At 40.7% G+C, this 144,179-nt stretch overlaps 6 protein-coding genes across 9 annotated transcripts in view; 2 read left to right on the forward strand and 4 right to left on the reverse strand.

The window, feature by feature from the left end:
• The first annotated feature begins 11,195 nt into the window (after positions 1-11,195).
• Positions 11,196-12,519, forward strand: LOC128740540 (trans-1,2-dihydrobenzene-1,2-diol dehydrogenase-like). Its single transcript, XM_053836087.1, has 4 exons — positions 11,196-11,301; positions 11,364-11,578; positions 11,656-12,194; positions 12,250-12,519. The coding sequence occupies exons 2-4, from the start codon at positions 11,374-11,376 to the stop codon at positions 12,517-12,519; spliced, it is 1,014 nt and encodes a 337-aa protein (XP_053692062.1). The 5' UTR covers positions 11,196-11,301; positions 11,364-11,373.
• Positions 12,520-18,122: 5,603 nt separating this feature from the next.
• On the reverse strand, positions 18,123-80,759 carry LOC128741785 (uncharacterized). 4 transcript variants are annotated; one of them, XM_053837829.1, is made up of 4 exons: positions 80,472-80,759; positions 31,536-32,390; positions 19,673-19,973; positions 18,123-19,603 (listed from the first exon to the last, which is right to left on the reverse strand). In XM_053837829.1, exons 2-4 carry the CDS (start codon positions 32,342-32,344, stop codon positions 19,487-19,489), a joined length of 1,227 nt encoding a protein of 408 aa, XP_053693804.1. In that variant the 5' UTR covers positions 32,345-32,390; positions 80,472-80,759; the 3' UTR covers positions 18,123-19,486. The 4 variants fall into 4 exon arrangements, with proteins under 4 accessions (XP_053693804.1, XP_053693803.1, XP_053693801.1 ...); XM_053837828.1 differs by lacking the exon at positions 80,472-80,759 and adding an exon at positions 73,484-73,961; XM_053837826.1 differs by lacking the exon at positions 80,472-80,759 and adding an exon at positions 72,738-73,091.
• An 8,091-nt stretch (positions 80,760-88,850) lies between these two features.
• LOC128742341 (cytokine receptor-like) lies at positions 88,851-101,815 on the reverse strand. Its single transcript, XM_053838675.1, has 6 exons — positions 101,541-101,815; positions 101,326-101,468; positions 90,632-91,575; positions 89,864-90,573; positions 89,656-89,801; positions 88,851-89,600 (listed from the first exon to the last, which is right to left on the reverse strand). The coding sequence occupies exons 1-6, from the start codon at positions 101,617-101,619 to the stop codon at positions 89,217-89,219; spliced, it is 2,406 nt and encodes an 801-aa protein (XP_053694650.1). The 5' UTR covers positions 101,620-101,815; the 3' UTR covers positions 88,851-89,216.
• Positions 101,816-107,429: 5,614 nt separating this feature from the next.
• Positions 107,430-109,406, reverse strand: LOC128743496 (zinc finger protein 79-like). The gene has a single exon (XM_053840092.1). It carries the CDS (start codon positions 109,357-109,359, stop codon positions 107,458-107,460), a length of 1,902 nt encoding a protein of 633 aa, XP_053696067.1. The 5' UTR covers positions 109,360-109,406; the 3' UTR covers positions 107,430-107,457.
• Positions 109,407-115,260: 5,854 nt separating this feature from the next.
• LOC128740541 (protein pigeon) lies at positions 115,261-119,351 on the forward strand. The gene is made up of 5 exons (XM_053836089.1): positions 115,261-115,594; positions 115,657-117,038; positions 117,101-117,882; positions 117,941-118,365; positions 119,200-119,351. The coding sequence occupies exons 1-5, from the start codon at positions 115,531-115,533 to the stop codon at positions 119,349-119,351; spliced, it is 2,805 nt and encodes a 934-aa protein (XP_053692064.1). The 5' UTR covers positions 115,261-115,530.
• A 12,353-nt stretch (positions 119,352-131,704) lies between these two features.
• LOC128742372 (tyrosine-protein kinase Dnt) overlaps positions 131,705-144,179 on the reverse strand; it is a 249,418-nt gene continuing 236,943 nt past the window's right edge. The window contains exons 2-6 of the mRNA XM_053838713.1: positions 141,318-141,684; positions 140,501-141,256; positions 140,205-140,424; positions 140,050-140,126; positions 131,705-131,816 (exon numbers count right to left, since the gene is read on the reverse strand). Of these exons, the coding sequence (XP_053694688.1) occupies positions 131,705-131,816; positions 140,050-140,126; positions 140,205-140,424; positions 140,501-141,256; positions 141,318-141,684 (1,532 nt within the window). The remainder of the gene's footprint in view (positions 131,817-140,049; positions 140,127-140,204; positions 140,425-140,500; positions 141,257-141,317; positions 141,685-144,179) is intronic.

A 144,179-nucleotide genomic window follows, 5' to 3' on the forward strand; every position in this document is an offset into this window, starting at 1 on the left:
CAGAAGCAATATAAATCCCGATCCCGATAGTAATAACCCGAGTGACATCGAAGACCACAGATGCATCACATTATACTAAAATGCGATTGACGAAAAAATACTTCTAAATAGGTTAAAGTATCAAGTACAATCGCTTCCTGGATACCAAATGGTCTTTCAGAGCAACGTAGCGCTACCGATCAGATATTCGTTCTTCAGAAAATCATCGACGAGAGATAGAGAAAAGTGTGCAAGACGGTCCTAGTGTGTCGTTCGACCTGAAACAAACCTTCGACCGACTGAGTATCTCTAAAACCACATTTATACTGTCCGATCTGGAAGTTGCTAAAACCTTAATAAACAGAATCATCACTGCTAGTCTACACGATCAAACGTCCATTACGACGTGTCGTGTAGCAATTTCCTGTACAATTTCGTCGTCCCGTCAGTAAAACGAGTTAGATAAAACTACTTATCCGGTAGTTTGACTACAACAGAAGAGGCACAATTTGGTTCTAAAAATAACAACCCGCCAGTGTTAGTGAGGTTTGAAATACGTCGTAGTGAACTACGATTGAGTTCACCAATAGCTGCGATCCACAGAGTTTTGACGGAAAAATGGGTTCGAATCAAAAACGATCAAAATGAGAATCCTCACGTAACTAGGAACTGGCTGAAAGGACGCACAATCAACAACAAAATCATCATCAACTGAATAAACTATTACCCCACATCATTGGAAGTGAAAACAATAGTATTCCAAAGACAGCTTTACAATATAAAATATCAACACAGAAAAAAACGGTTATGACCAGTTTACTCCTGAAGGACCAGCATCAGGCAGGACAGAAGCAACATGCACACCGAAAGATAAATGCTCCTTGAAACAAAAAGTTGTTCGATAGAATGTTGGAATTATCTCACGAAATAAACAGTGACTAGGATCAGGATAGCGATGGAAGTTTCCTGATACCTTCAGAGTTCTACGGATTCTTAGACAGCGAAGAATGCATACTCTTCGGATGGCACGAAAAAAAAACGATCGCTGAGAAATATGCAAACCTATAACATGCAGAACCTATCAATAGGTCAGAAACAGCAGACCAAACCGAGAGAAAAAGGGAAATAAATACGGAAATTCGGATATCAGTAAAGAAAAAACTATACAAATCTATCTATCTATACCTATAAAAAAGGATTTCTGTCTGTCTGTCCGTATGTTCCTTATAGAATCGAAAACTACTGAACCGATCGGAGTGAAAATTTGCATGTAGGGGTTTTTGGTACCAGGGAAGGTTCTTATGATGGTTAGAGATCCCTCCCCCAACTAAGAGGGGGGGCTCCCATACAAATCTATATCTATAAAAATGGATTTCTGTCTGTCTGCCCGTATGTTCCTTATAGAATCGAAAACTACTGAACCGATCGGCGTGAAAATTTGCATGTAGGGGTTTTTGGGGCCAGGAAAGGTTCTCTCGATGGCAAAAGACCCCTCCCCCCACTAAGAGGGGGGGCTCCCATACAAATCTATACCTATAAAAAAGGATTTCTGTCTGTCTGCCCGTATGTTCCTTATAGAATCGAAAACTACTGAACCGATCGGAGTGAAAATTTGCATGTAGGGGTTTTTGGTACCAGGGAAGGTTCTTATGATGGTTAGAGATCCCTCCCCCAACTAAGAGGGGGGCTCCCATACAAATCTATATCTATAAAAATGGATTTCTGTCTGTCTGCCCGTATGTTCCTTATAGAATCGAAAACTACTGAACCGATCGGAGTGAAAATTAGCATGTAGGGGTTTTTGGGGCCAGGGAAGGTTCTCTCGATGGCAAAAGACCCCTCCCCCAACTAAGAGGGGGGGCTCCCATACAAATCTATATCTATAAAAATGGATTTCTGTCTGTCTGCCCGTATGTTCCTTATAGAATCGAAAACTACTGAACCGATCGACGTGAAAATTTGTGTATAGGGGTTTTTGGGGCCATGAAAGGTTCTTATGATGGTTAGAGACCTCTCCCCCCACTAAGAGGGGGGCTCCCATACAAATGAAACACAAATGTCTGCATAACTCGAGAACTAATCAAGCAAATGGAACAAAATTTTACATGTGGGAGTTTTTGGAGACAAGAATTTGTTCTATGGTGACTTGAGACCCATCCCCACTTTAGGAGGGGGGCTCCTATCCAAATGAAATACAAATTTCCTCATAACTCGCGAAGTAATCAAGCAAATGGAACCAAATATGGCATGTGGGGGGTTTTAGTGATGGTCTGGGGGGTTTAATGAGGGCAGGATTTTTTTTAAAGATGGTTTGAGACCCCTCACCCCTGTGGTAAGAGGATAAGGACTCTCATACAAATAAAACAGAAATTTTTGCGCAACTCAAAAACTAATTGAACTCGAGAATTTTTAGACTCTCATAAAACATTAATCAATAACAAGACCACCAAAAACTATCAATAGTAACATTAGATAATTCAGCGCGAGACGGCCATAAGCCACGAGTGTTGTCGGCGACCTGCCGTCGGAAGCGCCGGCCACTGCGAGGGGTATAGACCCGTATAGATCTCCTCTATCTAGGTTTATTTATTTTCCTAGATCTACTGACCTCTGTTACTATCCTTCAATTGGGTCACCCCTGCGAAATGGTACTTTCTATGAAAAGATTTTCCGTGAAATGGTACATCCCGCGTAAGGTTTTTCGCGAAATGGTATTCTGCGAAACTCTATATTCTGCGTTATGGTCAACCGAGAATTGGTGGTCCGCAAAATGGTATTCGGCGAAATGGTTTGCAATGATGGCAAATATTTAAATGCTATCCGCTTTATTTTATGAGGTTGAGCAATGGGGGGAGTTGTTTTCTACTTTACTGTGAGGAAAATTTGTATATTAAAACATCCATGAACTCCCCAGAAACTTGCAAAACTCAAGATTGTGACAAAGGTCATCCGAGATTCGCGATTTATATACAACACAGTTGTGGCAATACGAAGTTTGTCGGGTCAGCTAGTTAATAAATAAAAAACCAAAGGTAAATCAACAGTAAATTTGAAAAAATTAAGAGATGTATAGTTATGGACATTCCCGCACCGTGTACCAGACGGCCGACTATCCGAATCTACAACGTCAGCAACACGTGGGCTCTTCGCAAGTTTCATCATAGTAACTTCGTCAGCAAAGCAGCCAACACAACATTCCAGACCAAAACGGAGACATGCTGCCAGCGCAACGGATACGGTTTCCCTGATGCAGCAAGACTTCTGCACCGGGCACTCACCAGCAGCGGTGGAGCGGATGCGGAATCCCTGACGCAGCAGGTGTGTGGCCAGTGATAGTCAGGTAGTTAGGTTCGTTTAGTCAGGAGCTCAGTTCAGTCTAAGTTATCGTTTTGTTGAGTGAAGAAGTGAATGTAATTAGTAATAAGTTGTGAAGTAATAAATATTTTTTTTATTGATAATCACATGGAGTGATCCATATTTGGCGCAGTCGTACGGCTTACCCTACGACTTAGTGAAAACTCGGACTAGCAAGCCAAATTAATCTATTAGTGAAAAGGCCCAACCCGTGGCATAGAAAATAGTGCACAATCAAAAACTGTTTCGGACAAAGTGCTAGTGTCAAACCATTGACTACGAGAACCCGGCTACAGTGTTCATCGAGAAGACGACGGCCATCCCTCAACCCGCAGGCGATTTGTGGTGCTCGGACCGGAAACAACTAAGTTGGTGGATTTTCATCCTTCAAGGGTAAAGAACCGTGAGTAACTTATTTCCTCTCCCTTTTTATGAAAAGATTTAACCCCGTTCCTAGAGTTAACGCATTAAAACATACTAGAAAAATGGAGCCAAACTTCCAACACCTGTTTGACTCGATTCAAAATATGGAGCAGCGAATCGGCGCTCTCCAGTTGGAAAATGAAAATCTCCGACAACAACAAAATCAGCAACAGCAACAGTTGCAACGACAGCAGCAGGCCCCCGTTGTGGAGGACCGGCGAATTGATTTCTATAGGATTCCTGATCCTATTAGAACGATTCCCTCTTTTGATGGGAATAAGAAACAATTAAGTTCATGGCTGACATCAGCTAGAAGAACTTTAAATTTATTCAGGCCACTCGTAACAGCCGAATTACTCGCTGTTTACGAACAGGCTATAATAAACAAGATCGACGGCAAAGCCCGTGATACGATCTGTGTTAATGGAAACCCTTCGACGTTCGAAGAGGTGGCAACAGTCCTAGAAAGTGTTTATGGTGATCGTAACAATATTGCTACATACCAGACACAACTATGGTCAACAAAAATGCAAGATTCCTTGCACACGTACTACAAACGTACGAAAGAGATCATGATAAACATGAAATCTCTAGCCAAACGAAACGATACTTACAACCAACACTGGGTTGCAATAAATCATTTCTTAGAACAAGAAGTTCTAGCAGCTTTTATCAATGGACTGAGTAAACCATATTTTGGGTATGCCCAAACTGCTCAGCCAAGCGATTTAGAAACGGCATACGCATTCTTATGTCGCTTCCAAAACGCAGAAAAAACGAAATCTCAAACACAACCTGCACACGAGCAACCTCACCATAGCAAAGTTTACAAGCCATTTAACCAAGAAAAGAACTACAAACCATTCAATCAAGAGAAAAATTATTCCAATCCAAAACCTGGACCATCATCGGACAGAAACAGAATTACGCCCATGGATATCGACCCATCCCTTAGATCTAATCAACGAAATAGGCTTTTTAACCATACTGCCGAGAAGGATGAAGAAATTGAAACAGATAGTGAAGCTTCAGAAGCGGAAGAAGAGTCAAATTTTCAGATAGGCTCTTACAAGGACATTATGAAATAAATGCTACTAACGGCCTACCATTTATCACATTTAACATTTTTGGCAAACAGGCAAAAATCCTTATAGACAGTGGTGCAAATAAAAATTTCATATCCCCACATTTGGTTCCAAAAAACGTACGGATTCCATGCAAAACAATTAAAATTTCAAATAGCTCAGGTAGTCACAAAAGCAGTGAAAAGGTAGCCATTAAATTGTTTGCTACTGGCGAAAAAGCTAATTTTTACCTTCTCAGATTCCATTCATTTTTTGATGGTATTTTGGGATATGAAACTCTTTCAGAACTTGAAGCAATTTTGGATATTGCAAACCACAGACTCGTTTTACCAAAACAAACGGTCAAGCTGAACATACGAAATCTTGGATCACCGGAAATTAAACTTAATGCTCACACTGCTACAGTTTTGGAAATACCAGTAACAGAAAAAAGTGGTGACGTTCTACTAAAAAGACCAATCAGGATAGGAGACGCAGAAGTTCCTGCCGGACTCTACAAATCTCAAAATGGATTTATTAAAGCTCTAAGCATGAATTATGGCGAACAAATCACATTCAAATGGACAAAACCTGCACAAGTACACGGAATTCTCTCAAAAGTCGAAATTAATTTAAACCAAACTTCAGAACACGAAAAGCTAAGCTGTCAGGATGTCGCGAAACTCATTAGAATTTCGCACCTGAACATAGAAGAAAAACATGCTTTACTTAATGTACTTTCGAAACATTCAAATATTATACACGACGAAAATTTTAAATTATCGTGCACTTCATCCATACAACATCAAATAAAAACGGTTGACGACATACCCATCCATACAAAAACATATCGGTATCCCCACGTTCATAAGCAAGAGGTCGAAAAACAAATCAATGAAATGCTTGCTGATGGAATAATACAGCACTCGATTTCACCCTGGACCTCGCCCATCTGGATCGTGCCAAAAAAGGCCGATGCCAGCGGGAAACAGAAATGGCGCGTAGTCGTAGACTATCGAAAGCTAAATGAACGGACAATCGACGACAAGTTTCCGATTCCAAATATCGATGAAATTCTAGACAGGTTAGGAAGAAGCATGTACTTCACTACCCTTGACCTTAAATCTGGATTTCATCAAATCGAAGTCAATCCAAGAGACCGCCCGAAAACAGCGTTCAGCACAGACAAAGGACACTTTGAATTTATCAGAATGCCCTTTGGCCTTAAAAATGCTCCCTCAACTTTCCAGAGAGCTATGAACAGCATCTTAGGCGATTTGATTGGAAATTGTTGCCTAGTTTATCTAGACGACATAATAATCTTCGGAAACTCGTTGCAACAACATCTGGATAACCTGAACAAAGTACTACACAAACTAGAAAAAGCAAACTTGAAGATACAACTTGACAAGTGCGAGTTTCTTCAGAAAGAATGCGAATTCTTGGGACATGTAGTCACACAAGATGGAATCAAACCGAACCCGAACAAGATCGATAAAATTATAAACTGGCCAATACCAAAAACACCAACCGAAATTAAAGGCTTTCTCGGTATTCTGGGTTATTATAGAAAATTCATCCGAGACTTTGCGAAATTAACGAAACCAATGACCAAATGTCTAAAAAAAGATGCACAGATTATACATAATGCGGAATTCATCCAATGTTTCAATGATTGTAAAAAAATTCTAACTACAGACCCTCTGCTGAAATACCCTGACTTCGAAAGAAAATTTATTCTCGAAACCGATGCTAGCGATTTTGCTTTAGGATCTGTCTTGTCCCAACGCTTCGACGATGGCAAAGAACACCCAATTGCATATGCTTCACGTACACTGAATGATACCGAAGTGGGATATTCAGCAACGGAAAAAGAATTATTAGCTATCGTATGGTCCGTAAAGCATTTTAGACCTTACCTATTTGGAACTAAGTTTGAAATCAGAACAGATCACAAACCGTTAATCTGGCTTAGACAGAAAAACGATCTCAACAAACGACTTCTTCATTGGAAATTGGCCCTAGAAGAATTCGAATTCGAAATAAACTACAAAAAAGGGACACAAAACAGTAACGCAGATGCTCTTTCCAGAATTCAACCTGAAATAGAAGTAAACGCAAACACTTCCAGTGACAGCATGACACAACATTCTGCAGACACTGACGACAGTGATTTCATTCCCTCAACCGAGAGACCGCTCAATGATTTTAGAAACCAAATAGTTTTAGAAATCTCTAACGAAAATAGCATAGAGTGCAACACAATCTTTAGAAACTACCATAGAACAATTATCAAAAAACCAGTGTTCAGCCCTGCTATACTTATAAACATTCTAAAGGAACGTGCATTACCGAACTGTGCTAACGGCCTTTTCTGTGACCAACACACACTCCTTAATTTGCAAACGATTTATAAGAATTATTTCTCTAGAGCAAAAACATTCAAAATCTATTGGACTGAAAAAATTCTCACAGATGTTACCGATGAATTAGAGCAAAACCAAATTATACAAAACCAACATGATGCCAACCATCGAGGTATCAACGAAACTACGAGACACCTAGCCCAAACATATTTTTTCCCACACATGAAGTCCCAAGTAACACGTTATATAAATTTATGCAAATTGTGCCAAAAATCCAAGTACGAACGGCGACCCTACAAACAAAAATTCCTATTAACTGAAATCCCAGATAAACCCCTTAAAATTGTGCATATGGACATTTTTATTATCAAAGAGAAGCATTATCTCACCTTCTGTGATAAATTTTCTAGACTTGTACTTGCACTACCAATTAGAACTCGGAACAGTGTGCACATCCTGCAATCTATCTCGAAATTTCTCGGAACACTAGGAAAACCTTCCCTCATAGTGATGGATCAAGAACCAGCGTTTACATCTGCCGTAATACGCGAATTCCTCGAAGATAACCAAGTCCAATACCATTATACCAGTGTTGGACAATCATCCTCAAATGGGACAATAGAAATCGTTCACCGTACCCTACGGGAACTACATAACATTTTATCCAACAAACCCTCTACAAAAAACCTCTCCGAAACTGCAAAAATAAACCTAGCTGTGTCCATCTACAATGATTCCATCCACTCCCAAACTAACTACACACCAAAAGAGCTTTTCTATGGCATAAAAAACCAAGAACAGCTTCCCGAAGACTTAGAAGAACGCATTCGCCTGAAAGAAAAGTTTTATCAGGAATTCATTCTTCATAACACAAAAGCGAAGCAAAAACAACTTGAAAAGATAAACAAGACAAGAGAAAATCCTGAACATTTCTACCCAAATGACATAGCGTATATGCGCAAAAGAAATAATCTTAAACACCAGGAAAGATATAAAGAAATTAAAATCACAGAAAACAGAGACGTCAATGTTATAGACGATACTGGACAAAAGATACACAAAACCAAATTGAAAAGAAAAAGGAAAACAAGCCAACCAACATAACACTAATACCCATTTTTTTCTGGTTCTGTTTTAGCTCTTCTCTTTTCAGCCTACAACAAAATGACAACAGTTATCCACACCACCCTCATCATCCTCATCATTATCCATACAACCTCAACCAACCCCTTATCTCATTTACAAATTACGGATTTGAACAACAATCCTGGTATTTTTGCTTTGAAAATTGGAAGAACATACTTAAAACAAGGTTACCATAAGCTTATTCATGAATTCAAGTTACATGCGTTCCATTCAATACTTAGACAATACGAAGCAATAATAACTGATTTAGAAGGGAACCCTCAATTAGATGAAATCACTAAAATTGTAAAACAAAAACACATGCAAGCTAGTACAATATTACAAACATTAACTCCAAGATACAAACAAAAAAGAAGCATTGAAATATTAGGTTCAGTAATCAAATCAATTACGGGTAACCTTGATAACGAAGACCTTTTAAAGCTAACCAATCAAATTCAGAATATTAGAAATTCTAATAACGTATTGATAAATGAGAATAATGAACAAATTAGAATAAATGACATGTTCGGCAAACGTATGAATAACCTCACGAAGCAAATATTCAAGCAATCAGTCGAAATTAGTAAAATCGTTAAACAAGCTAGATTAGGGCTAGACAAATCATTCGACTGGCAGCACACACTTCACATTCATAATATCATCTTCAACCTGGACGACATACGTTACCATCTAGACATCATCTTCGGCGCAATCCAGCTCTCCAGACTAGGAGTAATTTCGACAGCACTTCTTCTGCCTAAGGAATTAGAGTTGGCCACGCAAATTCTACAGTCGCAAGGCATAAATATCAGCAACCACGATCAAACGTATGAATACCTGGAGTCTGCAGCATACCATCACGACGGTTCGATAATCATCATTATAAAAATCCCAAAAATTCGAGAAGGCTACTACCAGCTACTCCGTATCGAACCAATTCCGATTGATAGGAAGGTGATTGAGATCACTAGTAAATTTGCTATTACCAACAATGTCGAATCTTTTCTATTGGACGAAAAATGTGGTCAAATCGAAGGAACATCCCTATGTGACATACAGAATCTTATAAATGTTACCGATGATCAATGCTACCATCAATTGTTCCATGGTAATCCAAGCAGATGTACTTTCGCCAGCCACCCTGATTCGTTAGAAATCCAAGTTGTGGAAAACAGTGGAATACTGGTGAAAAACGCTATCAAACCCGTTCATCTTGAAAACACCTGCGGATTCGGAGCAAAAAATCTCACCGGATCATTTTTCGTAACGTTCGACAATTGTTCGATTGAAATCGACCAACAGCGTTTCGATAGCAAAACTTTCAAATTTTCTTCAGAACCTATCATTCTTCCACTTCATTTCGTCAATGTTAAGAAAATCAACGCCAAAGTTAAACCCATGGAAGAGCTCCAGGACTTGCAGTTTAGCAATCGTCACAGGATAAATCGTTTAGAGAACACAAATCAACGAGACAACCTGACAAACTTTGGAAGCATCATCATGTTAACAATGATCGTTACAGCTGTTCTGATCTACATCATCAAGGAACTCCAACAACTTAGGCGGAGGACGGCTGTTCGAGTTCCCGAATCCAGTTCATAGGTTGAACCGAGACGTTTCAATCTAGCAAGGGGGAAGTTATGGACATTCCCGCACCGTGTACCAGACGGCCGACTATCCGAATCTACAACGTGAGCAACACGTGGGCTCTTCGCAAGTTTCATCATAGTAACTTCGTCAGCAAAGCAGCCAACACAACATTCCAGACCAAAACGGAGACATGCTGCCAGCGCAACGGATACGGTTTCCCTGATGCAGCAAGACTTCTGCACCGGGCACTCACCAGCAGCGGTGGAGCGGATGCGGAATCCCTGACGCAGCAGGTGTGTGGCCAGTGATTCGTTTCGTTTCGTTTTTCGTTTCGTTTAGTCAGGAGCTCAGTTCAGTCTAAGTTATCGTTTTGTTGAGTGAAGAAGTGAATGTAATTAGTAATAAGTTGTGAAGTAATAAATATTTTTTTTATTGATAATCACATGGAGTGATCCATATTTGTATACTGCCATACTAAATGAAAATAAGCATAGAGGCAGATGCTAGATCCGTCGACATTGACTCCCAAGTAACAATTTGGGTTTTATTATACTCTTGTGATGGCATTTAAGACCAAAATTTGTCTTGAAGACTACCATAAGAGTACAATAGAACTCACTTTGTTGCTTGGGACTTTAAAATTTGCATATTGCATATCGCAGTGAAATTTTAAAACTGTTCATTAATACATTAATAAATTGAGCTATTTGAAAAGTTTCAGGGATATTAAGTGAACAAACTTTTCTTATCAGATTCGCGTCAACGTCAGTACATATATTGCCATTATACGCATATTAAGTACATTACATTGTTAATGTGGGCGCCCGATGTCAGTTAAAAAGTGCTTTAGTGGATAACATTACCTGTCGTGTGGTGCATTGCAACGTGATCGGAAGAGTACCGCTTAGATATCCACAGTTCTATGACTCTAGCAAAATCAGACTGAAAAAAGTTCAATTTTTGTATGAATAGTGAATAGGGAAAGGCGAAACTTCTCGGTTTTAATTTTAACTATTTATTTCAACTGACAATTTGTCAAACACGGACACAGAACACAATGAATTATCTAGACGGGAGCTTTTTGCTCTGATGCTCTCATCGGGAAAAACGATTCGTTGTCACCACGTTATCCTTATAGTGTGCAACACTCTCTTCAAATGCATCCGTCTCGTAGCGAGACAAATAAATCAAGATGCATTCGACGCAAATTAGCACTAACGAACGAGTGACTGACTAGACGCTACCCCCACCCCCATGCGGCGGCAGGCAGTGCTTCAGCATCGGCTCGTGCCGATGTCAAACCGAGCCAATTGTTCTAATTGCGATCTAGCAACTGATTAGGTGCAATCTTCAAAGCCGCTGCAGTGAAAGTGAAAGCCATTAACGGTGCAGTGAAAGTATAGAATAAATTTTTTCTTCTTCGTACTGGCTGTTGAATAATTTTACTAGCTGCTTGCAGGAGAGGAAAAATGTCAGCTTTACGGTGGGGTGTTGTGACTGCTGGAACGCTTTCGCACGATTTTGTGTGCGCTGTATCGACGTTGCCCAACAGTGACCATAAAGTTGTTGCCGTTGCCGCCCAAGGACTCGAAAATGCGCAAAAGTTTGCGGAGCTGCACGGAATTCCTGTGTTCTACGGAAGTTATGAAGCACTGGCGAAGGATTCTCGTGTTGGTAAGAGTTTCAAATTATACAGTTCCAAGAAATGTGTTTCAACAAATTAAAACTATTTTTGTGAACCATATTCTAAGACATCGTCTACATCGGTACGGTCAGTAACGTCCATTATGATGTCGCAAGGATGATGCTGGATTTCGGTAAGCACGTGCTCTGCGACAAACCGTTATGCATAAACGAAGGCCAAACTAAGGGATTGCTAAGTTATGCGCGGGAGCGGAAACTCTTCTGCGTGGAGGCGATTTGGTCGCGGTTCTTTCCGAGCTACAATCATGTGCGGGAGAGAATCAGAAAAGGCGACCTTGGGCCGGTGAGACAAGTAACGATCGAACTGGGATTTCCCATCAGCAAAGTGGAACGCATCCGCATGAAGCATCTCGGCGGCGGGACGGTGCTTGATCTTGGCGTTAATAACATTCAGTTGGCGCTGTGGGCTTTTGGCGAGTTTCCGGACCAAATTGCTGCAGAGGGTATCCTAAACGAAGAGAATGTTGACACGGAAACCGATGTGGAACTTCACTTTCCGTGTGGGGGGAAAGCAACGATCAAAACCAGTGGAGAGGTAAATTTATCGAATACCGCTATAGTAACCGGAACACGGGGATCAATTAAGGTATACAAGAAACTTGCTTCGAGAACTGTAATTAATTTGTTTGTAAATTTCCCAGCTTTTCGATTTTTGGTGTCCCGTAGAACTGACGGACATGGATGGCACGGTTCGCTCCTACCCGTTACCAAACTCTAAGATTGAATGCATCCAGAAGAATAGAGTCGGCATGCGGTATCAAGTGGACGACTGCAGAAAACGCATTCTGGCGGGCGATCTAGAATCTCAGGTTGTTCCGCACGCGGACAGTTTGGCGATAGCCCGTGTGCAGGATGAAATCCGGAAACAGATTGGAATTGTAATGGCTGAAGATTACATGTATAAGCCTTGAAGTGTGTAATTAGATAAGTACACTCAATGGTTTACGGAAAAATAAACCTTAAAGATCAATAATCAAAGATAAATGTCTGCAATTCTCGTGAATAATTTCATGTTTGTTTGTGAAAAATTCTTAGTTATAATACAAGAGATGCCAATTTATTGTATTCTATTACATTGATTTGTATTTGTAACTCGCAATCTTCTCTACAATCTAAGGGAGGTAGTTGTCCTAGCATCTCTGGGTTATTAACATTGTTTTGCAAAAAGTCAAAATAAATAAACATTGCAACATACTCCTCCTAGTTGCCAAAGTGGGCAGGCGTATAAGAGCTCACCGATGCTCGTAGAGAGTTATCCCACATCAGCATTCGAAGACTGTACCGGATGAAATAACGCTGGATTCGTTCAATCCGGTTGATTTGAATACGGTATAAGCTTTAGCAGTAGTTACTGCGACGTGCGGAGCAAAACAAAGTTTGCTATCCAGAAGAATGTTCAAATCTTTCTCGGAAGCGACCCGGGTGATGGTAACTATTTCTATCTTACAGTCAAACGAAGTGATCTGTCTATTTCTGCAGAATTAAATGACATTACATCTCTGCACATTCACCTCCATTCCGTTCAGAGTACACTAATTAAGCAAAGAATCAATGTCGGATGCCGGAATGTAAGGTACAGTAGTCAACTCTTGGAGCGATTCCTCGGTAGAACTTTAGGCCATCGGCAAACATGCATACATGCACTTAGAAGATTCAATTATTGAGCACAAAATGGTCACAAAACGGATAAATGGGCCCAGTTGATTTTCTTGGGGTAAACGTGATTGCGTCTCATATACGCAGGCTTGGAGTAAGACTGCGAATGTTTACACCTATAGTTACAGTCCCTCTCCTTAATGTTGATGGTACGGACCTTTCCATAGAATTCGTCTAAAGAATTTAAAATTTGGACATTATTGGGTCGAAGTGTATGTATTCTATATATCTACAACAATCTCTGAATTCCACTTTCTAGATATTTTATATGATGGCACACAATTCACCCTGCGTCCAATCTGGGTTCGTGGCTCAAGACGTGTGGTTTTCAAATTATTACCTAATTTAATTTAATTGGATAGATATAATGCAAGCTCTGTTTTGATACTGATGTCCGTGCGGTTATCGAAAGGTGAAAGCAGCACTACGATGAATACCTGAAGTGACCACCAATGTGGTTCGTAGCAAGCAACGAAGATGTGCCACCCCCATCGATAAGGGAAGTTAAAAAAGTCATCCAGCGGCTGAAGAACAACAAAGCAGCGGGAAAGGATGGCATTGGAGCGGAACTTATTAAAATGGGCCCGAACAAGTTGGCCGGCTGTCTGCATCAACTGATTGTCAAGATTTGGGATACGGAACGACTACCGGAGGAGCGGAAAGACGGGGTTATCTGCCCTATCTACAAGAAAGGTTATAAGCTGGATTGTGAGAACGACCGAGCAATCACTTTCTTGAATGCCGCCTACAAAGTGCTGTCCCAAGTTATCTTTCATCGACTATCGCCAATAGCCAATAGATTTGTGGGAAGTTACCAGGCCGGCTTCATTGAAGGTCGGTCTACAACAGACCAAATCTTCACCCTGCGGCAGATCCTCCCTCCAAACGTGCCGCGAATTCAAAGCCTGCGCCAAAAGACGATCGTTAAGACTGTCACATTGGCCTTTCAACCCAATGCCCTTCTGGTATACAAAAAAGGGCCTCGCTGCTTAATCTGCACAAGGCCTCACGCGCTGTAACGCCGACTCTGCAATATTGCACCTGAAGGTGTTATAAGACGAGCAGCGATCGAAATGCGGGGTACGATTTTCAATAAATCCAGTCAATTTATCTGCTTTGCTGATGACGTGAATGCTAAAACGTGAAGCAGATTACATTGGGTTGAAGATAACTACGTCTAAAACGAAATATTGGCTGGCGGGCGGGATCGAGCGCGACAGGGCCCGCTGTCCTCTGTTGCCAGTGAGCCAAGGTATACGAACTCGTCGACTATCTCGAACTCATCCCCGTCGATTACCACGGCACTGCCCAAGCGGGCCCTGTCGCACTCGGTCCCGCCCACCAGCATGTACTTCGTTTAAGACGTATTTATCTTCAATCCAATCTTCTTTGCTTCGCGCTTTAGTCTGGTGTACTGATCTTCCACCGCCTCAAATGTTCTGCCGACAGCATCCACGTCGTCAGGAAAGCAGACAAATTGACTGGATTTATTGAAAATCGTGCCCCGAATTCCGATCGCCGCTCGTCTCATAACACCTTCAAGCGCAATGTTGAATGACAAGCAAGAGAGACCATCCCCTTGTCGAGGTCCCCTGCAAGATTCGAATGAGTCCGCCAATTCACCCGAGATTCTCACACAGCACTGGATCCCATCCATCGTAGTCATGATAAGTCTAGTAAGCTTACCCGGAAAGCCATTTTCGTCCAAAATTTTCCATAGCTCCTGTCGGTTTACACTATCATTTGCAGCTTCGAAATCGATGAACAGGTGATGTGTGGGGATTCGGAATTCGCAGCACTTCTGGTGGGTCTGCCGTAGGGTGAAGATTTGGTTCGTTGTAGACCGATCTCCCATGAAGCCGGCATGATAACTTCTCACGAATCCATTGGCTATCGGTGAGAGTCGATGGAAGATAACTTGGGAAAGCACTTTGTAGGTGACATTCAGGATAGTGATCGCTAGGTAGTTCTCAGAATCCAGTTTATCGCCTTTCTTGTAGATAGGGCAGATAACCCCGTCATTCCAATCCTCCGGTAGTCGTTCCGTATCCCAAATGTTGACAATCAGTTGTTGCAGACAACCGGTCAACTTGTCCGGGCCCACTTTAATAAGTTCCGGTCCAATGCCATCCTTTCCCACTGCTTTGTTGTTCTTCCGCATCTGGATGGCTTCTTTAACTTCCTTATCAATGGTGGTGGCACATCCTCATTGCTTGCTACACCAATGTGGTCACTTCCTCCGCTATCATGGTCTTCCGCCTGCGCGCAATTCAGGTGTTTATCGAAGTGCTGTTTCCACCTTTCGATCACCGCACGATCGTCAGTCAAGATACCTCCATCTATATCTGCACATTTCGACTCGCGGCACAAAGCCTTTGCGAGTTTCGTTGGGTCTCTGATAGAACTTCCGTGTGCCTTGAAAGCGCTACAGCTGCTCGAGTTCTTCGCAATCCTTCTCCTCCTACAAATACAAACGCTTCTACTCATGGAAGAGTCGGGTTTGCTGTCTCTGATTCAGTTTGTATCGCTCCACAATCTGACGGGTTGCTCTACGCAGTATTTGTACCCGCGCTGCGTTCTTCTCAGCCTATATCTGCTGGCATTCCTCGTCAAACCATTCGTTACGTCGGTTCGGTGCAACACGGGCTAGGACGTTCTCCGCTACGCTGCTAATGGCTATTTTCACGGCATTCCAACAGTCCTCAAGAGGGTCTTCGTCCAGCTCACCCTCTTCCGGCTGCGCAGTTTCAAGAGATAACGCGTAGTTTTCGGCGACCTCCGGTTGCTTCACTCTCGCTAGATTATACCGTGGCGGGCGCCGTTATCGTATGTTGTTCACAACAGATAGTTTTTGACGTATCCTTACCATCACTAGGAAGTGATCGATGTTATCGTCCGGATAGCGTCTGACGTCGATAATGTCTAAAAAGTGCCGACCATCTGTCAGAACGTGGTCGACTTATGATTCCGTCTGGTTCAATGATCTCCAGGTGTACCGATGGTAGAGGTTATGCTGGAAGAAGGTACTGCGTATGGCCATGTTCTTGATGGCGGCAAATTCGATAAGTCTTAGGCCGTTTTCGTTCGTTTGCGGGTGGGCGCTGAACCGTTCAATCACTGGTTTGTATTCCTCCTCCTGACCAACCTGAGCATTGCAGGTTTGGGTTGATCGGCAACCACTCGAGAAAACCACCGACTACACTGAGAAAACTTTTCGTATAGTTTCTATGTGTCCCACATATAGATTTTTGCAATGTGCCCAGTAAATGATCTTTATGTGCCAAATAGTTATCATTTATGTGCAAGCGAAAAATTAGCACATACTATTCATAAGCGTATATTTTTTATGTGTATAATTGCACATACTATTCATACGCGTATAATTTTTATGTGTATTTCTGGGAGGATTGTGTTTATATGCAGCTCATGATAATCATATCAGATTTCATATGGAAATTTACTATTAGTTATGTGCAGAATATTTTGAGTGTATAAAAGCTGGGCCCAGCTCATGTGTATTGCCGCAGCTCTGGAGATGGTATGACCATCTCTATATGTACATACCATCGTTCCTTTCCAGCAAACCTCTTGCAGCGCTACGATGTCGAACTTGCGGCTTTCGCTTCTGTAGAAAGCACGTGTGCACTTCCGAAGAAATTTAGAGACCGACAGTTCCATGTTCCTAATTTCCAATCGTTAGTCCATTTTCGTCGCCTGAGCCTTTGCCGATTGTTCCGATTAGAGTTATTAATGCTTACGGAGTCCATTGCTTTGATTTTTTTTAGTGGTTCAGGCTTGCAAAGCCCGCAACCAACCCCACAGTATCGCCGGAGGGCCAACGCAGCTCGCAGGAGCCCTCCTTCCCTGTCAGTTTACGACCTTGGTTTCCACCGGGGTTGATTACCCGATCTCCACCGAGATTGCTCGTATCCCGGCTGGTACCACGAGCAGGTAGGGGTAGGAGTAGCTGGGTAAGATGCTGTGGGCCACTGTGGGGTCTATTTTATGCCCAGTGCGCAAGGTAAAGATGGTACGCATTACCCAGCCGTTTACCAACCCATATATTTAGATATTTTAACTATACAGTTAAAGTTACACTATATATTTTGAATTATTATTCGAATGATAAACTTGGAAAAAAAATTGCGTTAAGAAACGAGAGAGCGTCAAATCGGTCTATGTCAATGGCGCCAGAACGCCATGCTACGTCTTTGCGCCTAGTGTTCTTTGCAGGAGATTTTAAAAATGGCTTAGCACTTTTCCACGAACTTTCATAACTCTTGAACCCAACATAGGGAACATACTTGGTATTCAAACATCACCATGTATGACGACAAATACGGCTCGCAAAGAGTTACTGTTTTTTGTAAAAACAAATTTTAAATGCTTTTATATTACAGAGTTCATCCAACGGAAATTGTTGCGGTCGTGATTGAGATACTAACCGTCAGCGGAAAATTCGATTTTATCATGGACGTAAACATTGCGACCAGTATTTGATAAGAGATAGCAATTGTATGATAATTAGTATAACATTGGTTTTCAACTGATCAAAATCAACAAGTGTCAAAATCATCGAAAAGGTTAAATTTCCTCATACATTTTCAGTGTGATCGCTTTGCTTTCCACACAAAGATTACAATTAAACAGTAAATCCAGTATTTTGTAGAAATTTTCGAAGCTCATCCAAACATTAAAGTAACATTCAAAATAAATCGATAAGAATGTTGTTGCAAAAAGCGATCTGGAAGCTTCGTCTTGGACTACTACTGATGGTAAATAACTAAGATTAACCGTTTCAGATTTTCTCAACCACAAAACAAAATACGCCAACTATTTCAAATTTTTGAAACTTCTATACAGTGTTTTCTTTTATTATTTATTTTACTCATTAATACACATGCTTTGTTTACCTTCTGTTCTGTTTTGTTTTTTCTCCATTAGGCTAAATAATTAAGTGTACTGTAATCCTAAACACATCGCGTCATTTTAGTAGTTTATTTTAATCAACATTTTGCGTTCGCATTTATCGTTAATATTTTTCTTCTTCACTTTTAAGATTAAAGTATAATAACATAAAAAAGAACTAAATCAAACACGGTCACCGACCGCTGCGAGCTGTCGAAATCCTTTGGATTCGCACTCGCAGCATTCGGGAAACACTAATCACAACTGAAGTATGGTATCATCATATCTTATAATCATACACGAAGAGTTACACATGCTGTCCTTTCCTTCTTGTTTTGCCCATTCTTTATCGAACATTGAGATGCTAGAAAACGTTAGTTTCAGTTAACTTTCGCTAGCCCCTGGTGAGTCGTTTCGTAACCATCATCGCAATGTAGTAAAATCCCTGATTGATAGTCAAAACTCTATCCTGTTTGTGACTTGTTGTTGTTACTTTTAGAGTTCAATGATTATTACCTGTGGGTTGGTTTGCATTTGTACATAAAATCATTTTTTAAATCTACGATTACAGTAAAACCAAAGCGTAGACAAGTAACTGTTGGCCCAAATTAGCTCTGATCTGATCACGTTATGAAAAGTTTTAAGTTTGTTAGTTTGTAATTGATGCATGTATTTGTGTGTTTAAGTTGTGTCGATTAAATGTTGTTTCCTGAAAATTGATCACCAGTCTCTGATTACCACGTGAGAGTTTATCTAGCTAACCAATTTCGGGGACAGGGATGAAATAATAGAAAGAAAAAAAATAAACAAGATTCGTTAAAAGTGGGTTTGAAAAAAGATGCGAGCCGTTCTCTTTTTGGTAATGTTGAAAGACACTGACATCTACTGACTAAACGTAGATAGGTGAAAAAACTTCAAGCAAGTTTGGATTAATTGCAATGTTTTACTTAACCGTTGTTTCGTGTTAGCCATTGGATTAAATAATACATTTATCGTTTTCAATGTAAATTTTGCTTTGCTTCACTATCAATACCTAGCTTTTGCTAATTTTTTCGCCACTTTTCTTTAGCAATTTAACGCTATATCTGTCTAATTCTCGACATTTCGGTTGCTCGCATCACTTACTTCAAGAGATACTCATACAAATAAGAATGAATAAGCGCTTTGTGGTGCATTACTTGAATGCACAAAAATTAATAACTTCATCCATTTGCAATTTAGCGTTACTATTTAATTGTTTGTTTCATAGTAAGTATGTGTTCCGTCGTAAACGGCATTTAGGAGTTCTGAAAGTTACGAAGTGGTGGGGCCGGCTTACTCGATATCATGGAATCTCAAAATAGCGCGACCGGGAATTTCCGAACTAGCCAACTTGAGTACCACTTCGGCAGCCTGATCCGAGGGAAATACTGTGTGTGGCGGAGGTTCGATCTGTAAAAAGCAGACGTAATTTTTATGGTCAACTACCTGGTTTGTTGTTAGTTTTTGGTAAGTACTGACCTCATTGGCAGCCACCAGTTTGACCAGCTGGTGCAACTGCTCGATGGTTCCCGTCGGGACGACCTCAATTCGGACGCCACGGTCATCCGCCCGTTTGGCGAATTTCGCCATCAGCTTCTCGGCAATCTCGTCACTGATGAACACGGTTCCACCCTTGGTGAGGCACTGCATCGAACGGTGCAAACTGCGTGACGTCGTACCGAAATCGATCACAATATCCACCAGACCGTCGCAGGCATCGTGGGTGCGCTCGATCAGCTGCTTCTCGTATAGATCCTCATTCCACTGGACAATGTTTACTCTACGGAAATATGAACGAGAAGGAAACAGTTATTAATGGATTGTTTACGTACTAGTAATCACGAGCTGTGTTACACTACTGGTATTATTCTTGAAATTTATTAGTATTTTTTGTTGCTATAAATGGTACTATTTAATTTTGCTGCTGACCATTTTCTAGACTTAAATTTCTAAGAAAGAGAAAACAGTGATCATCCAACAACCTATACTGCTTGCTTTGAGAACTGCAAGTTTAGTTAGCATTAGTAAATTGTGTCGGAACAAACAAATTAAAGTAAACATAACATATTTTTAATCAAAAATTTAAAAAATAATAGTGGAAAATAAAAAATACTTTTTGCCTATTTTTAAACGAAGATCAATCAAGAATTAATTCTATCAGTTCGACAGATAATTCTAAACGTAGGTTAAGATCAGTCAGGCACAAGTGCCTCCCAAGTAGCACTTGTAACTAATCATAAAAATAAAAAAATACAAAAAGGTTGCACAGCAGTTACATTTAGGATACTTGTAACGAGTTAGGTTACATAAAATTAAAAATAGTTACTTTTTAGTTTTCTAGTGACAAAAATCTCAAAAAGTTACCAGGTAGTTACCAAATGACCAAATTGAAACCTTTTTTTCGAACTGTCAACAACTTGGTCGTCGCAAAACAGTCACATTTCAGTTACGAGTTACCAACTAGTTATCAAGTCACAGAAATGAAACCTTTTTCCAAGTTTGTCATCAACTTGCTGGTCGCAAAACAGTTAATTTTCCGTTACGAGTAGTTACGAAGTCAAAAATAGTCGGCTAGTAACATTTTCGCAACAACTTGTTCACTGTTCCTTGTAAACACAACGGATTAAGCAAAAACTAGATCTCAAGAATTTTACTTATGGTAAAGATAAACAATTGGTACACGGGTTGTAAAATGCTCTTGTAAATGCGTTTATTTACTTAATTGATGGTACTTGGAATCTTCTCCGCACAGACATTGATATTAAATAAACAAATTTTGATTATTCTCAAACGTCAAAACGATCAAGTTACATCGAAACGAAATCGGCAATGAAAATAGGTTACAGTATAACTTAGAAATGACGACATAAGAAATAAGTGACCACAACAGATTTCATATTGGTTACCGTAACCGATAGCGTAACCAGGTCGATGGCTAAGATTACGTGTAACTAGAATGTAACTGAATTGTAACCTTCTATGATAAACACTGCTGGTAAACTGTTTTATTCAAAGTGAAACTATTCTTTGATAATAAATTAACACTTTCTTTTCACAAGAATCACTAAAAAACACCTTTTCCCGATATCTATGAACAGTGTCTGCTTAAAATCATTTCATGCAATATGCCGAAAACGATACAAAACTTCAAGGACGATGGTGTAGTAGTTAAAACCAAAGGTAAAATGGCTATGGATTTTACTAAGTGATAGCGAAAACAATTTGTTTTTAATGATTTCTAGGTGAATGCTCCACTAATTCATTATTGCTAAAAATAAATTTAAAAATCAGAAAATTAAAATTAAAATTTTTATATTTGTACATATTTGTTTTACAAAAAATCAATTTTTCAAAGAAGTAAGTAACGAGAAGCTAGATTAAATAAGAGCGCGTAATTTTTTCAAAGCTAGAATCATGCATTTCACCATAAATTTGAAACTGCATTAAAATTTGTGTTGAAATAACAAGCGAAATTTATACACTCTTCTATATTCAACAGTTAAATTTACTGCTTGACGTTGACAGCCATAGATTGAAATAATAAACCTGCTGCATTGTTTTCGCTATGCAATAAAAGTTTCAAGATAACTAATTTGCCATCAATTGAAAGTCAATTTACAGTTTATGTGTAACTTCAATAGTAACTATTTTGTAACTATACATGTTACATATTGGTTATTGAGTAACTGTTAATGTAACCATATTTAGTTACATAAGTTGCGCTATTTCGGTTACACAACTGTTATATTTTAGGTTACTGTAACCGAAGTTTTGCATTTAAATTTGTCGCATATCAGCCGCTGCGACTCAATTGTGACAACGTGTGCTACTTGGGCTATGTCACAACCCAAGCAGCACACTTTGCGCACTTATGGTTGCATAAACATATTTATGACTCAAATTAGTCATAAATCGGTTGCCACAACTAATTTGTAACAACTATGCTGCTAGGGAATGGTATCGACGACTTTACGCTACATTGATTTATGATTTAACGATTGAGTTTTGACTTGAATCAATTAATAATATTCTATACAACAAAATTCACAAAATATTTACTTCACAGATACTTCGCACACAAAGATGAATATTCTGTAAATTTAGTAGGGGGTAGGGGAATTAAATGGAAAAATCTCTCTTACTTTCATATTCTACTAAGATTCTACTAAGATACTCAAAAATAACTCTTTTAATTATTTACAAACATTAATCGACACAATTGGTTTGTTTCACTCAATAGCACAACATTTCAAAAATAAAAGATTATGATTTTCCAACATTCTTAGTGTTTATCATGATATGGTATTGTAGATTGCAAAGTAACCACGCGTCTCCTTTTCTGTTAGATTCAATGGAGACGCGTTGTTTAGTACGATTGTAGAACATTTTCGTATGATAAGGTCCCGGAAAATCAACAAAATATATCGAAATTAAAAGCTCTAGGCGCTTTCTTAGCTTACATAGCTCATTGGGTTTCTAAAATACTCAAAATTTCAGCCGTTTTCAAACACTCATTCCTCATTGATTCACGTTGATTTTCAATCCAACCAGCAAATTGAATGAAAGGATTAATTAAAATACTTCCGTGCTTGCTCTCGCAACCACAGTTCTGCGAGTTTCTTAGAAGTTGATTCAACATAATCAATTTAGACAAAAAACGACTCGTAGAAACCCATTGTAAGAGCGTTTCTCATTCGTGGTCATTGCAAAATTCTATCAGCATTCACATAACACTGTTAAAACTTCAACAGTAAACGCCCTACGATTCATGATGTTCTGTAGTTTTTTCTCCTTATCCGGGCGCCGCTGGAACTCATTATTAGTATTATTGTCCGCGGTCACCAAGCAAAGCAAAGCCTTGGACTAAAACCGTCGTTAGACATTACCCTTCTTTATCGACAGACTTCGCAGCCGGCTATTAGAGTACAGGAAGATTATGGGGCCAGTGTAACGATGCTACTGACTCTATCTAGCAAGCACCGCCTAGCCGAGACTCGAACATATGACGACTGGCTTGTTAGACTAGCCTCGTGCCTCGAAGCTAACTGGGCGATTGTCCGCGGTCACCAACAATCTCAAATACACGACTTCACCTACCACTTCTAGTTCATCGTCGTCAACGATTACTGTCCGTGGAAGGCACGCGTTTGTTTCCTTTGAGCCTCTTCATTTGATGTATTTGGTCTTCGACGCCTCTTTCTTTGATGTATTTGTATTGGATGTCCTCCTAGACTCCGTAGATCGACTCCGTCGTGGCAAAGTTCCTAGTTATAAAATCAAAGTTATCTGCAAAGCCTAGAAGTTAGTTGAAAATCGTGCCTCTCATTTTGGATCCCCGAGATGAGCACGAAACACATTACTCGATCCAATGAGCACTGGTCAGTCGCGTCAGTTTATCCGAAAACCGTATTCGTGCAGTATCGGCCATAACTGGTCTTCATCGACTGTATCTTACACTGCTTTCAAATCAATAAATGTGGGATGCATGAGCACGTTGTACTCCCGACATTTATGCAAGATCTGTCCGATGGTGAAAATTTGGTTCGTAGTTGCGCGAGCCCCCATGATGCCCACCTGATAATTCCCTTGTATGCGAATGCTTGTATTACCGGTGACAGCCAGCCTAACAGGATCTGGAAGAGCACCTTGTAAGCGGCGTTTACCAGCGCTATGCCGCGATAGTTGTAGCTGTCGATCCGATTAACCTTTTTGTAGATGGGACAAACCACTCCTTCTATCCATTCCTCCGGTAGCTGCTTCTCCTCCCAAATCTTGGAATTAGCCCAGTATTGAGCCGTTGTCAGCCATTAGATGAAGATTGGACGAGAAAAATATTTGAATAAGATTTGGATGAGATTTGGAGTGGATTTGGATTTGACTTAGATAGGATTTGCACTGGTTTTGATTGATTGGTTTTAATTTGAATTGGATTTGAATGGATTAGGATTGGATTTGGCTTAGATTTGGTCGCGGATTAGAATTGGATTGGAATTGGATTTGAATCGGAGTTGGATTGTACTTGAATAGGCTTTGGCAAGCAAGGACTTGGGCTTAAATGTCCTTTCTGAGACTTGAACCTTCTTTATTGACAGACTTCATAGCCGGCTATTAGAGTACAAGACAGTTACGAGGCTAGTGCAACAATCCTACTGACTATATCTACTATATAGCAGCACCGCCTAGCCGAGATTCGAATATACAACGACTGGCTTTTTACACCAGCGTCGTACCTCGAAACCAACTAAGCGGTTAAATTGGATTTAGGTTAGATTTAAGTAAAGTTTCAATTTATTCAGAATGGATCTAGATAAAATTAGAATTAGATTTGGATTGGATTTAGCTTGGATTTGGATTTGAATTTCTATTGGAGGAGTAATAGGATTAGATTTGGAGTGAATTTAGATTTGGATTTAATTTGAGTTGGATTTGGATTGGATTTGGATAAGATTTATATTGGATGAGGATTTTGATAAGATCCGGAATAAATTTTGATATGATTTAGTTTGGATTTCCATTGAATTTGGATGAAATTCGAATTGGATTTAATTTGGATTGGTTTGGATTTGGATTGAACCTGGATTCGGATTTGAATTGAATTGAAATTTCGATTAGACTTGGAATGGATTTGGTGTGAATATAGATTGAATTCGGATTTGAATTGGATTGAATTTGGGTTGAATTGGATTTGGATTGGAGGGTATGAAATGGGGAAGGCAAACGAGAAAGCGACCAATATAGCTTTTGCCAGCCTAAGCTCCTACCTAGCGCCTCCAAGCGGCCATACCCGGTAATACTCTAGTGAGTAGCTCAGCTAGGGGTTGCGATGCTGCGTGGTTCCCAGATGCCAGACCTCAAAACTAAGATTTTGCGCTGACCGCTGAGCCACCCGGCCTTGGTAGCAGGTAAGCCTAATATGTTATTTTAATTATTTGTTTCGTTTTAGCTCATCAAGCATCTTCTACTATACGAACTTTGGCCGTAACAAGCTTAAATAATACACTTGGATATCATGGATATGGAAAAAATTGAATTAATTATTGGATATTAGATGCACTGATGGAAATTCAAATGACGCAATTGTATTTCACGCGACGGACTGCTGGTGAGATTGTTCTATTTTTGCATATACAGTAGGATTTCGAATTTGGCAGCAAATGCGTGTCACCTATGTTGCCACAATCGAAACCGTGCCAAAATCGAGACTCTTTTTCGATATGAAAAAATTTAATGTAAATGCTTTAGAAATTGACTAAATATTATTAATCAACGATTGCAACCATTTTATGTTTAAAAAGTCCGGCAAGAGCTATCCACCCTGTGCAAATAAGTTATTGGCACCCTGCGGTAAAACGTAGTCCTACGGCAATAAAAATATTATTGTTCGAAAACTCATAACTTTTTTTCATGAACAAACTGAGGGCATCATTTTTTCGTCATTTAAAGCATGTATGCGGAAATTGATTGATATTTAAGCATATTTTTGGAAGTGAAATATCTTGTGTTGCCAAAAACGAATACTTTTGTTGCCAAAATCGAGGTATGCCAAAATCGAACCATGCCAAATTCGAAATCCAACTGTATATACTCAATATATACTATATACAGTTTATTATTGAATAAATCTTCCTCATGATCCTTATTGTTTGCCTTGCCCTACTAACATGATATACTCTGTTTTCCTGTAACATCTATGAAGGTAGTATGGGTTCCCTGCACTTTCAAAAGTAGATGCTACACTAACATTCCTACCCACTTCCCCTGCGGTTGTTCGGACGTAGCCTGGTATATAAGGCGATTATATAGCCACCTACGATGTGTGCAGCCACATATGCTAATGCTAATTGGATTTGGATTGGATTTGGAATGAATTTGGATTGGGTGAGGATTGAATTTGGAGTAGATTTGGATGCGGATTAGAATTGGATAGCAATCGGATTTAAATCGGATTTATATTGGACTTGGATTGGATTTAGATTGGATGAGAATTGGATTTGGATAAAATTTAAAAAGATTTGGGTATGATTTGGATAGGATATAGATTGAATTTGGATTGGACTTGAATTATATTTAGTTTGGATTTGCGTTGAGTTTTGATTTAATTCGAATTAGATTTTGATTAGAATTGGTTTTAATTTGGATTGAATTAGATTCTGTTTGATTTTGGATTGACAGTGGGGAATTTTTAGCAAAAAGGACCTGTATCTCAACATCTCAAAATGCCGCTGAGTTACATTCGATCTTTTGATGTTAAAGGAAAGATTTTTCTATGGGGATACTAATGGCGTGGTCCTTGCTTTAGCAGACTTGGCCAAATGATGGGGCCAATGATTCGATTTTACCCTACTTTTCTAGTAGTACAGAGATGTAGTGATTAATAACACGGTAATCCGCTGGAATGGATCTTTCTTCTTTACAAGATAGGTATCTTAATGTGGTTTTCGATGGCAGGGCATTAGATTGCGGCAAAATTAGTCATTTTACCCTAATTTTCTCAATCGACGTCACAAAATTAGCGTGGCATGATCTTTATTTATCCCAAACTACAAGAAACAAACAGCTACTGTAAGAAAACATTAAGTTGTTTAAATGCCTAAAAATAACGTTCTTTTGGCGAAAAAAGATTAAGTACATCCCACCGGAATCCAGAGATATTCGCTTTTACATTGATAAACCTAAGGTAAATTACCGTTTATTTAATCAAAACATCAAGAAACAACAACGTGCCATAAATGAATACCGTATCATCGGATTCCACATGAAAATAACCTATTTATGGCGTAAAAAGATCTATTTTATTCTATTCTATTTTATTCTTTTCCGCTGGGAATGCGGAGATATAGACGTTTACATCTCTTCATATCGAGTTAACTAGGGTAAAATGCCCTTCTTTTGGCCAAAAGTACTAGATATCTAAAAATATCTTTCCTTTGCCATCAAAAGATTAAACCTAGCTCAGCGTCATTCTAAGTTATTGAGATAAAGGACTTTTTTTTTCGAAAAACCCTCGTTGGGCACTGACTTGAATTTGGATTAGATTTAAATGCGGATTAGAATTGGATTGGAATTGGATTTGGATTGGATTTGGATAAGAATAAGACTTGGATAAGATTGGGAGTGGATTTAGATTGGATTTGAATTGGATTTAGATGAAAATTGGATTTGGATTAGACTTGAATTGAATTTGAGCTGGATTTAGCTTAAATTTGGATTGAAATTGGATTGGATTTGAGTGGGTTGTGGATTAGATTTGAATTGGATTTAGATTGGATTGGCCTTGGATTAGAGTTAGATTGGATTTAGTGTGGATTTGCATTTAATTTGGATGAAATTCGAATTGGATTTGGATTAGTATTGGATTGAATTTACATTGGATTTGATTGGATTTGGATGCGGATTAGAATTGGAATTAAATCGGTTTTAAAGTGGAATGGGATTGATTTCAAATTTTAAATGGATTCGATTTGAAATGAAATTAAATAGCAAATTTTAATTTTAATTTTTTGAATTAAAGTTAGCTTTGAATAAAATAAGCTGCAATAATTTCAAAATATTTGCTTGAAATACTTTACTGTGACGATGACAAACAAACGTCAGTGTAATTTATTATTGTTTTATCAGAGGTTTTATTAAGGAATAAAGAACAGCTATAAAATTATTTTTAAATCTGAGAGTTTCTGATTTTTCCATTTGACTTTATAAGGTACCGGGGCGGGATTGTGCCAAAATAGTATATATTTTTGTTCTTTAGCTCAGTATACACACAATTTAGGAACTAAGTTGATTTCAAACCTGTCAATATATACTAAATTGTTCAATTAACAACTACCGTAGAGATGGTCTAGTTACAATGAAACCTAATTTTACTGGAAGTGCATGAACTTTGGCACAATCTCACCCCTTCTAGGGGGTGACATTGTGCCAAAAACATAAAGTTAGGCTAAAAACCTAAACAGTGAACATTAGCATGTTTATAAACAATACATATAAATATCAATATAAAGTAGTTCATATGGGGCCGTCCATGAACTAAGTGTACTATTAGGGGCAGGGGGTCGGCCAAAAACAACGCGTCATATAAAAAGTATGAACGAAAATAACCCGAAGAGGTCTGAAATAACCAGTCAGTTAGTCAATGGGCAGCCTTTATATAGCCAGTAGCGTTTTCAGGGTAAACAAGGGAGAGATATATGAAGGGGTGTATCCTAAGGGGGCATACCTATTTGATCATTTAACAAAAGTAACCATTACTTCGTTCGAGAACCCGCGGCCGCATACGATGTGACCTACCCCACCCCCCTCCCCCCTCCTTAAAACTGGCAGTTTATACATGGTATTATATATTATTCTTATATTAGAGTGTTTTTTCAAAGTATCTGAAATTTCCAAAGAAAAAGTAAAATTTAGTTTAAATTATTTAGCAGACCTATGATGCTGTTTGCTCCAAAATGGATGATGCAATCTAATCTGTCGAAATATTGTGCTCAATAGTAAAGAATGTGAGTGTACTGACGTATTTTTGTTGTCTATGTGAAATCCACAAAATGGATCGATCATTATGGCTTGGCACAATCTCACCCCGTGAAGCTTGAAAAGTACAAAGTTTCGAAAAATATTATTTTTGTAATCAAAACTTATCCAACGCATAATAACTTTTCAATACATTGTAAATGATTAGTTTATATACCTTCAAAATAGCAAGTTGATGCGATTTCTTGTTTGGGTTGGTTTATGCGGAACATTTTTTACAAGCGTTATTTCCGAGTATTTTTGATCGCGAACTTTGAAACCCTGTTTAGGCTAAATAGTTTGCTAATATTATCTTTGTTCCGTTCTAAATTATGAATAAATATGTTATGTTCATCATCATTTTGAATTTAGGTCACCAGTTTCTATAGATATAATAAATTTTCACAAATAAACATTTTTCGTTTTTGGCACAATCTCACCCCCGTGGCACAATCTCACCCCGGATGGCGGTATTAAAAATTGCTCAAAGCAAAAATATGAACTACCCATGCTTTGCTTTATAAAAATTAGTTTGTAAACTAAGAAGCATGCCAATTGCAGCTATTAAACCGCTATAAATTATCATGAATGCTAAAAAGCTGTTGTATTGTTACTTGGGATCAATCGTGTACGTATTGTATATATGCATTTAATGTTATTTGTAACCTAAATTGTGTGTACACTGACATTTACAAAGAAAAAACAAATCTCAGATAATCAAACAAGGTAATAGAGCCTTAGTTTACTGTCATTCGCCTCTATTCTACATACCGATCGGACCCGGATCCGATAAGTAATTTCGCTTTGATCAGAATACAACGTATGCAAAAATACACGTCGAACGGGATTCGGAATATGATTTTTGATCGAAACGGGCCCGATCGGAATGTAGAATTGAAGCGATTGTTGATGAAAATTGTAGTAGCGAACAATGCACGTAGGCTTGCCTACTCTTTTCTGCACTTTTATCGAAATTAAACATGCATTTTGCATAGTTTCAGTACTTCCAGAAGATCATTTACATCTACAAATACAAATTAGTACGATCATTTACATTTACAATGAAAAAAAGTGGTCCCAAAATTGAACCCTGGGGTATTCCTGTGGATATAGAAAAGAAGTTAAAAAAAACACTGTTATAAACTGCTTCAGCTCAACCCGTTAAGCATGATCGTACTAATTTTGTTGCTTGGTTTGAAAAATCAAAGTATTGAGCCAACTTGCTGCATTAAATTTTGTGAGAAATCGTACTAAACACTTTCGGAAAGTGGTAGAACAACTGGTCATTTCCCCAGACTGTACGCAGCTGAACAATCCGTTATGAAATATAAGGTAGCAAATTTTGAGTTCGGACCATCTCAATATCCATCAATATCTTAGTATGTAAAAATATGTAGTACTTATGACAGAGTTCAATGATTGAATTATTGATTTTATCGCAAATAAAGTAGTTTTCTCAAAAATTGTTTGGGAGAAAATCAAAACTTATTGCGTGAAAATTCATGTAATATAATACCATTACGATATCAATTTCATTTACTAGATTAAAATAGAGAGAATTACGGTTTATAGTAGGTTGAATGCTGCTATTTTCAGCAATAGTAGAGATTACAGAAAAATTACTAGTAAAAATCTAACGAATGAATCAGAGGCTTCGTTCAGACAGACCTTCGTTCGGAATAACTAAATGAATAGGAACATCACGCAAATGTTTCATGATTGTTATTCAATTGAATCATGTCAAACCAAGTCGATAGAATCATTTGAGTTATAATAAATTAACCAGTCAAAAGAATGGAACTCTTGGAGCAGACTGTCTACGTCTGTATTTCGCCTTTTTTGGAAGTGGTAACATTTTAAAATCAAGTGAAGCGAAAATCAGATCATGATTCGAAATAATAGCTTACAAGTTTTGGCTGTGAACCAAAATGTTTTCCTAATAGCTCGTCTCACCTGAATCTTATATTATCCAACTGTTGGTCACTGTTACTGATCTTCTAATAAGATTAATGTGTCTGTGTACATTAATTTTATTAGAAGATCAGTAACAGTGACCTACAGTTGGATAATATAAGATTCAGGTGAGACGAGCTATTAGGAAAACCTTTTGGTTCACAGCCAAAACTTGTACAGCTATTATGAATAGATAGCAATAATTTCACCCTAATTATCTTTATTGAATTGTCCACAAAATAGCAAGATTGCTAAAAATAGCTTGCTGAGAATTTTGTTTTCACATTTATATGTACAAACTTGTTTCTACGATGCATGGTTCAAGAATTACGTATTTTTAAAATAAGCGATATACCTACGAGAGGAAAATTTCTATTGAAGCAATTTTCGTTCATAAGTCCGTAAACTATGCGCCGGAATAAAGTTTATAAAAAAAATCGGCTGAATCCTTCAGTCCAAACTTTAGGATAATTCTGAAAACTCCCCAAGGGTACTACCACAGACAAACAGACATAACTCTTGGAAGAAAAATCAACAAAAATTATCGTACCTCACATTTAGCCTGAACACTAGCACCATCTATGATCGTCATTCCCAAATATAAAATAGCAACATGGGTGTCCGTCGAAGTAGCAAGAATTTTTTATGGGGAATTCCCCTTCTTTCGTCAAAAACGCCACTTAGACCAAAACGGAGACATTAACAACTAAGCTCAAATTTGAAATGACGGTTTAATCAGTACGAAGAATGGAAAACGAGTGTTATGTCTGTTTGTCTGTGGTAATACTGAATAAAAATAAATCCTACTTGAAGCCACCAATACATTTTTTAAAAGTATTTAGCTATAATTCAATTTTGTTTGAGTAACAAAACATCTACTCACTTTTCACACTTCTGCGCCATCACGAAGCCTTCGTCCCGCAAGCTGGCCACCGTAATCTGTATCTTATCCTTGGTACCGGGTGCATAGAAGTGTTGCGCGGCGATTCGAATAGCCCACAGTGCCAGCCCACCGGTGCCGACAATCAGAATCTTCACCTTTTCGTTCGGTCGCTTCGACAGCAAATCGTCGACGATTTTGTGCGCCGAAATGATAGCACTCTGGGCCAGTAGAGCACCGGTAGGCAGAGTAGCCGCCACGCTGAGCGGTAGCGACTCGGGAATAGGAATCAGATACATCAAGTCCGGAACCACCATCAGCTCCGAATAGCCGGCCGGTACGCCCTCGTACGGATAGATAATCACACGTTGGCCCACCTTGAAGCCACAGTCTTCTTTCAGTTCACTGCCAAGCGATTCAATTACTCCAGCCACTTCAAAGCCCGGGAACAGAGCGCCGTCCCGGACGCCGTGGTGTGCCGCTGGGTTTGGTTGAATGGCAATCGAAGTTTGGTGTGCTGCGACGGGCGTACTGTCCGGGCCTTCCTCGCTAATACTGGAGAAATTACCACTTTGCATCTGCTTTGCCAGTATGTGTAACGATGTGGTAATGTCACCCGTATCCGATAGCTGACTGCTGATGGACGAGATCGATGTGGATTGATTCTTACGGTAGCATGCTCCGGCATAAACCACCAGGATACGCGCCCCGTTGGGTGGCGTGTCCGGCACAGGAACCACTAGATTGAAAACGCAGTCTTTGATCTTCTGTGCGGGCGTTTCGATCGAAACCTGGCGAATCAGTTTACTCATGGCGGCTTCTCTTAGGCGCGTCGCGGTGTCCAACGATATCGAACGTCTGCAAATAGAGAAATCGAAGGAAAAATTATTATTCAATTGAAACAGACTGACTTTCTATCGAACTAAACTCTATCAATGGTTGATTTGGTTAGATCAAACAAGGTGGATTGTAATGATTGAATAATACTTGTATGCTGCCAGTTACAGCAATCGTAGTTTAACCTTTCCGGACCTTGAAGATCGACCGATTGTTGCCGATGGTTTTGAGCGTTGTACCGGCTGAGTGGTATTTGGGTAGTGTTTGTGACGCGACGATGAGAACCGACTGCGCAAAACTATCGTGCGCACAGTTACATGAGCCACTCGGAACCGGTCACATTTTCATATGTTACTCCGCGCGGTATCATATGTTCGAGCGTGGTCTCCATTACCATGGCTTTCTCTCGGCGGAGCATTTGCGGTTGCGACCATATGTAGAGTAGAAGTCTCACACCACTACTTATAACCGCAGCTGCTTCCCATTGAGTTGGATTTATTTTAAGAATTTAGGTTGAAATATTTATCGTAATTTTCCTTGTTATCCATAACAACGATTGAGGACTACTGAATTGCCAGTGATAATCAGAACAATCACATTCCGTGATTGTCAGGGCATGTAGGTATCTATCAATCATTTTATTCTATTTAATTGAATCTAGATCTAAGGAAAAACAATCCCACGTACATCCGCGGGGAAAAACGGTATAATTAAAGAAAATAGCTTCACAACAGCAACCGCTTTGCTGGAAATATTGTAATTAGTTCTTGGTATCTTGCCTATCGGCTTGGTGATAAGATACGGCAGCACCAGCCAGCGTGTCGGTGCGTGCGCTTCAATTGTTTTTCGCAAAATCATCGTTCTATCCATTGCCTAATGAAAGTCGATACCCTCGGTAGCTTCAGTCATTATCGCTGTTATTTATATTAGCAGCAAAAACGGACCTGTTGTTCTTAAGGTACCAGGAATAATTATGGGCGAAACATTAGATAAAATCCTAAATAAACAGTTAGGAGCATCTCCTTGAATGCTACATATAAAATTCTATTTTGATTATAGGGTAGAGGATCAATATTTCGCCAGGAGCCATATTTCGCCAGTTTGATGAATCTAAAGCCTTTTTACATATTTTTGGTAGACTTAAAAGAAATTATCTGTGAATTGGTAACAATAAGGTCATGTACTACCAAAAATAATTAGTACCTTTGACTTGTTACTAATTTATCAGGTATTACTTACAATTTGAAAATACCTGGCGAAATATGGATCCTCTACCCTATATGCTTGAACCCAGAAATCGTGCATTGATCGTATAGTCAATAATGCTTCATTTGCACATAAATAATTGATATGATTATTACAGGCGCTCGGAGATAAGCAAAGAGTAAATTAATATGTAAATCATAAGAAAAAGTGACAGACCATTTTACTCAATTTCAATTCATACCCAAAGGTAAGGTACCTAAGGTCGATCCTAATTCCGTGCACACCATATTTCATTCAAAACGTCTAAACTCCTGCAAATTTTAAACTTAATTAAGACATCTAGGTAAATGTGCACATGTGCACATGTACAGGGTGATTAGTAATAACTGTCACTTACTTAATTATCACAAAAATAGAGATTGCTGACATTTACCGCACGCTCACTTCGCCGCGTATAGGTATAGATACGCTTCTTTGCTTCTGCAAATTTTTTTTCGAGGTGAAAATTTCTTCTCCATGCACACAAACCACTAATTCAGTCGCACATCAGCAATCCTTATTAGACGCTTGCATAAATTGCATTATTGTAATTTTGAATGTATTTCGTGTGAAGTATAACCATAACATTCATCTTAAATTATTCCAATTCAAATCTTTCTCCCTTTGCTTTAACGGGAAATTAGCAGTCATTAACTTTTCGTCGGAGAGCCCAATTTCGGAAGCAGTTTTTGGGCTCAAAAACGGGGTTCTTTTTGTAAAAATGTAAATACTGCATTCTTCTTGCCAATCACAAGACAGCGAATATATTTTCATGAACAGAATTTTGATTTCAAACAAAAAAAAAACTGCTGTTGAAATTCAGTCAATTTCATGATTGACAGTTCAATTCGATGACGACTAATTTCACCTTAATTACCAGTCGCAATCGTTTTTGAAAAGCGTTACAGCTTGTATGCACGGTATCCTGAAGCATTTTATTCCAAATCTTCTCGCAAGATTGCTTGAAACGTGAAAGCCCAGTGCTCCCTAGTTTTCCTAGCATATAACCCAATGCATAAAAGTCGAGAGGATTCAAATCAGGTGAAAAAACAGACCATTCTTTCGAAGATATAAAATCCGGAAAATAGTCTTCACACCAACCCCGTGTAGCTTTCGCCTGGCGAGACGATGCAGAATGTTGTTGGAAGCAGTATGGTACATTCTTGTAGTGTTTTGGTGTAAAAGTGACGATGGGAATCAACTGATCCTTCAAAGCATTATCGATGTAATATTCAGTGTTGATTTTAACACCAGGTTGAATGAACAGCAATGGATTCTTTAAATTCTTGAAGAAACATCTCAACACCATGATCCTGGAAACATTCTGGAACCTTTGAACAGCCAGTTTGTCCCGAGGAATATCAAAAAAGATGTGCTGCATATATCCGATCATTTTATTGGTTGTGGTGATTATGTACCAGAAACATTTTTTCGTCCGAAACCAGAATTTCACAATCACCAACTGCCAACATCTTTCGACTCTTGCAACCTCCTGCTTTTCAGTCAAATCGTGCACCCGTTGCTTTTTTATATGGAAACAATCGGAGATCATCTTTCAAATCTTGATGGTTGACTGCGAAATTCGCAGTTCCTTGATCATCTTACGACTGATCTCCTGGTTACCATCAAATTCGCTCTCTTACTCGTTTGATGGCGCCGGCGTCGATACAGTGCGTTAACGCCCAGGTTTGGGAAGTTTTTTTTTAAACCGGTTTGCTTGTTTCGCTTGGTGGTACGAAAGATGAATCTTTCGTCTATTCTGAATGGCTTCAGCTTCTTTAAAATATCGCACGGTAAAAAATTTTTCAAAAACAAACTTGTCACAAGTTTCCTTTTTGCGTCCATGATTACTACGACTCTTAAACGAATGAAAATTTAAAACAAACTGTGTTGACATTTGAATACACTATAAAAGGATAAAATACACACACATCTATGATACCCATTTTTAATTAAACACGTCCATAAAATGTTGACAGTTAATACTACTCACCATCGACGGAGCTAGGGGAAAGGGGACTAAATGGGGGCACACAAATAGCGGTGAAATCAATACACATAACCACAGAATTTTGCCAATTTCTCTACGTTTAGGTTGTTTTTTGAAAATTTACTCGGTGCCAGAAAGAAGTGTTGTGAGTGAGATAGAAAAGGGAATAATTGAAGCCAATAACAAAGAAGCTGTATCAAGTAGAAAAATAGGACGCAGGTTTAGTAGATCGGACAAAGTGGTAAGAAACTATCCCATGATTCAGAAACAATTCCATGAAAGTTTAAAAAAATTGAAGTCGTCAGTTGTCAGCGTAGGTTTAGCAATCATTGCAAAATTGGCTTCAAATAGCACCACACTCACTAATCAGGACGAAATGAATCTACCAGTCGGGAATACCACTTGCCGTCGCATCATATTTTCGTGGATTTCAGGGCAGCAAACGATACAGTCGAGCGCAAACAGCTATGCACCAATACGGTTTTCCGGACAAACTGATGCGGCTGATCAAACCTACTATGGAGCGAGTGATATGCTACGTGCGTGTTTCGGGGATACTCTCGAGTTCCTTCGAATCGCGCAGAGGGTTGTGCCATGAGGATGGCCAGTCTTGTATGTTATTCAACATCGCTTTCGAAGTTGTATTCCGGCAAATGGGCATCGAAACAAGAGGAACAATTTTCAGTAAAAGTAACCTCCTCCTAGCTTTCGCAATCGACCTCGACATAACTACTAGAAACATTGGGATGGCGATATCCAAGTAACAATCCAATAGCAAATTGGTCTTATGCATTTCTTATAGTAGTTTTATCAGAGCATTGCAAAATCTATCAGGTTTTATAATGTTTTTCCTCAAGTGAATGTTATCTTATTTGATTAACATTTCTGAAGTATGATTGAAGGAAACTTGAAGAAACACGTATAAAACTGAAATATCAATAAGTGTAATTCACCTTAGAAGTGGTTTTAAGGGATACTCGATTTCTGCTCAAAAACGATGCTCCTTAAAACCTATCAATAGTTTTGACAAAAATTTATGACATTCTTCTGCAAGATTGGTTTGTCTTAACAATGCTACCATAAAACCGTCTTAAAACTGTATATTCTTGTAAGAGAAATCATACTCTGAAGAAAGAACATTCGAGCGTAAACAACTGATCTGTCAAAATGGGCATCTGAACCAGAAGAAAATTGAACAAATATGGATCTTTTAATCGAAACTTTAGCAAGATTTCATATGAAAAATCAGCGCAATCAAAAAACAATGAAGATTTCCAAATGAGCTGAGGAAGGATTATGCCGGTGATGATGCATCAATGGTATATTTGTAAGTAATTAGAAAATTTGGTTCGATTGTATTTTGGCGGAGGCGGTACCGGTGCCGGTTTGTAGAGTTGTTTGTATTTTTTTAAACTGAATATAGAGGTCATTAGCCGGTGTTGGGAAAATGTTCGAAGGGGTTGAAGCATATTTTTTTAAAGACGGTTGTAACGACAAAGTATATAAAAAATTTTGCAGATTAAACTTTACGCATGGTACTGCCGTGCAGCCCTCTTTTATTTTTTAAAATCAATTTATATGGGTAATCATAATGACTGCTGTACTTAAAAAATCTTAAACTCAATATAAGTAGGTGAACCTCCAGCACAAAAAACATCTTACATTGACACTTTGTTGACGTTTTCTTTGTTTATACGAGAATGATTATCTTGCAAAAAACTTGGTCCCCTTAAGTAATTCAAACAATTCTTGTTCAAGCACAACTTGTCTTCTTCAAGAATACAATAAGTATAGATGAACTTATCGACCTCTTGGAAAATATTTCTTTATCTTGTGCAAGAAATGTTAGTCTAATGAGCGCTTTCAGGTTGATTTAGATAAAACCATTGAAAAAATGGCGAACAGGACTGTATTGATTACTTTTGAAATTCTAGTCAATTGCATTTTGGCGTTTATAAATATGTTGTCATGCAATATCATAAGTGATCTTATCTTTTTAAATAAATGTTCGGACACTTAAAAGACCTTTTGCCGCAATTTGTTGAAAATTTGGTAGCTATCAACTTCTTCATAAAATTATTGAATTTTTTTTTATTAATTAATTTTTTTAATAATCTAGCGAAAATAACCGGCGCGTTTAAATTTTCCAACTTTCATGTCACAAAACATCGACAAACTGAGCGTGACATGAAAAATTTCTTATTGATTGACAACAAAGCAGCTGCTTTTATTTTCAATTTTCATTTATATTAATTTTGGAAAAGCAATATCAGTGAATGCTTTTTCTCTTATAGCTTTTAGTCAATTTAAAAATATTAAGGCTGTGAAAAGTGTATTATGTTTTGCAAGTGTTCTTTGAGACGACAACCATAAAATCATCAACACTTGTGGTGGTTTTCTTTTAGTTTCAACCGACTCTTGGAAGTCACTATAAATACATATCGATAAGAATTACAAGTTTTAAAAGGACCTTTAGAAATATTCTTGAGAACCTTCTTTAGTGTGGGCCTCCCCAGATTTATAAGGGTTTTATGGCTGTTTTATCGCAGATTTGTAGAATTGCAAGTTTTATATTCGGTTTTAAGGAGCAAATGCTGGAAACCTCTTCAAGTGCATCTTAAAATTGAATTTGTTACTTGGGTAGCAATCTACGCCTGACCAAAAACGGAGGTTACGAAGATTGAGTTACAAATCAATGCGTCGGCAATCAAATATATGGTAAGAAGAGGCTCCAGAAAAGACAATGTTTGCCTTCCACGGACAGTAAATGTTGACTGCGATGAACTGGAAGTGGTTGATGAGTTCATATATTCGAGATCCTCTGGTTACCGTCTACAATAATACAAGTGAGGAGATTCAACGACACATTCAAGCTGGAAATCGAGCCTATTTTTCCATGCGCAAGACGCTTCTCTCAAGGAACATACGCCATTGCACAAAGCTGACGATGTACAAAAAACCAATCAGACTAGTAGTCCTCTACGGACTTGAAACTGTAACTTTGCTTGCAGACGTGCACTTGCCGTATTTGGACTTAAAGGTGTTGCGGACTATTTTTAGATACCTGACGAAAGTTGGAAGACGACGGTAGAGCGCGCCGGCCACGTCGCAAGCATGCCGGACGACTGATCAGGAAAATGCGTTGTCTTCAAGAACGCTACCAACACCAGGAATAGAAGTGCTCGACCTGCTAGATGACTCGACCAGGTTGAAACCGACTTGCGTGTGTCGAGACGCCCAATCAATTGTCGAAGAGTAACCTCGAACCGAAATGCTTGATACGGCAAGAGCCATCCCGGCTCTTTGCTGCCAGAACATGAACTGAACCTAACAATTTGTAAGAGTTCCAATATAAAATCTTGGTTCGACACCCGCAAACAGGACTGCTGTAGTGGCCAGCCCGTAATCCGGCACTAAATCCAGTGAATAATCTGAGGAAATAGCTGTGCCGTATAGGCAAAAAGTCTGCATAACGCGGATGGTAACGGTCTTTCGACTACAGATCAAAAAGTCAGCTAAAAAGGTTGTTAGTGGAGCCCAACTGAAACAAGTCACCTGGTGATGAATCCGCATGTGCATCGTCTTTAGTAAAAACCCTGTTCTGTACAGAAATATTTGGCGGTGATAACGCCACTTGCACTTGCCGTAGCCATGGTGAAAAGAGTCAAGCAACTACGCTCGATACTTTGTTCCTACTCCAGCTCCACCCCGGAGCGAAGAGTTAGGACACCGCGAGGCACTTCGCCGCGCCGCACGATCAGCAGAAGCTGAACGGGAATATCGAGAGCAAAAAGGTGAGCAATGACGTCAAATATTTCCCCAGATCAAGTTCTCGATGAAGGTCCTTCTGTTATTGACGATCAGCATGAAGGAAATGCCCCGCTGCTCTTTCCTTCGGGGCTTGCAATAAACGGGGACATATACAGTTCGAAATACCTGTCCAAAGCTGTCGCGTTCTTCAAGAAGTATCTCGCGAATGAGAATGAGGTCTTTTGGCCGACCCTGGCCTAGGCCTATTATGCCAAGAGAACACTAAAGAATGTGGACCAGTTGAAGATAAACGTTCTACCGAAGGCCTCCAACCCTTCCAACATTCCCTAGCTACGACCGATCGAAATTTTTTGGGCGAACCTCAAACGAAGGACTTACTCCAATAAATTCGTGGTCCAAACGAATAAGCAGTCGAAAACAGGGTGACATTGCGATTCTCGTTTCGAGTGATTTTGGTTCGTTTCGACCACGTTAAACGAATGGGCGAAACGAACCAAAATCACTCGAAACGAGAATCGCAATGTCACCCCAGTTGAAGGCCTCGAAAGAAACGTAGTGAAACGCTTATAACCCCTCATATAACCACAGAGAATAGATTAACAGGCTCGAAGAAAGTAATCGATTTTTTGTGTGTAAGTTTTTAGTTCTCCAAACGCATAAAGAATATGCATGCACCTTTACCAATATTACTTTGTGCTGGAGTTACATAATAGCGATGGCAGCGACATCAAGTTTTAGTTTGCTACTTACAGCTCGAGGGATGCTTCATCGTAGGATTACTCATCTATCTATATATATAAAAATGAAATGCTGTTCGTGTGTCCGGTATAGACTCGCAAACCACTCGACGGATTTTGATGAAACTTGGCATACACATTGCGTATGATGTGAGGAATGTTGTTAGCATGGTTTGAGGCCCCTCCCCTCATTACAAAGGGGGGCTCCCATACAAATGAAACACAAATTTCTGCATAACTCGGAAACTAATGGAGCAAATGGAACCTAATTTGGCACGTAAAGGTCTTTAGAGGCAGATTTTTTTTCTTTGGTGGATTGAGACCCTTGCTTCCTCTAAGAGGGGGGGGGCTCCCATACAAATAAAACAAAAATTTCCGCATAACTCGACTATTAATCAAGCAAATGGAACCAAATTCGGGATGGAGGGGTTTCTAGAGACAGATTTTTTTTATATGGTGGTTTGAGACCCCTCCCCCACTAGAATGGGGGGGGGCTCCATACAAATGAAACACAAATTTCTGAATAGCTCGGGAACTAATTATGCAAAGGGTAACAAATTTGGCATATGAAGGTTTTTGGTGGCAGAAATTTTTTCTATGGTGGATTGAGACCTCTCCTTCCTCTAAGAGGGGGGGCTCCCATGTAAATGAAACAAAAATTTTCTTATAACTCGACTATTAGTCAAGCAAATGAAACCAAATTTGACATGAGTTACTGACGGCAGAATTTTTTTCTATGGTGGTTTAAGACCCCAGCTCCCTCTAGAAGGCGGGGGGGGCTCCCATACAAATGAAACACAAATTTCGGTATAACTTAGGAAGTAATCAAGCAAATGGAACCAATTTAGCGTATGGGGGTTTCTAGAGACAGAATTTTTTTCTATGGTGGTTTAAGACCCCTTCCCCCTTTAGAAAGGGTGGCTCCATGCAAAAGAAGTACAAATTTCTGCATAACTCGGGAACTAATCAGCCAAATGGAACCAAATTTCGTAACCCAAGGTTTTTGGAGACAGAATTTTTTTCTATGGTGGTGAGACCCATCCTTCCTCTAATAGGGGGGGGGGCTTCCATACAAATAACTCAAAAATTTCCTTATAAATCGACTATTAATCAAGCAAATGGAACCAAATTTGGCGTGTGCGGGTTTCCAGAGACAGGATTTTTTCTATGTTGGTTCAAGACCCCTTTTCCCTCTAGAAGGGGTGGCTCCTATACTAATGAAGTACAAATTTCTGCATAACTCGGGAACAAATTTGGCAACCTAAGGGTTTTGCAGGCAATTTTTTTTCTATGGCGGATTGAAACCCCTCTCCCCTCTGGAAGGGGGGCTCTCATACAAATGAAACTCAAATTTCTGCATAACTCGAGAAATAATCAAGAAAATGGAAACAAATGTGGCCTCCCACATGGCCACATTTTTGAAGGCAAGTTTTTTTTCTTTGGTAGTTTTTGACCCCTTTCCCCTCTGGGGCGATAAAAAATTAGGCGTTACCAATACCACTAAAAACTGCTTATAGTAACATTAGATGATTGAGGGCGAGATGGTCGCAGGCCGCGAGTGTTGCCTTCCATACTAAAATATAGAGTAAATTTGGAACAAAACTGATTTCTCTAAGTCCATGATTTCTGACCAGTTTTCAACTGATTTCAAACGAACTGCACTGATATTTTATTGCGATTTTGCTAACACTATCTTTTTAAGGGTTGGTAAAAAAACCCAAATTGTTACGTGGGATTAAAAATGTGCTGTATGAATTAGGAATATCTTGGTTTGTCAAAAAGAAAGCTCTTGGTTGCAAGATTACAATTAAGCAAATCTTCAGCATTATGCATCTACCCCCTTTTTGGAATGGCGTAGCAAAGCGCGCCGGGTCCTCTAGTTGATTACATAAAAACTCTTTACACACTTTTCGTCAATTACCTGGTGGTCTGTCCTCTAACTATGCTATATAACTATATAACTATGCAGTCTGTAACAGACAGAATTACTCGAATATTTTTAAACCGCCAATAAACGATAGTGTAAAAGACGATATGAAGATGTTGAAGAGCAATGGTCTAAATGCGTTACCTTGGAGTACACCAGATTGAATACAAAAAAACCGAAATTAAGCAGGGTTTAGGTAACAGTTAGCCAATTTTTCCAGTACAGAGACAAAAAAAATTGCCCCTCGCAGCGAGCCAGTTTTTTTGGAATCGAATGCCAAACACTGTTTTCGCTTATAACTCCTCTTATACCGAATGAACACATTTACAAGCAGAGTAAGTTTGCAATGGAGTTTTTTGTTTGAGTGGACTTGCGGAATGACCCGGAATGCGAGAGACCTATGTACTTCAACGACCAGTACAGTGTCAAAAGCTTAGTATTGAGCTTTACTCGAACATATTTGGACAGAGTAGAGAAAGGACCTAGCACTTCAGATTGGTGGTGGCTGGCCGGTGCTTCACGAACCCATGCTAGGTCTTAGTAATAGCCATTTGCGGGATTGGCGCTAAGAGGGACCCCAGCGTTGTTTCCAACCATTTTACTTCGTCGGCATATTAAAATTAATTGCATATTAAAGCATGAGGTCATGTGAAAGTGATGCAAATAAAAATCTAGTTCTCTACTTTCTCAAATGAGGTTAAGGTAAAGTTTTCCAACTACAGTTTTGTTTAAGTTTAAAAAATTTAGTTTTTTCCGGGGAAGGTTAATTTTTCCTACGTCGCTCTTTTTTTGCTTCACAAAATCCAGTCCAAAGATTTCACAGGTTCGAAGCCGCTATAAATACTCAAATAATGAATGGTTGGCAAAACAAAAAAACTCATTTATCACTTCAAAACATATGCGCAAGCAAAGTGCTATTGGAAGGAAATATTGATGGTTTTTCCGCCAGGATATGAACAACACAGAGTAGGCACAAAATAAAAGTAGGTACGCCGAATAAAACCAGTCCGGAATCTTATATAAAATCTGTAATTCAATTACATCATCGATTGACAACTTCATCTGACGGAACTACCATTTAAAAATAATTCAAATGTTTTTGTTCATCGATAGTCAAGGCAAGTGAGTGGTGAGGATACTCAGATCAACATGTCGAAAACATTGTATTTTCTCCCACGCATCGGGTTAATCCAATCAGAGCAGCTGTCATGCGCATTCTTCTCGAGTATCGTCAGCGTACAAAGTGCATCTGCCCGGTCATTGACAGTACGAAGGTCTCACTTACCCTTCTTAGACCCCGCGGTTGCATGAAGCATCGTCTTTTTATCCGCTGATGGTGGAGCTATTCCTATAACTATATTGTGGAGGAAGTCAGCAATTGTCGGCACAAAGATTCCACCACTTTAGGCCCCGGTAGACTATAGGTATGCATGCATGATGCGCATTCGGTGTCGTGCAAAACATTGCGCTCAATAAGGAAGAATAGTGCGCGAAGATTTCTCCGCGCTTTGTTTCGCGTGGAGCTGCTGCCATGCCATGCATCGCACCGGAGTCATCCAGTGACGTGCGGTTCTAATGTGGCCAGCGGATCTGAATACTAATGAGGCGCTTGAGCGAGCGGATTCAAGCTGAGGTATATATTATAACAGCTGGTAGCAGAACCGGTTCTGACATTTGCAATTTACTATCGTTTGTTGTGTGCTGATACATAGCGATAGTGATTCGGACGATTCCGGACATAGTTTTGAGTAAATGCGTAATTTTTGTTTGATCAAGCTGGTTTATTTTGAAAATCTGGTATTTCAGTTCCAGTCTGATATTTTATTGTTTCAAAAATAGTGTTCAAAAGATTGTTATTTTACAATGCACAATTATTTTCGTAAAAATCATCAACTTTAATTTCCGCTTATCATCTAGGTTAACAATATTCAATTCGAATTTTTTTTTATCAATCCAAAGCAACGACTTGCAACATTTGTGATGACGAGTAAACAACCTTGAATTGGAAATCAAACATGTAAATTAAAAACAACAAACAAGCACTTCGTGGCTCACTCAGCGGGAAAATGTTGTTGTATGCAGATTGGGCTTCCATTTTCTATCAGTCTTTCGCACAATTTAATGTTTAACGAAGCCTTCAAAAAGGTTAATCACCGATATTCTTGAAAAGTTATTTATACTCTGCAGTTTTCACAGACACACATTCCGTCATTTGTATGTATAGGATTTCCCCGTGAAAAATCAACCCCCCACCCGTGTGTGCTTCTGCAGCTATTTTCATCACACTTGTTTTCTGCGTAGAAATGGATTACGCGAATGACTTTATGGCCTGACCCATAGTGTGGCATCACTATGGCTGACTGTTCGATGACCTAAATTCACAAGTACTGTGACGGACCCGATCGTTGGCTGTGTATTTAGTTGTCGTGGGAAAGTGACATCCCCGCTAGCTGATAAACACCTACCGAACGAAGTGGTCCATTTGTTGATTAGTGTTTACAAACACAACAGTGCTGCGCCGCCGCGGCTTAGCCGGCTCAGACCGATAGTGGAATAATCTAGTTTATTTGTTGGCCAGTAGCTAAAATTAGACCGTACGGCGTACGTGACTGTAATCAAGAGACACTTACGACTTGATAGTTTTTAGTTAATAGTCGTTTTCTGATAACAGCAACTATTGTTACGCATCGAGGCACGTTTGCATCAATAAAGTAAATGGAACATGTGGTTTTACCGGTGTAATAGAAAAATTAAGCCGAAAGCGGGTACAATTCGACCTAAAAATAAAAAATAAGAAAACTTATCCAATTTAATTCTACTATGTGTATTTTATTCAATGACAGATACGTATTTCGCCTACGACTTGCAGGCTTCCTCAGTGTCTGTTTTCGAACTGACACTGAGGAAGCCTGCAAGTCGTAGACGAAATACGTATCTGTCATTGAATAAAATACACATAGTAGAATTAAATTGGATAAGTTTTCTTATTTTTTATTTTTAGGTTTCGTATTCTACTAAGACGCTCCAAAAAAAAAAACTTCAGACAATTCGACAATGTCTAACAATTTGAAAATGTTCAGCAGTTTGTTACGCAAATTTATAATTTACTGAATTGTAATAAATGCCCTAAAACATTAAATATTCTAAATGTCTGTACTACTCTGTATATCATTTGCAGAGCCGTAGCGTGGCATTGTGGCGCCCTTGGCGGAAACAAAATTTGGCGCCCCCTCATTTATTAAGTCGGTGCTCGTTCGAAGTTGATCACTTTTTCGTATTCACCCCTTATCCAATAATTAGATGTACTTAACGTATGTATTGGAAAAATGAACTGATTTCGAATGGCGATGAAAAAAATACAAAATATAATCCAACGAAACAAATTTGTTTTAAATCCTACGTTTATCAAGCCTTCTACAAAAATGCTTTGACGCCCTGCCAGGTGGCGTTACAGTACAGCTGGTTCACCGGAAGCTTCGCTATGACCAATCAAAGGACAGACGTCGGCACATTATTCAACTCTTTCGTGGCCTTGGCGATTAGGTCCTTCTCCGTTTTGGCAACAAACTTATTGAAGTAAATGTTCCGTTTGAGATTCACCCTAAAATTCACTATTGATCGCAGTTGGAGGACATTGGGAGAGTTGGTGATCATCGGTACAACCTTTATCTTCAGCCGGTTCATCTCTTCTAATGATCTCTTGGCTTGATGGGCTAAGGCCAGTTCCGACCAAAAGAGCACATTCTTTGCGCGATATTTTTTATTGAAGGCGGAAATTTACTGTAGGTACTTCATATAGTATCTTCGTATCTTCTCGTTCACCGTAAACCCTGAGCGAAATAACGGCGGGAACATTCTCTTCTCTCTGATCGTCAGCCACAGAAGAATCTTCTTAGGAAACTTGGAAACGTCATCACTTATTTTTTGGTGAAGGACGTGAAGCACTCGGTCCTTTGCCAGTCTTTGCGGCCAGCGTCAAACAGTTTTTGTCACCTATTAGGACCGCGACATCGGGCTTCGCCGGAAAGATGTTATTCACCAGCACCTTCAGTCGTTCTCTGGGCGATTGCCTGTTAATCAGACACGGCCAGCCTCGACTGACGCTTCCTCATAAAAATGACCATTTTGGCCAAGTACTTCTTCACCGTTTAGCCGGTTTCTCTGACCTCCCAACCCAAGGCGCGGAACGATGAGACCATCTTGCTCTCGGTCTTCATTTTTAGCTTCCGCGCAGCACGGTCGGGCGATCGGAACCAGGCTTCCTTATAGCACTTTCGCCTTTCTCGCGGGAGAAGATGTTGCGAATGTTGATTGCTCTATTCGGCGGATACGAAGTGCTTCATCATGCCCAATTTCTTCGCTGGAAGTACGAACAAAGCATCGAGCGTAGTTGTTTGATGGTTTTCACCATGGCTGCTGTATGCAAATCAACTGATAAAGTGGCATGAAAAATCGTTAAAATCAGTATAGTTTTTAATGCGTTATTGATAATGCTTAACTGATATATAGGCCCTTTTTGGCGCCCCTAAGAGCTTGCGCCCTTGGCAGGGGCCAGTCTGGCCAACCGTACGCTACGGCGCTGATCATTTGTGTCAGTTTCTTGGAGTTTGTAGTTTCACTAAGAGTTTCATCAGGCCAAAATTACACATCTTCTAATGATTGACAATGATTTCGCATTTTGCCAATTTTCGCATGACTTGTATCACTAGCCAACTTTAAGTAACTGGCTTGAAACAGGTATGCAGTTGACGAAGTTAGCTTACTTAAGGAGCTTGCTTACAACTACGGTCAAACCGAAAAAATAAATAACTATTCTGTGTTATAATTTACAACACTGATTCGCATTCGTCAATTTCCTCGAAATTGTTGATAGCACCATTCGTTGTGACAGATTGATTTGAAGTATAATTGTCTTACAACTAACATGTGGACAGCCAGTTAAAATATCAATTAGCTAACGTCCTCTGAATCTTACTAGTTCTTCTCGACACTCTACTTAACAGCTATTTGCATACTTGATAGAAATATAATTGAAACTATGTAAAGAATATCAATCAACTAACTGACCCAAAACAGCAAATGAAACACTCAAAAACTATTGTTGGGTAATACAGTCCACTCATTTTCCTCGCTTTGAGAATTGCTACGTCACGTCACATGCACAAATATCCCTTCAGCTCTGTTTCCAAGAGAACAGTTCCAAACAAACTTTTGCAATACTTAAACTTAAACTAACTTAAACTAATTTACTCGACTTCACTTCCTCTTGCATCGCGCAACTCGAGAAAAAAGCACAAGTGGACGCAGTATACACGGATTTGAAGGCTGCGTTCGACCGGATTGACCACCGCATCCTCTTGCGAAAACTGCAGCGTCTAGAAGCCTCGCAACGACTATTGTGTTGGCTTGGCTCATATTTACGTGATAGAGTCTTGCAAGTCAAATTGAAATCTACCGTTTCAGCTGTGTTTACTAACAAATCCGGTGTTCCCCAAGGAAGCAATATGGAACCTTTACTCTTCATCCTATTCTTCAACGACGTCGCGTTACTATTTGAAGCCGGTTGCATACTTGTTTACGCCGATAACCTCAAACTGTATCTTAATGTGCGCTCTGTCGACGATTCTCACCGGCTGCAGGATCTACTAGATGCCTTTGTGAACTGGTGCAAATTAAACTACTAGATTGTGAGTATAGCCAAATGTGAGGTAATCACGTTCCATCGCATTCACAGCCCGATTGTGTTTGACTACAACATTGATGGATGTATCCTCCGGAGGGTTGATCAGGTTAATGACGCTAAGAATCGAACGCATCCATAGAAGGTTCACTGGTATGGCTCTTAGGGATTTGCCTTGGCTAGATCCTGACAATCTTCCACCGTATCCTGCACGTTGTCGTTTACTGGGCCTGAACACTCTGGAACGGCGCCGCAAAGTTCAGCAGGCAACGCTAGTGGCAAAAATTCGATTCGGCAACGACATCGATTCACCGACGTTACTTGCAAAAGTCAATTTGCGTACTTCGTAAAGACCTTTACGCACTACATTGTTGCTGCATGCCATTTTTCATCGTACCCCATTTGGATTCCACGAGCCGACGACTGCATGTGTCCGGACTTTCACTCGGGTTGAAGAACTCTTCGAGTTTGAAGAGCCAAGTGGAAAATTCACGCAGCGACTATGGAGGACACATTTAATATAATTTTTATTTTTGGATCTATAAATTCATTAAGACTTTGTCAGATGGATATATTAAATAAATAGTAATAAGGCTATTACAAATATTTTAAAAAGTGTTGGTCCCTCCGGTGTTAGGCCGCTGAAGAGGGGGGCGAAAAAAAACAAAGAGATTTTTATTACAGTAAAAAAATGGATTTTAGTCATTTTTACTTAAAGTTTAAACGTGAAAACCAAATCTATTCTTGCTTTTAATATGTAGGGTATGTTGCTGCTTCGTCGTAACTGCATATTCACGTCCTATCCAACATAAATTATTAAAAATATCAGCGATGTTTAAGATACACAATGCAAAATTAGTCATTCCCTAATATTTTAGTTTGTTGCTTCTCATACGCGATCAATCAAAGTGAGCTGCGATCTATTTAAATGCTATTTTTTATTAAAGAATTCCTGGCAGCCAAATTTCCAACGTTTTTTCGTGCGACGAAGAAGAAAATGTCGACTTATCGTTTCAATTTCCGTCATTCATCAAATGAAAATAACTCTCGCAACGCATTGTTGTTATTCTGCAGCCGAGAAAACTTGCATAACCTACAAAAATTTTGCAGAATAACATTTAAAACATTATTGTGATTTTTAGTTCGAACGATGAAAAATTTTGATGGACGGATTTTAAAACGGTACGACGAATTTAAGATATAAAGTCAGTTGCGTAATTTCAATCAATTTCTTTATTAATCGCTTTTTAGTGAATTCAAAGGGCACGGATCGGAAGGTAAGTGTATGTGAGTCAAATCAGCAGCAAAGCTTTTGGAGTATTCATTAAATCTACCTAAGAAATGATGAAAATTAAAGTGGCTTTCCTTACTACGACGGGAATTAGAAATAAACCCTACGTGATTATTTTCCATGCAAAAATCTATGAAAAAAAGACAAAAACGAAAAAAAAAATTTATGCCGATTTTCGGAAATTTCACTGTATGAATTCCCATTTCTATTTCGTGCTAGAAGCGTTAACTCAACTCGTTTTTCGAGTTTTTCAGGCTATAGCGCCCATAGACAATTGATTTTATAAAAAAAATTAACTCATATCCCACAAATTATTTTTTTGCCCCTCGATTTTTCAAGCCAATTTCGAAGGGGGGGAGTGACTAAAACTTTAGAAATAATTTGCAATGGTCTAATAATAATAATAACTGTCGTTCCTGCCTGTGGAACAAGGTAATCGCAAATAAAATGTATGGGAAAATTTGACCTTGAAACTGAAACTTTTCGATATTTGAATGATTTTCGATTGAAAATGAAAATTGTAATAAAAACCACATGATTGCTGCATCTATTATGAATCGATTGGTATTCAAACCATCAAAATAAATCCATAATAGGCAGAGCTTTAAAACCTTTAATTGTGACGCTTGCAATTTTTTGATTTTAGGAATGACACCCTATTCCAAACCTTGCCGTGAAACATAGTCCGTCGTCAAAAAATACACAAAAATGAAAGCATTTTTTCTCAACTATCCAGTAAAAATATTATCTGGAATTTCTTAATGCCATAATATCATGGAAAAAATGCATTTTTATTTTCAAATTTTCTCATGTATTTGGAAAAGACGCACAAGTTAAATGCCTACTACACACTTTTGCGAACATTTGTCGACCAACATTTGAAAGGGGCGGATAAGCCAACTGTCAAACAGAACGAGTGAGAGTTATTTTTTGCTGGAGCAGCATAGGAAAATGAACTCTCACTCGTTCTGTTTGACAGTTGGCTTATACGCCCCTTTCAAATGTTAGTCGACATTTATTCTTCCAAATGCAAAAGTCGCAATAACCAGAACGCATGAGAACCATCTCCTGCAGTCTAGAATAAAGGTTTTGTTTGTATTTTTTGCCTGCCGTCGAAGAAGGGGCCGTTGTTTACATGCTTGCTAGAGTATTTTCGTGCGCTTTAGCCAAACTCCGCGTTTTTTGTTCGTGATTCGCTTCTCATCTACCATGCACAGGGAGGGAACTCCTATATGAACCGAAGGAGGAGGCACGGTAGGTTCGGAGATGTGGGGAACATTGTAGGATATATACAATACGACGGTGATCACGCAGCGAGCAGCTGAGCAGTAAACGAGTGAGCAATATGTAAAAAAAATAATAAAAAGGCGATGAACAGGTTTTGCTTTTTTTTTCGTTTGGGGTGTATCGCTCACTTGGTTTCGTTTTTATGGGAAGAAAACCGAAATTGTTGAATCAATGTCTGGCCTGTTCACCTAATAGACATTTTCAAGAGTTTTCGGTCACTAAACTCAGGACAGTAGCAGTGGCGTTGCCAAAATTTTAAACAACTTGACTCTTCCTACCCTAGAATGACCATTTTTATTGCAAAATATTGCGGACACTTCAAAACGTCTGGTGTAGGCGTTTGTTACAAATAGCGCTCTAATTGGCAGACCACGCGTTTCGATTGAGTTTGTTTATAATTCTGAAGTGAAGAAACTAACTCTCCTTGACAGTGTTGTCTGAAGGTCATTAGGATTCTTAGTTCGCACAGCCAGAATAGGTATGGTTATGAGATGCGTTTTATTCTATGATGAATCAGGTTAACGAAATCTCTACGAAAGTGGTATTTACCCAATTTCTGATAACAGCAAGTTATCCACTTGAACAGCCATCTTAATTGCTTTTCGAAAATTTTAGTCCTTCACAACTGATTGATCTCAATGCACAACAAATCACTTTATAACTTTGCCTTGCAATTTAGGTTACAGTAAAGTTTCACTTTTTATCAGTCATCAATCGGTTCCACCTGAATGCGGCTGTGCCACTGTCACTTTGTTCACTTAAACTTTACACTTTAGTTTTTTTTCACTTTGCACTCACTCCTCCGGCTAATTGTAGGAAAAAATATTCAACACATTGTAGTTTTAACTTCACTCCTTATACCTCCCATAGACTGCTTTTCACTATTTGGAGCTACACTTAGTAAGTCGAAGTAGCCAACGAAAGCCTAGCAGGCGTGTGAGCGGTTAGATCCGTCCGAACAACTTTACTCGTTGCGTCCACTGAACGAAATGTGCCCTGGCGAGTTCCGACAGAATGATTTTCTTACAATGCTTACTTCTTTTTTTTCTCCATTCGATTGACTTCTGCGTCTGCTTTAATCGCGGCTCTTACACTGCCTGATGGCGACCCATACTAGCCAACACGAGACGAAAAATACACTTTACACGGTCTATGCGAGTAAGCAAAACATTCTGCGAGAAAGGAGACTTCGAAGAGCAGAGCGTACGGTTACTACCCGCACGATTATAGTACAAACATCACATTACGTGCTCGCAATTGCGCGATTCATAAACAGAGAGCGGCTACCAAATATGCCGACGCTGGGGTTGGTAACCTCTGGTTACCAAAATGGTAGGTTTTTCTTTGTTGTTCAGTGTTGCTGTAATTTAGAAGTTTTGGGAGTGCCAGTTTACTTTAAACTTCATTTAGTTACTGCGAAGTTGACAGAAAGTAGCCCCAGCAACGCTATCAACCAACAACACCGCCTATTTTAACTGCCAGCATCACATCTGCCAGCATTTTTTCCCATCAGAGCATAAAGTTTTCAGTTGCTGTAGGATTGCTGCTCACGCGAGAGGGCCAACAAAGAAAATCCTATGCTATCGGAGTGAAGAGCATAGGCAGAGAAAACAAAGTGAGCCGCGGGCGTTGTTGGTATGAGAAAAGCACGAATTTTCCACACCTATACCGAAGCACAGGGCTACCGCGCCGCGGTTGTGGTTCGCTACGATACCTACAGAAAAAGGAGGCCAATCACGCGGCCAACGAATGATCGGTGCGTGAACACTGAACACCGTCGTCGTCGTCCGTCGCCGCTTGTTCATATGGTGGTTCTGTTGTTATTGTTGGTATTGGGCCGAACCTGCCCCGGCTGGTGCTGCCGCTGCCGCTGCTGCTGCAGGTGTGAGTAACTCGTTTTGTTTTATTTTTTTCCAGAACTTGGTTCATCTTTGTTTTCTCGTGTTTTCAAGGAAGATAAAAGGTTTTGTTTCGGTCGTAGGCTTCCGTAGCCTAGGGGTGGTGTTCGGTAATCATACTTGGTACAAGATAAAGTAAATTGGAAAGACGTAACTGCATGCTGCTGCGGTTATCCGGCATTAATTCACAATTTCAGTTATTATCTAACCTCTTGAAAAGAGTTTTCATGCTTTATCCGGGATAGCAGCTCTTTTTTTCGAGTTTATTTGGAAATTCTTTTCCTGATTAAATAAATGTTCCCACTACTAACTGTCTTCCGAGAATATTGAAAGCCACACACTTTAACTGATAGTTGGATTTTTCCATTTGAACTGCTGATTCTATTTATGCATTTATGCAACTGGGTATCTCGTTTTGTGGAAGTATCTTTCTTTTACATTGATATCAATTAGAAATAGCTTGCGAATAGTGAATTACTCATTTCATATGAACTGGCACATGTATCGTGCCAGTATGTCGGACATTGCTTATCTAATTGTTTAAATACTCTACTTGACAAAAAGTATTTTTCCATACAAGAATATCTTGTTTGCGACCTAGGTTGATTTGTAACCAACAGAGCTAGATAAATCTAATAGCATTTTTGCGAAAAGATCAGATCATTGAGACTTTGATTCTGGTAAACTGCTAAATTCAGTATCATATTTGCTGCAGTGCAATACAGTAAAATCTAGTTTAGTTGTCCACTTATGAAATCCTATTTAAATCCCGATTCGAAAAGCAAATAAGCAAAATTCGTAAGCAAATGTCACTATCATTTAGTTAACAAACCTGCAAAAGCAGTTTTTAAGGTTAATGAAAACGCACATTTATAAAATGGTAGGCAAAAAATGTGACAAAAACACATTATTGATCAGCGAAAAGAAAAGCGATTCTGTATGACTTCCTTGAGGCACACTTAAGCAATGCATGAGCAGGACTATCTTCATAAAACGTGAAAACGATATTTAGAATGTTAAGTCCTCATACACATACGTACATGTTGGCCGAAAATGTTGGTGAATTCATGTTCGCCCAACACGCTCGCCGCTGTGTGAGTGCCACGAACCAAACTGACAGAAGAAAATATTCGGCTCGCCTCGCCGCTCGACCGGAATGACCCTCCAACATTTTGTTCATTTCCAACCCAACATATGCGTACGTGTATGGGAGCCTTTAAGAATCTACTCTTGCCAACACGAGGATGTGTCCTAGCCAGAAAGTTGCAGACGTGGAATTCCGAAAACCATTACATCCAGGTGAACTTCAAAGTTTTCCATGTGTGAGCTTGTGAACCATCACGGAATGAAGATTTACACAAGGTTGTGAGGCAATTGCTTGCTCTGGAAACCTTGGGAGTTACAGCTCCAAAGAAGATTCTAGCTTAGGGATATGCCAGACAACTTATTGTTTGGATAGATTCGGATGATATAGGACACTCTTGCTGCGTATCACGGAGTAACGCTATTTTCAATCCTCTTAAAAGGATCTTGATCTGTTTATGGTACTGATTCATTACCATTAAGGTCAGATTAGCTTAGGAGAAATCGTGCGGGAGATATTCTTGCAAATCTCACCGTTGGCACCGTAGCTGTCTACGTTTAGCAGGTTATGGGCCCTATTCTGTAAGTCACGTCGAGTGGCACTCAACGTTGCGAAGCCCACACTCGTGTGGTCTAATTTTCTCACACACGCGTGCTCATTTTAACGAACACGCCGACATAAGCATCCCTTTAAAACTCCCGTTCTTATTTCTTCATGCACTGCAACGAATTTTTGCGACTGTGTGTTCAGCTAACAGCTACAGTCATCGCTCGTCGTTCGTCGTTGCAGCCCGATCTGCTGATACCGATTACTCACTATGGCTCGTACTCCCGCCCGTGAGTAGGATCGAGGGCGAAGATTATAGTAATGAATTGAGAGACTGGCCATGGCAACTCAGTAGCTCGCGAGAATTTGTCATCATTAAACCAGCGACACACGTTTCACGTAATCAGTGAGTGTCGTTAGCTTAATGATGCGAGTTTTTGAGTGACATGGCCAGTCTCTCAATTCAGTACTCTAGCGAAGATGAAGAAGAAGAAGAAAAAGTAATGCAAAATTTGTATCCCAGTGTGCCACCAGCCTCTCGGGCAGCTGATTCACCGCGAGTTTTTTGACTGGGGAATAAGCTATGCAGGCAGCAGGCTTCATTTTGCTCATCTTATGCATACAAAGGCAGAGCAATCTGCTTCTCACAACGATCAAGTGCTTTCGTTTTCTATATCACTCTAGTTGAGTTCGGTGAAAATAAAGACTATGATGCTTTCAGCGGCTTACTATCCTTCAGTCATTGACTACGCATTAAACATCTATTCTCACTGCGTCGGCCTCTGTAACTATATCCAGCTTTTGTTTTCTGTTCAACCGTTTTCTCTCCCTCCGAGCGATGCTTAAATACTGCTTTCCTTTACGACCACTCATTTTGCGCAGAAGGAGCACAACAACAAGCAGAGCTAATATTTTCTTCGTACACTGGAGACACGAGACTAAGGTTTGTCCGCTACAAAATCTGGACACCTCAATTTTGCAATAAAACAAATTTGCTAGAAGTTTAATCCATGAAACAATTTTATATCATTTATTATGTGTGTATCGTTAATAATTATCAAACAAATTAACATTACTTATCTGGTCTGCATGAAAAAATGGCCAAAGTTCGCAGTGTTTACCCTTGCCATGAGGGTCAGTACAGACTTGTTGGCAACCAATTTAGCTATGTTTGTCCAAGATTTTCGAAATTTATCTATAGTTCTTGCTTGTTGTTTGTGCTGGGACAGCTCTCTCTTCACCAAAGCCCAATACCGCTCGATGGGGCGTAACTCTGGACAGTTAGGTGGATTCGCCTCCTTCGGTACAATATGTACTCCATTAGCATTATACCATTCCAAAACATCTTTGGCGTAGTGACAGGATGCCAAATCAGGCCGAAACAGCGAGGGTACATCATGGCTGTGTAGGAACGGTAACAATCGTTTCTCCAAGCATTCTTCACGGTATATTTCCTTGTTAACCGTTCCCGTAGTGATGTAACTTTTGCTTGCTCGACTACAGCTGCATATGGCCTGTCATACTAAATATTTTTTGGGGAATATGGCTTTCTTCTTTGTCCTAAAATGCTCTGCAACGTCATTCCGTTTCATGGCAGTGCAAAAAGACATACCAGGAAGCTGTATAAAGTCTTCTAGGACACACGTTTAAATATTCGCGTTAAAGCTTACGAGCGCGTGTTTTGACCGTCGTATTTTTATTTTACGAGCAATGGTACGTAGAGAAAGATCTGGTCTCCTCCGTAATATTTGTTTTACCTTCGTATCCTTGTGGTGGTTCCTCAGATCCTCTTTTGTTCCACTTCCCTTCTTCTTAGCTGTTGTCAAGCGAGTATCGAATGATAGTAAAACACTGTGAACAGTGCTTGGAGGAAATCCAAGCTTTTTGACAAGTTTTCCGGATTTTCATTGCGACCGCATACAATTGCTTTTCGCTCCTGCTCTTGTTTCGACGCCATTTTACGCTGAGCGCTTGTAATATAAACAAGTGTTATACTTTCAGAAAGAACAGACATACGTCTACCACTCTGCAAAATATTTCACTCATTGTTAATGTATTTCCGAAGCTGTGTGTGTTTGGGGGTGTCCAAATTTTGTCGCGAACAAGCCTTATTCGTATTTTGGGATACAAAGAGAATATGCGATAGGTAATTATATGGACTGGAACGATTTGCTCCCTGACCTTGACAGCATGCATTCGGTACCGCTCCGGCAGAAAAAGAAAGATGAAATCAAACTGATGCTCACTCGCCGGCAAAATAAAGCAGCAAAGTATTGCAAAAGCAAAACAAAACTCGCCGCGTCGTAGGTAGAAGGTAACGTCCGACTGAAAGAGCGCAAATCGATTCTTCTGCGCTTTGCCAGTAAAACGCCGAGAATTAAGATTTTTTGCAGAGCACGGCAGAAGCCTGGCAGGACGACGATGTGAGCATGTGCGTGCGCGAATGTGTAGGTAGCAGAATGTTTGCACCGGGTACCGGTAACTGTTTCTTTTACGCCTGCGTGTGCAGCGTAAGCGTTGAATGCTATGTTTCTCATACTCCTTCGCGTATGAGCAGGCAACGCTGACTTCGCGTTCGATTCGCAACATTGGTGTCCCATTGCTCGACTGGTCTGCTTTTGATATTACATAAGTCACATGCGACATAACTTTGTCGCGTGACTCGATTGAGTCGACCACTAAAAAGCTAGTAACTCAACTGTCAGCAAATGACGCGTGAGTTTGTTTTGTTTTGGTTGGGCATCCCGATCAGATGATTCTATCAAAAATATTACGGAATTGTAGCTTAAGTTGATATTTCTATCAAACTTTGTAATAAATGTGATAGAAAAAATTACGACGCACAAAATGTTCTACCAAGATTCTATCTCGTTCCGTTACTTATAACACGCTTTATTATAATTTGGTTATACAGCAGGACAGAATACTGATTTTTGTAACTCACCTTGATATAAACTAGATAAAATTACATCATAATTTGCTGTGATATGCTTACAATTTTTTACAATTTTTGTTATTTTAACTACTAACGAGATCAAGTTTATAACAAAACACAAAGGAGATTTTGTTATAAAATACTTGTTATTTAGAACTCATCCTATTATAAATTTGATATTTTCATTTGATCAGCATCGAACCACTAAGCAGCCCGTTCTCCCCGCTCATAACACTCGACAGTGACTGAGTCGAGTAGAGTTGGTCGACGTGACCTACCAAATGGGGTCGTATGTCCTTTGAAGAATGCGATTCGAGTAGCAGCGCCCAGTTAACCCTTTGTCTGTACACTGGGGTAAATTTGACCCCAGGCCACTTTGAGAAGCTATAACTTTTTTGTTTTTCAATGAATTAATCTACTTCTTTCGTGACTAGGTGTGTCTGCCGGAGATCTTTTATTATAGAAGTTATTTGATCAAAAAATTTCGAAAACTTACGTTTTGCGACAAGTTTATTAAAAAACTTACGTTGTCTGTACATTGGGGTCAATTTGACCCCAAAATTCAAACTGCTATATCTCAGCGAAAAATAGAGGGATTTCCGAATTTTTAGATGTTTCAGAAAGGCAATCCTATGGACTAAATGATAAAATTATGATTGTTGACTTAGCAGGGGGGACCTTTTACAAGGAGGGGTTCTAGTAAAGAAAAGTCGGAAAAATCGGATTTTTTCAGATTTGTGTCGTTTATATCACGAAATCCTTACCACCTAGAGCAATGGTTCCTTCTACAAAAATATGCGCGTACACGAGATCTTCAAAGTTGTTTGCAGCATTTTACAGAATTTGCTCGCTAGGTGGCGTTTATGCGCGAAAAATCAACTTTTTTTGTCATAACTTTATGAATTCTACTCGTGTAAGTCGTTCTTGCTCTCAGAAAATTTGAACAGATAGACAAGATTTGCAGTAAACATGATCTTATGACAAATAAAACCTATAGTGTGGTTCAGAATTTGACCGCTAGGTGGCATTGGTGCTTCATTTGTTTTTATTTTTTACAGCAATTTAGAATACTGACTAGATATAATTGTTTTTGTCTACGGCATAATTGTTCAAATAGTCGAGACCACTCTATTCTGAAAATTTTGGTACAAAATTCAGTCGTCAGGTGACGCTAGTGGTGTATTCATTTTTTTCCGGTACTATACTCAATTGTTGTGGATCGTTTTAACATAAATTTTGCCTGAATTGGTACATTACTTAGCTATATAGTATTGCGAATAATTGTTACGAGTTTTATTTTGCGATATAATGTCGAAGGCGACGCCCTCTTGTCGAAACAATATGTTCATACACAATGAATAAATCAGAACAAAAAGTACACTAGCGCCACCTAGTGATTAAATACTGTGCTAAATGGTCTATTATAGAATGACCAGACCAATCTTGCCGAAGACAAGAAACTTGCATGTCATCTATCTTGTTTAACCTCGAACAATATTAATGAAATGGTTCACGTACACCATCTGGTGGGTGAATTCTGAGCCGTTCACCAAGTTTTTATCTACCACCGGACTATGTTTACTTCGTATCTTGTCTAAATAATCAACTTTAGCGTGAACAAGAACGATTTACACGAGTAGAACCCAAAAAATTTACGACCAAAAAATATCGATTTTTCCGGACAAACGCCACCTATCGAGCAAATCCTGTAAAATGTCACAAGTAACTTTGAAGATCTCGTGTTCGTGCATATTTTTGTAGAAGAAAGCATTGTTCTAGATGGTAAGGGTTTGGTGATATAAACGTCACAAATCTGAAAAAATCCGATTTTTCCGACCTTTCTTTACTTAAACCCCTCCTTGTAAAAGGTCCCCCCAGCCAAGTCAACATTCATAATTTTATCATTTAGTCCATTGGATTACCTTTCTGAAACATCTAAAAATTCGGAAATCCCTCTATTTTTCGCTGAGATATAGCAGTTTGAATTTTGGGGTCAAATTGACCCCAATGTACAGACAACGTAAGTATTTTTTTGTACAGACAGAAGGTTAATAAAGAACTTGAACGCCACCGCCACACGCCACACGACAAGAAAAGAGAAACCGATGGATAACTTCTCGCTATTGCCTACATTCCTGGCTCATTGAAGATAATTAGTTTTGCAGTGACAACAGCTTGCTGCTGGCGCTAGTGTATCACTGAATCGTTTATATACACTAGCGCCAGTTGTCACTGAAATACCAGATATGTTAGCACATATATTGGTAGTAGTGTAAATAACGCACCATATGCTGGAATTAAAAACAAAATGCTGCTAATGGTTAGTGAATGAAAATTGATTTATATTTTCATATCAGAGGGGAATTTTTGTGTTCTTCCATGATAAAAAGAAGAAGAATTGTTCTGTGATAGCATATTCACAGCTGTTTAGATTCTAGAATAAGTAAACGTGATCATAATTGTGTGTTTTCCAAACCATCATCAAGAGCGGATACGCGTAAGCGATTGCTGCTAGTTTTTTCAGCCTGTTACGTGCTAGTGGAAAAACAGTGGTTTTGATGTTTATTGAATAAAATTAAGCAAACTACTTACATTTTTATGAAAATAGTTATAACACATTAAAGCCTATGAGTGCTACATTCGTTTCAGTATTGTTATATAGCGGCAAAGTTTTTATTTGGGAAAGTGTAGCCAAAAAAGGTAATGTATGCCGAAATTAGTAGCGTGATGGGAATATCCTACAAATTTTCACGCCGATCGGTTCAGAAGTTTCAGAGTCTAGAAGGAACACACAGACAGGCAGACAGAAATTAATTTTCATAGATATACATTTCAAGTAAGAGCTTGTGTCTAATTTCAAGTCGAATTTTAGTTCCGGTTTTAAGATTAATTTTCAAATGCGCCTTCAAATTCAATTTAGTTCCTATTTCATCCATGCCTGACTTCAAATTGAATTTAGAGTCCAAATTCAAGCCAAATTTTGAATCCAATCCTAGTCTAATTTCCAGTTTAATTTGAGGTCCGGTCTTAAGTCTAAATTGGCCCAAATTAAAGTCCAATTTGAATTTTAGGCCCAAGCTCAAATTTAAATGCAAATTCAAATCTAATTAGGTCTTATTTTATGTCCCGTCATTTCTATGAAATATGATGTAAAATAATCGTCGTGTAACCCGGAAGTCCGGAGTTTTAATCTGATCGGCTGGTATTTTAGCGATTAGTAAATTAATAGCGTAAAACTAGAAATGGATCCTTCTGATAAAGTCGGTAGCCCATTTCCTGTTTATGGCTGGGCACTTCGGTGGACAGAGTTATTTTCGACAAATATCAAATATGGTTGGAAGCTCTGACAGCGCTAAGTCGTCCCAATATCGTTGGTCTAGTTTTAAGAAAAAGCGAAACAGTGCCGATCTAGAAGTTCAACAAAGATCAAACACACAGTGTCCCGAAAGTTCGCTTAGCGTGTGTAAAGGTGTAAAACAAGTGAACCTAAGAGACTCATACTTACAAGTCATTGACAATTTTTTGAACCACATTAAAAGACAAACTTCGTATTGCCACAAATTAAACTATGCTGTCACAATTTCGAGTTTTTAAGGAGCTCAACCTTAGATGATTCATTTTGGCAGTATTTTATTTGTATGGGAGGAGGAGTCATAATTCGCCATAGAAAAAATTCCTTCCTCATAAAACTATTACATGCCAAATTTGGTTCCATTTTCTTGATTAGTTTTCGAGGTATGCAAAACTGTGTACTTCATTTGTACAGGAGCCCTCCCCTCCTAAGTAGGAGAGGGGTCCTAATTCACCATAGAAAAAACTGCCGCCTAAAACCCACACATGCCAAATTTGGTTCCATTTGCTTGATTACTTCTCTAGTTATGAGGAAATTTGTATTTCATTTGTATGCTTAGTGGGGACCCCTCTTAGTGGGGGGAGGGGTCTCTAACCATCATGAGAATTTTTCCCGACCCCAAAAACCCCTACATGCAAATTTTCATGCCGATCGGTTCAGTAGTTTTTGATTCTATAAAGAACATACAGACAGACAGACAGAAATTCATTTTTATAGGTATAGATTGTTTCCTACGATATGATACTCCAAAACTTCATTTTCGAAGGAGCATATCACGAGCGTTACACAATGATCGAAGTACTAGCTTTATCGGAGCGCATGGAGAGCACAGAATGGCAGAAGATTCATTTCAGTGGATTTCCCTCTTCTCCCCATATGGGTGGTAGCTGGGAGCGATTGATTGGGAGTGTTAAGAAAAATAAACTAGATAATTTTCCACAGCGTTTTTTCAGTGATGCAATTTAATGTGGATCACCCTTTACCCTAAGTTCCAATAAATCATTGGTTTACTGCTTATATTAATGTTTATTAATTACCTCTTCCCAGGAGTGAGTATCAGTAACTATTCCTAAAAATTGATTTAATTTGTCGCGAAAAAAATTTATGAACTTTCAGTCGAAACTACTAACGTGAATTTTTATTCAAAAGTATGATGGGTAGTAATGTTGCAATAATCTTCAACTTTTTGCAAGTACACGATGGCAACAAGTAATCAGCAAAAATATTTGACTAATCAATACACAAGTAAAACAGAACTAGTTTCAATGAGCAGCAAGGATAAGTCTGACGACGATTTGTTTACGTTGCCGTCAAGTGGTCTGGAAGTAGAAACGCGTGACACGTTGTAAAGCTTTGATTTTAACGGGAGCTGTTTACTTCTGGTTTCTCGGGAAATTAATTTTTTTATTGCAGTCATAATTCTTAGAAGAACTACGTCCATCCATATTTGCAGTATTATTTGTATTGCCGGTTTACACATGACACATTTCAAGTGCGGATTCAATAATAGATTATAGTTATTATTTACATATACAATTAGTGTGTTTGGAAGGTAGAACAGGAGTATTACGTATACTTTTTTATCAAACAAATATTTCATTATGTGAAAATTTCCAAGAAACTTAATATGCGACAGATAGGTAATTAAGGTACAAAATAAAACTATGTTTGCAATTGCCGTTGGAGGTCTGGCTCAGCAGTACATTCACTTGTTTTCGAAACTCAATCTCAACCGCAGGCAGGCAGCTTCTTTGTCACAGTTGTTGATTGTTTACATGCATGACTTTGTGACCATTCATTGTCCACACGAAAAAAAAGCGCAAAGTGCTCAATGTTACTGTCTCCGCATTCGTCTTAACAGATTGCGTATCCTTGTAATGTCACAACAAGAAGTTCCGCTTGGTTTTAAAGATAAATTACGGTGTCTATTTTTCCCCGTCTCAAACATTATTGACTGGGGCTGTGGTGGTAGTTTCTCACTACATCTCGCTGATTCAAGGAAAAGTTGATTTTCCCATCTTAATTACCACTTCGAAAAGTCTGACCGACTTTTCGGGTCACCATAACTTCTAAAACGGATACTATTTATAAACATTTTGCTCTCTCAATCAAAATTTGCCTCCTTCGACTCGGTACATAAGTCTCGAGCGCCGAAGGCGGTGAAATTATACATAGGACAAGTTGTTTTTCTTTGGCACACTATAATTCGGTTTGATTTTTCTCCGAAACCCATCGCGCATACGGAAATAGCACAGCAGCTGTGCGCGCGGCTCGGACTCGACTTTGCGGTTGTTGATACCGTTGTTGTTGTTGTTGTCGGCGAAGTGACCTATCAGGCGATGAAAGGGTGGTACGTTTTCCATTCATTCACACAGCCAAGCACGTAAGACGATATAAACGACCGGCGCGGCGGTCACATACTGGCAGCACACATCGACAGTGACCGGCCGAAGACGCGTGATCGGAGCGTGCTGCAAAAGTGCATTTACCCTCCCAGCAGCAGCGGTCGTTTGAGAAATGCTGTAATGCAGCTCAGTTAGACTGTGAATTTGATTGATGCGATTGACAAGAAATTATTGTCACAATCACAACACGCACTTGTTACGAGGAAACAATTACGGACTAGATTAGACCAAAGCACCAAGTGGTTAAAGCAGCACGATCAACGTTAATAATAATCACGTAGTAGCTAACAGTTCAAAATCACCGCCTTATCAGTTGCGGTGTTTACGACCTTCAACCAACAACAGCCACTGATTTTGGTGCTGATTTCAATCACTTGATAGAAAAGTGATTTCTTGCGTCCTCCTTCTCTCCTCAGAGCGATTCAAGTGGTGTAAAAACAATGAATTTTTTTGTCATTGCCCAAGATACCCGACACCATCAAGGCCAACGGAGAGTGCTGTTGTTTACTCGAATCTTCACTTTAATATGATGAGTTGATAAACACAATATAAACAAATAGGTATGCATTTCTTATTTGAAAACATCACATGATTAATAAGCAAATATGTCTAAATTGTTTGTTTTCGATTCCGGTTATAATCAGATACGTTGCAGAATTGATTTCCCTTTAAATATGTATTCGAATTATTCAACGTCATGAATAATTGAGAAATTATATCTTCAGAATTAATAAGAAGTTCAATAATGGTTTAAATTACAAAAACAAACGAGTTTTGATAATACCTAATAATATAACTTTATCACTATTTATGTCGATTGGTAAATGTTTGGAGTACACTTTTATTATTTTTAAGCTTTATACAGGGTGTTAGGTAACTTAGTGCAGATATTTCAGAGGGTGATAGAAGACCAAACTTGACAAAAAAATCCTTCTACGCATGTGATCATATCTGAATTGTTACAGAGTTATTAAACATTTTTAGTTTTCGGTTCTGTTTGCCTTAAATTAGCTCTGGCACAAAAACCATGCTAAGCAAGCTCTTGAACCTCCTGCTTCATGAAATTTAGTAACTTTTTAGAAACAAAACTAGTAAAATTATATTACCTGGTCTTGCCACCTCGCTCGCTGTGCCCCTCTTCGTCTGGTTCCTACCGGATTTGATGCGAAACCATTTTTGCAGGATAGTTCCGGCATTCTAGCAATATGTCCTGCCCAACGTATCCGTCCAGCTTTAACTACTTTCTGAATACTTATCTGAATCGCCGTAGAGACGCGCGAACTCGTGGTTCATTCTTCGCCTCCATACACCGTCTCTTGCACTCCGCCAAAAATGGTTCTTAGCACCCGCCGTTCGAAAACTCCTAGAGCTCGTAGGTCCTCTTCTAGCAGTATCCACGTTTCGTGCCCGTAGAGGACAACCGGTCTAATTACCGTTTTGTACAGTGTGCACTTTGTATAGGGGCTTAAATTGCTCGACCGCAAGTGTTTGTGGAGTCCGTAGTAGGCCCGACTTCCGCTGATCATACGTTTTTTAATCTCATGACTGGTATTGTTGTTCTCAGTTGCCAGTGAGCAAAGATATACGAACTCGTCGATTACCTCGAACTTATCCCCGTCGATTATCACGGTACTGCAAGCGGGCCCTGTCGCGCTCGGTCCCGCCCGCCAGCATATACTTCGTTTTAGACGTATTTATTTTTAATCCAATCTTCTCTGCTTCGCGTTTTAGTCTGGTGTACTGATCTTCCACCGTCTCAAATGTTCTGCCGACAGCATCCACGTCGTCAGCAAAGCAGGTAAATTGACTGGATTTATTGAAAATCGTGCCTCGCATTTCGATCGCCGCTCGTCTTATAACACCTTCAATGTTGAATAGCAGGCAGGAAAAACCATCTCTTTGCCGAAGTCCCCTGCGAGATTCAAATGGGTCCGACAATCCACCCGAGATTCTCACACAGCACTGGATCCCATCCATCGTAGCCATGATAAGTCTAGTAAGCTTACCCGGAAAGCCGTTTTCGTCCAAAATTTTCCATAGCTCTTATCGGTTTACGCTATCATATGCGGCTTTGAAATCGATGAACAGGTGGTGCGTGGGAACTCGGAATTCGCGGCACTTCTGGAGGATCTGCCGCAGGGTGAAGATTTGGTCCGTTGTAGACCGACCCTCCATGAAGCCGGCCTGGTAACTTCCCACAAATTTATTGGCTTTTGGCGATAGTCGATGAAAGATGACTTGGTTTGTAGCCGGCATTCAGGATAGTGATTGCTCGGTAGTTCTCACAATCTAGCTTATCACTTTTCTTGTAGATAAGGCAGATAACCCCGTCTTTCCACTTCTCCTGTAGTCGTTCCGTATCCCAAATCTTGACAATCAGTTGATGCAGACAGCCGGTCAACTTGTCCGGGCCCATTTTAATAAGCTCCGCTCCAATGCCATCCTTTCCCGCTGCTTTGTTGTTCTTCAGTCGCTGGATGGCTTCTTTGACTTCCCTTATCGATGGGGGTGGCACATCTTCGTTGCTTGCTACACCAACGTGGTCACTTCCTCCGCTATTATGGTCTTCCGCCTGCACGCCATTCAGGTGTTCATCGTAGTACTGCTCCACCTTTCGATCACCGCACGGTCGTCAGTCAAGTTACCTCCATCCTTATCTCTGCACATTTCGGCCCGCGAGATCCGTTGAGTCTGTGATAGAACTTCCGTGTGTCGTGAAAGCGGTACAGCTGTTCGAGTTCTTCGCACTCCTTCTCCTCTTGGTGGCGCTTCTTCTTCTTGAAGAGTCGGGTTTGCTGCCTCCGCTTCTGTTTGTATCGCTCCACATTCTGACGGGTGGCTCTACGCAACATTTGTACCCGCGCTGCGTTCTTCTCAGCCAATATCTGCTGGCATTCCTCGTCAAACCATTCGTTACGTCGATTCGGTGCCACACGGCCTAGGACGTTCTCCGCTACGCTGTTAAGGGCTGGTTTCACGGCATTCCAACAGTCCTCAAGAGGGGTTTCGTCCAGCTCACCCTCTTTCGGCAGCGCGGTTTCGAGAGATAACGCGTAGTTTTCGGCGACCTCCGGTTGCTTCAGTCGCGCTAGATTATACCGTGGCGGGCGCCGGTATCGTATGTTGTTTACAACAGATAGTTTTTGACGTATCCTTACCATCACTAGGTAGTGATCCGTATCAATGTTAGCGCCTGGATAGGTTCTGACGTCGATAATGTCTGAAAAGTGCCGAGTATCTATCAGAACGTGGTCGATTTGTGAGTCTGTCTGGTTGGGTGATCTCTAGGTGTACCGATGGCAGAGGTTATGCTGGAAGAAGGTACTACATATGGCCATGTTCTTGGAGGCGGCGAAGTCGACAAGTCTTAGGCCGTTTTCGTTCGTTTGCGGGCGAGCGCTAAACTGTCCAATCACCGGTTTGAATTCCTCCTCCTGACCAACCTGAGCATTGTAGTCCCCGATGATAATTTTGACATCATGTCTTGGGCAGCGGTCGTTTTCACGCTCCAACTGCGCGTAGAATTCTTCTTTGTCATCATCGGTACTTCCGAGGTGAGGGCTGTGCACGTTAATTATGCTTATATTGAAGAATCGGCCCTTGATTCTTAATCTGCACATTCGGGGGTTGATCGGCCACCACCCGACGTAAAACGCCTATTTGTTTTAGTTTCGTTGCAATTTAATTTTAAATGCACAGTGTTAGGCGTTGGATTAATATAACCGCAAGAATTCATACATAACGCATAGCACACTAGATTACGGCGTGCGTCGAACACAGTCTGACACGTATGAAAAACAATTACAGCAACAACAATGTTTTTCATAAATTAAGGGTTCAGAATGCTACACACCTCCAGGGTGATATGGGGCTGTACCGCAGTTTGCCTTGTGCTTGTTTTGAGATCACCCACGATCCACAAAATTTTATGTTCAATCGCTGATGCCACTTTCTGATGCTGCTCCCCTCGAAGCCTCGATGAAAACAACGTTCCTTCGACGACGGTGCGGTGCGTAAACGTTCCTGGCCATAACGAAGGTAAATGTCCACGATTCCTTCCGGAGAATACATTTCAATACTGCAATCGTTTTCAAAAACGTCCCAGAGAGACCCCAATAGTCCGTTTCGTTATTGTTTTTTATATGCGTCTAACCGTGTCCGTCGCACGCAGTGATCTAGAGTGCTATGCGTGGTGTATGAGGTCGTATAGTTTTCAGATACTAATTCAACACCCAAAACCATACGTTTGGAATGAGATAGCAACGAAACTAAAAAAAAGGCGTTTCACGTCAAAGAACGAATTGTAGAATAATATCAGAGCTTTAAATTGGTGAATAAAAGCAATCAGTTTTATCCAAGGGGCTTCCAACAGTAATGATTACTACGCATCTTCGAAAAAAGTTATTTTTGATTACTTTACTGATTACCTCTGATTACCAGTAATTAATCTCTTGTGATTACTATAAATTAATCATGATTACCAATGATTACTTAAGATTATCATTGATTACTCTACTGATTACCATTGATAACCTAATTAATTCGTAAATGAATACAAAAGTAATCTCTGATTACTACGCACTTATACGCGTTCCTGGAAACTCCTAGGTTTTATCACATCTTTTTAGGAGAAATTTGATAAAAATGCCTTGAGAAGCACTTATTTCAAAGCCTTTTGCTTCTAAAAAGTTACTAAATTTCATGAAGTAGGCGGTTTTCAAGCAATTTTCGATTCAAAATTTTCTTTTAGGTAGTCTAATATATCTAATTTTGCTTTATTCTCTCTGTGTTCTATCATTCCACACACTCGTCTCTGCAACAATAATTATTTTTGTATGATTGCTCTTTGTTTCTACCGCCGAGAAGATAGACTGTTATCTACTCGGTCAGTGTGTCTCTGACACTGTACGCGGTTAAAAGTAAACTCTTTTTTGGAAAGTGAGGAAGTGTCATAAAATGTGTTGTAATGGGTATGAAATAGGGAGAGTTACTTGGAAGCAGCACCTCCTCGAAGATCTGAGTCAAACGATGTCGATCGACTGCCATACTTGGAAATGCTCCATGTACATTCTGGAACAGCTAAGCTATCATTGAGCTATCATTGAGGTGCGAACTTGAGCGCCATTTCCCCAAGTGAAGGTCGGCTCAAACAGCGTCAATCTCGGACCGAATGGCTGAATATGAAGTGCTGTATCCCGCAAGCTATACCATAGATGGCAGACCCATTAGCGGGGTGTAGGTATCGCAACTCCGGTTAGGTAGTATACCGATACTCCCATTTACCACGAACAATGAAAATGGAAATATGGAGGAACGGGTTAATCGCACCCAAAGGACAAGGAAACGATTAATGGATTACGATTGGAAACTTGGTACCTGGAAAGTCCGAATTCTTCATGAACCGGCAATAGCAGGCTTGCTTGCACGAGCGCTCCATCGATATCGCAGCTATTCAGGAAATTCGGTGGCCAATTTCCCGACAACGGGAGTCCCGTGGCAGTAGACCCTGTTGCATGCACTTCTTTCACGTACTACATCTACTCAGTGCTAGTAAAAAGGCAGAACATGACGTCGGTTTCGTAGAGTTGGGAAAGCAAACGTAACAGGTTATCCGGTGGAGGCCTGTAGATGACCGTTTATGTAGGGTAGTGTCGTGACGGTCGGGCCACTGTTATGGTCGGGCCACCACAATTTTTTCAGTCTTAGTAACTCGAAATATCTATGTACAAGCATTGTAAAACTTCTTACTGTGACCGCTAACTTTTCACAATATTGTGAGTTTCAATCGTGTATTCAAAACACGCGTACTGAATTTAGTGATTGAATCGTACAAAAAAAGTTTTTCGGGCGTAGTGAACTTTTCTTCAAGAAATGATTCATGAAATGCAATTATTGAGATAAATATTGAAAACATATTAAGTGTGTTGTGCTCTATACGAAGACTATATAAAAGTCCCGTTTCAGTAAGATGTTTGGGTAGGGTAAGGCAAAATACGACAAAAGCACTTTTTGTAAAGGTAGGGCCACTTGTTTAGGCATGGTTGGGCCACCATAATTTTTAGCGCGAAAGCACAATATTCGCTAGAAAACATCAGTCACGTGTTATGAGATGTAATAAAGCAAAATTACTGTGTGAAATACCTATATTGTTGTCGTTTTTTCATTGTAATAGTTCACTTCGGAAAAGGCGATGAATAATAATATTGATTTTACAAGATCGCTAAAATTTCGCAAAAATGTAATTAAAAATAGAGTGTTTGTACTTATATGGGCCGTTGTTCACAAAATTCATTGTTTCCTTGTCTCTACATAGAATTTCAATACGTATATCTTGGTTTTTCAGCGGTGGCCCAACCTGTACAACATGGCCCAACTATGACAACATTTTTTGTCTTCACTGAAATGCCTGTAACTTTATTATTTTCCAAGCAATCAGTTCAAGATTTTCCAGAAATGTACCTTATTCTTAGACCTTTCCATCGATGTGTATAGATTACCGAAATTCTTTTTGAAACGGAAGTTATAGGCGAATGCCAAAACGTGGCCCAACCACGACGACATTCCCCTATGTTGAGAATCAAGGGAAAATTCTTCAACTACAGCCTAATCAATGTTTACGCACCGATAAATCCGATGCTGCTAATGACGATTTTTACGACAGGGTCGAAAGGACCTATGGAGAGTGCCCAAAACATGACGTGAAAATCCTTATCGGAGATGCGAATGCGCAAACCGTGAGGGAGGAATTCTTTCGTCTTGTCATGAGAAGTCATAGCCTTCCTCTGTCGCGGTTCGAGAAATGGCCATCTGCAACACCTGCTTTCCACGTCTTAATATTCGAAAACACTCTTGGAGGCATGGAAGACTCTAGATCTCAGATCTGTCATGTCTTAATAGACAGTCTACACTTTTTGGATGTCATGGATGCACGGTCTTTTCGGGGACCAAATACCGGCTCTGACCAATATCTTATCGTGTATAAGATTCGTGCAAGACTGTCGAAGCCAGAATACACCAAATACGTCAAAAATCTTGATCAACGAATCACAGAATAACAGGAAGAAGGGGAAGAAGATATTGGTAGGCTGTGGAGGAACCTTCATGATGCCGTTGAAATAACTGCGAGAGAGGTGGTAGGCACGACGCGTGAAAGACAGCGTAAAGGATGGTTTGATGCTGATTGTCAGAGAATGGCAGATGTGAAGAACCAGGCCAAGAGTACCATGCTCACTGCGGCTACATGCCAAAATAAAGAAAGGTATAGAGAGAGTAGAGCTGTGGTAAAGAGAACTTACCGTCTAAAATACGCGAATACAAGGAGCGCTCGTTCGCTGACGCAAAAGTGAGATTCGTCAGTAACGACACACGGAGTTTCCACAAGATGGAGGTTTGCAGGAACTTTACCATACCGCTGATTTTACCATAATGTGCAATGATAGTGTTGGTAACTTGCTTATTGACAAACGGTCAGGTGGAAGGAGCACTTCCAGAGGCTCTTGCATGAAGAGGTTGTTGGACTATGCTATTGCAAAATATTTAATTTATTTGAGATCAAAATCATACCCTATGAAATCGACTTGATTCTGTCCAGAAGAAGCAACAATGTCTTCAGCATTTTTGGAGAGCTTGGTCGCGGGATTATGTAGCCCAACTACAGGATCGAAAGAAATGGCCAGTCGTTCAGCCGAACATTGACGTCGGGACCCTGGTGCTTCTCAAACAGGACAACACGCCACCTACGCGCTGGTATCTTGGCCGGATCGAGCAGACGTTCCCAGGCAAGGACGGGCATGTCTGCGTGGTTCAAGTCCGAACTGCGCACGGGACATATCGACGGGGAATCACCGAGATTTGCCCACTACCCATTGAGCATCACCTCGAACAAGACGACCACGCTGCTCCACCAGCTTCACCCGTTCGATCTACCACCTAGTGAGCATGCAGTCGCTTGGTGATTGGTTGAAAGTGACCTTTCAACGGGGCCTGGCATGTTGGTGAATTTATGGCATGTTGGTGAGCGATGTGGGGCACCAACACAGGAGGAAGCTAAGAAGGCAATCAGAGGGCTGAAAAAACGGTTAGGTTGCTGGGAAGGACAGTATCCCGGCTGAACTTCTAAAAGCGGAGAGCGAGCGGCTGTACGAAGCAATACACAGGATCATTGCTCAGAATCTGAGAGAAAGATGAAGCGTTGGATGGGCTCATTTGCTCTATTTTTAAAAAAGTCATCGACTCGAGTGTAAAAGCTATCAAGGCATTACATTGCCCAATTCTGCCTATAAGGTGCTCTCCCGTATCCTGTTCTGTAGACTGAGACCATTAGCAGAGTCCTTCGTCGGCGAGTACCAAGTGGTTTTTTGTGAGAGTCGCTCCACGATTGATCAGAATTTTCGCCCTGCGTTAGTTACTAGCCAAGTTCCGGGAGTACAACTTGTAAGCTCATCATCTTTTTGTGCATTTTAGGGCGGCGTACGATTCAGTTAAACGAAATGAGCTGTGGTAGATAATTGTAGAACATAGTTTTCCGACGAAACTAGTTACGCTAATTCACCGGCACCGCCACTGCCAAAATGAAGTACATAGTTGCTGGCAGGCCTACTTAGCTTCGAGGTACGATGCTGGCCTAACAAGCCAGTCGTCGCATGTTCGATTCTCGGCTAGACGGTGCTTGCTTGATAGAGTCAGTAGGATCGTTACACTTGCTCCGTAATTTTCCTGTACTCTAAACAGCCGGCTGCGAAGTCTGTCGATAAAGAAGGGTAATGTCTAATGACGGTTTAAGCCCACGACTTTGCTAGTTGCTGGCAGGGAACGTGGGAGTCCAAATGGTGCCAAGGTGGAGCAGCTGCTCTACAGAACACTAACGTTCCCCGTTGTCCATTACGGGTATGAAGCATGGACGTTAAAGAAGCTGATTAACGGGTGCATGGGGTTTTCGAACGTTAAATTCTGACCGACGAAAGAGTAGCCAACAATATTTTCAGTAAAGAACCAAGAAGAGGTCGAAGACTTCCGGGCAGACCCCGCATCTGATGGATGTGCACTGTTGAGGACGGTGTACGTTCAGTTCAAGGGAATAGGCGAACGGCAGCTCAAGACCAACAGTACCGGATGACCATAATTCATTCGATACAGGATCGGTAACAGGCCATTGCCGCTAAATTAAAGCAAGTAAGTAATTTGGGAATAATGCTACTTTAGCGAATCAACACCCAATGAGTCACGTGAAAGGATGATTAATGAATGAAAATCAGGTCATCGCAGCATCCAAACGTCACAAGAAAACTAATGATTTAAGCCTCTTATCTGTGCTACTAAACACTATGAAGGTCCATTTCCTAATCAGTGACTTACGTGCTTCTGAACACGAGCAGAGTTCTACGACAATATTGTAAACAACACCATCAATCTCGGGATGACTGACCTACATCATCCCCAGCAAAGTACGACTCGTGCAATTAATGAAAGTTTTGTTATTATTTCAAGCGCTTATCAGCCAAACCAAACCGGCACGAAAATAATAAAACACGTCGTGAGAATCTCGGCAGACCCGCCACTGCCACTGCTGGCTGGTTGCCGGTCATTGCGCGATACCTTCGCGCAGGGAATCTCCTAGCGGTTTTCTGACGTACAGTGTGGGGCCGCTCCGTGTGGGGCGGCTGTGTGAGCCGATAATGATTATCACCTTCCCGGCTCCACATGACATAGGTATGTGCCAACCTATATAGTAGCTAGCGGTTCCGCCCGAGCGAGTTCAAAGTCTCATCTTTTTATTTTCAGCGGTTGAATGAATCAGACTGCTGATCACGTGACTGATCTATGATCAGCTATCAACCATCCGATTGACAATGATGGATCGTAACGGATTGAGCTAAAGGTAAACGATACAAACAATAGCTCGGTCTGTCACGCTTGGATGGCGTGATGAGTCTCTTATCATGGAATACGTTTAAATCAGGTAATTGTTATTGTTGCAAAATATTAAAATAATTGTTTTGAATTTTGACAGGGAAAACCCTGTCCTCACTACTTTGTAGTTACGATTGAGAAACAAATATTTAGCATAAATACAGGTACATAATGTATGATAAACGTGGAAATCTGCTACTGATTCAGCGCTTAAATGGCGATCAATTAGATTCGGTAATATCGGTAATATTACAGACACAACGTGAATAATTTTTGCCACGTCTCAAAACAGACGAGCAAGGGTGACTCACCGTTCCCTCGCATCTATCAACGCGTAAGTGATAACATATATCTCACTCGCTTTTTTCACGCGAAACATTATAGCGACACTTTCACTGACCGACTGTTTTTATATTAATTGTTTACCGCATGGGTAATACGTACAAAAAGCATTTTCGCGAAAAAGATTAACAAAGTCAGTTTTGTATCGAATAGGAAAAATCCCATGATAAATCTTCACCACTGCCCTTTTCTAACCTAGACCTGATCACGCTTGTAAGCAGTGCAAGCATCAGTGAGTGGAACAACATTCGATAAAGGGAAGGTTACTAAAATAAACAACACTTGAATCACGGTGTTTTATCTGCTGATCACAATGTCAATTCGATCTAACCGCTGCCGCTGCCATGTAGGTATCACACCAAGGTAAGGTGAACAGTTACTGTTTGTGAATGGAAAAGTTGGTTCAGCGGCAGTGACGACATAAATGGCATGTTTCGCAAGCAACATGTAAACAAGCGAAAGCGTGAGTGTATTATAGAATTTACTACTCAGAACACTGCTATCAGCGGTAATTGTGCATAAAGCAACGACTTACAAAAGTTAATGCAACAGAAGCTCGAGATGTAATTTAGTATTTTTTTAAATTGCTCGATAATTTACTAGTTCTATTGAACTAACTAGAATGGTAGTTTTCCACTTCGCCGGGTCAGAAATTATCAATCTTTGATCATTACAAAAGCACCATGAACCGGGAGTTTTATTGCAGTTAACTTACATGTTCGGAGTAAAGTTATCAGCTGGCTGCAAAAACACTGACGATAAATCGTTTCCCGCTGATGACTGCCGTGTTAAGCTTAAGTTAAACCAAACAGCAAATGAAGCTTTGCACAACAATTATCACGCGAAATTCCTGATTTCTATTTTCAATTCACTGATTGGCCTACATTCACTTCAAGATATGCAAACCGGCAACCATTTGTATACGTGTCAACTTTCCGACTTTTGCTTGGTTTGTTTTCGTTATCACCGTAACATTTAACTACCAATAAACTTTTTGTTAGTTAAAACTTTTCGGCATACTCTCCGTGTCGCGTAGTCAACTGTCGCCGTTCCGGATACAAATGGAATCACTCGCTATTTCGCTGTTCAAACGCGGACTGACTCGTCCTCGGGTTGACTAAATCAGTTTTTACCATATCAGTATTATTATACCTAGTACTAACGTTTATGTACTCAAGTGTCAAGGGTTTGTCACTTACTCGTTGCATGCACTAGCAGTCAGCTTGTTTTGGTATGTGGCAATAGCCTGCCGAAGTGAGTGGTGACGTAGTACTGTCGAGTGGATGAATTTTTTTATCGAACGAGTTTTCGCTTCTTTGTGTACGCTTTTAAACCTTTACGCTTTAAAATGTCCGAACAATCTACGACCGAAGCTGTTAGACGACTATCAACTAGTTGGTATTACCAACACAAAAACTTATATTTGGCAAAGGGAAAGATAGCAGCGATGGTTTGAAAGGGGAAGGAAAGCTGGAGGCAACCACATTTGTTTCATTTTTCAAAGGTTGACTTTAATAAAATTATTTTACTGATCAACGTAATCAAAATATTTAAGTAAGCATAGTGTATTGGTTGGTAAATGGCTGGATAATGCATACCGTTGCACAGTGGAATGAAACTTAAATCAAGGTGAAGAAATTATGTCTTCGGCACTGGCGTTTCCAGACATAAACAAAAGGTGACCCCCCGACCTTTCAGAAGAACGTTTTGGCCTGGAAAAACGTAGAAATCGTAGAATGGTGAATACACTATCGTCTAGGTTGAATACTCTGGACTTTCGGGTGTAATCGGATTCGAAATCAAAGTTGAAATTGGAGCTGTAATTGGACTAGAAATCAGAACTGAAATTGGACTTGACCTAGGACTTTAAATAAGACTTGAATTTGGACTAATTTGGGCTTGAAATTTTACTTCATGTTGAACTTAAAATTCGACATAGAATAAGTAATTATAGTCTTTCGTCTTGTTCTCTCACATGTCTTACCTCTTTTCTGTTCGGTTTTTTTCTCTTTTTCACTCCGACTTTTCTTCTTTTTGTTCCGTTTTTTCTCCATTTCTGTAGGTTTTCTTAGGTTACGTTCCCACTTTTCTCGCATTATCTTCTTTTTCTCTAGTTTTCTTTTTATTCTGACTCATGTCTGTTTCATTGTTCCGTTTTTCCTCGCTTCCTTCCCATTTTTCCTTATTTTTAGTCCTATTTTTTCTTATGTTTCAAAAAACGTGTTTAAAGTTTTTCTTTATTTTCTTTCCCGTTTTCCGTCTTTTCTCTTCTCTTTTTCCCGTTTTTGTTTTTAGCTTTCGTTTTTTCGTTTTTTCAACTCTATCTCATCTCGTTTGTCGTCTTCGTTTGTTCCATTTTTCCTCTTCTTGATGCTGCATTTCCATTTTTCTCCGGTTTTCTTTTTTGTATCTTCCATTTTACATCGTTCGCGCTCGTTTTATTTTCTTTAGTGCATTTTACCTGTTTTTTTCTTATTATGTCCCATTTTCACGGTTTTCATTACTTTTTTACCTTTTATATTCCGATTGATTTCTTTTTCCCGTTTTCCTCGTTTCCTATATTGATTTTCTGTTTTCTCTCGGTATTCTGCTTTTCTCTTTTGGTTTCTCTTGTTTTCTGTTCCATATGCCCTTTCTTGTCTCGTTTTCCCTCTCTTTCTCTCTCTCTCTCTCTCGTTTTTCCTTTTCTATCCGATGTTTCCTCTTTCTCCGTTAATATTCCTCTTTTTCCTGGCCCGTTTTTCACCCTTTTCCGGAGTCTTCATTGGTCTTTTCTGTTTTTGAACTTTTCTCTTCCGCTTTTCGTGTTAGTCTGTTCCGTTTTCCCCAATAATGTGTCCTGCTTTTTCTCCTTTTCTATCACGTTTTGTATATCTTTCCAATTCCTTTTGAATTCCGCTTTTATTTTATTTCTTTTTCTAGCCCGTTTTTTTTCTTTTCTCTTTGGTTCTTAATCTTTTTCTGTCCAGTAGGTTTGAGTAGGTTTTATGCCTAGATTTCCCTCGCGTTTCTACATTTCCACCTTTTTTGACGTAGGACTACGTCTTTCAGGAAGGTAGTTGGTACAGGGGGTCATTCCAGAAAATCGAAAAATGCGAGCGTCACGAAAAATGAAAGATTTTGAGCGTTAATGGCTTAGCGGTTTTCCGATCGATGTTCAATATTTTTGCACCAATCGATCGGAAAATCTTTTACGCATCCACACCAATAATGAAAGCTATTGAATTAAAAGTACGTACGATTGAAAAATTGAAAATAATGAAGCATTGTCTAACTGGAAATCCTCGCTTCGTGATTGGTTGAAAGATTCTTTACGATGATCTAAATCTATATCAATTCTGTGCATGGGAAGTAAGCCAAATCAAATGACAAAGCTTCCTCGTCTTAACAAGATTTCTTAACATCGCGATTAGTGATGTCCGTTAACCGCTCGATTAATTCAACTAATCGAATAACAAATGGAATATTCGAATAATTTTTAATCGAATATTGCCAGCACGAGTAGTTGAATTAATCGAATAGTTCAATGAGTACGAATAATGCCCGAATAATGCTCGTTAATCGTTTGATTAATCGAATTAATCATATCGTATATTTTTAATCGAACACCACCGACACGAATAGTTGAAGTAATCGATTAGTGCAGACAACGCTCACCGATTAATCGGTAATCGAATAATTGAAAATTTCGGACATCACTAATCGCGATTAAACCTAGACCAGTTTGATGTCCTTGCTTGGGAAGTACACCTGAAAGAGTGATAAATTCCCCTCGTGCCGACAAATTTCTTACGAACGCGAATTAACCTGGTCCAACTTGATGTCTGTGTTAGGAAAATGTGCCAGAAAAAATTGCTAAAGTCCATTGCCCCAACAGATTGCAAATTCTTTACGGCGAGACGATTAAACCTAGGCGAATTTGATTATCTGTGCTGGAAAAGTGCGATACGGCTGTAATGTTCGGTTATAATATTATGATTCTGTATCGATACGCATATTTGCCGTTGCATTAAAAGTGTCGTTTGAACCCGGGTCCTCGGCGTGAGAGGCGTGAATGCTAACCACTACACCGGGACTGACCCCATGTTCCATCTTTTCTCCTTTTAACTCTTCTTTTTTCTCGTTTTCCCACCAATGCTACCACGTTTTTGCTTTCAGTTTTCTTTTTTACATGTCAGTTGGTATTCTTTTTCTTTTCTGCTTTTTCTTTTCTTTTTCTATCCCGTTTGTCCAGTTTTTGTTACGTTTTCCTTCATGCTCTTTTTCGTTTTTTCATCTTCTGTCTTATTTTTACTTTTTTTGTTTTTTTTTCTGGTGAGTAGCAGTAGACGGACTCCCTCTTAATCCAACTATCATCCCATCTGTGAATATGAAAAATATAAGAAACTGTTTGCACTAGGTTCTCAAGTAACAATTGTAAGTTTTATTCCGACCAATTTTTATGTCATGACCAATTTCATAAAACCGCTAATAAAACTATGATCTTCACCAGGATTTCCTGATGACCGCTATAAAAATTACTTCCGACTGTGGTGCCCATTATTGGTTTAACTAGTATTATCACATTCTGCAGAAAGCAGTAATAAAACCGATTATACTTCTCACTGCTTGACAGCTACAGACGAAATTTTATGAAGATTTTCACTAAAAAACTAAAAAGTATAGAGCTTACTCTGGTAAAAAGCTAAATCAGCCCGCCAGCTTTGTTAACTTGAAAATAAATCCGTGAGCAGAAAAGTTAGAGTTTTACCGTCAGATCATTCTGATTGATTTTGTTTATAGCCACCTTAATAAAATATTCAATTCTTTGGAATATTATGGAATGGCATAAATTTTCAGCAATCTCCGATGGTTTGCAGCATATGCGCATTAAATTTTATCCTTCAGTTTGTTATAATAGATGGATAAAATCAATGCGCTATCGAAATTTTGGAATTTTTGAAAACTGGTTGCTAATGCAAAATAAATATATTCAGTTTGAGTATTGAACTCTAATATTCTGCATAATAGCAGCAATAAATTGGTTTGGTTAGGGTGTTTCCATATTAATAACCCCATTCAACTATCAAATTTATTGCGGTTCAACAATAAGATCAGTTTTGATTGGTGCGCCATGTTGTAACGCTAGGCCACACTTATGGTAAGTTTATAAGAAATGTGATGCAAGTAGTTTCATCGTGATAATATAAACAACCGCAATAAATTTGCTGTATTAATAGTTTTAAATACCGAAGTACCTCACGGTAGCATTTTAGGACCGCCATTGTTTTCTTTGTTTATAAACGACATTTCGCGTCTATTACCACCGAGAACGATATTACTGTACGGGGATGATGCCAAAATCTATATGATTGTTTGGGACAACAACGGTTGCCTGAAACTTCAAGGATTGATCAACCGGTTTGCAGAGTGAGGCCATTGCAACTGTATGGCTGTAAGCATTCCCTAAATGTACCGTTATCATTTTCTCTCGAAAAAAACATACGTTGTTTATAACTACCGCAATTTGACCATTATTCTGCAACGTTGTGATAGTGTTACCGATCTTGGATTCATGTTGGATAAACAATCAACGTTTAGACGACATTATGGTCTAATTATCAACAAAGTAACTCGACAGCTAGGATGCTTGGGATTGGTAACCGTGCCAAACTGGTAACCGTGTAAACTGCCATCGTACGAGAACTTGTGTCTATTAATTGGTATTGCTTCGCTTCAACAACGGCAGAAAGATATCGTCGCTAATACCGCACACAAGATGGAATACACAACAGTCCTGCTATACTCTCGTCACTGCTGCAATGCTACCCTTTGCGTCCTAGTAGGAATTTGTCGCACTACGTCGGATAGACGTAAGCAAAAGCTTCGTTTGTGTCGGACGACGTCTGACCAAAAAATCTTCCCGGGATTTTGAATATTTGACCAATGTTATTTTGATTTGAAATGTTTCATATATATATATATATTGTGAACAATAATACGTTGAGTTTTTGCGCCACATTTTTTAATTATGGCAAATTATTAATTACTCCGGCGGTACTGAATTTTTCAATGAAAATAGATTAAATGACATTGATTTGCTTTACCATCTTATCTTACAAAACTTACCAATGTAAGTTTTATTGTACTCTTATGGCGGTCCTAATGACAAATTTTGGTCTCAAATGCCATCATAAGAGTGTAATAAAACCCAAAATGTTACTTGGGTAATGGTCCTACTGTGCTATGACCAATGGGACAGATCCTAGTGAATAACTAGGAGGATTAGCAACGATTCAAACTTCCCGCTAAAATATCGTAATCTAAATGTCCAATTTGTGGTAGGGTAGCTTTGTAGTGATGAAAGAAAAAAACCATCCGATTCAATGAAGCTTTACACATTCCGCTAATTAAAAGAGTGGAAATTTACCAAATCTCTCATATCGTTTTTTTTTCTTGATGAGTGAAATCTGGCAAACATTTTAAAATATTCCTAGTACAAAATTTTTTTTGAATAATAAAAAGCTTAGGTTGTTTTGAAATACTCGTATTTTTGAATTTAAAATTACTATTTCACATTACAATGTACGCTACTATAATACAAAAATACAGGATAAAACAAATCAAGTCAGTCTAAAAAAGTTAACGTATTTTTAAAATCTGCTATTAAAATATTATTGAACAATTATTAAAGGCTAATTTGCAGTTGTATAATATTTGAGCATGCATGCCATGGGGGCTATTTTCATTTTCTTAGGCCATTACAAATATTTTATAAAGTTTTTGTTCTTCCGCTGTTGAGAAACAGAAGGAGGGCGGCGAGATTTTTTTATTGGACCAAAACAATATGCGTTTTAATCATTTTTATTTAAAGTTTAAATGTGAAAACCAAATCAATTCTTACTTTTCATATAGATAGTATTATTTTCCTTGTAACAACCTATGAAAAGAAAGACAAAAATGAAAGAAATTTTTTTGCCGATTATTTCAGAAATTCCAATATTCGAATTTCCATTTTTGTTTCGTGTTAGAAGCGTTAACTCCACTCCTTCACCCATTTAGCGAGTTTTTTAGGCTGTGGAGCCCTCAGGCTGTTGATTTTATAGAAAAACCGTATATCCTACAAAATGTTTTTTGCCACTCGATTTTTCAAGCAAATTTTCAAGGGAGGGGGGAGGGTTGACAAAAACTTTAAAAATAATTTGCAATGGCCTTATTTCAGTGAATATATCATTTATTGGTATCAACGCAGAAAAAGCTAAAAATAGATAGAGAATAAACTAACATTTCTAAAAAGTATAATATCTAAGACTACCAACTATTTCATCATTCTAGCAAACGAAATAGTTAAACAATATTGCATAATCGACGGAAAAGTAGGTAAACTTTAGACCAACTGAACTTCAGAAGTGAATTTAAAACCACTTACACTTGCTTTTCCATGTTACTTTTTGCCTATTCAAGCTCTAGGAAGCGGACTCAAACTACGAGATTGTTAGTGCCAATGAACTTGAATGCCTACGGCAGTTTCGAATTAGTTTCCAATTGTTTTGCCTCTATTTACAATTTAAGGCCCATTCATGAACGAGAGCAGAGCTGACAAAAAAAAGAGGTGTGCTCTGTCGTGTGCACTCAGTTCTCCGCCAGCAACAACGGCCTACGTTAAACACTAATCTGACATCCCAAGGTCACAGTAAAAGTCAAATGAAAAACTTTTCACTTACAGATGCTGGTTGTACCCGGTTGTGTCTTTACTGGATACTAAAGTTGAGGCTGTTGGCGATTGAGTTCGCAAAGTATTCACTGGAAAATTTTTAATTGAATTCGTCTATTTACAAACTTCACAGCTTGAAACTTTTTTCCAACACTCAATTATATCCAACAGTATGAGTTTCTCTAAGCAAATGTCAAACTTTTGCCAACTCGCGCGCACTCGACGACAAGAAACCACCAACAATTGCACAAATTTGACAATTAAATTTGCCGACAAAACAAGGAAAACTCGTCGAGTTCAAAGTCACTGTCAAGGGAAACACAGACCGACGGTTGTTTAACGAAACCACTATTTTTTTTGCGCTACTCGAGGACCAAACACCGATTCAGACGAAGGTACACCTTTGATTTGTAGTAAGTACCGTAGTCATGCACGCGTTGGGTCAGCCTAAATCATCGGCTAGCAAGCATATGTAACCACCACACATACCATCACACTCGGCAGGTCGGACGGTCGGTCGTGTAACCGAGACAAGCTTCGCGTTGGATCGATCACGGTGGTGGAGCTCCCACCACCCTCCACACGCCTGCGAAGGGACGACGGTTGTTGGGTGGAATTTCCCAAGATGACAGCTCCTACATGCATGCCGGCACAGTACGCATGATTCGGCTGGAGAAGGCAATGATCTGCGCATGATTCCCACCGAAGAGCTTGTAGTAGATTCTATTATGGGAGTTTATGTTTTGTTGATAGTTAATTTGGCGTTTTTCTCGGATCGATTTGGTTACGTAAAAATGATGAAAATAAAGGGACCTATTTATTTGATCAGGCGGAATCGGCATTATGAAGCGATCAAACCGGTGCGACATTATTCATAGTTCACAGAGAGTGGAAAGTTTTTGAAATTGTAGCTTGACTATGTAGAGCATTGCCTGAGTTGTTTTGTTTTGGTTTTCGTTCTGTACGGCAACATAAAGTTGCCGGCTGTTAGCATAGTGTTGCTTTGTGCTGAAAACCGTTTTCGTTTTTCGCTTACGCAAACATACGTAGAAGTTATCGTGTACCATAGAGAACGAAGATTATAGACGAGACAAACGGTTTAGTCTCCCGTTTGGTTCAAGAAAATTCGTATTAATTCCAACCCCGCAGAAGTCACGAATGACCTAAGCAATGTTAAAGTGACTATAATCAAACAAACAAAAATTCGTATTGCTGTGATATGTGAAATTTTTCACGTATTGTTTACAACTTCATGAAATTTAAATATGTTTATATATCTTACTAAACACCGATCAACTCGACTTCATTGTATAAATTACGCACTGCCCTTTTAAAACATAACGTAATCCGGTTTTTCCGAACATTATTATTTTTTCTAGAATTTCTGCTTAAATGTGTATTATTAGTTTAGTGAACTCTATTCTCAAACTTCGTCGCAGACGTGCGATCCTTCCGAGGACCAAACGTCGGCTCGAACCACTATCTCGTAGTAAGCAAGACCGCGGCCGGTTGTCTAACACTCAAAAAAATTGACACGTCGCATCCACGTGAAAAATCCTGTAAACTTATGTACAGCAACTTACATGAACTTCATGTACTAGTTAATGGGAAAGTTGATAAAATTTACCGGGATCGCACGTAAACTAGTTAGTATGAGTGCGAGTTACCAACAATTCACGTGAATGTTACATGAAAAGTGTGATGGATGAGAATTACCTGTGTTTTCACGTAAACTTGACGTGCCGATTTTTTTGAGTGAATGTATTCACATCGAAACCAACGAGGAAGATACGACTGAACATTCGGCGGTTATCAGTGGAAGATGTTGCTGCAGAGTACTCTCGGAAGACTGATGAGCGTATCGATGAACAACTCGGAGAGAACCTGAACAAACAGAGTGACAAACAAACAGAACATCAGTACTACAGCGCGAGAAGTGTTGGGTACTACAGATGCAGCCACTTCCAGTGGGTTTGGTTTGGTGCAGAATGCCTACGAGTGACTGATGAGAGGAATCGAGCCAGATGTCACATATTGGCTGCAAGTGTGACACGCCAGAGCAGAGAGAGATACCTAAATGCTGGAGCTGCTGAAAAGAGACTTCACTTGAATCGCTTCGAGAGGCACGTATTCAATACGATCAACGGACCGTGCCAACTCATGTTATGTGTTACAACAAGGAGGGAAACCTGATTACCGAAAGATCGGAGATGGCTAAGCGTTAGAAACAACATTTCGATGCATTATTGAATGGTGAACAAGGTGGAGCGGTCAACAGAAATAGGATAACGATTGAGGATGATGGACAAGCTGTGAATCCACAGCTGTGAATGTAGCAATTTTCGAGGCATTACTCTCCTCAATTCTACATACAAATTCTCTCCCGCATCCTGCTTCTCAGACTGAGGCCGTTACAGTAAACCTTTGTTGGCGAATACCAGTGCGATTTTCGAGAGGGACGCTTCACGACGGACCAAATGTTCAGCTTGCGACAGATCCTCGATAAATTCCGGGAATTCAACTTGCAGACTCACCATTTATTTATAGACTTCAAGGAGGCGTACGATTCAGGTAAACGAAATGAGCTGTGGCAAATTATACTTAAACATGAGTTTCCAACAACTGATACATGCAACCCTTGATGGTTCAAAATCAAGCGTCAGAATAGCGGATTCGTTTGGGACGTTAGATGGTTTGAAGGAAGGTGACGGACTATCGAATTTGCTGTTCAACATTGCATTGGAAGGTGCTATTCGAACGGCATGCGTACAGATAAGCGGTACCATCATCACGAAATCTCATATGCTCCAAGGGTTCACGGACGATATCGATATCATGGGTGTTAACCGTAGAGCTGTGGAACAGACGTACACGCATCTTAAGGAGGAAGCTGTGAAGATAGGGCTTATAATAAATTTTACCAAAACAAAGTAGTTCGGATGTAGGAATTGCAGGGGTGATTGATGGAGATACTTTAGAATTGGTTAGCGTCACGTGACAACGATGTGAGCCGTGAAGTAAAAAGGCGGATAGCTGCCAACAGGGCCTTGTATAGATGACGTAATCAGCTGAGGTCCCGTAGCCCATAACTTCGTATAAAACTTGCGCTTTATAAGACGCTAATTGTCCCAGGAATGCTCTATGGCCACGAAACGTCTGGATATTGAAAGAGAGCAACCAACGAGCTATTGGCGTTTTTGAGCGTAAGGTCCTGCCATCAATTCTTGGCGGCATATTACACGAAGGAGTGTCGCGCAGGTGCATGAATCAAATACCAAGCATACAAAGATATTGTGAAACGACTACGGCAGGCAGGCTACAATGGGCTGGCCACGTAGCAAGGAAGCCGGATGAGAGACCAGCGAAAAAAATAGTTAAGTAGTTAAGGTTACACTGTAGAACAAAAATGTCTTTATGTTTTTATAAAACCGGAAACCAAATTCATTTACGTAATTCACGACAAAAACTGGAACATGAAGTATACTCACCCTTACCCAGCAGAGTATCCATGAAGCTAGCCGTCCAAGGCTTGCAATCCTCTTGCTCTTGCTCTATTTTGGCATACGAGATGAAAAAGGAGATGGATTCCTACTGAGCCTAGAGGCACATGCGGCCTTGATGAAGTGGGGACAGATAAGCGAAAGAATAATTGAGGCCAGATTTTGAATACGAAATTTTCCCGACACGAATGCACTAACGAGTGTAAAGTGTCGTAAATAACAAACAACAACAACAACAACAACTGAATACGAAGTTGCTGCAATTCAGTGCTATGCACCAACAGATGCTGCCGACCTACAGGAGAAAGAGAGTGTCTACAGCCAGTTGAAAAGCGTGGTTGAGAAAATCCTGAGTGGGGACATTCAAATCCACTTGGGCGACTTCAACATGAACATTGGCCTAAACAACGCGGTATGTGACGCCAAGGCCAAGCAGAGATGAGCGAAAACGGGAAGCTATTTACAGAGTTTTGTGGTAATAACAACATGGCCATTGGTGGATCGCTCTTCCCTCATAGACGAACACATAAGCTCACGCGGGTTTCCCGTGACGGCCGAACAGAAATCCAAATTGGTCACATCTGTTTCAGCTGAAAGTGTTGAAGGAGCCTCCTTGATGTACGCAGCAAGCACAACGCCAATTACATCCGACCATCACCTTGTTAACGACAGGAGGAGAAAGTTGGGTATCGTTACGATGTTCGTCGATTCGCAGCAGAATAGTATAAGGAACTCCACCAGGGGGTTCGCGAACCAAAAAAGGTTGGGAACCGCTGGATTAGAGAATCCCAAGATGAAAAGGACCTTTGACTAGAATCCAAGTCTCGAAGTTGCCACCTGGTGGAAACGTCGAAGAGCAATGGACAGGCATCCCTGGCAAGTCTCGGCAAACTGCGCAGCGGGCTGAGGGAGTGAGTTTCAAATAAAACTTGGAGAATCATCGAAGAGTCTAAGGGAGTGAAAGCCGGCATTGAACCAGTGCGAAGCAGAGCGGCTAAGACAGCTGTCCTTCAACAATACGCCAAACTGGAGAGGACTGTTAAACGAGCGTGTGGCGGGACAAAACAGCCTGGACTAACTCCCTAGCCGACGAGATGACGTGATGTCCGTTTTTTGTACGGCATTTCTCGCTGCCTTAGTGGTGTCAGGATGAATACTAAGAGGCACTACTACTAGGAACCGGTTGGTAAATGGTTGGATAATGCGTAAAACAGTCCCCATTGTGGTCCCTAGCCTCTTATCTAGCAACTCCTACCCCTACCTCCACGTGGTACCAGCCGGAATACGAGCAACCTTAGGGGAGATCGGGTAACCAACCCCGGTGGAAACTAAGGTCGTATACTAACAGGGGAGGAGGCACAGTGTTGTCTCGATACTGAAAGATGGCAGCCCCATCCCGAGACTCGGTAGCGTAAGCCCTAGTACGGCTACCTATCTAAACCCAAAAAACTAACAACAAGAGTCAAGAAATATCTTCTCGGAATATTCGGCATGGACCAAGGCGACGAAATAAGGACATGGAATGGAGACTTGGTACCTGAAACTGCAGATCGCTAAACTTCGTTGCAGGCGACAGGGTGCTGCTCGATCAGCTAAACCCCGAAAGTTTGGCATCGTGGCACTGCAGGAGATCTGTCATAAAGGCGAGAAGGTGTGGAGGATCCGTGGCGGAAAAGCCCAATTTTTCCAAAGTGGTGGAGCAACCAACGAGCTGGGAACGGGCTTCGTAGTGTTGGGCAAAATGCAAAATCGCGTAATGGGCTGGAAAGCGATCAACGAGGATAAAAGGCCGTCTCTTCAACTATACCATCATAAACGTGCATCGCCCACACGAAGGTATACCCGACGACGAGAAGGAAGCGTTCTATGCGCAGCTGGAGGCAACGTAAGGCAGCTGCTCACGACGGGACATCAAGATCGTCATCGGGAATATGACCGCCCAGGTCGGCCGGGAAGCAATGTATAGACCGGTGATCGGGCCCCATAGCCTGCACACCGACACGAACGGTAACGGCCAGCGATGCATCAACTTTGCGGCTTCCCGAGGCTTGGTGATCAAAAGTAAGGCTGTGCGAGATTTCGCGAAAATTCGGTTTTAGCGAAATTAAACGAAATCGCGCGAAATTTACGTTAAATTTTATGGTAGATCACCATTAAACTACACTTGAATCTATGGTAAATTTCGTTTGATTTCGTTTAATTTCAGTGAAGACGAAATTTCGCGAGATCTCGCACAGCCTTAACAAAAGCACTTTCTTTGCCCACAAAGGTATCCACAAGGTCACCTGCAGATCGCCTGACCAACGAACCTTGAACCAAATCGACCATATTCTCATCGAGGGCCGGTTTTTCTCGAACATCACCAACGTACGCTCCCTACGGAGTGCGGATATTGAATCAGACCACTACCTAGTAGCAGTACATGTGCGCTTAAAACTATCGACGGTTTATACCTCGCGACAAAGTCGCCCTCCTCGGCTAAACATTCGGCAACTAGACAACCCGCGAACTGCCGAAAACTACGCGCGCGTACTGGATGAAGCTCTGTCTTCCTCTGTGGAGCTAGATGCTTCGAACCTCGAAAACGGATGGAGTAGGATACGCTTGGCAGTCAACGAGGCCGCAACCGCGGGGCTAGGTGTAGAAACCTCGAGTGCACGAAATGATTGGTTTGACGGGGAATGCCAAGAAGCGATAGAGAGGAAAAAAAGAGCTTGGGAAAACTATCTGAGCTTCTATCCACGAGAGAGAACGTGGCCAAGTATCCACGAGCGAGGAATGAGTTGACCACGATCCTGAAAAGGAAAAAGCGTCAGAAGGAGGACAGAGATCGTGAGGAACTAGAACAACTATTCTGGGCTAATGACACTCGCAAGTTTTACGAGAAGGTGAACCAAACTCGCAAGGCCCACAGACCAAAACCTGACATGTGTAGGGACGACGGGGGGATCTAATCACAAACGAGCGCGAGTTGGTCGACAGGTGGAAGCAGTTCTTCGATGTGCACCTCAACGGTGATATAGCAGCAGGAGACGCAATGGAAGTTATCCTCGGAGTACCTACAAACGACAACAGCGTACCGGCTCCCGATCTCGAAGAGATCCGATGAGAAATCGGTCTGCTGAAGAATAATAGAGCCGCCAGAAAGGACCGACTCCCGGCAGAACTCTACAAAAATGGCCAAGAACCACTAACAACGGCACTTCACTGACTGATTTCAAGGATTTGGGAAGACGAGAAACTACCGGAGGAGTGGATGGAAGGCGTAGTCTGTCCCATCTACAAAAAGGGCGACCGGATAGACTGCTGTAACTTCCGCGGCATTACGCTGGCCAACGCCGCCTACAAGGTGCTCTCTCAGATTTTGTTGCGTCGTCTATCCCCAATAGCAAGAGAATTCGTAGAGCAGTATCAGGCGGGCTTTATGGGGGCCCATGCTATTAAGGATCAAATCAAGTCCTTCAGAAATGTCGAGAGTACAACGTGCCCACGCATCATAGTTTCGTGGATTTTAGAGCAGCATACGATACTGTTGAACGTGAACAGCTATGGCAGATAATGCACAAGTACGTTTTTCCGGAAAAACTGACGCGGCTCAACAAACCTACACTGGAACGAGATGATGCGCTAAGTGCGCGTTCCGGGGTCACTCTCAAGTCCTTTTGAATCGCGCAGAGAGTTACGGCAAGGGGATGGACTTTCCTGTATGTTATTCAATATCGCTATTGAAGGTGTGATCCGGCGAGCGGGCATCGAAACGAGAGGAACGACGTTCAGGAAGAGTAGCCAACTCCTAGCCTTTGCAGACGACCTCGACATCATTACTAGAAACCGTGGGACGGCGAAGGAAATCTACGATCTACAGACTAAAAACGGAGGCTAGGAGGATAGGGTTACAAATTAATGCGTCGTAAATCGTCGTAGAATCGTCAAAATGAATGGTAGGAAGAGGCTTCTGAGAAAGTAACGTTTGCCTCCCACGGACAATGACTATTGACGGCGTTGAACTGGAAGTGGAAGTAGTTGATGAGTTCGTATATTCGGGATCTCTGATCACCGCCGACAATAATACGAGTAAGGAGATCCAACGACGCATTCAAGCTGGAAATCGAGCCTACTTTTCCCTCCGCAAGACGTTTCGATCAAGAAGCATATGCCGCCGCACAAAGCAGACAATGTACAAAACACTAATCAGACCGGTAGTCCTCTACCGGACTTGGGACAGCAACTTTGCTTACGGCAGACATACATGCACTTGCCGTTTTTGAACGAAAGGTGTTGCGGACTATTTTTGGCGGAGTACAAACGGAAAACAGAGAGTGGCGGAGACGTACCCAAGTAGCACACTTTAGGTCCATTTAGTTGAGGCAACCGGATTACGACTAAAATTAGTCATATATCGGTCGCCATAACAGATTTATAACAACTGTGCTAGTAGGGTATGAATCGCGAGCTACAGGCACTGCTTGGAGAGATTCCCATTGTACACCTGGCGAAAGTTGGGAGACTACGGTGGGCCGGCCACGTCGCAAGGATGCTGGACGACTGTGTAGTGAAATCCGTTCTCTTCAAGAACCCCATCGGCACCAGGAATAGAGGGGCTCAACGTGCTAGATGGCTCGACCAGGTTGAAGCCGACTTGCGTGTGTCGAGACGCTTAACTGATTGATGACGAGAAGTCCAGGACCGAGTACAATGGGGAGAAATTCTTCATACTAGCTACTAAGCTGTAACAGTTGAACTATGAAAGTCAGAAGTGTCCGGTATTGGGATTGGGAGCTGTCCGGCGTTGAGGGACTTCTCCCTACTATAGAACTCTTAACATGTTTCACATGGGTACTTCAATCATGTAATAAATATAATATTGTCACATGGTCCGAATGTTACTAAAACTATTTATTCGATAATTATGGTACAGTTTTTGAAAATTATTTAAAATTGTACCTTATTTTTTATTTTTTTTTAAAGAAATAAAAACGAATTTAACAATAATAGAAGAGCTTTCAATTAACATCATAATTCCTATAAATTAAATATTGTTACTGGCGTATCCAGCATTTTATTCTAATGATTGAGCTTTATCCGCGTAACAATGAAAATTCCTACCCGTGATGTGCTTTCCGAGCGTGAAAATATTTAATCACGTATCACTGTTCTGTTATGTACCTTATAGAATATTTCATTAAATATAAACCCTTTTCTATGCTACAGTTTTTCAAACAATTTAAGAGTTGGTATTCTTATGTCACAGTTTATCACATCACAGTTCGACTGTTTCGATCGTTAACTATATGATTCAGGTCCACGTATCCGGACGAGGTTGTCGAGATGGCACTGAAATGATTTTCTTTCGGTTTTTCCATCGCCATCGGCGCCATTGCCATCTCCTGCGGCAATATGTACAGATTGTCCGTTGCCGTGTGAACATTTTTCCGAAGCCAATTCAGGTTATTGGAAGCTGTTGTTGATAGTGGTGACAAATTGGGTGAGTTCGAGCTTTCATTCAAGTTACGTGGGATTGGCAGAGGTGTCGATTGTGCTTCGTCGTTTCTTCCAGAAATTTTAATTGAATCTTCTGCGGAAATTACAATTTCATTCGAATTGAACTTCTCCTGATGGTCCGGGTGGTTGTCAGTATCCTGAAATAGTGTTTTATAAAAGATATGTAACATTTATAGTTATTTTTTAAATTACCTTGGATTCGTCAATTCCAATCAATCCAAGCGGAATATCAACCTTGATATTCATCATCTTTTTCAGTTTACGAGTTGCACGTGTAAACATGGCTATGAATATTATTAATGCACCTAACGAGTATAATATTGATTGCAGGAGTGCGGCTGAAAAGATTACTTAGAAGGTAAACAAACCATTAAAATTAACCCTTATCATCAATTCTTACTGTTTCTTGCAGTTCTTATAACGTCCACCTTATGTTGAGGAGCTTCGGAGGCATGAAATGCTGTTACCATTACTTTGTAAGGGGTACCGGAACTCAACCCATCCACTGCAATAACCGACAGATATGGATCGAAGGAAACGTTCCGCACTAGAGAGGCTGTCACATTTGTCCATACGCTAATCTCGTACCGCTGAACAAGTGATCGTTCCGTACAGGAGTCATTGATACGAATAACGAAGGAATCTATCGTCGTATCGGTGATACTGAACTTGGGCTGACCGATGCCTGTGTCACCGGATACGACACACTTCTGCCACGACAGGTCCGAAGTGTAATTTCTGTAGACGGCTGCTACTGCAAAATTTAGCACCCGTTTTGCTGGAACACTAAAAACCGTCTCCAAGGCGGATACGGTTGCGAATTGTAACCCATCTCGACATGTTCCGGTGGCGGTAAAATTACAATAAACGATCGTATAGTTGAGCACATTGTACTCTTCCGGTACGGGATACCATGAGAGTTGATAACCGTCCTGGACGAGTGTTCTCTTGAGTTTTGGTTTGAGGTTTTCTGCTGGAGGAAATATTTCTATCAGACTATTGCCGTCTGTTGGACCTTCTTCATTTTGACAGGATATCTCAACTCGATAATAATCAATTTTCAGCTTTTGGAAAGTAGCGGTTTCGTTGCCCATCGTAGATGGGAAGTATCTTTAAAAAATCGCACAAATTTATTTTTACGTTTATAATTTTGACTAGATTTACTCACCTTTGGCCGGATTTAGCTATTGCTGACACATTGTACCTAAACATAGGTCCATTTTGTAAGTGTTGAGGAATTTTCAACCAAAAAACATCGACGGTAACATAACTCCCCGTTATTTCTAGCAGACTGTATGCTCCAGGAAGAGTTGTGGGAGCTTGGTAAGGTCGACATGCTTTGGTTTTGAACGTTATATGGCTCCAATCGGACCAGTAATCATTTTCCGAAGCTCTTGGTTTCAAAGGAACTACTCGGGCTTGTATCGAGAGCACATACTGGGTGTACGGTGTTAAGTCTGCAAATGAACGGTACAGCCGCGTATCATTCGCGTTGAACGATATAATACTGTAGGCATTTTTTTCAACACCATACTCGGAAACCAATAAAAACTGCAATTCTAATTGGCGATCCAAATTTATAAGCCTTTTGCTTAAACTCCATGCAAAATCCAAACTCGAAGTAGTAATATTTGCGACTTCAAGCGAGCTTGGTGCTGCCGGTCGCACTAAATCATAGTGACTAAAATGATACTCGGCTACAGTTTCCCCAATTGCGTTATGAGATTCCAACTCGAAGGTAAAACTCCTATATCCGGCCGAATAAGGACAACTTTCGGAGCGGCTGTCAAATTTAATCCGTTCGCTCGGATCTACCTTCTCCAGGGCACAGTCGCTGGATATGTGATGTCTAACCAGTGCCAGTTTGTACAGTGTATTGAGACTGCAGTAATCATTTTGCGGAAAATCACAAACCAGATATTCACGATTTTCCGATATGCACCGAAAATCGGCAGGATCTATCGGTCGTGGAGGTTTGCCCACATAGACGGTTGCACTATGAACCACGGTGGTTTGATTCAGGCTGCAAGTGTAGGTTTTCACGCCGCATACCGACGATTCATCATTGAGCGGTAGATCCACTTCTAATTGTATAGTAGTTTCGTTTACAATCTGTAACGAAAAATCAGTATATTTGGGATGATTTCTATTTATTTTATTGTTTGGGATGCTGAATAATACTTAAAAAAATCAACTGGGATCACATCACTGCGTTGATGACTCAATGTACCATATGGGCAGCTTACGTGACTAAAAATGTTAGAAACATCTGTTCTATTTGAAATTGAGCCAAATTACTTGTTATTAAGTGAGCAACAAAAATAGTAGTAGGCAACAGAAGTGTGAAGTATGTGAGCTGCAGCTAGAAAAGAATTTTCATTCATAAAATTTGATAGAGTCGTTCTATCCTGGATTACCATTCCTTTGCTATTTTAATTTGTAATAAAGCTTGTTTGTTATTGTTATATTATTTATAACAATGTTTGCTATTTCAAAAAATCATTTAAGTTCATACGTATGTTCTGTAGTTGATTTGTGAAGCAATGCACAGTGAGCAGAATCGATCGAAAAAACGGAACTTTTTGTTGCTGCTGTTTTTACGGGATAAAAAGTGACTTTTCTTATGTAAAAAGTCACGAGAAATCGATTGGTGATGGTCTCGTCGCGTGGAAATGACGGTATGTAGCCTGTTTTGCCCCATTAATTCCTATTTTCTAATAGCTTTGAAAAAACCATGTACAAACTCTCTCTAATTTGCGATTTTATGGTAAGGAAAGAAGAAGAATGTTAGAAAAAAGGTATATGAGTAATTTTATTTTAATTCAACATAATCTAGTAGTCTGTTTTGCCCCATTTTACTCAAGGTTTTTGTACTACAGGTAAAATGTCAATTCGATGCTTTTACCAGAGATTTTCAAGAAGGCATGCGTGTTGGGCAAGTTGAAAAAATCAGAAGATCGAACGACAGTCAAGTTTTTCATTAAAATGTCGTGTAAGGGAATGTTTTACCTTATTTTACCCGGCAACTTTTACTGAAATCTGAGAATGTATTGATAGAAAATGGAGCAACTGTGAAAGTGCTCCGATTTCGTTCAAGTTTGGTATGTTTGTTCCTAATTAAAAAAATTTAGAATTTTAGATTTTTTTGTTGTATTAAAATAAAATTGTTTATATACCTTTTTCCTAACAACCCTCTTCTTTTTTTATTATAGAAACTCAAATTAGAGAGAATTTGTACATAATTCTCTCAAAACTATTGTACTGTGTGTATTCAGAATGAGCTACTTTCCGTTATTTCCGCGTGTTGAGACAATCATCAATCGATTTCTCGTAATTTTTTACATAAGAAAAGCCACTTTTTATCCTTAAAAACAGCGGCAAGAAAGGGTTTAGTTTTTTCGGTCGATTTTGCCCACTGTGCAATGAGTAGTCCGGGTTAAAATCGTAAAAAAATCATTTTGGAAAATTATTCAAATTCTAATTTCAAAATTTCAAAAATAAGTTATGCAGATTTTTCTAATTTATCGTCCGAATAGTTCCAGAATTTTATGACGGTTGATAAAAACTCCACGTTTGAGTCCAAAAAGCTCTATCTATCTCTCTCTGTTCTATTTCATAATTTTTTTTAGATTTTATTTTTATATTTTCTCTTATAAAACTTGTTGGTTTATTTATCGCCTCAAATTTATTGCTAACAATCTAACAAGCGGTCATGCACGGTCGCTAGTCAGTTTGTTTACATTTTTAAAACAAATGTTTTGCCCTTTTGGGTAGCTTCAGGGTCAAAACATTATTGTACATCCCGTTCCAGGGCCTTTTGCTGGAGGATGAAGCCTTGAGGAACTCCCGACGTGATCGTTACCGATCTCTGCCCTTGGCAATCTCGTAGGCTAGCACTCTGTTCTGGTAATAACTCTTCAGGCTGTTGCACAGTAGCCAGGGACCTTCATTATGTGCAGTGCAGTGCAGTGCAGTGCCAGATGCTTTCTTGACCTTTAGTCCTTTTGGACCTGCTATAAGTTCCTCACGGGAGAAATGTACACTCGGTGGTTTCTTCGTCTAAATACGATGTAAGGGGCCACAGTGTTGTGTTGTGCCTCAGAGAGAGTCTCTCTACGATACCTTCATAATTTCTGGAGATAAGTCCTTTGTTATCGTTGCTTCTATGAACATCGCCATCACAATACCGTACACTACGTCCCAGGGGTTGACATCGGCGTCACAATACAGTACTTTGCAGTAGTTCGCTGTGCACTTTTATTTGGTGCGACCATTGCTGCACCAACCTACACTCTTCTCGATCTGCTGCGGTTCTTTCGCTCATTTGTCTTGCTCATTGCACCAATAAGGTGGTCGCCGTTGGTTCCTCGGTTCAAAATTTTCTGGCATGGGGACGTCATTAACATCCTAAGTAACAATTCTAAAGCCACTTGGTTTTACTTGAATTTTATAAAGGTTTTATTGCGGTATTAATCATTACCTCTGGGTTTATTGTGGTATTGCGCAATACCAAGAGGAAACGAGTTCAAGCTAGAAAACCATAATAAACCTGTTAATAAAGCAAACTCATTGTGGTTGCTTATATTACCACGTTAAAACTTTTTGGCTGCACCACGTCTCTTATAAACTTACCATACGTGTGGCGTAGCAATACAAAATGACGCACCAATCAAAATTGATCTTACTGCGGCTATTTGTCAAATCGCAATAAATCTGTTAGTTTTATAGAGCTATTAAAACGGTAACATTCTGACCAAACAGTTTTTAGGTGCTATTATGAAGAATACCAAAGTTCAACACCAAAATAATTTTTTATTGCCATATTCTAGTATTTTGTTTTAGCTCACAAACAAAAATTCATCAAAGCAAAGTGTTTTGCAGAAAGAAAGTTATTATCAATCGGTTTTCCTGTCAGAGGAAACAATTAAATTGATTTTGCTAGAAATTGAGATTGTCTAACTGAATATTTTCAATTTGTTAAAACAACCAGTTTTCGAAAATTTCAGTGGCGCGCTGATTTTATCGACCTATATCAATATGCACGATGAAATTAAATGCGCACATGCTGCAAACCAAGAAACTTGCTTAAAATTTAATAAATATTCTATGGAATATTTTATTCTGATCGCCATAAACCAAATCGCTCGGAATGATCTGTCAGTAAAATTTAAACTTTTCTGCTCACGGATATATTTCCAAGTTGAAAAACCTAGCGAACTTAAAGCGAAAAGCTTTTTTAAATTATGGCGATGGCTGTCAAGCAGCGAAAGCTTAACCGGATTTATTGCTGCTTTCAGCAGAGCATGATACGACTACTTGAGCTTATAACCCGATTCTTATGAAAACATCCTGAGGAGTGGGCCACTTGGTCAGAAAGCAATTTTATAACGATCATCATAAAGTTCTGGTTGAGCTCATAGTTTTATTAGCGGTTTTATGAAATTGGTCATGAAAACCACTATACGAACGTAATAAAACTTGGAATTGTTACTTGGGATGTTTGTAAGCACTTCCGCACTCCGGCTGAGAGGCTCGATGTCAAAGGTCCTTTGGGCTACTACAGCATCTTATCACCCTACAGTGTACCGGATCGCCTGATAGCTATTGGCATACTCCTCTATGTCTACTCTGTCGTGCTCCGAGACGGATTTGCTGCTGTCCTTCAGCCAGCCTTTTTTTGCCAGCGCCGCCGTCCATCCCTACTGCTGTTCCGGGGTGAACAGCAGAGTACCGCGCCGCCGGTGTGGATCCGCTTCCTTGGGTTGAGCAGTGGTCTTACCCTCCAAAGGGGCCACTGGTTTCGCTGCCTGCTGCTGCTTCTACTTCTGCTGCTGGTCCATGATTCAGCTGCTGCTTGCTGCTTCTCCAAAAGTCGTCACAAGAATCGGGATTCACATAAATGACGTCCGTTTATATAGCATCGCTCGGCAGCTGACGCGCCGTTGCCATATTGGACTATAATACGTTGCATTGACAGTGTTGTCAGAGCAGACCGATGTGAATCGCTTTATTATTTTTTTATTTGCTCCTGATGTTTATTCATCATTAATTATTATTATTATTCTTATCTCCCACATTCTCCTGCTTCACTACTCTTAACGAAAATTGTACCCAATGGATCAATGTGGAAAAGTGTTATTTTTCTAATGCTCTTTTACACCTTCAATATTAGATTTAAAATCGGTTTCGCAACAAAAGAAGAGCAATAGTCAATATTGGTTGGCTGGAAATCGGCAACTAACCTTCAATTTATAAACTGCTGTTTCACTGCACAGAACGAAAAAATGAATCTCATATTCGACGTAAACAAAAATCAGATAAATTTTTTCATCAAATAAAACGTAAATAGCCTAATCCGTTTTTAAAGATGTATTTTTACATCAATCCAAATGTAATAAATCAGCCTTTAGGTGAAATAACATGTAATTTTATATGATTTGCAATGCTCCATTTATGTGCATGTCAAAAGACGTAAATTTACATATTTTTTTCGAAGTGTGTGTTTCTTACTAGTTTGTCAATTCCTCTCACGGTTTATTATTAATTTTGTCTGATATTAGATATTTCTGGACTTTTTGCTCATTTCTGAAATATAAGTGTCTTCTACTATTAGCAAAATTTCGGTACTATATTGCGTATTTGGAGCTTGGCTCTCTGTCCCTAGTCGACAGGCTTCGCAACCAGCCACTAGTGTTATAAAAACCAGATACCTGACACCGTTTGCGTTAAAAACAACACCGCTCATGGGCTCACGGACATGATCTCCACTGACAGCCGAAGAGCTAACTTGTGTGAAGCAAAGAGATAATATTGATAATAGAGATTTATGCAAACGCTAACGTTGAAAACATGGTTCCTACCAGCTACTTGCTAAGAGCGCATGACTTTCTAATCACTTTGAAGACAATTTTACTGTCCACTCTTTAGCCGGGTAGTTAATATCTCACCTATTCTCACATTCCATTAGGTGACGCGAATCTAAACTTGTAGATTAGACTGTCCTTCGTCAGTTAACAGTTTTGACTATTAATACCATCATTACAAAATTTTTCCACCATTAACCTATAGCAATGCATTAACCGCATTGGTACTCTCAAGAAAATGTACTAACCGCCCTTCCGTCGGATTGCGAAAATATTCATACTCTTAGAAAACTTAACTAACCGCCCTTCCGTCGGATAGTTATCAAGATGAATTTCACCATTACACCGCCCTTCCGTCGGGCAAGGTAATATTTACTGTTACTAACCGCCCTTTCGTCGGATAGTAATAACAAAAATTGGTACATTTGGCAAACTTAACTAACCACCCTTTCGTCGGATAGTTATCAAGAAGAATTTCACCATTACACCGCCCTTCCGTCGGGTAAGGTATTATTTACAATGTTACTAACCGCCCGAAAAGAATTTCTTTTGCAGTCGTGGTTTTACTGATCCACCCTTCCGTCTGTCTTATTATTCCCACCATTACAACGCCCTTTCGACGGTGCCCAATTTAAAAAAATCACAAAACATCTTGGCTGTCAAAATTTCCTTCCGTCGGTTGAATAAAAATATTTTCGCTGTTAAACCGCCCTTCTGTCGGTTGATGCTAAATTATCAAAAAGAGTTACTAACCGCCCTTCCGTCGGATAGTGAAAAATCGTTCTTTTGACTAACCGCTCTTCCGTCGGCTATGCATGCAAACATTTTCGCTGTCAAACCGCCCTTCCGTCGGTTGATGCTAAATTAACAAGAAAATTTACTAACCGCCCTTCCGTCGGATAGTAAGAAATTATTCTTTTAACCATTAACCAACCGTCCTTCCGTCGGGTAAGATAAATCTTAGTGGTGCTAACCGCCCTTCCGTCGGCTAGTAAAATAAATTAAAGCATTATACCGCCCTTCCGTCGGTTATGCATTCAAACATTTTCGCTGTCAAACCGCCCTTCCGTCGGTTGATGCTAAATTAACAAGAAAATTTACTAACCGCCCTTCCGTCGGATAGTAAGAATTATTCTTTTAACTAACCGCCCTTCCGTCGGATAGTTACCACCATTACCCGCCCTTCCGTCGGGTAAGGTTAAGCTTAGTGTTGCTAACCGCCCTTCCGTCGGCTAGCAAAATAAATTATTGCACTATACCGCCCTTCCGTCGGTTATGCATCAAAACATTTCGCTGTCAAACCGCCCTTCCGTCGGTTGATGTTAAATTAACAAGAAAATTTACTAACCGCTCTTCCGTCGGATAGTAAGAAATTATTCTTTTAACTAACCGCCCTTCCGTCGGATAGTTAGCACCATTACCCGCCCTTCCGTCGGGTAAGGTTAAACTTAGTGTTGCTAACCGCCCTTCCGTCGGCTAGCAAAATAAATTAATGCACTATACCGCCCTTCCGTCGGTTAGCGCTCTACTCATAGTTACCACTTTTGACTTACGAGGGAGCTGCTGTGCCATTGTCGTGCTCCGAGACGGATTTGCTGCTGTCCTTCAGCCAGCCTTTTTTTGCCAGCGCCGCCGTCCATCCCTACTGCTGTTCCGGGGTGAACAGCAGAGTACCGCGCCGCCGGTGTGGATCCGCTTCCTTGGGTTGAGCAGTGGTCTTACCCTCCAAAGGGGCCACTGGTTTTGCTGCCTGCTGCTGCTTCTACTTCTGCTGCTGGTCCATGATTCAGCTGCTGCTTGCTGCTTCTCCAAAAGTCGTCACAAGAATAGGGATTCACATAAATGACGTCCGTTTATATAGCATCGCTCGGCAGCTGACGCGCCGTTGCCATATTGGACTATAATACGTTGCATTGACAGTGTTGTCAGAGCAGACCGATGTGAATCGCTTTATTATTTTTTTATTTGCTCCTGATGTTTATTCATCATTAATTATTATTATTATTCTTATCTCCCACATACTCCAAGCGGCATCTCCAATGGCCAGCCGTATTTTGTAAGCACCTAAATCCTCGGAAGTACGCAGTGCGTCCTCCAATATTCGCGCGTAGTTCTCGGCCATGGCGAATAACTTCCTCCTTTTGGCAGATACACCTTGGTTACTTCATGCAATCTGTGTTCCTGTGTGTACAATGTGTTCCTTTACGCCAACACATATCGGATCTGTCAGCACCTTTGCAGTTCCTCGCCAGATGACCAAACTGCATGAATTTAAAGCATCTTGCTATATCCCTCATGGTTCGAGGAACGGCTCTCTGTGAACACACTGAGCACCCGATTTTAACTCTGCCTGCAACCTGTATAGTTTGTTGGCCACATGCGTCGAGTCAACGCTCTCTGCATACCGCAGTGTGTTTTACGCAACCTGATTGATCTCAAAACGTCTTCCACGCCACCTTGTACTTTCAGAGCGCTCAATAACTCTCCCTACATTGTGATCCCACGCAGGTCGCACTCTGGGGATAGAGCTCGAATGTTTGTCCCAATTTGTCAGGGATCTCGTCCTTGAAAACCGAACTCCTGTTCAACAGGTTCTTCATCAGCTCGAGAGTATCTCGCCTTTTTGGATGCGCCTGATGGTCCCTGGACAACGCTCTGCCCTAGGCCTCGCAGTTTCGGGACTTTTCTTACTTACCAGAGAATTTCTGCGTACGTAGTTTTGTTTGTTAGGGTGTTAAGAGTTAACAGTTAAAGTGTTCCGCTTATATTTTTCTAGACGATGCTTCGGTTTCCCCTTCGCCTTGTCTACATTCTTATTAACTCCTTCTTCTTTACCTGCCTTTAGACAGTACGCCACCCACTGCATTCGCCAACCTCTTTTTCTCCAGGTGTCTCCCTTTTTCGTTTCTCTGACCGCGGATGGGGTTCCGTTTGGCGTCTCGTTTTCCATCGCTTCGTATTCAGAGGCCTAGATCAAGACTTTCTCAGTAGTCTCAGCTAACTCCCTCTACTCATGCTACTCTTGCTCTGCAGTAACAAAAAGTCAAATATTTAAATAGAAGTCACTCTTGTTCTGAACTCATAGAGTTAATTCGCTTTCCGTTGAGTAGATCTTCCCAAGTAGGCCAGCTTGGGATGTACCACTGCTAGCTTTCGGAGTAAACGACTGGTTTGACACAGAGTCTACCCATCCTTGAGCTTTTTGCTGCTCTTGTAAAGATGTTGATGCTCGCTGTGGCCACTAAAACTGGTGACCGCGTAAACTTTTCACTTCTAGCAAACGTACTGGTTCGTTTGACGTCCTGCACCAACAAGGAGTCGTCGCCGCTTAGCTTTTGTTTGGTTTCTTTATTCTCCATGTTCTTAGGTCCACCTCCACTTGTTGTAGAATGTAGTCGTGTTTCGTGATCTCTTGGTTGCCTTTGAAAGCTGGTAGTGTATGCAAGACTTGATACGGACCTGCTCTAAGCATTTTATGGACTTATGTTTATGCGCTGTAGGTATGCATTTGTCACTAAGTATAGGCAAATACAAATCGAGCTAAACAGAAAAGAATCTATGGTGGCCCCGACCTTTCTTGGTCCTTGCCTCCACCCCATACGCATCTTTGGAGTGGATGGGACGGTTTATCTCTCGGATATTTGAAACTGATTTCTTCACGTTTTCCACATATTTGTTTATCTAATAAGTATGACTTGTTGCACCAGTCTCCCGCGTATGCCCTTCATAATATTATTACTTCTTTTGACTACTTCTAATTGGCTAAAGACTGCCGATACTATTTTGCATGTCTTGCCTTTGCAAGCAACGTAGTAAATTCTCATATCCAAGCAATTCTACCTTAGTAGACCTCAGACTACACGAATCAATTTGATTTCAGCATCACGTAGACTTCACGTCCAACGGTACACTTTTGTATATTTGTATATTATTTTGACCTTTATAAAAAAAACGATCTCTGAGTCATATGTTTCTAAAATCGAGGCAATCTGAAATCAGGAGCTCCTCTAGTATTGTGTCTATTTACATCTCATCTCAGCCAACTCATCTACATCTCAGCCAACTCATTGTAGATATTTTTAGATCAAACAAACTTAGAGGGACGACTTCACATATAGTCATTAACTCTAGTCTAACCGTGAAGGATCTGCTGGAATTTGGAATCGGACGTTTTTTAAAGGTTTCTAATATTTATTCGGTGTAGATGCTGGATTTCAGGAAATTACATACAGTGACGATTGACAATCCGAATTATTTCTTCAAGCTACACAGCGTACTCTGGACAAAACCTACATACAAGCTACGCGATCTTTAAAGTTATTCAAACCCAATTTCCATCCAGTTCGAATTCACCACACCCTCTTTTACCGATATTGATATGCTCAAAAATATTTAAGCTTTCCAAAAAGGAGTTAACAATATTGCCTAGTAGAGTGACTTATATTCCTACACCGAAAAATACTGTTGAAGACCCGCGGAAAGCTGCTAATTCAAAATACTCTAAAGCAGTTTTCAACTCACCACCACTCAAATAATCAACCGGGTCAAGTCCTGGGTTTCCGGGTCAAAATTGGAGTAATTTTTATTTAAAAAGTTCTACAGTGACTAAACAAGCAAAGATAGAGGTATACTATATTCAGCAAAGTTGTTTATTTTTACTATTTGAGCAATTTTGTAAAACTCGAAAAAGTCATACAACAACTATAAAAAGAGCTAAAATAGAAGAACTGATTTTGAGATAAGATTCTGATAAGAATTTTCTATTTTAGCTGAAGAGACAGAAGGTTACTGTCTTCAGCTAAATTTCTTCTTGATACAATGCTCAACAGTAAGAACAATGTGGTTCCTTTACATTTTTTCTGGTTTACAACGGCTGAGTGAGTTTACACAAAATTACACGTTTTTACAATATCACGACCCCAGACAAGAACGCGCCATCCAATTTAAAAACAAGTTTAACCTTCAAAAAATAGAGAGGGGGTTTGCACGTGTACCTTACCTGAGATTCAACTTTCGCACTATTAAGATATAGTCCGAGAAACCGGCTGTCGACGCCACTCCTCGTGGTTTCAAGCTTGCAGCCAACCGTGTATGATGTGACATTTGATAGCAGATTAATCTCACTGGCCGACTTAAAAACACCTACAAAAACAAAATAAAGTGGGTAGTAGGTACGTGCCTTTTGGCTTTTTGGTGATATCATCAATCGCATACTTCCATACATGTGCACTTGTTGTGCTGATATAGAGCTTGTTACGCACCACAGCATCACAACAACTGCCGTCACCAACATTGTGCGCTAGTTGGTACCTTTCTTGGCACGAATCTCACGTTTGATGCATTTCAAACAACACTTATTCTGTACTGTTTAGAAGAATTGTTTCACATATTTTTTGTATTTGCGCGACCTTTTCTGATAACGCTATTTCGCATTTACACGGATTGATGCTGATCGCGGCTGCTTAACGTCTACACGCGTTCTGCCTGCTGGCTTGTTGTACGACGACTGAGCCTGTGGCGATCGCTATAAATAAATAATATCAACGCGTCTACTACCACCATCACCAGTAAGCTTCAAGTAGTAAGTAGCACTCGGGTTGCTCGTAGGGTGGCGTACCATATTACTGAATTCAGGCCCATCACTACTCAGATGATTATGGAATTTACACAGTAGTGGGATATTTTCATGGAAGCCTGCTCACAGCTGACGTGCTCTCACTCTTTCCAGATCATGTGCTGCACATGAGAGGAGATGTGCTTGGCGCAATGCTTATTCCACTTTTACTAAGGGATGCTTGAATATTCAATGAGGCTGCTAATACGCTAAGTTATCCCCTTCCCCTTGTAGTTCACAGTACTGACAAAGATTTAGAATTAATTTAATTTAGCTTGTTTTGGGGATTTTCAAATTTGCGCTAGAAGGTATTCGAACAATTTTTAGATTCCATATAACCTTGAGATGTTACAAACAGCAGAACCCGAGCTCTTAGAGCTGATTAAATGTGTTTGCGATAAATTTTTCGGTTCCATCGGTTGCAAATATTCGGTTGTACCGTAATAAAAGCGACACAAAAATATCAGTTGTGCTAGGGTGTTCAGTCATTAAGTTCCACCAGAAAAGTGAAGAATTGAATAACTTTAAAACTTTTCTTCCAAATGGCTTTGAAATTTGATAGAAATTCTTCTTTTGACTCACGTGGGACCATTGGATACAACGTCCCTGTGATCGTCAAACGAAACAAATGGATATGATTTGTTTAAAACCATACATTCTGGCATTCTGGTCCCCTGCAGCTGCAAGAATCCAATGAGTTTGACAATTCTGATGACGAAATCCAACCTATAATTTCCACGTAAACTGTCATCAGCTTTCACGGAAAGCAGTTTTTATCCATTTTATCCATTTTTATCTATTGGTAATAAGAACTTTCCACAAGTAATAATTCATTAATGAACATCTGTAGGATCCAGCACTTGGCCATAAATCCGTTTTATAAAGCAATTTTCATTTATTTCGAAGTACAGAATATGTGAAAATGATCAATAATTCAGAATCTATTCACTTTGGCTCGATTCGTCCACATTTTACCTTGACCATGGACTTGACGCGATCGAAAAACGAATTGCAAGCAGCCCGAATGTGGCTATTTCAGCTGACTCACGGACGGACAGTCGCTTTTTGGAGCTCCTCGAGGCCGCTAAATATTTTAGCTCCGGGAGGCTCAGCGATTTGAATAGTTTCAGCATAGAGTCTCTACTTTTGGAGCAGCAGAGAGAAGGGGTATAGGGTTTGTAGGCTCACATAAATCTTTCCGCACTGTTGGGATATCAAGCCGTCCCACTAAGGATCACTTTGAAACATGAAACCTAGGTTATTCACATTTTCTGACAATTGGATAATCTTTCCATTCCTTTCGTGATGCACGAAGTAGGTGACACGGATCCATTCATCCCTCTACGCCGAATCGCTACAAACAGTGCATGGCTTTTGGCAGGATTATTGACCACTGTGAAACTTTTTCGAGGTCCGCATCAGGCTATCGAAAAGTACTCTCTTTTTCACGGGACACTCACCTGTTGTCGCTGTGATAGTGGTTTTGTCATTTCAATGACTCTCATCGGTTATATTACTGCTATGGTGCAGTAGCCTGACAATCGACAAACTACTGTCAGCGTGCGGTAGTTTTCAGAAGCCTGGTCCGCATTCACCATCCTGATTATTTCTAGTGAGCAGGAACCACGACAGGACGTCCGATATACAGTTGAACATCATTAGCATAGCGTACATCTGGATAGAACAAAACTTGAGAACCGTCGGAAGATCATTTATGTAACAGCTGAAAATTATCGGTCCGAGAACTGAGCCATGAGGCGCACCAGGTGTTAACTGGGCACAGCTGAGCTGAAGTAACGGTCACCACAGAACACTGTTTGTTTTCTGCCACGTAAATATGTATACAGCGTGTTCACCACCGTGGAGGAACGATTGAATTGAGCTTCCAGTAAATTCGTGATGTCGTTTATATGGGTTTTCTTTTTCAGTGGGAAAGTCTGCGCATGTTTCCAAACACGATGAATCCGTTGAATAAATGAGTTATATGTTGAATTACCAATGGTAAATGAGGTTATCTTTTTCAGGGGATCAGTCCCATCGTAGTGGTTAGCATTCACACCTCTCACGCCGAGGACCCGGGTTCAAATCCCAACCCCGCAGAAGTCACGAATGACCCGAGCTGGTTAAAGTGACTATAATCTAAACAAAAAAAAAGGTTATCTTTGTAAACTTGATAGGTAATCCATCCAACTCCACTGCGTTCGACGTGACTTCCCAAATCGCATTGATAACCTCTCAAATTTACACAGGTCTAAACGCAAAATCGTAAGACTAATGTGATGTAACTCTTCGGTGACTTCCTTGCAGGAGACCACTATTACTGCAATTGGCTAGGAAAACTACGCGGAATAATACTTTCCGCGGAAGGGTTGTCGACATTGTAGTATCTTCCGCAAAATAGTACTTTCCGCAAAATAGTACTTTCCGCGGAACAGTGCTCCGCGATATGGTCTTCGTCGAAATGTCATGCAACCGTTAAAACACTACTCATAGATTTACTGTGCATTCGTCCGTAATCGTTTAGATCAGTTTAACGAGAGAGGAAAGGAATAACATAAGTTGTACATAGTTAGGTTATGTAATAGTAAAAAAATTAACTTTTTAGCTTTGAGCAACACAAACAAAAGGTGACTACCGAAAGGATGGTTGGATCAGCTTAAACTATCCGAATGCTCCGTATATCAAAGAAAAAACCGGACAGGCAATTATACGGACTGATACGATTTACTCCGTATTCTTGAGAGTATGTATTCTATAGTTCAAAATACTGTACCCGGAAAATATGCAACAGATAAAAATGATCAATAAAAATTCATTATAGGTCGGAAATTTTTAAAACTCCCACGGAATAAATAAACATATATTAGCTATGTTAGCGCAAAATTGGTTTATTAAACCTCCTCTCCTAGGCTGAATGCCCCTACTTAGACTTAACGCTACTCATCATGTCCTACACACTTAATCGGTTCGGTAAAATTTTACCGGAATCTAAACAGCAGAACGTTCGTTTTTATTGCACCAAACATAATTAATGATCTGTAAACGTCGATTGGCACCATCGAAATTTTTACCGAACGTTCAGCTGTTTAGATTTCGGTAAAATTGTACCGAATTCGGTGCTTTTTGTTAAGTGTGTATGAAAAACTTGCGGCATCTCTCTTACACACTTTCATATACACTTTTTGCAAATCCTGGTCGTTTTTGAAGATCCTCCCTGATTTTCGAAGCTTGTTCTTCATAATCACCCAGAATTTTTCTGTTGTGCGAAGTTCTGACGAGTTTGGTAGATTTGCCTTCTTCGGCACAAAAACATAATCGTTGGCTTCGTACGACTCCATTACCGGGTTTGCGTAATGGCACGATGCCAGATCCCATCAAAACAGAGGTTTACCTTCGTGAGACCGGATGCGTTCTTTATATATTTGGTTTAGTGCCGGTTATTATGTATGACCTGCTGAATTTGCCGCACTCACAGATCGCCTACCACACCAAGCAGCAAGCACTTCTTGTCTTCTCAAATTTGTCGACCTTCTTACTCCAGAACAGTCAGGCAGGACTTTCCGACAAAAAACTCCAGGCCGAGGATCTACTTGGCGTCTATCTATAATGTACGTCTCGTCGTCCATTACGATTAAGTAGCTGGTAGGCAACCATGTTTTCGATGCCAACATGTTAGCGTTAGCGTAAACGAGATATATCATTGCTACTCTTCACACAAAATAGCTCTTCGGCTGTCAGTGGGGCTCGCAGTGATGTTAGAGCTCTTGTCAACGCAAAACAAATGAGATAAAGGTGCCCCCGTTAGCTGATTACGATGCATTTCGGCTAGTGGTACATCTTGCTGGCGCGGGATTTGGACACCGTATTCTGTTTATCGGTTCGGCAAGGCACCTTCCTTAGTATGAAGACATGAAATCCGATCCGCTTCACTGTCTGCTGAACGCGCCAGATGGTCCCGAATCGAAAGGTTCGAATTGTACTTGAAGTAATCCCTCACCTTCCTTGCCTTCACGTGGTTGGTCGTCTTCGCTTTTCTTCCACTGGCAACTCATCGCTGGGTCGTCGGAGTCTCCTTGAACGATTTTACCATACGTGACACGGACGAATCAGTTTCGTGATTCACCTGTGAGACTATAACCTGGATTTTCCACGATCGCTCCCATAATTTTTTTTTTTCGAAACACGAAAAGCCATCTGGATAACCAGTTGACAGATTGCACATGTAAATATTACACTGTAAACTAGTTTTTCTACTTAATATACCCTATAATTTATAGAGTAACCATCCTATTTTGCACGGTATAATTTGGATACTTCCATTTGATTTTGCTGATAAGAGTGTTCATATCATGTACAGCTACTGACGGGGTGCAAAATATGAGAGAGAGAGAGAGAGAGAGAGAGAGAGAGAGAGAGAGAGAGTAGACCAATGCCTCTGCTACGCCCGTTAGCTTGCAGGTCCGATGCTGGTCCCTTCTGTTTTTTAATATCTGAAACTAGAGGCTGATCCCAACAAACATTTTTGTTGAATAACAGCTTATCAAGCGCTAGTTACCCGGTAATTAGCTGTACAATGGTTGAATAAACTACTATTCAGGAAAAATGTTTGTTGGGATGTGTTCTCATCTTACTGACTGTACAAAATGAGCACTGGTAGGTGAAGTGAGAGTGACTGTAAGAAGAATAAGGCTCATGAAAGAAGTGAGGTGACTTTGAGAATAGGTACCCGATACGCTTGAAATTGGACATGTGGGTGTGGCAATGCACCCGGGTACAGCTGGTTTATAAATAAGCAAACTGACTCTATCGTAACCTCGAAAGGAAATGTTCAATAACGAGTTTGTAAACCACATTGCGCACAAATAAATCAGCAGTAAAATTTTCTCTCGAAACAACAAGCTTTCTGATATTGGGCGTCCAGCTATACCTACCATAGCACTAACATTAAAATCCCTGTTTAGTCTAACCAGACTTCCAACTAACTCATTCATTGAACACCGTTATCTTGAACCCCGAATAAGTCCATGTTATACGCTGACGTATTTTTAACAAGAATTATTTCTTTCTGGCGAAACAACATAGCATGCGCTGTTTAATCGACAGGCGCTGAAGATTCCTGCGAAGATGGAAATTATTGAATGCCTTTAGCGCGAATTATGTAGTCCTTATCGGAGTTCAAGATAATCTTGTCAATCATCCTGTGAAGTGATAGTAACCTTTTGCAACCGCCTGATGCTTGATTCAATGAACGGCGTAGCATCAGACCACTTATGTTTGTTCGAAGCAAGATGCACTTGCGCTGGACAATGTTTACATCAGAGAAAGCACTTTGATAACATTAAATTCAGCTTAATTCAATTACGACACCCAACACACACAGTGATTGCGTTACAGTTATTTTTCTCAATAATAAATTCAATGTTTTATAAGTAAAAACAGTTGTAATTCAGACAATACAACAAACACAAAACAGAAAATTGCAGCCGCTTTCATCACTATTACGTTGCGTACCATTTTCTACAGCTTAGCTTTGTGAACGTCCAGCAGGTGGTCTTCCAGCGCGATTTTAACCCGAAATGACATACTGCAACACTGGCAGATGAAGGGTCGATCCGTGTGCACAATAAAGTGGGCCACCGTGGTTCGCTTGGCGGAAAATGCTCGCCGACAGAGAGTGCACTCGTAGACCCGCGCATTTCCAATCTGATAGTGTTCGACCGGATTTTTAACCGACATTCGGCGCCGTTCCTCGTCGCTGTGTGTGTGAGAATGATCACCGAGCTCGGCTTTGATGAAGAATCCCTTGCCGCAGATCAGACAATTATACGGCCGTCGGTCCACGTGCAGAAGCCGGTAGTGCTCCGGAATAAGAGAATCATTTTCAAACTCCTGATCGCAATCGTAACACTTGCGTCGTTTATTTTGGGCATTGATGTGGTTCTGAATGTGGCGATGAGCCGTTCGTTTGACCTTGAAAGATTTCCTGCACACGGTACAAGGATAAAGCCGTTCATTGGCATGGGTCGCTATGTGCTCCTTGATGTTCTTTTTAGACATCCACCGTTGGCATTGTTCGCATTGAACTTTCTTATATACTTGACTATACTTGGGACGAGGTTCTGTACAATGACTTTCATAGTGCTTACCACCACAGTGGGAACAAGTAAGCGACAATTCCTTAATATGTTGCTGACTATGTTGGTATTCTGCTCTCGGCGATGTAAACAGCCGGAAGCATATACGACATTCTTTGATTGTGGAACTTTCAAATTGAAAAGTTCTCCAGAGAGATTCGTCGATATACTTCCGAGTGGTTTCGGCATCATGACCAGCCTTTATATGTTCGCTGAGATGTGCCATCAAATGGAAAACCTTTCCACACACAAAGCAACTGTACAATGCGCGACCATGTGTTTCCACACAGTGCACATTGTAAACGTTGATCTTAGGTTCAAGTGCCTCGGAGCAAAATTCACAAAACCGTTTGATATTGGATTTGATAACTCGAACTTTTCCTGTTTTCTCGGGATGATCCTTAATATGTTTCTTCAGTTCTTCCTTACTAGTGAACGTTATCTTGCATGCACTACAGTAAAAATCTGCTTTGATTGCCGACTTAACTAGTGCTTTATGGTTCTTGTGATGCAAATATAGCTTGTACGTATCACTGAATGTGACCGCACATTCTATATACCTACACTGAAGTAATATTGGGGGAGTAATAATGCCCGAATGTTCTTTTTTAATATGATCATCGTATTCCTTCACCAACTGAAATTGCTGACCGCAAGATACGAAATGGCATCTGTAGCGCTTTGACAGTACTCTTTCATCCTTTTCAATAGATGGAGCCATTTCACAGGATTTTTCTGTCGCAACCGCATCTTCCTCTAAGTCACCAACTGGTGCGGAATCATTCTCCTGTAGAAATTCTACGTAGTACTCGGAAACATCGCTTTCATCTTCGCTAGCATTTTCATCAGTTATTAGTATTTTTTGGCCATCTTCACAGCTTATAGCATCGACGTTTTCTACATTTCCGATTACTTCAATCTCGACACCCTCTGCATTATCCAACGACAGCATCGACTGTTCCTCTGCAAAAGAGAACATTTCATCGCAATCATCTTCGACAATTGTATGGGTTGAAAGATCGAATTCTTTGGCGGCCGCGGTATTATGCAGGTATTCCGGTGACTCGGAAACTTTTGCCTGCAGGTTTTCCGAATCTACCACTACTGTTTCCGAGTCCGAAAGACATTCCTCAATTATTTCTCCATAGTAGATTGAAATAGATTGGTTTTCCGGCTGATGGACCACCTGAATAGCATCGTTAGCCGCTAAAGCGTCGCAATTCTGATCTAAGATGTTTACAATTTTTGAAATAATTCCATAATATCGTGCTACATTCAGCAGCATACGGCATTCGCTCGATGCAGCGGTTAATCTATCAGTGGGTTCCGTTTGAGAAAGAGATAAAGTACTCATTGTGTACTTCAATACTAAAAAGGTTAATCAGGTTTACATTATTATGTTGGTGATTATTGTGTAGCATTTACCTGTAAAATCCGTTTATTTTTCAAGCCATGAAAGTTAAATTACGGAAATTGCCGCTGTACGCTTGGCGATACACAAACTCACAAACTGTATGATAGTTGATAGTAAACAAACTTTATATTCAAGCCCTTCAGAAATCACTGATAAAATGGCACAAAACATCTTGCCAAACATGCCAAAAAGGTTAAAGTGCAAAATATATGTCAACGGGCTAGTTTACCGTTTAAATATTACGTAACACACCAGAGGGTGAGGGTTTCTTGAATTAAGACTTTAACGTACACTAGCGTCAGAAACAAGTATAGTTGTCACTCCAAAACTACCGTGGACCCCCGTTCGTTTGACCATTTTTAATCTGAACACTTTTTAATTTGAACCCCGTTGGTTTGCACGACGTGCAAATTAAAAATGGTTCAAATGTCATTCTTAACATGACATCATTTGTTCGATTCGTTTGTACTGACCTAGCGTGTTTAATCGGTTTCACATTTCGTTTTCCTTACGATTAAGAGAGAAATCCGATCGGAAAATGCAATATTCGCACTTGCAACTGCCAACTAAAACAAACCACCAAAACAATAACAAAGATCAGGGCGGCCAGTTCACACAGGTTTCAGCATATTTCGGGTTACCAGTTGTTCAAATTAAAAAGTAACCCCGTTAGTTTGCATGAGGAATCGTTCAAACGAACGGGGGTCCACTGTACTGTGTTACCTGACTCATAACGAACCCCTATTTCCGAAATTCTAAAATCTCTCATGCTCTTATTTTTGGAGTAAACATGTAATTTCTTATGTAGTATTCATACAATTTCAAAATCCTTTCGCCAGCGATTGAACTATTTGGACTTGAACTTCCATTGATCGGAAGGAATAATTGGGATTTCCCTTTCGCCAGTTCATCGTGATGGTTATCGTATGTTTTTTTATCATCCGATGTCTAGTTTTACGACGTTCGAAATCCCAGCGCCGGTATAAGAAAAAGAAACAATCCGGCGAGATTTTGGCCTGGTAAAACCTTTAAACTGATCGGAAGCCGAGATAAGGGTGGTCATTCGTCTACTTTCGAGGTGGCAAAAACGACAGTTCAGTTTCAATTTATCTCTTTGGTCCAGCAGAGCGGCGTTAATTGATGGGATCTGGCGAAATCGTAACAATCTGGCTGTTGAGAAGAACCCGTATAAGCTGACGTGCCCGAATGATTTCAAGGTGGATCGGAATCCGAAGCAGTCGATTTGGGTCATTAGCGGCAGGTTGCTGACATAAATTTAAAACTAGTGATAATTTCTAGGATAATTTATAACTTTTTATTATAACATGAAATTGTCTCGTCTACCGAAAATACACTTATAAGATATTGCTGTTGCTGTTGAACACCATAGTAATCGACCTACGATATTCGGTTTTATTCTTTTATTCTAGGCTTTGAACAGTTGAATCAATATATATAGAATGCCAGTGTCGCTGCAGTGCTCGTGGTAAACATCACACATTCGAAAATTACGTATTTACACTGTATGCGCATATGTGTGAGTGATCGATTCGAAACGGGAATATGATTGTCAAACTAAAAAGGCAACCCAATAAAAAATCCTTCTGCTTTTCCGTAAATCACGTAGGATAAATCACCCGATTTGGTCGTTTTGGGGTATTTCGTCGGCAGGAAAATTTTCTATTGGGCAATTTGACAATGTAGTTCCCGTATCCAAGACACGAACCAGCAACATGTTTGCCACCAAAATATCCATGAAACACCAGCGACACTGGCATTCTATATATATTGATTATACTTTTTGAACTCACACAAACTAAAAACGATGATGCCGAAACGCGACCGTCGGCCACATAGGCAAAGGCATCGTTACACTGACCATCCTGGATGTCCACCACCAGATTCATATCCAACGAGTCCTGCCTGACTTGGTCCGGTAGCAGAACGTACGTCAACAGCACCTTGTCGGTGTGGCGGTCGAAGGTCAAGCACTTTGAGAGTACAAATTTGCTGCAGAAATGTTAGTGGGTCGATAACGCCGGCGTCCAGAACCCACAGCCGATTGCATTTATCGACGTAAATTCGGTACAATGAAACCAACTTGCTACAGTCCGGATTCCCAGAATCCGATTGTGGGGAGTGGTGTAGAAGCTCCAGTCCGGATACGGACTACCGTGTACCCCCGTTGGTATGACCTTCTTTAATCTGAACATTTTTAATCTGTACCCCGGTGGTATGAATGCGTTCACATTAAAAACCGATCAAGCGTCACACACAGTTGACGTTAAAGTGGACCGGTAAATTAAAAAAAAGCAAAAAATCTTAATGCGTTTCCTCTTGCTCAGAAGCTTTGGCAATATAGTTCATATGCAACTTATCTCTCTCCAGCACTCAAAATAGACCATTTTAGTTTAACCTGCCGAGCCAATTTCGTATTAAACAAACCGAACCTTTAGAATTCGCGCATGTTTGAGATGTGTTTAAAACGTTTGTTTTCGATTAAAAATGAACTCGCCCAATCTGAACGAGCTGTTTTTCATATTAGCGGGGGTTGAGTGTACAGGGAGCGCTGGGATTTTCTATCGGTGACGGCCGAGGACGACATATAGGGCAAAGTCGCAGGAACACCAGGATTCCAGCGGGAAATAGTGATGAAGACGCGATTTATGTATCGTTTCATGACGGAATATACCATCTGCATGACACCAAAAAGTCGTATGGCAAATAATGTAAAAAAACGTGAGAAAACGGAATGAATAAATCTTTAATGAATGTTATACATATTTCGGAACCTACCTCCGAGTATTCATACACGACCCAGGACAAACCATATTTCCAAGATCCCCATAAAAAATCCCTCCTACTTTTCCCCCTATTTAGTAGGTTCGCGTAGGGTGAATCGCCCTATTTTGCTTCCTACGGATCGGCCGATTTTTGCAACATTTACCAGCCTACGCTTGTTGGAGTTTTACAGGGGAATATACCGATTCTCAGGTATACAAAATCGATCGACTAGAACCGACTAAGTTGGTTGTTTAGTAGGGTGATGAATTAGAGCCGACCTACGGAACCATACGAAATCGGCTGGTTAATCGGGAGATAAAATTTATCCATACAGACGAAATACGTGGATTGATTGGTGCATGCAATTGGGCTCCCTACTAATACCGACCAAATCGGGGGAGGAATTGGAAGACGAAAGAAGTAAATCAAACTAAATAGGCGAATGAATCGAGGCAGAAAGTTATGCAACCTACGGATCTAGACGAAATAGGTGGATTAATAGATGTATTCAATTGGGCTCCATACTAAAATCGATCAAATCGGAGGAGGAATCGGATGACGAAGTAAGTAAATCAAACTAAATAGGCGGATGAATTGAGGCACAATGTTATGCAACCTACGCAACCCGACGAAATAGGTGGAATAATAGGTGTATGCAATTGAGGTCCCTACCAAATCGGAGGAGGAATCGGATGACGAAATAAGTAAATCAAACTTGATAGGCGGATTAATCGATGCAAAAAATTTTGCAACCTACGGAATTAAACGAAATAGGTTGATTAATCGAGATATAAAATTGATCAACACAGACGAAATAGGCGGATTAATAGGTGCATAATATTGTGCATCCAGCACTAAATTGGACTTCCGAAAAAACGGCAAACGATTTTTCTTTCATACCGTACATTAATCCTAGTGTATTAGGAAGTAGTGCGCTGTATAGCGCGTCTCATTTGCTATACAGCGCACTACTTCCGACATTAGGTTTAATGTGCGGTAAGGAAGAAAAATCGTTTGTCGTTTTTTCGGAAGTCCAATTTAGTGCTGATGGATACACAATATTATGCACCTATTAATCCACCTATTTCGTCTGTGTTGATCAATTTTATATCCCGATTAATCAACCCATTTCGTTCAGAACTAGTCGATCGGAAATCACACTCTCGTTGTTCTTTTATCTTTTATTTAAAAAAATATTACAGAAGTCTCTGCTCTCTCAGTCCCTGCTTTCTTGCCACTGCGATTCCGTTCAAGCCGTATCTCCTCGTGTAATGGCTTTAGCAGGTAGATTTTTCTTTATCCTGAAACTCAGATCTTTATTATTGCTTCACTGTTAAAATTTGTAATTGTAATACCTTATGGCTCCTCGGCCGCTTCAGTAGCAACAAAACTTTTACCAGTTCGGGCGCCATATGAAGAACGCCCACAGGATAATTTTCAATATCCAAATGAAAGCCATCGACTTGATTGGTTTTCACTGAAATCAATGAACTATGTTATATATAATTCTAGAATTTATTGCACGTCCGAAACATACTTCCCAAAATTTCCGCTGCATCTCTGCTCACAAGAACCTGCTTTTCAAAGTAGACTGTAAGCGCAACTAGGAAAATTACCCGCTGGGTAAGAAAGTGCCAGTGATCGTTGTATCGGTAATACTACCCTGCCGGAATCAGAGCAGCTAAACCTGGGTTAGACCCAGGTTCGGCAGCTGCTTCCTTGATAAGTTTGCAATCTGTGTTTTATCCTTTGCTATGCAATGGCCTCCGATGACACCGTCACTGTCAACTGCAAATAAGGCACAATTCAAACCGCTCGTACCTACGAAAACACTTTGTTAAAATTGTTGACTAAATAATTACACTCGAACATTGTAAAATTACCAACTATTGATGCAAACTCCACAAACATCATCCCGTAGCGCCATTTTCTCGATACTCAGATTTGTCAACAGGTATATACAGGTATTTCTATACAGGCTCAATCGATTTTTCGACCGATTTAATAGAGACCCTACGATAACAGATTAAATTCGCCAATAAATCGGGTTACGGGTTGGGTGACGAAAACCGATCCCGTTTGATGATTGATCGGTGCACTTAATTGACAAACTAATCCTAGAGTGACTATATACAGAGTGGCGACAATGTCAAAATTGGAATGATAATTATCTGTCAGTGTCATTCCAATCGAGCAGACGACCTATCCAACGCGCATGCAGGAAAGAGAAAGAAAAACCTTGTAAAACCCGCATTGCATACATTTGGGATGACTTGTCGCCACTCTGTATATAGTCACTCTAACTAATCCTTGCAATCTAAACCGACTCTTTCACCGATTTAATCGATACCCTATGAAAACAGATTAAATTCATCAATAAATTGGGTGGCGGGTCGGGCGACGAAAACCGACCCCGTTTGATGATTGATCGATGCACTTAATTGACAAACTAATCCTTGCAAACTAAACCGACTCTTTGACCGATTTAATTGATACCCTACGAAAACAGATTAAATTCACCAATAAATTGGGTGGCGAGTCGGGCGACGAAAACCGACCCCGTTTGATGATTGATCGATGCACTTAATTGACAAACTAATCCTTGCAAACTAAACCGACTCTTTGACCGATTTAATTGATACCCTACGAAAACAGATTAAATTCGCCAATAAGTCGGGTGACGAAATGAACCTACCTACGAAACCCAACGATGTAGGTTGATTAGTAGGTTGATGTCTTAGGCACCCTATTTTGTCGGTAGACGCGTAAAATGCCATCTGTCAAACTTTTTATGGGGAAGTTTTGTCATTTTTGGCAGCACTTTCTGCTTCTCTCAAATTATTGACATTTACTGTCAAAATCGGAAAGCGTCGTCGTGACGTTGCCTTAATGCCTTGCCTTCTGTTTTGTTTTGCTTTCAGTCCTGTTCAGCCCGCAGTATAGCAATTTTGCGTGTGGGATTGTTAAATGATTCCGGAATCTGCTTCTTTCAGCGTTATCGTTGTCGCTCGGTCGTCGTGTTGCTTGTTTTCGAAAATCTGGTAAAACTGATAAAGAATGAAGAAAATGATGTGTTGAACATAATGCTGCTGGCTTGCAGACGTACCGCAATTATTGTTCAGTTCGATGTGTGTATGCAATTTTGTACCGTGTCACAGATTTATCGATTTTTCCCATCGACACAGATTTTAGTCTAATTGCGTAAAAGGGTGTGTTAATGTAAAGGAATTTGCTCTCTGATATTCGTGAATTGCGAACATGTTGAAGCAGGAAAACCTAGCAGCAAACTTTTGCGGTTTACTAGCGGTGGCTGGCAGTAGAGGTTTGTTCTGCTTGTTTTATTAGTTTAATCGGAGATTAAAAATTCTTATGTCTAAATTTTAGAAATAGCAATTGAGTGGAGGATTTTGGGGAAGGAACAAGATGGATCTCTTCTAGCTAGCTGGGTTGCATTCGATCCGAAGGATCGTGCCGATCAGAAGAGTAGAGTTGGGATTTATTCGCCTAAGGATAAGACCTTGCAAGTGTTGTACAGCTTTGCTGGAAGGGAAAACGTGATCCAAGCTTCAGTTAATTTGACGAAGACTTTGCTCCTGTACACGATCAAAGAACAGAAGCAAGAAGAGTCCGGTCGAAAGACAGATATTTATCGCAGCTTTCTGATAGAGCTAAAGGAAAATGTTGAGGTTGAACCTTTTCTGCTGATGGAGGTTGACCGCAGTCATCAAATGATGGCTCAGTTTTTATGGCAAAATTTGGCGACGTTTGAAAAAAGTCAGCAGGATAAGTTTATTGTGTTGATTCACCACGAACAAGTTTTGCTGTACACAGCCACGCTGAAGAAACAATCGTTGGGAAGTAATCCTCTTGAAGGTACCTCCAAACTAGATTACACCGATCCAACGGCTTGGTATTGGGACAAGTCATGTCTTAAGAAGGAAACGATTACGAAAGGCTTTGTTTGGGCCCAATGGGACCCATCAGTGCAAGCTCTCTACTACATTCACATGAAACCGGCCCCGAAAACCCTGTTCGAGAAAGACGACGGTTCCACCGAGAAAAAAATGAATCCCACCTTGTCGGCGTTTCAATTTCATGACGAGCTACGCACTGAAACAGTGCTAAATATTCCGCTGAATCTACCGAAAATTCCCACCTCCAGCTCTGGAACGGAAGATATTTACGAGGATGACACGGTTCCGTTGCGAATTCATGATTCTTCACTGAATTTGATAATCGTTAGTGATCCCATTGGCATGCTGTACGTTTGTCACTACTATTTATATCAACCGATCAAACAATCGGACGAGGAAGCTTCCACGTCGCAGAATATATGCGACGTTCACTTCGCTTATTCCGTGACGATCCTCCACCACGGATGCGTAATTCATTGTATCATTCCGGGAATCCCCTGGGAAAAGGCTAAAACCATGAAACCCACGTTCACGCTGCACGGTGACCATCACATGCTCGTGTTTCAAGGTGGACTGTTCATGCATCTGCTGGATGTGGGCGTTTCGCACGAACCGTGTTGCCACATCGTTTGTGCTCCGTTCACACGTCAACCGGTGACGCATTTGGTTCCGTGCTTTGCTACGAACAACATTTGCTACGATTCCGCTACGTTGGATCTGATTTCGATCACCATTCCGAAGGGGCACTTGATTGAAGCATTCCGAAACGATACCTCGGTGGATAATCGATTGGCTATTGTACACTACTTTTTGGCACATTCCAACGGGGAGATTGTGGAGATTTTTTCGGAGGTAAGCTTGAAACTGTTTTGATTTGGTAGATTTCAATTAAGTTTATGGTTTTTGTGTTTCAGATTCTCAGCATTATTATGGAGCGTCCGCTCCATCTCGATACGGTTCCTCTTTTGAAAGAAGCTCTCGTCTCCGGAGCGTACGCTTCTTCAAAGAAAGGTCTCTCCCAGGACCAGCTGGCTTTGTTTCGATTGCTTCCTTTAACTACTTGCAACACTTCGAAACCAATTCAAGCGAAAGTGTCTAACCTTAACGTTGGTTTATCACACGAAACACTTTATAATACTTCCATGATGCTGCTGTCGCCCCAGCAACGGTTATCTCCGTACCGAAAGGATATCTGGACTTGTTTGTGGGAACGACTGAACGATAATAAGGAACGGGCACGTTTCACTCAGGAACAAGTGACGGAGAAACTAATGTACTCACTAACCTGTTACCAGCCGGAGGCACTCTCGCGCTGTTCGACTCCGATGTCGCCGGTAAATCCGATCATGAACGTTGCGGCTGAATTTTCCGCCGTAAATTCACGGCGAATGCAGAACGATATGTTGCCATTCGTAGAGACTGAGGTGTGCACTGCCAGCAAGCAGGAACTGGTGCTCAACATTAATCTACGCGAACTGAGCATGCATCTAGTCAAGCACAGCGTCAAGGAAGTTAGTGGATTCCGTTGGTTGAAGAATGCTTTCTACGATAGTAATCCAGCGCCATCGCATGTGCATGCTGTGGCCACGCGATATGTTGCAGCACAGCTGGAGCAATCGCGTGCTCTCTGTATGCTGCTGTGCAAGACTGCCGGGCTGGATTTGGTGCTGGAAACCGAGCGAGGATTTGCGTTGGTGTACGTTAATTGATTGCACTGTATTTAGGACAAATTTAATGCTCTTATATTTTTACAGCGATCAGTTGAGCAGTCCTCAGCAGCTGAAGTTGTTCACAATGCTGGAAAGATACTGTCTGGCGACCGAGTCACTTGCTTTTCCCTTTCCGCTAGGGTTTTCGTCGTTTTTCACTTACCTGGGCTATCGAGCGCTCAGCTTTAACAATTTTATGCAATATGTCGAACATCATGTGCTTGAGTTGCAAATCGACGTGATCAAAGTTATTATTGCGGACATTGACGACACCTCGGAGGGTATTCAGCGAAAGCTGAGTTTGCTGATGATGCTGCCTAGATCGCGTGCTAGACGATTGCTAAACAACTGGAATCATCCGGTCAGTACGATGCTAAAAGGACGGGAGCATGCGCTGAACATTCTCTCCGGAAACTCCGTTCATCTGCGTGGTTACTCGCAGATTAAGAAACGAGAGTATAAACCCAAAGGTATTTTGTTTCTCATCCAATTGTTAACTTTGAAACATATCTGTGATATTTGTGTGTTCCTTACATGTGTTTTATGTTATATGTTTTTCCAGTCGTACAATTTTGTTTCATTTTAATGCATGCCGAAATGTGTTCCATTATTATGTCTTTGTTAGTTGTATCTTTAAACTACTTGTTCTACACAATTGTTTTTTTCCGTTGTTGTCGTGATTGAAGGTGATTTGAAGACTCGACTCCGTCCTAGTTGTAAGCCCGTTCCTTTCTGTTCACCGTTCACAAATTACGACAATAACTTAAGTTAAATACATTTAGTTCTAGTCTACTTTTGCTTCTGTTGCTTGTTACCATGCATCAAACCATCGTCACATTTATCTGGCTCAGCTGGAGCGACTTGTAGCTGTACGTACGGTGAGCTGAACGGCATCAATATGCCCTTTATCCAACCAGAAGAACCACCGAAACCACCCCCACCCGGTGTGCTTTTTGAAACATTCAACTGGACGTGCAAGCCGTCACCTCGGAAGCAGTCAATAAGGATGCGCTCAATCATCTTAGCTGTTGTATTTGTAGCTTATACCATCCTGGCAGTAATTGTTACCTTTTCTACATTTTCTTTCTTGGATCATTATTTTATTCATTTCATTTCGAGGATTTTCAAATTTATTGAATTTGTGTTTTTCAATAATGTTAGTTAGTATCATTCGCATACTTCACCGCGCTAGTAATTATTAGTTTATATTCAACTAGACGTATTTGATTACTTCATTACAAAAATAAATGTTGAAATTCATCATGATCTTCGTTATTTGTCCTATTCTTAACCGCCATCGACAGATCTCGGCGAGCAGATGAGTGCCGTGCAGAAGATGCAGGAGCCACTGGATTGCTTTCTGGATTTGCTGACTGCCAAGGCTAGCCTGAACGAGCTAGATTTTAATCTGCTAATCGAAACCACTCTTAGCTCGGTGGACGACTTTGAGTTGTAGACGAAAAAGCAAAACCATCAACCATCACACACAAAAAAAAGTATTACAAAAAAACCGACAATTTTATTGAACGGGCATATGTGCAATATTTTAACCGAAAGTTAAAGGTGCCAATCACTACTAAAAAAAAAAATACAGACGCTACTAGTTTAGCAATAAGAAACCGTTCCTAGTTACGATGTTTTTTTTCTAATTCCCTATCCAGCAGGTACGCCCCATCCTGGACTTTCTCCAGTATTCGCCATTTAGCGATCAGTAGGTTGACCGCCCGCACGGATTCGATTTGTTCTTTGAGAAATTCGCCCACAATGAAATCCGTTGTGACGATGTCGTTGTGTTTTTCGGCTGTTCGATATAACTGCGATAGGGACTCGGAGACGCAATTTTCCAGTCGGACCGTTTCGTTCAGCGTGGTTCCGATATTGCCCCAACTGCAGTGGGCCGGTTTATTAATCGTTTGCAGATCCACCGAGCCATTTCGCCCCAGTAGGTAGCTTGCCAGCTTTTCTGCGTGTCCTATTTCTTCCGAGGACATGACTTGGTAAAGTTCTGCATTAAAAGGTGTAATGTAATATTAGGGTAGGTAGTTAGTCACTAGAGCGAAGCGAAACATACTTGAAAATCCCATTAGGCCGACTGTAGATTTGGCGAAATAATAGCTGATGGCAAGGTAGGTGTAAGCTGCGCTGAATTCGGCATTGATCTGCTCATTGATGGCCGCCTGTACGGTGGAGCTTATCAGCGAAGGAGCAAGGTTTTCCGTTCTGCTACTGTTGGAGTCACAACTAGGATTTGAAACGTTGGTACTGGACAGCCATCGTTTTGATACGACAGCGAAGGGAACGCGTCGAAGTGAAATCATGGTTTCGACACAAATTTGATTGGACTACTGTGATCCTTACAGCATTTTTATTGCTAAAACCTCAGAAATAGGAAATTCAGGCTTAATTTCGATTCAAAAATATTAAAAACTTGTATTCTTACGTGCATTCGAATTAATTAAAAAAGGAATTACGAAAACGAAAATATGCTACTGAATCCTGACTGTGGGAGATTAATACAAAGCTGTGGAACATCCTTGGCGGCGAAACCCTATTTTACTAGCACAGAGAAGCCTCTAGTCTAAAGAGCTGGAAACGGACTTTGTACTTAGTATTGGGCAGAACGTATATAGGATCGCGTGATGGATTGGTAGGTGATCGACGAGAAAATGCGTCTGTTGAGGACAAAAGACCGTTTTAATTACCAGTGGGAGGTAAACCAGACGATAAAAAGAAAGAGCAATACGTGCAGAATCAACACAACCAGCAAAGGAGCCCGGTGGCTCAACTTTGCGGCTTCTTGGGTCTGGTGAAGCAATTTTTTTTCCTGCTTAGTTATCCACAAAGCAACCTCGCCAAGAGTATTTGTTCAGAGAACAATAGGCTGAACATTTGGCAGCTAGGTAATCCACAATCTACCGAGAACTACGCGAGTGTACTGGATGACATACTGCCTTCTTCCGAGAAGTTAGGTGCTTCGACCCTCGAAGACCGTTTGGTCAGAATACGCTCGGTCATCGGAGAGGCTACTACCGCGGCAGTAAGTGAAGAGCCCCGGAGTATATGAAGTGACTCTTCCGAGCTTATAACACGCGCAAATTCTACGAGAGGCCGAACCAAACATGTAAGGGCTACACACCGAAACCTGACATATCTAGGGTTGAGGAAGGGAATCTGATCACAAACCAGCGCGAGGTGGTCGATAGGTAGACAGGTCGACAGCAGCTCTTCAACTAACACTTCAATGGCGAAGTTGCGGAAGGAGGCGGAACAGAAATAAACCTAAGAATGCCCATGGTAATGTCTGAGCACCTGATCTCTAAGAAGCCAAACTAGAAATCTCGTTGCTGAAGACGAACAAAACTGTCGGTAAGAACCACCCACCAGCTTTATAAACATGGCTGAAAAACGCTGGCGACGGCTAAACGTTGGATTACCTCGAAGATTTGGAAGGAATATAAGCTACGGGAGGAATGAATGGAAGGAGTTTATTCCATCTACAAAACGGGTGGTCGGCTACACCGACTGTCACCGATAGCACAAGGTTCCGTAGGGAACAACGGTGGTTCAACTTTGATAGATCTCCAATATAACCCTCCAATAGATCTTGCAGAAATGTCGGGAGTACAACCCACGCATCACATCTTTATTGACTCTACGCGTACCCGATACGTACACGTATCTACAGTAGTACACGATACTGTCCATACTGACCAGCTATGGCAGATAATCGTGCATTAGTTTGGATGGTTTTCCGGATAAACTAATGCGACTGATCGAGGCTACATTGGATCGGAAGATGTGTTTCGTGGCCATCTCTGGGACACCCTCGACTCTATTAGTGATGCGGCGAGGGTTAAGATAAGGAGACGGCTTAGATTGTATACCATTCCCCCGAAAACCATTCTCCAAAAATCCATTCCCCAGAATTCCGAACTTCAGAATGACCCATTCCCCAGAAAACTATTTCCCAGAATATACCATTCCTTAGAGAACCATTTCCCAGAAAATCATCCCGAAAATACCATTCCCCAGAAAGTTACTATGATTGAGTATAAAGAACAAACAGCTGGAATTTATTGCGATAACTGAATTGAAGATTTGCCTAAAAGCATTGTATTGTACCTTAGTTCGCCTCCTTTTTGAAAACACCAACGCGCGCCTAATTTGGACTCCGCATGAACTTTATTGGAAGCTTCAAAATGAACGAGTGCGGAAGAGGTTCAAACAATTGGCCTTGCGTAGTTTGCCTTGGCACAACCTGGAAGGGGGACCTTTCCCCTTTATCCCGATCGCTACTGCTTGCTTGATCTAGTTAATTAGAACGTCGAAGCAAAATTCAACGGACTTTGTTTGCGGTAAACTGTTACATGGTTGATTCACCGCAATTACTTTCGTTAGTGAATTTGCGTGCAGTACACGGATCTTTGTGACCATCCTCACCTAAATAGAGATGGTTTCGGCGGGGAGGCTAATAGGTAGCTTCCGAAGAAGCTGAACATGGAAGACGCAAGAGCTTCACAGGAGCAGAGCAAGTGCGCTGAACTTTCTAGTTCTAAATTACAAAAGCGGCAAATGTCGGTTAAGACCTTGCCAATTCTCTTTAAATAGTAAAGAGTGGGACAATGTCTGGTGAGGAGTCCCGTGATTGTGCGCAGTTCCCTACGCGTTAAGGTAAGTAGTTTACTAACTACTGCAGTGTCTGGGTAGATAAACTGTTTAGCTTGTCTACAGCCCTGCGCTTTATACCAGCTAGATGCTGTTTCTAGTTTTTCCCAGGTCAGTAATTCGCTTTTGACAGCGGATATGGAGATGCCCAGAAACGGTTTGGGGCCAATGAACTGATGAGCAGATCCTTGTCTCGCTAGGCTGTTGGCAAGCTCATTGCTCTCGATTCCGCAGTGTCCAGGCACCCAGAATAATGAAACTATGATCTGGCGGGAGAGCTCCCTGAAGACTGTGCTGCACTCCCAAACTAATTTGGATGCACAATGGCACGAAAGAGGTTGATGAGCTCGCACATTATAATCTCGTCCGCTTTTTGTAAGAAGATGGGAAGTATTCAAAAGAACTGAGTGCCCAATTGATTGAAGTCTCCGTAAACTGTCGGCGCGCAAGTAGAACCGAGTCGCTTGACACATTGCGCGCCGACTCAACTTGCTGTTGCGCGCCGACATCGCTTCCAGTGGACACTGTCGAACCAGGGAAATGCGTGTCCATAAGAATCTCCAAAGTTTCCCTAGTAGTAACAGTGAGACTGTCATCTTCTTTTTTCAATTGCCCTAGACCATTATTATGGTCCTTGGCTAACGCTTTTTGGAGTCGCGTCGCCACAGGCACAGTCTGGATGCTTTCGCAAAACTTGACTCAGGACTTTCTTTTAGCTATGCGAAACTCTGCGTTGTATTTGGTGAGAGATGCCCTCTAGGCCTCCCAGTTAGACGTGATCTTAGCCCTGTTGAATAACCGCCTAGCCTCCAGACGAAGGTTGCTGAGCGATTCATTCAACCAGGGCACGTCACGGCAGACTGTTCGCGTGATTAACGGACAGTTTGCAGTATAAGCATCAATAATCCTACTCTGTAGGTCATTGGCTGCAGCGTCCAGCTCAGCTGGTGTGCATATATTAATATGACAGGAATTTCGAGAGTTTCCCAGATGTTCTCTGAATGAACTCCAGTTGGGTTTCTTCGGATTTCTGTATTGTTCTCTCCTGAGAGAGTTTGCCTCAATTACTTACTTAATTGGCCTAACGTCTTATGACAAGGCCTGCGCAGTATAATTTCTCCATCTGTTTCGGTCCATGGCAACTGATCTCCAGTTCCGCGGGCACCCAGTGCTTGCCAGATCTCGCTCCACCTGGTCTTGCCACCTCGCTCGCTGTGCCCCTCTTCGTCTTGTTCCTACCGGATTTGATGCGAAAACCATTTTTGCAGGATAGCTGTCCGGCATTCTAGCAACATGTCCTGCCCAACGTATCCGTCCAGCTTTAACCACTTTCTGAATACTTGGTTCGCCGTAGAGACGCGCGAGCTCGTGGTTCATTCTTCGCCTCCATACACCGTTCTCTTGCACTCCGCCAAAGATGGTTCTTAGCACCCGCCGTTCGAAAACTCCGAGTGCTCGTAGGTCCTCTTCTAGCAGTGTCCACGTTTCGTGCCCGTAGAGGACAACCGGTCTAATTAGCGTTTTGTACAGTGTGCACTTTGTACGGGGGCTCAGATTGTTCGACCGCAAGTGTTTGTGGAGTCCGTAGTAGGCCCGACTTCCGCTGATAATACGTCTTTTAATCTCACGGCTGGTATTGTTGTCCTCTGTTGCCAGCGAGCCAAGGTATACGAACTCGTCGACTACCTCGAACTCATCCCCGTCGATTACCACGGTGCTGCCCAAGCGAGCCCTGTCGCGCTCGGTCCCGCCCGCCAGCATATACTTCGTTTTAGACGTATTTATCTGCAATCCAATCTTCTCTGCTTCGCGTTTCAGTCTGGTGTACTGATCTTCCACCGCCTCAAATGTTCTGCCGACAGCATCCACGTCGTCAGCAAAGCAGATAAATTGACTGGATTTATTGAAAATCGTGCCCCGCATTTCGATCGCCGCTCGCCTTATAACACCTTCAAGCGCAATGTTGAATAGCAGGCAGGAAAGACCATCTCCTTGTCGAAGTCCCCTGCGAGATTCGAATGGGTCCGACAATCCACCCGAGATTCTCACACAGCACTGGATCCCATCCATCGTAGCCATGATAAGTCTAGTAAGCTTACCCGGAAAGCCGTTTTCGTCCAAAATTTTCCATAGCTCTTGTCGGTTTACGCTATCATATGCTGCTTTGAAATCGATGAACAGGTGGTGCGTGGGGACTCGGAATTCGCGGCACTTCTGGAGGATCTGCCGCAGGGTGAAGATTTGGTCTGTTGTAGACCGACCCTCCATGAAACCGGCCTGGTAACTTCCCACAAATCTATTGGCTATTGGCGATAGTCGATGAAAGAGGACTTGGGACAGCACTTTGTAGGCGGCATTCAGGATAGTGATGGCTCGGTAGTTCTCACAATCCAGCTTATCACCTTTCTTGTAGATAGGACAGATAACCCCGTCTTTCCACTCCTCCGGTAGTCGTTCCGTATCCCAAATCTTGACAATCAATTGATGCAGACAGCCGGCCAACTTGTCCGGGCCCATTTTAATAAGTTCCGCTCCAATGCCATCCTTTCCCGCTGCTTTGTTGTTCTTCAGCCGCTGGATGGCTTCTTTAACTTCCCTTATCGATGGGGGTGGCACATCTTCGTCGCTTGCTGCACCAATGTGGTCACTTCCTCCGCTATCATGGTCTTCCGCCTGCACGCCATTCAGGTGTTCATCGTAGTGCTGCTTCCACCTTTCGATCACCGCACGGTCATCAGTCAAGATACCTCCATCTTTATCTCTGCACATTTCGGCCCGCGGCACGAAGCCTTTGCGAGATCCGTTGAGTTTCTGATAGAACTTCCGTGTGTCGTGAAAGCGGTACAGCTGTTCGAGTTCTTCGCACTGCTTCTCCTCTTGGTGGCGCTTCTTTTCCTTGAAGAGTCGGGTTTGCTGCCTCCGCTTCTGTTTGTATCGCTCCACATTCTGACGGGTGGCTCTACGCAGCATTTGTACCCGCGCTGCGTTCTTCTCATCCAATATCTGCTGGCATTCCTCGTCAAACCATTCGTTACGTCGATTCGGTGCCACACTGCCTAGGACGTTCTCCGCTACGCTGTTAATGGCTGTTTTCACGGCATTCCAACATTTGCCTCAATATTAAAACCGATATGCCTGTGGTCTGATATTCTTGGTTCGTTAGAGACACGCCAGTTTTTGAACTTCTCAGCTATAGAAGTCCTGCACAGAGTGAGGTCTAGGACCTCATCTCTGATAGCATTAACAAAAGTGGGGACATTCCCTACATTGCATACATTGTCATTGTTAGCAGTTAAGTATTCAAGTAGGTACTCAACCCTGTTATTTACATCCGTGCTGCCAAAAATCATGTGGTGGGCGTTGGCATCGGAGCCGATCAGGAACGGCATGTTGATGACCCTGCAGGACCGCACGAGAGCGGCAACCTCGAATGGCGGTATGTCGTCATTGTCGCCCGGGAAGTATGCGGACGCCACGACCAGGTCCTGATTCCCCGTCGTTGTTGGCACTTCCAGTTTGACAGTGACAACATCACGTTGAATGAATTCTGTAATGGGAGAAAATTGTATTTCCTTCGTTAGCAGAATTGAAGATCTAGGTTTGGTCTGCGTGCTACAGTAGATTAACTTACCGTAGTTTCCTAGGCCGAGAATTCTCGTGCCGTGAACTCAAGGTTCTTGGATGAAGGCAGCTGTTAGCTGCTGGTTTACGAACCTTCGACATGATGAAGGTTCGCTTGCACGCAGCGAAGGCTGCCCGCTATGTTACTGGTTTACCGTCCTTGACAGAGTCGTTAGACTCAGAACCTGACGGACGGCTGCCAGTGATGTGAACGCCGTCTTGGTTTGCCTGCTTCCCTACATCAGAGGGCCTCGATGGCTGTATTCGACTGGAGACCGAATTACGGCGGGCGCTTTTCGGTCGATTCTGATTTTTGCGAGGTGTTGGTGGTTGATGCAAAACTCCTTTCCGGGAAACCTTGCGAACCTTCGCAACCGTCGCGGGCGTGCGGACATTGGTTGGTGGTTGATGCAGTTTCCCCTTACTGGGAACCGTGCGAACCTGCGCTACCGTTGCCGACGTGCCTGGAGCAGGTGGTTGCGAAACTCCCTCGGGAGGTCGTCCCGCACAAAGTTTCGCTGCTCCTGGCGCATTATCCCCTAATCGGCAGTTGGCTGCTCCTCGGCCAACCTGTCGCATGCGAGCCATATGCGAGCATGCCAAACATATAATTTAGCATGAAGCCATGCCTGACAATCAGGTTAGCAGACAGAGGATCTATCTCCAACGCCAGTTCGACGGTATTCCCTGTCACGCTGTGACGTTTGTGTAGAGAAGCCGTCGTTCTGATTTTGGAGCAGACGGAGGATCCTCTCACTCGAAGTATCTACACTGCACAAGAAATACCCCATGAACACTAGAGGCCTCGGGAGGTTCTTCATGGTGTATGTTCTCAGCAGCGCTTCATTCCACGGCTTGAGAGTAGGTACCGTAGTCTACAGCCGTTTCACTGTCTCCACGTCGCACTATGGGGCAGAACCCGAAAAAGCTCGGACAATACCTCAAAATTTTTATTTGAGATATTCTATCAAACTTAATATTCTACGTATAGTAGACACATAATCTATATGAAATATACATAAATTGTTTTAATAAGTAGTTTTTCAATAGGCATTAAAGAAGGTGAAACACAGTGTAAAAAAATTTTGAAAAATGAAAAAATAAATATCATTTAATCTTTTAGTATCTGGCTACCATGCTGCTTAAAATTCTATACTTTTAAAGGACAATTCACATTAAAGGGATTATAAACTAATAGTTTAGGTGATATTAAGACAGATTTTTTACTAGTAGGCTTTGTTCTGACGAAGTGTTTTAGACCAAAATATTTGTTATTTTTGTCAATTTTCAATAGCGTGTAGAAAAAGATTTCCACAGATTTCCGCTCTGACACTACCATAAAATCAACATTCAGGGTGTTAACTAGTAACAAGCAAAAAATTAGCTGCTACTAGTTGCGATGTTCGGAGATATTCAAGTTTTTCGAATGCATGTTTTCCGGCATTTTAGGCTACACATTAGTAAATGCGCGCGCCAGTGCGAAGTTCATTCCTGCTGTACGTTAAATAGTCATGCTTGTGTATGTAAGACATAGCATTATTATCGTTATGAGATACATCGGAGTCGATAAGGGGAATTCAGGACATTGTAAAGGCGACTACTTAACAGATTTTTCCCAATTAGCTCTGTTTCAAGTCAAGTTGGCAGTAGAATATGTTCGATTGGACTTTCAGCTCGATTCAACTAGCCTCCATTTTGTTTATTTAGAGTCGAAGATGTTGATATGTGTTTGCAGGATAAACGGATTGCTACACTCTGCCAGTTACTCGTTATTTTTTATGCCTTCTGCCAGGATTTGGCTGAGGCCGATGACAGCCTATTTCGCCACTCATATCCTTTTGCTGCGTATGGCCAAACTAATGAATTAAAAAAATTACATGAATGCACTAAAGCAGGTAGTAGGGTAAGTTAACCTATATAGTAAACCCTACCTGTAATGGACACTCGGATAAAATTTCGGTATTTATTAGCTTATACTTCTTATTTCTGAGGATATATAACATGAAACAGAACGTACTAAACATAACACACATTTGAGTTGATAAAATTTTGGCTGCATTTCAGTATTAATGCTTTAAAATTGACGTTTTCAACAAGTGGGTCCATTATATACAATGAAAAAAATGTCGCCATTACCGGACTCTCTCCATGCAAAATACACTAAAATTCCTATAATGGATCCGGTCGTTATTCTATTGTAAACCGCAAGGGTCCATAAAAGGAAAATGGACATTCAAATCTGTTTTAAAAAATCTGTAAAATATAGATTTGCATCAGAAATTGATATATTTAGGCTTATTCGAAAGTTACTAATATTGTAAGTGCCATTGGTTGGGTGTTTAGCGTAACGAGTTCAAAATAATGTATAGAAAGGTCCACAAATGGTTGATTTACCCTATACCAGAATAATAATACTAAATTACTCTTGATATACAGATTGTGATAATTTGTATAGGAGGTCGTCAGACTACCAATTTCGACTAAAAAAATATGTTTGAGTATTTAAAATATTTATAACTTGATTCTCGTAAGTCCTACAATTTTGGTATGTTCAGTAACTTTACGTAACTTTACAGGACAAACAACTTTTCTGAAGACACAATATTTCTAAAGTCATTATTTAAAAAGTTAGATCTCAACGCCATCTATAGGAATAAAAATACAACTACTTAAAATTTACAGAAAGATGCGCAATTTTATTACAAACAATGTTGCTGAAGACAATAAAGCTTTACGAAGCATATGAAAGAAGTTATGAGGTTTTGTCCGAGCGCCGGATCAATCTGCCCCACTGTGCGTCGGCACACACGAGGAGCAGGTAGCCGTTCTTGGGCTGACAGCTCTTGAACTTTGGCCGTATGGCTGGAGAGTCCTGTTCCACAATGCAGTTCAGGATTTCTTTGCGAATAGCCGTGAGGTGATCCGCAGTAAGTATAGTGGATGGGTAATCACTTGACGTGATTGCGATGCTTGCGGCTTCCACCATCTCACTATACGAAATGCCACAGGCGGCCTTTTGTTTTTGCGCACTCTAGGTCGTTTAGTGCTTGGACCATTTGCGCTAGTGTTTGGCGACGCAGTTTCCTCAGACCGTTGCCGCTTGCTCTGCTCGAGAGGTTGCGGCAGCTGGTTGGCAGGACAAAGGGCCAGTTTCGTGGCCTCTTTCTCTGTGTATTCCTTGCTGAGATACCGCTTGTGCCGCATTTTCTGTGCACTGGAGAGTCGCTTGAGACCACCACGAGACGACGTTGGTGCCCTATCATCGTCTGGTTGCGTCTCTGGATCGGGAAGATTATTCGCTCGACTTTCCACACTCCCTTTTGGCGAACTCAGGATCAGCGAGGAGACTGAAGGTCCTCCGTACAGTGAATCGCTATCGAGCTTGAAGGTTTCCTCCAGCTCTCCATCCTTCGGTCGACTTATTGTGCTCGATTCCGAAGAATCACGCGCAATGCAGTCCTCCGACTCCACCATTTAATTCCAGGTTTCGTATTCTACTAAAACGCTCCAAAAACTTCAACCAAACAGATGAAAGGAAGAGGCTCCCAGGGTGACAGGCAGTGATAGTCCAAGAATCAGTAATTAACTAAAGTTAATAAACACTAAAATTATGCACTGAAGTGGGTAAGGTAAGTTATGGTACTATTTAGCACTACTGTGTATAATAAATCTACAAAAAACAGCAGATTTCTTGATGACTTGATTCTTGATGAGAACTGAATTGCAAAGGAAAACTGTTAGAAGGATTTTTCGGATGCCGCGTTTCCATTGAATACTAAATCAGTTAAAATATACATTTTTTATTGCGAAATTGATTAGTTCTGTTGTTACACTTATCTGTATAGATCCCTACAAATATGTCAACATGTTTTCTTACCACTTATCTTACTTCTCTTCGAACCTGGTAATGGTACTATTTACTTTACTTTATCGCCACAAAAGCTATGTGTGTGTATTATTCTTATTCTTTTCCCAAATTACCGTGAAGTTATTCGACCAAATTACCCCTCTCTGCAAAGCTATAGGACCATTTTCTGACAATTGTTCAATTATGCATAAACTTTACAAAAGCATATAATTTCTAAATGAATTCCGCACTTCTTTTTGCAAACAATCGAATATTTCGTATTCGAAAAAAAAAACATTTTCGTGCAAAAAAAACTCTGTACAAAATATTTACACTTTTTGTAGGAATAAAAATTGGTATTTTCATGACAAACAATAACAAATTACGGTGCGAACGGAAAGAAAGGCGACGGATTTAAGTAGTTTTTCTACTGCCCCACTACCGTCAAGTAGTCAAAAACTGATCAGTCTACAAATCTCGGCAGTGCGTATTATGCGTGGGCGTGTGTGTGTGAATGTGGCTTCAATACAAAACTCGGCTGCTTCATTATTATCGCGTATTTGTTCTCCTACTATATATATTCGGTAGATTATATAAATTTTCTGTTATTTTAATTGAGTAATTTTGTTTTACCTATGTTTTGCTGTTGTTTGTTGTAGTAATTTTTTTTGATTATTAGTTAATGGTGTCCGATAATTTGGCAAATGTAATTTGCAGTTAAATAAAAAGAAATCTAATAAATATACTTCAGTTAGGTATTTTCTTTTTAATTTTTCCTAAATAGGTAGTTAGATGACGAGAAGTGAAATAAAAAAAAGTTGTTTGATAAAATAAATATTTACATCTGTTTTCAAGAGGACTTACACTACTAACGTTTCGTTTGCACTAGCGCTGCAAGATATCTCGCCGTAAAGGGAATGGATATGAAATGGTGGTTTTGATGAGTATGATGAAAGCGAATATCGATCGAACTTCATCTAAAAATTTCTATTCTACTGCATCTAACAGAGCTTGGAGTTGTTTTCCTGCGTGATTATTTGTTATCCACAAAACCTATTCTAGAAACATTATCTATTTAGCAATATTTTTGGCACGAATTATGTGTGTGTGTGTTTGCGTTAGCTGCGTATAAAATATGAGATTCTATCATTGCCTCTGTGACGAGTTGGCTTTTTGACTTGTTACAGACATCAGTTGCCGTTACTGCCAGCGCATTGTATAACAAATGGTTTTCCGTTATTTGTCTCTTTGTTTGATTGTATACTATTTCGACTGTTGTTCTGTTTTGGCAGCTTATCGCGACATTTGCGCGACTCGCGTATTGTGGCCAGTGTTCCACCGCGGCTGATGGTGGCCACCTTCGGCTTATGTCACGAGATAGCGCTACCGGGCACCGGGAGCGTCTGCGTGGTCATGACCGACGTTATCGCCGGCGATGGCGGAATCTCGTAGATGTGGTTGTTGTTGTTGTTGGCATTCGGTTTACCGGAGCGACCCCCGAGGGTGGCACTGGCATGCCGATTCTTCACACGAAAGCGAAAACTAAGAGAAAGAGCTCGGGGCGTTGGAAACATGTAGAACCTTTGCTGTTGTGACTGTGCTGGGTTCGGTGCCTGTTTCGAACTGCCACCGTTGACGAGAGGAACTACCGCACCGTTGGCGGCGTTCGCTAAACCCTAGACATACCGCGTCAGCTGCGCGTAGAAGTCCTGCAGGCAGACTTGCAGTTGTTCGAACGACGGTCGCTCCATCGGAAGCATCGTCCAGCAGTAGGCCATGATTGCGAATCTGGAAAACGGAGAGAAGGAAAACATGGCGTTAGTTTGATACAGAATTTGTATTTCACTGAATATACGAATATACGGCCCTCTACGAAACAAGATGGGGTCCAAACCTGAGTGTAAGCCCAAGCCAAAGTCTAAGTCCAAGTCCAAGTCCAAGTTCAAATACAAGCCCAAGCTTATGCTCAAGCCGAAGCCTAAGTTTAAGCCCAAGCTAAGCATAAATATCATACATTGTATTTTTACCGCAACAAGCCTTATGACAGGTTGTCGTATGACCTAACTGGTTGCAACTAGGACAGTTTGTTAACCCACTAAAATGCATGAAAGCAAGGAAAGCTTTCTCGACATACATGGCTAGGTAGTTTCAGCGAAAATTAAAATTATTCTAACTTTGGTTTGACGGACTGTATACGTTCTTACCCCTATTGAAAGAAAAAGACTGAAACTGTTTGCAGTCTAATATCTTTATCGGCTAAATATTGGAGTATTTAAAACAGCAAATTCCATACTCGAGCAGGTCCATGTCAAACGAGGATCACTGATTAAACATTCAATTCAAACTACGGGAACAGGATCGTACACAAAGCTCGTAAATAAACAGAAATGTCGTCGCTTCTCTTCTTTGAGATCCGAGAGAGTGACATTTAATTTATTTGAACGGATACTGTTGAATAGCAACAAGAGCTCTGGCGGAGGAGTTCTTTTGGCAGTACGTTCCTGCTTCAAGTCACGTCAATTGAAGCCTCCCGAAGAAACTTCGGTTGAGCATCTGTGGGTAGTAATATCTACTCAATCTGGAAATCTTTTTATCTGTGTCATATATTTCCCTCCTGACCGCATCAACGACAATAGCTTAATTGATAAACATGCAGTTTCCTTTGACCTTCCTTTCCACTCTTTCCCAAAAATTTTTTATTACCTTCCCCTACCGTCCCTCCATCAATTGTAAAAACCATTGTTTCAAAAAATATTAATATTAATGCCTGACCGCATTTCAAGGTCAAAGCCAAAAACACGAGTTTGGTCCGTTTCATAGGAACAGAGGCTTTCTCCGCGCTAAGCTAAGCGCTAAGAAACGCGGAGTAACACGCTTACGGACCAACAACGTCACACGCTGTACCTTGCAAATCGTAAGGGCCTGCATAGTGTCGTCGTCGTGAAAGTAAAAACAAGCTAGATCAAAACTTCTCAGTCGATGGTTTCTACAGTTGACAGAGGAAGAGGCAAAATCTGTGTGTCTAAAAATAACCCAAAAACCAGATAGGTCGCTGCATCAATTATAGCTTGGTTCGACCCATGCACCTTCCAACATTGGACAAAAGATAGGAGTCACAACGACAACTTGTTAAGCGTTACCCCCTCCCTTCCTTTCCACTCTTTCCTCCTTACCCAAAAAATTTTCATTACTTTCCCCTACCGTCCCTCCATCAATTGTAAAAACCATCGTTCCAAAAAATATTAATTTGACTGTGTTCCCAACAAACACCAAAGCTGAATTAAAATGCTACTGATTTGGTTACAGCTGATTTAACTCTGAATACAGGGGGTAGACGCTGAATAAATTTAAGCCTCTGAGTTTTATAAGTGTTTAAGCAACCAACGAATGTGCTGTAAATCAGCTGCTTCACATAATAGTGTCACAAGCAGATTAGGCGCATCTTCAATCTCTCTACAACCCGTCAATATTCTCAATAATTGTGCTATACTAGCTGAATAAATGATTTGTTATCTTAATAGAAAAGCCCTCCCAAGAAACATTTATGCGTTGATTAAACATTTTGGCAGCCATTATAATTCAGCCATAGCTGAATATGCCTCGAATAAAATTTATGTAAATAATTCTACAATGTTTATAATAACTATACTATATAATAACTATATAATAACTATAATAACTTATACAACCTATTTCATTTGAGGCAGAAAAAAACACTTGCTAAGCAATTATATCGCCGTTTATATAACCTCTATGCGCCTTGTTTCCAGCTTTGCGCAAATTGGTTATTTAAAAACGCGCAAAAGCCTCTATTAGGCTCCATTGCAACTTCAAAAGCAGCTGTTAGCAAGCCCGAAGCTTGAGAAAATCATCAAATTTAGATGTTTAAGAGCTGAAAAAAGGTTTTTATTTCTAAAACTAAACCATAGTTCAGCCATAGGTTGAATAAATTCAGCTATAAAAGCGTTTGGTTTGAGCAGCCTGAAATTGTTACTTGGGTAGCTGCTTTCAAAACCGGCAATGGAGCTTAATAGAGGCTTTTGCGTGTTTTTAAATAATCAATTTGCGCAATGCTATTTTTAGAACGAGAAATAGTTTTGCAATGCTTTTTCAGTCGCTTAATCAACGTCTCATCAACCTTTATGCAGCCAAAAAATAATCTATTTTTAAATTAAAAAAAATAGAACGCGTCATATATATTTTGCTATGGCATCGTAAGCTATATTTTTAATTTCGAATAAGTTGAATTCGTATATGCAAGCTAATTAAAAATGCATCTTTCTGGAATTGAAGCGCCATCTTCTGAAATCAAAAACTTTCCAATTAAATTCGACTGTTTATATTTAATCGTGACAGATACGTATTTCGCCTACGACTTGCAGGCTTCATCAGTGTCTGTTTTCGAACAATCTTGCAAACTGGATCGCCATAAACCAACCCATAAACAGCAAGAGCAATTGCTGTTTACGAGCTGGTTTAAGGCGATGCAAGCTGCATAAAGTAAGCACTCAAATGGTGTTTGACCAAGCGATGTTTAAGCTACCTTAAGTTTTTCCAAACCAGCTTTCCTAAAAGCTGATAAACGAGCTTAATAGCGAATTTTTCTGCAGAACAATCCGCTTCTAAACAGCCATAAACATCAAATCGTTTTACGGTTGCTTAAAGGTGTTAAAGTGGCTTTATAAACCAGTAGAGGCTTTCATTAGGGTCACAGCTTTCAAACTACTTTAAAGCTGCTTAAGGATGTTAAAGTGGCTTTACAAACTAATAGGGTATGCTGCTGCTTCAACGTAATTGCCTATTCCCGTCCTATCCGACACACATTATTAAAAATATCAGCGATTTTTATGACACACATTGCAAAATTAGTTATTCCTTAATATTTTACTTTGTTGCCTCTCATACGCGATCAATCAAAGTGAGCTGAGATCTATTTAAATGCTTTTTTTCATTAAAGAATTCCTAGCAGCCAAATTTCCAACGTTTTTCCATGCGACGAAGAAGAAAATGTCGACTAATCGTTTCAATTTCCGTTATTCATAAAATGGAAATAACTCACGCAACGCATTGTTGTTATTCTGCAGCCGGGAAAATTTGCATAACCTACAAAAATTTTGCAGAATAATATTTGTCATGCTGTCCTACACAAATACATGCGCGCTAGCTTCGTACACATTATTGTGATTTTTAGTTCGGACGATGAAAAATTTTGATGGACGGACTTTAAAACGGTACGACGAATTTAAGATATAAACCCAGTTGCGTAATTTCAATCGAATGCTTTATTAATCGCTTTTTGGTGAATTCAAAGGGCATGGATTGGAAGCTAAGTGTGTTTGTATCAAATCAGCAGCAGAGCTTTTGGAATATTCATTAATTCAACTAAGAAATGATGAAAATTAGAGTGGCTTTCCTTACTACGACGAGAATTAGAAATAAACCCTACCAAGCTTTCATTCGGTTTACAGCACACATACTGTCAGATCATAGAATTTCGCAATTCGACTGGCAGCAAAAATATATGCCAGTTATCGACATTATCGACTGCTTCAAGTGTAAAGATATTTTCACTGTCTGTTCTGCAGATGCAGATGGGGCGGATCATAAGCGTTGTTTTAAAAGATATTTGTGTTAGTTCAGTTGTCATTAGGATTACATTTTATCTGTAGACCATAAGTAAATAAATATAAGGAATTTCTTATTGTGCTGCCTATGCAAGCTGGATTACTCTCAGTGAAAGTCAGCAACTGGTATCAAGATCCAGCAATTTCTTTCTATACGTCTAGTCGGAATACGATCAATCTTAGTACAGATCGGGTAATCAACCCCGCTGGAAACTAGGGTCGTACACTGAGCTTGGCGCTTCCTGAACTTAGTGAGCGCCTATATTTCGAGATAAGAGCGTCTCGTGACAGCGTCTGATCCGGAGCAGGCGGCTGAATTGTAAAGTATGTCGTGGCACTAAAACTTAAATGACAGCACTCTCTCGGTAGCTTGAGGAGCGAGACTTGATAGCGTGGCGCTGGTAAGAAAAGGCGACGAAAAAATAGCCAGCATTGCACATGGAATTGTAGATCGTTGAATCTTGTGAGAGACATCCTGTGGACGACTGCTCGAACAGTTGGAAACCCGAAAGTTCGGCTTCGTGGCACTGCAGGAAACCTGTCGCAAAGGCGAGAAGGTGCGGAAAATCGTAGCGGCAAAGTCCCAATTTACCAGAGCGGTGATGGGCAAAATAAAGGATCACGATCAACGGCGGAAGGCGATCAACGATAAGATGTGTATGTTGAGAATTAAAGGCCTTATTTGCAACCATCATACACGTGCACTGTTCACACGAAGGTAGACTTGACGACAAGAAGGCAGCGTTCTACGTGGAGCTTTTAGCAACGTACGATAGCTGTTTGACAAGGAACATCAAGATCAACCCACTACCGACAATTCGACAATTGGGATGCACATTCGACAATCGACGTCGGATGGAGTAGAATACGCTCGACCGTCAATGAGGCCGCAACCTTGGTTCTAGGTAAAGAAACCCCGAGCACACGAAATGACTGTTTTGACTGGAAATGCCAGCAAGCGATGGAGAGCAAAAAAAAAGAGCATGAAAAAACTATCTAAGCATTGCTACGAAGAAGAATTGGGCCGAGCGAGAAGGAGAACAGATATCGTGAAGAGCTAGAACAAATTTTAGGTCCAATTTCTATGAGAAGCTAAGTCAATCTCGTATTGGATTCACACCAAAGCCTAATATGTATAGGGGCGAGACCAGAAACCTGATCACAAATGAGTGCGAAGTGGTCGGCAGGTGGAAGCAGTTCTTCAATGAGCATCTCAATGCCGATATAAGAGAAAGAGGCAGAACAGTTAAGCTAAGCTGGGAGTGCCCATGAACGAAAGGTGCGTCCCGACTCTGGATCTCGTAGATCCAGTGAGGAAAAGGACAACGGGAAGACTAATATACCCGTCGGGAAGGTCTAACTATCCATACTACACCAGCAATGGTACTTCATTGGATAAGTTCCCGGATTTGTAAAAAGGAGAAGTTACCGGAGGAGAGGATGAAAGGTGTGGTTTGTCCCATCTACAAAAAGGCTCATTTTGTAGGCCAGCACCAGGTAGGCTTTTTGGGGCTGTGCTACTACGAAGCAAATGGTCACTCTCCGACAAATCCTCCAGAAATGTTAGAAGTACAACATACCACGCAGTATATTGTCATGGATTTCAAGGCAGCATACGGTGGAGTCGAGCGCGAAAAGCTATGGTAGAGAATGCACAAAAACGGGTTTTCAATCTAACTGAAGCGGCTGATCAAAGTTACACTGGAGTGAGCGACGTGTCACGTAAATGTGTGTGTAGTTTCGGGGCCACCCTTATGTTCCTTCGAATCGCAGAATGACTCACGGCATCAATTTGTACAATCCTGTATGACTGAAGTTTTTTGGAGCGTCTTACTCTTAGTAGAATACGAAACCTAAAAATAAAAAATAAGAAAACTTATCCAATTTAATTCTACTATGTGTATTTTATTCAATGACAGATACGTATTTCGCCTACGACTTGCAGGCTTCCTCAGTGTCTGTTTTCGAACTTGTTGCTAGTGCTTCGAACTGAACTAGTTCGAAAACAGACACTGAGGAAGCCTGCAAGTCGTAGGCGAAATACGTATCTGTCATTGAATAAAATACTCATAGTAGAATTAAATTGGATAAGTTTTCTTATTTTTTATTTTTAGACAATCCTGTATGATATTTAGTATCGTTATTGAAGGTGTAAACCGGTGATCTAGTATCGAAACAAGAGGCAAGATCTTCCAGCCAACTCCTCGTAGATGACCTTGACATCAGTACTGTAAACTTGGGGACTGTGGAGGTAATCTACGTGAGTCTAAAAGTGGAGGATAGAAAAATCAGGCAAAGAGTTGAGCCTACCTTTCCTTCCCTAAGAATTTTAGATCATGGTGCGTACACCTCCGCACAAAGTTGATGGAAAGAAAGTTGAACAAAACACTAATCAGGCTAATAGTGCTTTAGAAACTCTAAAGTGTAACTTTGCTTACGAAAGCATATACGTGCACACGTGCCGTATTTCAACCAAAGATTTTGTTGACTATTTTTGGCAGAATAAAAACAGTAAGTGGTGAATTGCGCAGGCGTACGAATCATGAGCTGCAGGTATTACTAGGAGAGATTCCAATCGTACATCTGGCGAAAGTTACATTATCATGGATGTCAATGGTCAGAAGAGACCTTGTACCCACAAGGTCTCTTGTCCATGGGCAAATTTTAACTAGCCTCCACACTTCCTGCCTCTAGAAAGCGATATTGGTTGAAAAGTAGCAAAAGCATAAACGAAAACAGGGCGTAAACACCGGCACTTAAGTATGATAAATAAGCAGTTCACTCACTCTGTAGCTATACTGCAAAAAGAACGAAGTCTGGAATACAAAAGAAGCACCGTGACGATCAAACACTGGATTAAAATACTCGTTGCATTAATAATGATCATACTAAAAAGGATGCTAGACGACTGTGCATCGAACGCTGTTCTCTTCAAGGACCCTACTACCAGTGATGCCAGGTTTTGGTACAGAAAAATCCGTAGTTTTGCAGTCCGTGTTCTTATCGCAGAAGAGCGAATTATAAAATTATAGTTTTTCGACGTTTTGTTTTTTTTTGGCATTGTTTATCGTTTTTTGGCGTTCTTTCACCGTATTTTTGTCGTATTTCGTCTTCTCGCCTACTTGTCTTCACTTCTTCGTCATATTTCCTTTAAGTCTTCGCTGTCTTTATACTGTCTGTTCGTTGTCTTTTTTACCGTTTATTTGCTGCTTTTCATCATCTTACCGTTGCCTTTTCGTTATATTATCGGTACTTTTTCGGCGCCTTTTTGCCGTCTTTTTAATAACTCTTTGTTGCCTTATCTTCGTGTCGTTCGTTTGTAGGTTTTTTGTCATCTCTTTGTCGAATTTTTGTTGTCTTTTCATGTTCTTTTTACTACCTTTCCATCGTATTTTCGTTGTGTTTTGGCGTTTGTTTTTGGCATTCCTTGACACTTGTTTTCCACGGTTTCTTGCCGTTGTTTTGTTATTGTTTTGGCGTCTTTTCGTCGTCATTTTGCCTCGGTTTCTTTGTTTTTTTTTGTCATCTTTTTATCATCATTTGTCCTGTTTCTAGTCAGGAGAACAAAAATGTTGTTTTTTATTGACTCTTCGTCGTTTATCTGTCGTATATTCGCAATTTTTTCGTCATCGTGCATATTTTATTGTGTGTTTGACGCTTTTTAAACGCGTCTTTGCCGTTTTTGGTCGCCGTTTTGACATTCTTAGGAGAAGTAATATTTTTGATGGAAAACCCATAATAGAGTAATTATGATGAAATTCATTCATCGAAGGTTGTTATTTTTCGTGAATGTGCTGTATGCTTGTAATTAAGTTGTCCTACAACATGTACAGTCAACGTGAGGTCAGAGCAAAAACTATGTTGATCTGCTGACAAAGTTATGATATAATTAATATAATAACATTAAGGTACGGCGAGGCGATAAATCCTACAACGTAATGAAGTTAATAATTGCAAAGTACAAAAAGACACTCGCGAAAAATGTCAAACCACCAGCTGCGAAAATACAGCGCCGCGAACGCGAATGCGAACTATTTTCGCGGCAACTTTATTGCATTATCTGGTTTCACTTTCGCGCACGACGCACCGCATATAATTACTTAATAACTTTATCGTGCCGAAACATTAATTTCCAGCTTTTTTTCTCCTTACCAGCCCAAATGACCAATATGGTTGTGGTTTAAAATTACTTAAAGACGATAATTTCACTTCATCAACAATATGCGTTGCAAGGTAAAAGCAATAAAAATTATTCCCATAAAGAAGTTTTACAAAAGCTATGTCCTTAAGGTACCAGCAGAATTTGACGGATGAGTCATCCTGGTAAACACAAGGTTAACCTTGTGCTACGATTTTTATGTAAATTTTAAAGAGAAAAGACTTGATGAAATACTTACAGCTCATCCGGACAATTGATCGGTTGCGACAGTCGGTAGTTTTCGCGGAGGTAGTGTTCCATCTCGAAAGGATCAACCTGAAAGTAGGAAAAAAAAATCAACGATAAATTGTACCACATTCGGTGACAAACTATAGTAAGTAATTAGTAACTCACCTCAGCGTAGGGCTGCCTTGCCAGAGTGCACAGTTCCCACATCAAAACACCAAAAGCCCACGTATCGGAAGCTTCGCTGAACTGCTTGTACTGGATCGATTCCAGTGCAAGCCACTTGATTGGACGGTTTTCGCTGTCTCCCAGACAGTAGTAGTCACCCGGGAAGAGATCCCGTGATAGGGAGTTATCCGCCAGCTTGACCCGCAGCTGATCGTCGATTCTACAATTAAACAATCGAGATTGGTTTCGTTAAATTGGTTGTGGTTAAATGGCAGGAAGGTTAAAAGGATACTTACACGCAGTTACGAGCTGCGATGTCTTTGTGGATTACACCATGGCTGTGTAGGTGACCAAGAGCTTGCGCCAATTGGAGCTGGATTTTCACGATTTGGATTGTGGTCATTGTGCGAGCGACCGGTTCTTGGAGGAAGATCTTCAAGTTTCGCATATTGTCTGGAGCTAGGTAGAGTAGAAACGGTGCGGTGTGGTCCTCGATGGAAACTCCCAGCACGGAGAGGATTCCTGGGTGTTGTGCACCGTACAAACTCATGCCTTCCTGAAGGAGTAGGGAAACTTGGATCTGGGAGGCGTGTTGGCCGACGGTTTTGACCAGGACTTCTTGGCTGTCATTGTAGGAACCTCGGTAGACACGGCCGAAAGTGCCTTCCTGTAGTAGGGATGATAACCGAACGCGACAGCGCTGGACGGTCAACTCGGATATGCGTCGTTGGAGTTCTTCCGGTTCGGCGTTCGCATAGATTTTGCTACGAGACAGCGTTGCGATAGTAGGGGCGATCGAAGGAGGTGATACGATTGAGGACGGTGCAGATGGTGGGTGAGTTTGCAGACGCTGGAAGCTTGATGTTCGAATCGGTTGGGCATGGTGTGGTTTGCGTTTCAGAGAACCTCGGGCGCAGTACGCAATCGAGATAAGAATCACAACTAAAACGATTGCAAGCGTGCTGCCCACGACGAGAGTCACCAAGCCGCTCGGAGTGTGGTTTACCGTTTCCAGCAGGTAAGGATCTGGTTGATTTACATCCGGGTGGTCACTATAATAAGGAGGGGATTAGACTGTTTACTTGAAAGTGAATCATTGAGTAAAAAACTTACTTATTCAGACAAATCTTTTTCCTGCGGAAAACAAGTTCCGTGGCGTTCCCCGTAGCTCGATTCAGCGTCACCTCGATGGTGATTGTGACTTCAACCTCGGCTGGATCACGACCGGCACATTTGAGTGCAATGGCAAACGTTTCGATCTGAGTTGGAATTTCACCAACTCGAGAAATGTTCATCGACGGTTTCGGGAGCACCGACGGATCCGAAGTAACTATGCTAATTTTGTAGGGTAACGGTTTACCGGCCAAACTCTGCCACGTGAACGAAATATCCTGAACATTTGCCGGCACCGGAACGGTGAAGTGGAGCGCATATTCGTTAACTTGTCCTTCGCGAACGTAGTACAGTTCGGCTGAGAGTCCTGTAAGAACACATAAAAAAACGAAAATTATGAGAACAACCGTAGGCCCCAAGTGTGCATTTTATTTGTTTATTTGACTTATGGCGCAAATCATCTTCCGCAAAATTTCACAGTGCCTCATAAGTCATCGGTTGTAATCGGAAACGAATCGTTCGAATAATGATTTTTCAATTTAGTTACGTTCCTCCCTAAACGCTTCGCCGTTATGTTCGAAACGCTTCGTCGTGTTTTGCTTAACAAGCCAACCTTCCTACTCCAACCCGGTCGGCAGTTCCCTCTACGGCTCCGCGGTAAGTCGTTAACTTAACTTGGAATTGCTAACAAGAAAATAACCGAAAAAGCAAGCACACGGGGCAAGCAGAGGGTTATAACTTTTCAATTTTCGTTACACACATTTGCTTGTTGGCGTATGTTCTTCCATTTCGGGGATGCCATATTTCATTCTCCGGTTCTGTTGAATTTCATATTTCGCGCTTTAATTTAAGACCTCCGTCGGTTTCATGTTCCCGTAAATGGTAGATTTCGCCTCCTAACATGCTCTTCCTATTCGTTTTGGCAAAAAAAGAAAACAAGCGTACGAATCGTTTCATTATTAAACAAGTCATCATTCAAGCCTGGTTGAACATCAACGGGACTCGCCGGGCTAGTGCCGTTTCGGGTACTGAACATGGCAAGGATAAAGATGAGACCTTGTTGTGTTTTAGTGTCCCGTCGAGAGAAGTCAGTGGAGGCCAAATTTGCAGATACAAAAAGAGCTGGAAATATGAATGTCCAACATCCGGCCTCACCGAGAAAATGGAAAACAATTTGTTTGCTCTGTGGTAAATTGATATTGATTTAGTGCAAAGAGTGAATCAAAGGCAGATTCTACGTTGGAAAAGTTGACGGAAATAAATTAGATGGCTGCAGCATATTGGTGATAAAATTACCATCCCATTCCCATTGCAGTTCCTCTCAGGCTGAAGTAATAAAAGAAGCTGCTTGCCGTTATTATTCTCTACCGTAATGTATTTATGATGAATTTATATGACCAATATTTCTCATCCCCAACAATTGCTATGATATTTGCCGGGCACTCGGGTGCAGCTCGATTCTCCTGTAGGGAGGTACACCTTTTTCCAAACTTGGCGAAGTCAGCTCAGCTCCAACAGCATACGCAAACACATAAATAAAGTCCAAAGCAGAGTTTTGTTCTTTTGTGCTGAGTTCGGGCCGACCTGTGGGGATCCATGCTAACGAGCTCCTCTCGAAGGATGGACGATGGGAAGCGGGTCATATTTTTACTTCCACTTGAAATTTATGAAGGCCAGGGCCAACGGAGGTCACTTTAACGGCCGGCCGGACACCGTGTAGTCCGTTTCTTCGACATATGTAGGTAGGTACATCCCACAGGATGCGATAGCATATCCACAAGCGTCAGCTTCTTAGCTAATTGAAACGAACGACAAACCGACCGAGATGAACTATGTATGTACGTTCCCGAATCTGCGTAATTTCGAAGCACGCAGCAATTTATGCAGCACCCATGTCGTATATCATATCGCTGTTGTGAAGGTACATAAAAAAGCACACATCGAGGAAAGTTGGCGGAAATTTATTTATTTACTCTCGAACGTATGAACGGCTGTGATTTATTTTAAATTGCACTTCACTCCCACCTTTTTGGCAGTAAAGCAGAGTAAGAAAAATTGTCTGTCCGACCGTGTCGGAGTCGAGCTGTAAGTTTTCGTTGAAGTGGAGTGTGCTCGAACGGGTATTTTAAAATAAACAAACAAGTTCAGAAATGGAAGTCCTTTAGTGGATGTTGTATTTAGTTTGAAAATTTTATTATTTTTATTCCATCCCCGCTATTTTAGTAACCAAGTTTCTTTGAAGTACATATTTGCATGGGTTGGAAAGCTCATATAATGGACTAGCTGTAACCCGCGTACGTCGCCTCGCATCTAATTGAGAGTGAATTGGAGGTACGCTATGTAACGCTAATGCTATGTAACTCAATGGGAAGCAACAACGTTACTTTTGCTTGTTTTGAATGCAATCTGGTGTAATTGGTTTGAGCCTTAGCAACGTGAGCGATTCTTACCACGAAAGTATGGCGCCCTATCAGGGGCCTGGTTTTGATAACAGACATATATATAGAAGAAGAAGAAGAAGAAAAAGGAGAAGAAGAAGAAGAAGAAAAAGGAGAAGAAGAATAAGAAGATAGAAGATCAAAATGTGGTCGAATCTTACGCATTTCTTTTGATCGTGTATTTAAAAACCCGGAACTTCCGTCATTTTGTAGGTGGGTGGAATGATGCTTCAATGTTTCTCAGTTATCCGAATAGCATCCAAATGCGAACTACTCTAACGTCAAGGTAACGAAATCGTAAAAGTAGCTAAATCAGCTGTCACCAACATGATATAAGTGTTCGGGGAGCGTTTGTCAACAGCCAGGAAGCCTGCATCGAGTGAAAAATTAAAACCGGAAGCCGCATCGATCATAAAAAGAATGA

The sequence above is a fragment of the Sabethes cyaneus genome, chromosome 3 (assembly GCF_943734655.1).
Source record: "Sabethes cyaneus chromosome 3, idSabCyanKW18_F2, whole genome shotgun sequence".
Lineage (NCBI taxonomy): Eukaryota > Metazoa > Arthropoda > Insecta > Diptera > Culicidae > Sabethes > Sabethes cyaneus.

What these genes read in the sequence shown, in the direction of transcription:
- LOC128740540 (XM_053836087.1), top strand. Translation starts at nt 11,374, where the DNA reads ATGTCAGCTTTACGGTGGGGTGTTGTGACTGCTGGAACGCTTTCGCAC. An exon ending in GGCGAAGGATTCTCGTGTTG is followed by an intron (nt 11,579 to 11,655) that starts GTAAGAGTTTCA and finishes CCATATTCTAAG; the next exon opens with ACATCGTCTACATCGGTACG. An exon ending in GAACACGGGGATCAATTAAG is followed by an intron (nt 12,195 to 12,249) that starts GTATACAAGAAA and finishes TAAATTTCCCAG; the next exon opens with CTTTTCGATTTTTGGTGTCC.
- LOC128741785 (XM_053837826.1), bottom strand. Translation starts at nt 72,805, where the DNA reads ATGTTTCGCGTGAAAAAAGCGAGTGAGATATATGTTATCACTTACGCG. An exon ending in TTGATAGATGCGAGGGAACG is followed by an intron (nt 32,391 to 72,737) that starts GTGAGTCACCCT and finishes CTCTATTTGCAG; the next exon opens with ACGTTCGATATCGTTGGACA. An exon ending in AACTGGTGGCTGCCAATGAG is followed by an intron (nt 19,604 to 19,672) that starts GTCAGTACTTAC and finishes TGCTTTTTACAG; the next exon opens with ATCGAACCTCCGCCACACAC.
- LOC128742341 (XM_053838675.1), bottom strand. Translation starts at nt 101,619, where the DNA reads ATGTTGGTGACGGCAGTTGTTGTGATGCTGTGGTGCGTAACAAGCTCT. An exon ending in ACAAGTGCACATGTATGGAA is followed by an intron (nt 101,469 to 101,540) that starts GTATGCGATTGA and finishes TTGTTTTTGTAG; the next exon opens with GTGTTTTTAAGTCGGCCAGT. An exon ending in ATAGCTAAATCCGGCCAAAG is followed by an intron (nt 90,574 to 90,631) that starts GTGAGTAAATCT and finishes GATTTTTTAAAG; the next exon opens with ATACTTCCCATCTACGATGG.
- LOC128743496 (XM_053840092.1), bottom strand. Translation starts at nt 109,359, where the DNA reads ATGCTGCTGAATGTAGCACGATATTATGGAATTATTTCAAAAATTGTA.
- LOC128740541 (XM_053836089.1), top strand. Translation starts at nt 115,531, where the DNA reads ATGTTGAAGCAGGAAAACCTAGCAGCAAACTTTTGCGGTTTACTAGCG. An exon ending in TTGTGGAGATTTTTTCGGAG is followed by an intron (nt 117,039 to 117,100) that starts GTAAGCTTGAAA and finishes TTTGTGTTTCAG; the next exon opens with ATTCTCAGCATTATTATGGA. An exon ending in GAGCGAGGATTTGCGTTGGT is followed by an intron (nt 117,883 to 117,940) that starts GTACGTTAATTG and finishes ATATTTTTACAG; the next exon opens with CGATCAGTTGAGCAGTCCTC.